A 144,179-nucleotide genomic window follows, 5' to 3' on the forward strand; every position below is an offset into this window, starting at 1 on the left:
TGCATGACGTCTACAAAGACGATACAGGTCTTGAGGGGACTCTTTGCCACTCATGGGTTACCTGATGTAGTTGTGTCTGACAATGGCCCTCAATTCACATCTAATGAATTTCAGGATTTCCTCAAGGCCAACTGGATTAGGCACGCAACATTGGCACCCTTCCATCCCTCTACCAACGGATTGGCTGAAAGGAACGTGAGGACAACCAAGGATGCACTGCGAAGAATCATTGTTGGGGACTGGCACCAAAGACTGGCTCAGTTCTTGCTGGCTCAGCACACAACACCGTGCACGGCAACTGGAAAAAGCCCAGCGGAAATGAGGTGGGGCAGGAGGTTGACAACCAAATTAGACAGACTTCACCCAGATAAGTTGACAGCAGAAACTGAACAGGACTGCTCAGCCAGATCACTGAACATTGGGGACTTAGTGTGGGCCAGGAACTACGGACAAGGGGACAAGTGGACACAGGGAGTGGTAACTGACAAACTGGGGCCTCTATCATACATCATAGAGGGGGAAGGGGAACGTCAGATCAGGAGGCACATTGACCAACTCAGGAAAAGGGCTCCTGAGAACACCCCATCGGGCCCCAGAGAGACTCAACCACTGCATAACAACACACATCACGAACCACTTCAATATCAGACGCAGACGACCCCACAGAACCCGGTGGGTCTGGTCAACCCACCTGCAGCCTGGCCCCCGAGGTCACCCTCGAGTGGGGCTGAACCTACTGAGGTTACCACAGAGTCACTGCCGAGAGTTCCCACAGGAGCTACGCAGCCAGAGGACCCCAGGTAAGGGGGGGCTCCACAACAGGTCAAGAGGCCAAGCCTGGGAAGGAGCAATAGGCCGGACAGTCCACCTGGGAGATACCCTGTCAGGGATCATAAACCTTCGGCATACCTACGTAAAATAATAATTTCACAATTGGGGGGGAAGGGGTGTTCTGTACAAAGTAACCAGTCTACATAGTTAATCAGCCTGGGAGTGGTCATCCCTACCGGCGGGAATTCCTGGACACTGGGTTGGGTGTTGGAGGTAAGGCGGGAGATTCCTGCCAGGGGGTTGGCTAGTGTCCAGTGGCTGCTGGGCATATAAAGCTACCCTGGACTGGCCAGTCCCAGTGCTCTCCATGTGCAGTTCAATAAACAATGTAACCACAATCTGTCTCCCTGTTAATGTCCCCGATACGGACACAACAATCAATTTGTTCAAAATATTTTTCTCTGTATTTAATAAGCAACTCTCACTTCATTCTACAACAACATAAAAACAACAGTGAGAAGAAATTAAGTAACATCATTAATGCAGGCAAATCAAGCAAAGAAAATTGGGAAGCTTGTGTGCATCTACAATTTCTCTGCTCCTTTGACTCCGAATGAAATAGAACATTTTTCAGACCTGGGGTTTCTCAAAGAAAGAACTGAAGAAGCTTCTTGGATGAGAAGTGAAACATTTTCAAGGGAAAAACTAAGAAAGACCTTGGAAAAACACCTTTGGGATATCCATGACCTGGATGGTTGAGATTCTCTATAGTGTGGGAAGTCAGCCCCCACCCCCCGAAAGAAATATTTAAAAGGCAGAATATATTTCCCTAAAGGATTTTAAAAGCAGAAACCAACCCTGCCCCTGAGTCTCTCTGTCCCAAACAGAAACCAAGTCTGCAGAATTGCAGATGTGATAATCTTGTCAGAAAGAATGGAGTCAGGAAATTGAGATTAGGAAGTAAGATCCCTAGAATCAACAATCCTCACATCAAAAATCTAAGAGTCATCAGCCACAGCCCCAGGGAAGCAGGATTTGACCTTTGGGACATAATGGGATTAACCCACCACCATTAGAATACCAGAAAGGCACACTCAGAGTCAGGTCAAAGATCATGCCACAGGAACAACTCCAAACAAAAGGCTCTAGACTATAGAGGGTATAAAAAAACCACTCCCTACATATGCCTTCTCTTTTCTTCCAAAGCCATCTTTCTGTCTGGCTCTCTTCTTCAATAAACTGCAACTTTCTTTCTAAAGTAGTCACCATGTTGTTTATTCCCAGCTCGGACTAAACAATAGCTAAAACTCCCTTTTTACGATCTTGTAATCCCTTTGTAGGAGGACAGTATCCCCTACCCAGAGAAAGAATCATTTTTGGAAATATTAAACAGGCAGATTTCCCCCAAAAAAATAACGGAGAAGATCTTTATAAAGGTAGAAACATCTCCCTCTCCCAAGCCAGAGACTCAGCAATAATCCAGTCTGTAAAAATGCAGATGTGATAATCCTTTCAGAAAGGCTGGAGCAGAAATCTTGGAGCTGATGGGATTAGAAAGACAAAAGATCCCTAGAATCAACAACACCTCACCCAAAAAAAATCCAACACAGGACATAGCCATCAGCCACAGCCACAGGGAAGCAGGACATGACCTTTGGGACATAATAGTTAAGGGGTCAAAATATAATCATTTATATATAACCCAGCCTTTGTTCATTCTGTCTTGTTTGCGCTCTGTACTTTGCTCAGAGATAACTTAACAAAAATTGTGCTGACCAAGGAGAAAGAAAAAGTTGAGCTGTAACTTTAAATGTGTTTGCTATAACTTGCAATGTATCCTTCTTCCGCTGTAACTTGCAAATGTATCTGCTCAAGGAGAAAGCTCTGAGCTGTGTGCCATCAATTGTGTATTTGACTTTGTAACAAGCTGTAACTGACCTAATCTGATAAAGAAAATATGTATTCAGATGAAAAAGAAATCTTTTAGCCTGTTAGTGTGAGAAAGTGGCTTAGCTATAAAAAGAAAAAACATTTTTTTTATTAGTGTGTGTGTGTTTTCTCCTCTGTCTCTCTGCATTAGAGACAAGAGACTAGGACAGGGGTCGGCAACCTAAAAAAGGAAAAGAGCCACCGGGAACCGGTTCCATCACAAATTAAAAAAACTGGGAGCCGCGTGCGTGTGTCCATGCACGCGCATGCGCAAAAAACATTTTGCGCATGCGCAAAACGGTTTTTTGCGCATGCGCGGACGCACGCAGTTGCCATTTTTTAAAAAGTGAGATGGAACCGGTTCCCGGTTGCCCGACGGCGACGGCCCGTCTGCAAAGCTGCCGCTTTCGGCAGCTTTGCAGATGGGCCGCGGCAGTTTCCTCAAAGAGCGGCACCGCTGCCCGTTCTCCCGGAGGTACGCGCGCACCTCTCCAAAGGTTTGGGGAGGTGCGTGCGCACCTCCGGTCGTTCGGAGAGGTGCGCGCGCACCTCTCGGAATGGGCAGCGGCGTCGCTCTTCGAGAAAGCTGCCGTGGCCCATCTGCAAAGCTGCCGAAAGCGGCAGCTTTGCAGATGGGCCACGGCAGCTTCCTCAAAGAGCGACGCCGCGGCCCGTTCGCGCGGAGGTACGCACGCACCTCTCCAAAGGTTTGGGGAGGTGCGCGCGCAGCTCCACCCATTTGGGGAGGTGCGCGCGCACCTCTCGGAACGGGCCGCGGCGTCGCTCTTTGAGGAAGCTGCCGCGGCCCGTCTGCAAAGCTGCCGCTTTCGGCAGCTTTGCAGACGGGCCGCGGCAGCTTCCTCAAAGAGCGACGCCGCGGCCCGTTCGCACGGAGGTACGCGCGCACCTCTCCAAAGGTTTGGGGAGGTGCGCGCGCAGCTCCGCCCATTCGGGGAGGTGCGCGCGCACCTCCCCAAACCTTTGGAGAGGTGCGCACGTACCTCCGCGCGAACGGGCCACGGCGTCGCTCTTTGAGGAAGCGGCCGCGGCCCGTCTGCAAACCTGCCGAAAGCGGCAGCTTTGCAGATGGGCCGCGGCCGCTTCCTCAAAGAGCGACGCCGTGGCCCGTTCGCGCGGAGGTACGCGCGCACCTCTCCAAAGGTTTGGGGAGGTGCGCGCGCACCTACGCCCATTCGGGGAGGTGCGCGCGCACCTCTCGGAACGGGCCGCGGCGTCGCTCTTTGAGGAAGCTGCCGTGGCCCATCTGCAAATCTGCCGCTTTCGGCAGCTTTGCAGACGGGCCGCGGCCGCTTCCTCAAAGAGCGACGCCGCGGCCCGTTCGCGCGGAGGTACGCGCGCACCTCTCCAAAGGTTTGGGGAGGTGCGCTCACCTCCGCCCATTCGGGGAGGTGCGCGCGCACCTCTCCAAACGGGCGGTGCCACTCTCCATTTGGAGAGGTGCGCGCGCACCACTGCCCGTTCGAAGAGGTGCGCGCGCACCGGGCGGCTGGGAGCCGCAGGTGACGGCTCAAAGAGCCGCATGCGGCTCCGGAGCCGCGGGTTGCCGACCCGTGGACTAGGAGCACCCGGCTTTTCCTTTTGATCAAAAATAAAGCTGTGTTGTTTTCAGTTGCCTCGTGTTCAGAGTCTCTTTTGGATTTATTTGGATTCTGAGCTGAAAAACCTTACAATAGGGTTAACCCACCAATACCAGAAAGGCACACTGAACCTCAGGTCAAAGCTCATGCCACAGGAACAGGAACTCCAAACATAAAAACCCAAGAAGGTATAAAAACCCACCACTCCCAGCTATATGTACTCAGCTGCTCCAGAGCCTTACGTCTTGTGGTTCTGCTCTTCAATAAACTACAAACCTCTTTCTAAAGCAGTCTCAATTTTGTTTATTCCTGGCTTGGACTGCACCCTGATGAAGACTTTTCTTTCAATATCTTAATTCGGGTTAGAAAAAAATGGGAGAGGGAGGAACTTACTTGTTGAGTAAAAAATTGTTAGAAGATAATTACAGTAGAATGGGGGAGTTGCACCAAGATATCCTTCTATCTTTAATACTTTTTAAAAGTCTTTCAAGTAGACTAAAGTTTCTCATTTTCAGCAACTTTGATATATTAAGGCAAATATGAACTGCAAACATTGCTGTATACAGATGGCAACTAAGAGATAGGGTTTTTTATGTCTCTGTGTTGCAATCTGGATATGAAAACCTATATTTTTTGCAGTGTTACAGTCCAGATTGATAGCCTTTTTAAAACTAACATTAGAAAGGGGACATATTTTTGCTATTCAGTTTCTACTGGTCTGAAAATCTTAATTTTTATTTGATTTGTAAATATGTCACACTGCCTGATTAGCTGATGAAGAGAAGGAGAAAGGGAGAAAGTGAGAAAGGGAGGGAAGGAGGGAGGAGAACTAAGATCAGAGTGAAGAATAATTTATAGTTATGTTAATATGGCAGATCAAAAGTTCTGCTCCAAAATATTTCAAATTTTGAGATGCTAATTACAAGATAAATGGAGTTGTTCTGACCAATAGACCCTTTGCATAGGTATGTCTTTGGCATCACACATGCTGGAACATATGAAGATCATAGTCCCAAACAGTTGGAAAACATCAAATCTGGGAAGATTTTAATACAATACCACTTTTGAGCAAGGTAGTCACAAGTGTTTATCATTTTCAAGAATAATCATAGCATTGATATACTGGTCATCTTATTTCCAGTCTTTTGCTAATAATCTCTGGGATGAATGTTCCTTTTCCCCTTGTCAACAAATATTGAAGGAATAATTACTTTATGGACAGAGTGGATGAGATCCTGCAAAAGAGAGAGGTGAGAAGCTGAAAGAATGAAAGGCATTGCTGGAAACCCTCTATGGAGATGGTGAAAGCAAGCATGCAAGGTTGTGTAAACTATGATGACAAATAAATAACAGAAGATAAATAACAATCTCAGAACTACTGGCCTTTTATATGTAGGTTCCAATATTAGATGCAAATATATAAAACACAGGTTGCATTATAAAACCACAGTACACTGGCCTCCCACCTGTACATACATAAAACTAAATTAAGGAATATCTTCTCTTCTTTTTTTATTTTACACTTTTAGTTTCTTTGAGTTTCTTACTGCTTTTGAAAGCATTGTCTACTAAGAAAGGGATTAATGTATTGGGAAAAAGTGAATGCATAGACCACAATAGCTGGTTTACACAAAACCAAGCAAAGTACATTGTGGTTTACTGCAATATGTAAGTCTAACAGAGCACTTTTTAATTTCTGAGGGGTTTTTGTTAAAAAATAAAAATAAAAAATTGAACACTAGAGGGAACTAGAAGGAACTAAAGATTACTGTTAAAGAGAAAAGAAAATTCATCTTATAAGATAAAATGAAGAAAATATTTTGACATAGACATATTGAAGAATATTTTTGAATAATAGACCCAGGTTAATTTTAAGAGTGTCTGCCTCTATAGATAGACTGTATTTAAAAGATGTTATGGAAGAGGGACAAATTTTACCTGACAAGTTTGAGATTGATTTGAAAGTCAGTTTAAAAATGATAGCCTGCAAGAATGACATGGAAAAAGATATTACACTGAACATACAAAAAAAGCCACCTAATATTTTAATAAATAAAGCAGATACAGAAATAATAACCCAAGAAAGTGACCTGGATTATTTTCTTATAACGGGTGTTCAAAACAGACTGGTTAATCCTTTTGAGGAATTTTATGAGATGGGATAAAGGAAAAAATGAAAAATCAATTTCTAGTACATTATTTTAAGGAACCAAAAATCAAGATTGTTAGAAGTAAATGGAAGGAATATACAGTTGGTTTATTTGATCAAAGTTAAAATAGATATATTGTTATCCCTGATAGCCTAATGGGTTTTTGTCAACATCAGACTAAAATGATGAGATTTTGTGGATTTCTTTATTGTTAAGGAATGGGATATGGGAAGAGGAGATAATTTGCTGTAATTTAAGATAAGGTGATAAGTTACTATGTTTATATTTGTGATGGTAGGAAGTCACTTCTTTACATATTTTTCTTTTTCTTTATTACATTCTTGTTTTCTTTTTCTTTTTTATTTTTCTTTCTATTTTTTTCTTTTCTGAACCTTCTTTTTTTCTTTTCAGTGTGTATTTACTGTGTATTAATAATTTTTAATAAAATAAGAATGACCACTAAAATGCACTTCCAATGGAAAAAGCAGAAGCTGGTAGGGTTGGCTATAGAAAACAAAGAATTTTAAAGACTCTTTTCACTTTCATTTTGGATTCTCTGTTTCTCTCTCTCTTTTGGAAAAAGGGCCGTCAAACTAAGAAAAACAGGTACCAAAAGTGATATGCCCGTCCCTGGGTGGGCTCGAACCACCAACCTTTCGGTTAACAGCCGAACGCGCTAACCGATTGCGCCACAGAGACTGTCTCTTGTGTTTTCCTTTTGCTGAGCATAGCCATTTCTAACCTGAAAAATACTTTCTATGTTCTGCCGCTGGAGGCAGAGAAAAGTGGGGAATAGAGGGGAAGGATACGAAGAAGCGTGGAACAAAACTAAGCAAAAGGTTTCGTTCCGTTTGATTTCGAGTCCTTTTCCAAATGAGACGATTCCATGTCAGGTATACGATTCAGAGCCCCCTCTGGAACTTAAGTGCTTTGTAACTGCTCTGCAAACGGCCCTGGCTCAATCATCTCTCCGCCTCACTCCCTTCACTGAAATACATGTTTTTGTTTAACCTTGTCCCGGGAAAGATGGGGACTACGTCAGGCTCGGTTTCTGTGAGTTTTCCATTTGTAAAAGATTTATTCAAGCTATAGAGAGAACGCGAAAGCTTTGCCCGCTCTCTGGGCAAATATCAGTCTTTCCATACAAAGACCTCACGAACAGTGGAGGAGATCATTTCGTGAAAAAAACAGGCATGTTTAAAATTGCATGGAGTCAAAAGAGGATGCTCGTTTCATAAAGACTACGATGCCCTGATTACGATGCCAGTACTCGGGAAAAGCAGTTTCACTCTACAACGTGTGCGAAAATCTGCCGATGGGAAAAGTTGCCTTGCGAATCCCGTCTCTTGTAGCTGGAGAGGCTGGATTCAAATTGAGCACGCTCAGCGCAGGGGTCCCCAAGAGATTCGGAGTTCTGGTCTCTTCCGTTGGTTTTGCGTTGTTTCGGCGCGGTTTGACACTTTAGCCTTCGGATCGACTAGTTGGGGTTTTTTTTTTAGAACAGACAGGCGATATCTTTAAGAGAGGCACCCTCGGGGTGGTGTCAAGATATTCGGAATTAGGCAGAATTCTTACTCGGAAGATGCCAGACCATGAAGGCGGGGGCGGGGGGGACGGAGAAGGGAAGGGTTCTGGCCAAGAAAAATTTGGCATTGGTTTCCATGAAACGGAAATGATAGAGGGCCGCGGGAAAGCAAGACTGCGCTTCCCGAGATATCTTAAGGAAAATCAGCAACAGCCAATGTTGCTGGGTGGGAAATTCTTAGCGACGCGGCCCCACCGGGAGCAGACGAAAACTAACCAAATGGGCTGGGTTCCGAAAGCCTTCTAAGCCACCACTCCGCCAAAACACAAACGTAACCCAGATTCAAAGAAGCCAATTGCATATTGTGCCAATGCAGCCGCTAGGTGTTTCTCCGAACCGTCGTGTGAACACAGCCAGGGCTGTAGCTCTTTCGGATGAGGGACAGAAGAAAGGAACGCCTGTCCCAGTCAAAGAAAATGGGAGAAATAAGTAGGGCTATATAATTACGACAATTTCTATTACAGCATAACTTAATTTTGAAAAGGAATCAGCTGCCCCATCTACATTCTTCTGAACCCTTTCGGGTTTCTCCTTCACACCTGAGGGCGTCCGATGAAAAGTGTGGCTCAATCATTTCAGTGTCTGAAAAGAGCATCCACTTTTCTCACCACCTGGAGGACTGGATGCAGGCGGTAAAGGGACTTTTGCCCCCCCCCATCGCCTTTCGGCAAATTTTTGGAAACTTTCTCCGTAGTCCCCAAAAGAGTCTGCCCTGGAGAACAATATAGGGCGGCGCCCAACCTGCTAATCCCTTTCCTGCCTCCCGATATTTCTTCCGTTTTGTCAAGCAGATCTCCAGGCCAGTAGCTTTCAAAATTCATGTACAGACCTGTTGGGTGGAGCGGGATATTTATTTATTGGCAAGGCGAGGGGAGAGAGAAGAGGAAAGTGAAAGACAATTTAGTCTTTCAGTGTTTCCCGTAGATTGTACTATCTCGGGTTCGGAGTGAGATTACCAAGTAAAATAAACGAAGACCTTTCTGCAGTTAGGCGGGAGGAAAAACATTTTAAAGGGTTTCCCTGTGCTTTCTCATTTTCTGAGGGATGTTGAGGCGATGCTCCCTATTGTAGCCCTGAGATATCCAGAGAAAATCTTTCTCTGGGATTCTGCTGAAAATATACGACCCCCTGAATTCATCGGGGAATAAAACTGGAGAGGTTATTGTCCTATTTGAGAGGATTTTAGATGAATCTTAAAGGTGTATCTTAAAATGGGATTAGCAAATAATACTGTATATAATAATTTAGACTTGTTAGAAAAGTAGGAATTAAATCCCTTTAAAACAGCCTGATCTACCCCCACCTAAGCCATTCGGAGAAACTACCCCGAAAAGGGATTACCTCAAATACATTTTTGTTCATTAAAACAAAAGACCCAAACCGGTATTCAGGCAATAGTTGACAATACCTTGTGACTCTTAGGAAAACCTTGTTTACCAAAACTCCTGGGGGCCCTTCATTGAAAATAACCTTTCATCTAAGTGAAACTTACTGAGCTTGTTGATAAATTTGCTCAGGGCCGGGTTAGTTTCTTAGGAAAAGGGAAAGTATGGGAAATATACATAATTTTTCACCAGGTGCACCCAATAGTTTTAAACAACATGCCTTGTTTTTCTTGCCTCTGGAGAACGAGGAAGTAGTGTTAGAAATATCAGATCTGCTTTCCAAAAGGATTATTATACCTCTTCAGACAAGCTAAATTATTTGGTAAACAGAATTGTTATTATAATGTCCTGGTCATTTCTATAATAGAAGGGCGGGATATAAATGGGATTAAAATAAAAATAAATAAATTAGGAGTGCCTCTTCATATTGCTGTTAATATGTCTTTTTTTCTCAGACGTTCTAACTGAAGAAGCTTTATAATTGCCATATCCTCATGTGTGTAATGATTACAAACAACTTTCAGGCCATTTTCATACTGGTGATTTAGAGTAGTAGTGCTCAAACTCAGCAGATTTAAGGTGTGTGAACTGACTCTCAGAATTCCCTAGCCAACATGTTGAAGTCCATGCATCTTAAGTTGTTGAGTGTAAGAAGTACTGCTTTAGAGTGTCACCCAACCATTATTATGGAGATATAAAGTCAGTTCCATGAATGGTAAAAGCACCAGGCTAGAAACCAGAAGGCTTAAACACAAAGCCACCTTGACCACTTACTCATTCTCAGTCCTAGGAAAGAAGGCCAACCAATTTTCAAAAACTTGCCAAATAAACTGGAAGAAATTGTCCAAGCAGTTGCTAAGTGTCAAAATTGTTTCGAAGGTACTTAAGTAAAAAGCCAATGCACTAATCTCTGAGCAGGTTTCTCTTGGATTGCACTCTTAATTCAGGTTAGTGTGCAAATGTAAGAAAATGCAGGGTTCGGAAAGTTAGACCGAAGGCTAAAAATAAAAATAAAAATCGGCATCAACAATGAAGCAGAATCACCTGTTCAACTGGGGGAGAATTTAGAGGCAGGCGCCTGTCTTTGTGCAGCAGGATCAGCGATGCTTTGTTGTAAGTTCTCGTTCCCTCCTTGATTCTGATCCTGCCTGGGGGTTGCCATCCACCTTCCACCCACCTTCCCGCACACAGCAAGTGGGGCTCCTGTGCTTTTGAGCACAGGCGGAGAGCAAACAAGAAAGGGCAAGGAAGCCTCGGGTTCTAGATATTTGTAGCTCAGCCGCTCCCCTGATCGCTCCCTCCTTTCGATCCAGGCACAAGGGAGGTCGAGAAGTCAGTGGGTCTCCGGGCGAGGCTGTGGCAAAGTAACTCTGGTCAGAAGATTACACGTTGTTCTGCGAAAGGATCGAGAAATGCTTTCCCCCGGCTGGTTGGGCTACTGCTGTGAGCCACAGAGAGGGCAGGCCGCACCCCAAATCGTGACTGAATATTTGGAGAAGCACCGCGAATCACTTCATCCCATTCAAAGCAGTGGAACTAAATTAAGGAGTAGGAGCCAGAAAGATTTCAATTTCCGAGATTTTTTTAAAATATTGGGCCATTGATTTAATGAAGGAGGGAAACATACCCCCCTCAAAAAGAATCAGGGCAGGCGAAATAAACGACTGCTCGGCCAGCGGTCCCCTGCCTCATTGGCCGGGGGGGGGGAAATCTGGCACTTCGAAGGGAAGAATCGCTTCTCCCCGCTTCACTCTCTTCGCTTTCAATTGGATTTCGAGAAGGTACGTCCGAGGTGAGTCTGATGGAATCAGAGAGACATCTGCATGGGGGTGACAAGACTCGAGGGGGCGGTTTCTGAGTCTCGAGATCGTGACAGGCTGTCAGGCAGTCTCGCTGGCCTGGTTTTCTAGCGAGGAAAAGGGTGGGCTAGAAGGGTGAGCGGAATTCCCCATCAACTAGTTGCTCTCCTCCGGCGTTGCTTCTTTTTCGAAGGAACCCTGTTCTTCGAAGGAAATGGTTTTCGGCTACTTATCTCTCTGAAAGGAACTCGGGACCCCTCCCCCCTCCTTTGATCTCCTTTCTGGCGCTGTCCGTTGAAATCTTCGCGGGCTAGCGAAAAGAGCAGCTTCCCTCATTCAAAAACGCCTGCCAGGAGGAGGAGTGACGTCTGGCTGACGCGACTGTTCGTCCAACAGCAGCAGCAGCAGCAGCAGCAGCAATACCTCGAGCGCGCCGAGTTTGGATCTGGCTGCGCCCGGTGTCCCTAGAGTCACCCAAAGTCGCTGTAGGGCGAGGCCGTCTCAGCAGGATGAAAGGCTTCCGGTCGAGGCCAAGTTCCTACACTGCGGAGGAAGGGAAACGGCAGCTTGGACCAGTCAGACAGTAGTCCGTATATAGCGGCGGGGCTGAGAAGAAAAAAAGTTAATCTATTTTAATTAGGCTGATATAAAGTTCCGAAGTTGCTTTCCTTAGTCCGATTCTTATCCCCTTTTAATCAGGATTTATGATTCATTCACCAGCCACTTGATGGATCTGAAATCAGCATCGGTCTACCAACCATGTTCTTGGGTCGCCGCCATGACTCTTAAGCCTGCCTGTGCAGGAGCTAGCTCGGTGGTTGCAGAAAAAACTCGCGTGAATAGGCGCTGAGTTTCGCCACCAGGCAGGCAGCAGCTAAGTCCGGGTCTCCCGCACCGACCACGTGCACGTTCACAAATCACAGAAGGAAATAATTTAATCGTGATATGAGAGGATTTTCATGGAACTAAATGGGGTTGAGAAATCTGACGGTAGAATAGTACACATGGTAGAACAGAACCACAGACGGATAGATTTTAGAATATCACCAACTCTTCGCCGTCTTACCACTAGAGACCGGGGTTACTTTAGACTTCAAAATCTGACCGGTTCAGTAGCGGTGGTTTTAAACCGACTAGGCCATCCTGAGGGCAACAGCCACTGACCTCTCCTTTTTTTTATCCTTTGGAAAGGAAACTCAAAAGCAGAGCTGGGATCAAAGGTCCCCCCAAACCAAATTCCAGCTACTCCTTGAAAGAGCTGACCTTAGGAAGCCCATTAAAACAAAATAAAAAAACATATTTTAAATTTAACTCTGCTCTTAAAACATTTATCGTAACTTCCAAAAAATATTATTTGTGAGTCATCCAGGAGACTTCCACAATCGGAAATCCTGTACTGCGGATTGAAAAGCAAACTACTTTCAATATCCTCCGAGAGGCATTAGTTTACCTTTCAAACTCGTTTGTTTACAACACTCATCTGGACTAGTATCCTGCTGTCCCAGCTGGATGATTTCTCACTATCAAGAAAGATAATCCGCAACATCCCCCACACTGTTTCTATTTTGTATTTTCTTTTCTTTTCGTTATTTCTCACATAATCACAGCTCTTAAGTCGCCAAAAGTATAAAAATTGGATCATGTGGATTTAAGTTTTTAGAAAAATACTATAAGTAAAAAAGAGTATGTTGTCTAAACGTGCCCGAGTCCAAGAATACAAACACATGGGAAAATAATAGAGTAAATTACTATTTTTAACCAGATAGTTTTCCCTCCCTCGCATATTTTTCTCATATTCGTATCGCGTCAGTTTTCGTAAGTGCTTCGACCCGGAGAGCGAAATTGTTGCGAAATGTTATATTATAATTTTTTTTGCATGTTTTATTCACGCAGCAATTCTTCAGATTTCAAGTAAGAGTCCTGGAATTCAACAGAGCTGGAACATAAATTGTCGCTAAATTAACCTGAGTCTTTCTTTCAGCCGACGCGAGGGTTTGACTGGGGGGGAGGGACGAGAAGAGAGGGGAAGGGCGCACCAACTCCGGGGCTTTTGTTTCTTCCCCGGTACAGCTGAACTATGGCTACTCGTTCCGGTTCGGTTTTTTCAGCTGGGCAGAAGAACTTCACGCCTTTGTAGTCTGGCTGTAGCTTGGGGGCTTGGACCGTTGAGCTGCTTTTTGTTTTGTCTGGAGGCGGAGAAACAGACCCGTTGATTCCTCTTCTGCCGTTCGCCGCCGCCGCCGCCGCCGCCGCTTTTATTATTTTTTTAATGGGTTTGGCTCTTTGGCAAACACCCTAAGGAATGGAATCACGTGGTCCCCAAAGGGGCGGGGTTTACTGTCCAGAAGACGGGGGGAGGGTCCTTTTGTTGATTTCCCTGCCTTCCCTCTCGTAGTTCAGCCGCAGGAGGAGGGGCGGCTGCTCCGAGAAGGTCGGCTTGGAGTCTGTTATATACATATGTATATATTTAAATTGGTGCTTGAGCAGTATAAACGAGACGAGGGGTGTCCTTTTTCCCCCACTCTCTCTCCTTTCTTCCGTCCCACATTTTGCTGCTTCGGTGCGCGCCCCTAGAAAGGATCCGGGATCAGGTAGGGCTTGAACACTTTCCGCTCCCAAACCAACCCTCCTTTCACCCGGGAGAGCTTTCGCTGGCCCCGGGCGGTGCCCTTCCTCTTCCCCCCTTCTTCTCTCTCTTTGTCACTCCGTCGCTCCTGTTCGCCGTTTTCTTCCTTTCCCTCTCCTCACTTCTCGGTATTCCTTTCAAAATGGCCGATCTCTCTCTCGAAATTTGTTAGCCCTTCTCGGCTTTCTTTGTTGTGGTGGTTGTCAGCGGGCGCGGGGGGGGGGAGGGTTATTCATGCGGAGAGAGATGCTGCGGATGATTTTCCAAAGTAGCCTCTTCGGATTTCCTGATCTTGGAATCAAAGGAGCCCCATCCCCTCGCCGCCCTCCCCCGCCCGGCTTTGCAGCTAGGGCGCAGGGCGGCAGCTCCGGTTCCCTTCCGCTGGTGCCTTTCGGCAGCAGCCGGGGCTTTCAGGGCCTTTGAACTCGATAGGCCTTTTCTCCAACAGCTGGAACAGCGGGAACTGAGCCCGCTTGCTACAGAACGGAATGTGCAGTGGGGGCTAGAAAGCCCATTGGACTGAGACTAAGCCTTGACAGGCAGCAGCCTGCAGCCGGCAAGCTGGAATCAAAGGCTCGGCCGGGGATCTCTCCTCTCCCGCAAGAAGAGATGGGCAACTTGCGAGATCCAAATGTCGTACGCTTGGTGAGCAAGTATGCGCGTAGTTTGTCCTAGGCCCGAGTGACGTCTCTGTGTGTGTGTGCGCGCGCGCGCGCGCTTGTATTTGCGAGAAGGAGAAATAAAGGGAAATGCAGTCAACTCTTTTTTAAAAAGACGGGTTTCCAAAACTCGTGTCTTCCAGACCACTCGGACTACAATATCCATAGTCCTAAAGCCACTTCTATAGCTGGGGAAGCGTGTAGTCCACAGCGTTTGGAATTGCCAGGGTGCGTTGGATTTGATAAACGGGAGCGGGGCTACAGTCACAATATTGCGCATTACGTCGAAAAAAATGGGGAAGGGAGGGAGAAGGAAGAATGTAATATTTCGCTTTGCATTGAAGCTGAAAGATTTTGTGATATGCCTGCCTGCCTTGTCTTTCTTTCACCTCGGGCCTCAGCGGGTTAAAAAGTCTGATCCTGAAAACCTAGACTGGAGCGAGAAAGGGGTGTGTCTGGCATTCCTAAATCACGTGAGAACACGCTTTTCGTGGGTGGTGGTGGGGATGAAGGAAACTTCCTGGGGATTTTATGGGGAAGAGGCGTGAAAGAAGCGTGAGAAAGCAGAGTAAGGGTTGGCCTTTACTGTCGCGAGGTTTGCCGGCTGAAGGTACCGGAAGGATGGAAAGTAGGGACTCGGGGAGAGAAGCCCCGCCGCGTCCCTGCCTGGAAGGCCGGCTGGAAGGAATGAATCAGACCTGGCTTAAGTGGGGAGGGGCTAGTGGGAATATTTCAAGGGCACCGACTATTTAATGTGGGTCCGGTCTCTGTGCGCTGCGGTCCCTCCCCCCCCCCGTTCTCTCCCAGACGTTGTTTGGACTGTGGCCGCGCTCGCTCTCAAGGCCAGAAATGGGTGTGAGTCTTGATAAATCCCCCACCACAGGGAAATTCCGGGTGGAGAAACAGAACATTAACGGAGGTGGGAACAGAAATAATTAACCTTCCTGGACGTTAGTTGTCCATTCTTCCTCACAAACGTCATTTTCCTGTCTTGGATTGGGATGCTTTTTATTTTCTTTTTTTGCTAAAGTGATAATTTCTGCTTTAATATGGAAAACAGATATTTTGTTTGTTGCAACAAGTTAACTTAAGGAGTAGAAATAGATCTTGTTTTCTAGTATCCAAGAAAGAAACCGTATTTCTTGCATTGAAAGGATGCGTAGGTGCCCATATTTTTTATCTATGGGTAGAATAATGGTAACCATCTTTTACATTTTCTTTGAAATGTCAGGGGGTATTTTTAAGTTTAGAATTAAACAAGGAATTACGTACCTGCCCGCAACACCCATCATTCAGTTATTTGCCTTACCTTGGAGGAAAGGACTTGGAGTGAATGTCCTTGAGTCTGGGGTGCTTGGAAAGAACAAATCGGCTCCCTTTTAACTTTTGAGGGAAAACATTTTGGCTAGTTCTCCATTCTTTTGCCTTAAATTTTGAAGGAAGAATTTTCTAGAAAGTCTTTTTAGAAATCCTTCTCTGCAGAAAGAACTGTTTCTCCAAAAATTAAAAAAACATCTGAAATTCCTGCTGCCACAAATAAATCAGACTCCAAAATTTTGTGCTTAAATGAAGATGAACCTATGTTCTTGTGTGTCTTTGTTACCGTTCCTCCAATATTTTCTCAAGTTTATCTTCTTTTCAGCTTTGAAGAACAGGTTTGTTTAATAGTCCCATCCCAGTTTTGTTGCAGCTCTTATTGCTTTAAGGTAAAGTATATGTTTCTTGGGACTTTCCTCATATCTTGATTGAATTCCACCACTGAACCTCCTTGAATGAAAGCTGAGGGAGAAAAGTAGTTGGAGCCAATGCTCCAAATTGATAGATTATGTATTCATTTGTTTGTTTTGGAGGGTGCCTCTTATCCTGCTCTGTTCCCTCTGTCCCTTCCACAACAAGGTCAATCTGTGAACATGAATGGACTCAGCTACCCTCCCCCCCCAACCCTTTAAGTGGTGTTTGCCTTGTATAGTGGTTTGGGGGAGATGGAGAAAGAGGTAGTTCTAGATCTGGAGAAAAGTTATGTAAATCTTACTTATACTCAGTTCTGGGGTGAGAGGAAAAATCTCTGTCAAACGAGATCTTCCCGAACGAGGCACTACAGGTACTTGAACTATCCCTCCCATCACGTCCAGAAAGCAAGCAGGGCCGTAGAATTGGTCTCGCAGCTCTAGACCGACACTTACAATATGGAGATCGATAGGTCAGGGAAGTGAACAAGTGTTTAGGGTTTGGGGAACATTTTATTAAGGAAGTGACACTGTCAAGCCCACTCACCATGCGCGCCCTCCAGGAAAAAATAGGCTGTTTGTTTAAAGCAATTTTCTCCAATCTGGTATCCTCCAGATGTGTTGGGCTACTTCGTTCATAAATCCATGGTTGCTATTGGAAGGCACCAGATTCGGGAAGGCCGGATTGAGTTCTTCCAGGAGAATAAATTAGGTAGCTGCTCGCGGCGTCTCTGCCGCGAGTGATTGATTTCTCAGATGGCGCAATGCACACATTGCGGAAAAGATAGCAGTCAGATGTGCTCTGAATGAGGGGCTTCAAGATCGAGAGGTCCGTCCACACAGTGATGAACGGGAGGATCAATCAGAGCAGATGTCGCTTCACCGGCCAAAGCTGGACGCGCTCCAACATTTAGTCTTCTCGAGCCAATACAGCTAGCTCTGCGGCCAGACTAGATGGGACTGATCCCAGCCGTGGGTCAACCGTCCACCGATGCGTTGGCTGGAAGAAATAGCCAATAGGAGATGGGCACCTCTAGAAATAGGAGAGGGTGGGCATCACGCTATTCAGCATGGGAAGCTTACTAGAGTTGCGGAAGGAAGGCGGTACTCGTGGGGGTCAGGCAATGGATCCCACGCAGGGAGAAAGAACTGCTGCTGTTTCTCCTCAAAGGGTTTTCGCTGATCGCCTTTGGGCTGCAAGTCCCTGGGGAGCGGCTACCCGAGAAAGAGGAATCCGCCAGCCTCTTGGAGAGGGACATTTCGGCGTCAGGCTCCCATCTCTCGGCGCCGGGTGTGTCTGCATCGGCGTGAGGCACACAATCCCACAAGGAGACGCCCACTGAGCTCCAAGAATCGGAACTCTGGTGAGTAGCTCCGGCGCTCTCGCTCCCCCACCTCCTCCCTCTGTCCCTCCCTTCCCCCCGCCCCCCAATAAAACCAATCGCAGCAGCTTCTTTCCCAAACCCTCTTCTCCCCGCGGGAGGAAATAACCGCGATTTCCCAACCAAGTGGAATTCCCAGGAAAGGCGGCTCAGCGACCTGAGGCTTCTCCCGGTCTTTGAATAACATTCACACTATCAGAGTGCAGCTGGGTATCTTCAGACAGGCTAGGCTGCCGCTTCCCTCTTTCCGATGACGATCGGAGAGGAAGGAGACCAAACGTTTTGGAGAGCGTCAACTTTTCTGCAGCGACCCCTTGGCCCTGAACCAGCCCGGATGGTCCCTCCCCCTCGTCCCACCCTGTTAAACTTTCGCTCCCACGGCACGGGAGTGGGTCGTATATTTGTTGATTTTGAGGAACTGCACTTCGCCTTTCAATCCGGCAGCTTTCCAGGTGGTTTAGGGCAGAGGGCAATACTCAAAACACTCCTTTTCCACCTGGCTGACCTAGACTGACAGGGATTTTAATTATATTTACAATTCTAACTCTATTCTTTAATTTATTTTAATTTATTTCAAATTTTATTTTTAATTTACTGTACAGAGACCTTTAAGTTTTGTTGTTGTTAGCCACCCTGAGTCCCTCGGGAGATAGGGCGGGATATAAATCCCATTAATAAAATAAATAAATAAATAAATAAACAAATAAATAAATAAATAAATATTTAAATTCGGAATCGCTATCACTGGTTGCCCAGGATATAAACCCCCGTGAGTCATCTTCAGCCAAGATCAAGATGAAGATCTCGGGCTTGGTTGGGTCGAAAGCGTCTCTGCCCGGGGCTGAATATTTTTTAACACTGTTAAAAAAAAAAGTGAATGGAAGCCGTGAACCCTGATGACCTACAACTGGGGACTGTGAAGCAGCACCATTTTTTCTTTCTTGTCAATAATATTGTACTGGGAAAGGAACTTCTCTGCCTTTCAACAGGGGCAGTCCTTTTCACTTTCTAAATGCTGAAAGTGATGCGAACTCTGCAAATTCTCGGTGGCATTTACAACTTTCTATACTAAATTCTGTTCTAACAAAACATTTTTTTCCTGGAAGGTGGAAAAAAAACAACTCTCTGCATCCCACATTCGATTGTGAAAGAGGATCTACATTGTTTAGTCCAACTTGGCAAATGTGCATGTTTGAGCAAGGGAAGCATAACTCAGAGATACCCCAGACATATTCAGCTGGGTGATCACAGCATCTTGACATCCCTCAGTTCAGAGCATCCCACAGCTTAAGTCCTAACTACTCAGTTTCAGTTAAAACCCAACAACAAAAGAAGTAGGTAACTTCAGAAGGCGTGAATGGATTTCTGGAACCCATCCTTTCCTGCAGGTAGCCTTCTATAACTTGATAGAGGGCTCTTGTCTCCAGCCATTTTGAAAACTTAAGATGAAGAAAGTTTGCCTCAGATTGGAAAAGACAAGGGAGGTGCTTTTAACCTGCAGGCCACAGGGGCAAGTTACATTTGTTTTCATGATCACACTGGGATCTCTTCATTCCCTACTCCAAATTGGCCCCTGAAGATTTATCCCTGAACAAAAAGACTAGGCAGGGAAACAGCAACAGCATCTTCCTTATTTTCTTTAGGGGAAAAGAAAACAATGTAGATGGAAGAAAAAAACAACAACCCCAAGGTGCATTTATTTACAAGTAAATGGCAGTGTATTTAGCTGCATATTTAAGAAGGCCTTTTGAGGCAGTTTCTGGAACAATTATATTTGTAATTTATAGATGAGAATAAGGGTTTGGCAGGTGTGGGAGAAACAAACTGAACAATGAAAATAACTCCAACCCAAGAAAGTAAAGCGCTACCAGTGAGCTGCATGCTGGGTTAGCTTCAGTTGCCCATTTTCTTGAGAAGCTGGCTGGGTAGATACAAATGTTCCCCAATCCAAGGCCTCCAGATTGTTGAACTACCATGCACATCGCCCACAGCCTCCTACTGATCTTGCTGGCTTGTTAGAGTAATCGTAATCTGTCTTCAGATAACTTAGATTGGGAAAAAGTCTCAGGATGTTAGTAAGGGATAAAGAAAAAATACTGTGGTAACCTGAAAATATTGTCTCTTAATGTACCTTTGGTGACTTACAACCTATTCATCAAACCAGGAAGTCTAATCTGGAAAGCTTGGTATTACCATGTTTCCCTGAAAGTAAGCGCTAGCTTGATTTTGGGGAGTGGGCCTAATATAAGCCTTACCTCAAAAATAACCCTTACTTTTGGGTGAGACGCATGCCTAAAAAGCTAGGGTGGGGTGGGGGGGTTGGAGCTGCCCCAAGTGCCTCACACCCGCTTACCTTACTGGTAGGACTGCTGCAGCCAGGCCTCCCATGCTCTGACAAGTATTGTGCCTCATGGCTCATCATGCCAGTGCCACCACTCACAGCAGCTCGTAGCAGGAGGCCACATGCTGCTTCATGGCATTGCTGTCATTTCTGGCAGGATGCCACATGGCGCGTTGGGCCATTGCCATTGTGCACGGCTTCCTGCTGCAAGCGCCGGCAATGGTCCAAAGAGCCATGCAGCATCTTGCGCAAGCAGCAGAAATAGCCTGAAGTGGCCCCATGGCTTCCTGCTATAAGTGGCAGCAATGGAGTGAAGCACCATGCGGCCTCCTGTCATGAGCAGTGGCAATGGCACAATGGGCCATGTGGTGTTCGGCCACAAGTAATGGCAAGTGGCCGCTGAGGAAGTTAAGCAGCGGTGCAACAGGTGTCAGAGTGTGGGAGGCCTGGTTGCGGTGGTCCTAAGGTAAGACATTCCCACCCAAAATAAGACCTGGTGCCTCTTTTGGATCCAAAAAATATATATAAGACTGGGTCTTATTTTGGGGAAAACATGGTACGTGTGTGTGTGTGTGTGTGTGAGAGAGAGAGAGAGAGAGAGAGAGAGAGAGAAAACACGTGCACACACACATACATGTTGGGGGGAAAAGAAATAGGAAATAGTAAAAGAAAAGGAGAATTGTTAAAAAATACCCAGAGTGACTTTAAACAAGTAGTAGTAAGATATCAGAACAGGTATTCTTGTATCCTGAGTACATCTTATGTGATATAAAACTTCAAATTTGGTTTAATCCACAAAAAAATGAGGTTGAATCTCCATATGATTTCTAGTGTAGTTGTTTTGCAAAGAAAGCTGCCTTTATTATTCTTAGTCAGTTCCTGAAAACTGAAGCATTCTCCCCTTTGTTTTGTTTTGAGCCCAGCATGTTGTTATTTCTGATGTTAAGCTAGCCTTTTTCTTTTTCTGAGTTTGTAGAAGGTAGATGACTGCTTATCGTGTTTCCCCGAAAATATGACCTAGCCATAAAATAAGACCTAGTTTATTTTTTTAGGTTTGGCTAATATAAGTCCTGTACCAAAAAGTAAGCCCTACTTAACCCCGCCCACTCCATCCCACCATAGTATTTTTGGCAGGCCTTCCCCCGCCTTACCTGTTGCCGGTGCCACCACTATGAGTTAAATTTTGCGGCTCGGCTAAAATTGTTCAGTTGCGGCAGACAGCAGTTCCCATCAGCTTCAGGAAACCTTACGCCAGGCTCCTCACAGCTAAAGCAATCTGGCTTGCCTGGAGTCAAGTTGGCCATTGTGGGGGATGTGACCCATCCCCGTCCTCCAGCTCAACCATGACAGCCAATCTGACCCTGGGTGAACTGGATTGCTAACAGGGAGAGGCTACATGTTGTAGGAGGATGACTGCAAAGGGAACACCTGGATCCCTGCAGCTTCTGGAGGCTCCAAGCGCTGCTTTTCGCACCGCTCAGTTTCCCACTCCACCCCTGCCAGGCTGATCTGGTGGGTGGGATTGCCTTCCATCTTCCCACCGCTGCATTGACAGCTGACGCTGCCCTCCTGAGAGGCAGCCACGCTGCGAATGGGGATAGACCATCCCCCCCAAATGCTGCCAAAAAAAGCAAGGCAAATGTGCACACAGATGCTGCACCAAAAACAATGGTGCAAAAAGGGTGCACAAGGATCCTGGAGGCTCCAAGTGCAGCCCCGGGACAGCCATGCTGGACTGTGGCAGGAAGGGTGCCGAGGTGGCAAGTGGACCACTGGAGGCTCAGGGAAGGGTGGTGGTGAAGCGGGCGGATGGTGCACGTGCCCTTTGAATGCCAGGCCAGCCCCTGCAGCCCTAAGGCGGCTGCGCTGGGCGACAGCAGGAAGAGTGCCGAGGTGGGGGTGGTCAGGTTGAACAAAATGGCAGGTGGAGCATTGGAGGCTCAGGGAGGGTGGGGGGTGAAGGTCTATCAATTCCAACTTTGCGAGATCTTTTTTTGTGTGAGAGAAGTTGGAATTGATTGACCTTTCCCCACACACACCCAACTTTTGTTTCCCTGCACGTGGTGGCGGTGGCGAATCAGTGATTCAATGTGGGAATGATTGCAGTACAGTACCTATATTCATTTCATCATCTGGCAAAGTCTAAAATATTTCATCCTTAAAGCATATTTTCAAACTGTGCTTAAAAGATACAGAAAGAGAGCTGTTCTTTTCTGTGGTTTCAGACTGCCTTTCTACCCATGCCTCTTTGGAGACTGCTTTTAGATCAGAGGGCCACTTGACTCTGAGTAGACTTGCATTAAATTTCCCCATGAGTATTTTGTGTATTGTGCTCAGACCCCTGGTCCTGGTTTTTTTTCCTGCCTAATTAGGGATCTACTAGGAAGGAAGAAGTGTTTCCTGGCTTTCTTTGCCTGGTTGGGAGGTCAGTCTATAGCTGTGATTCTGTTCTTTAAAGACAATTTTGTGACTGACAAATGCTAAAGGTGATGGTCACAATCCCAAGTTCTTTTCAGTCCTCTTTATTAGGCAAACTATTTGTCCACCCAGGTTTAGAGGCAGGATATTTTTAGGCATGTTTATTTAGAAGTAAACAGTAAAGGGAAATCAATGGGACCGCTGATTGAGACTTTCTTGCAAGAAAGAACTTAGGGGATATGGTCTCCTTACAGGTCATTGCTATGTCTAGAGGGGAAAGTTGTTTTAACTGTGGCCTTAAAGTTGAGCCTGGGTTGGTTGAAATATATTTGAAAACTATATAAAATTGGCAGGCTGAGGACGTAGGAAATCTTTAATTTCTAATTTATGCATTTATGGGAGGGGAAAGTGATCCAGCAAAGTTTTCATGAAACACCTTCCTATTTTAATCCAACTATACTGTTCCTCTATCCTTTACTTGGTCAAAACTTTCATTTTTTCCTGCATATTTTTTCTGTATGTTATTCCTTGGTTGATAAAGGAAGGTTCTTTATAGCAATTTTCATTAGAGCTACAACTCCCAGCAACTGATGAAAACTTTACTTTAAATCATTTCATGTATTGCAGTTTTGAGGATTTTTTAAAAGGTTTATGAGGCCTTGTTAAAATACAAACATATTTAGCAGACTGAACCATCCACTAACAATCTGGATTAGGTTTGCAATATGCTGGCTAAAAATATGCAGATAAATGAGCACTGGGATGCAGGACATAAATCTCTGCCTCCAAGTATCACTGTCTTATCTATATACTGCTAAAACTCACGTTTGTAATCTTTAGCTGGCTGAAATATTGCCTTATAGGCCAACAAGTTTTGAACCAAGATACCTCAAATAGGTTAACTTACAGAATGTGTTCAAAATCCAGTGCCCATATCTCCCATGGAATTGAAATTTGACAAATTTTATCAAAACATTTTATGACATAAAAATTATTACAAAGTGTTTTATGACATAGTACAAAATGTTATAAAGCATTAAAGCAGATATATCTCCCTGGATTTTGAAGAATTTTTCAGGTGTAGTAGAAACATTGCAATTGTCGAAATCATTGAGGAATCTGGTAAGGAAGTGTTTCTGAACTGATGACCCAAAGAATCATAGTTTGTTTATTGTACATATAATTCTTGTATCATTGTTTGCTAAGAACAGTACTGATTGTCTATCTTGTATTTTTTTAAAAAAGTATTTTATTAGTTTTCTATCATTACAATTCATTTGTGCTTAATGAACAATGTGTTGTCTGGGTTATTTTTTGCTTAATCATAAACGTTAAGTTCTTATTCTCTACCTTATTTTTCCAACCATTGATAAAATGGGTTCCATGTTTGAAAGAATTCTGTATCTTCTTCTTCTTTAATTCTCAATGTGAGTCGATCCATGTTTGCACAATATAGTATTTTTTTTAATTATTGCTTCCTCTGATGGTGTTATCTCACTTTTCCTGTGCTGTGCAAATACAATCCTTACTGCTGTTAGTACATGTAATATTAAATATACATTTTGTTTATCAATTTTTTCTGGCATTATGCCTAATAAAGACATTCAGGTTTAAAATCTGCATGTTTCCTTAATATCTTTTCTAACCAAGTATGTATTTTTGTCCAAAATTTGTTTGCTTTGACACCTGTCCACCACAAGTGATAGTATGTACTGGGATTTTGATTATATTTCCAACTTTTAGGTAAAGGTAAAGGTTCCCCCGCACATGCATGCTAGTCGTTTCCGACTCTAGGGGCCGGTGCTCATCTCCGTTTCAAAGCCGAAGAGCCAGCGCTTGTCCGAGGACGTCTCCGTGGTCATGTGGCCGGCATGACTAAACGCCAAAGGCGCACGGAACGCTGTTACCTTCCCACCGTAGTGGTCCCTATTTTTCTACTTGCATTTTTACGTGCTTTCGAACTGCTAGGTTGGCAGAAGCTGGGACGAGTAACAGGCGCTCACTCTGTTACGCGGCACTCGGGATTCGACCCGCCAAACTGCCGACCTTCTGATCGACAAGCTCAGCGTCCTAACCCACTGAGCCACCACGTCCCTCTTCCAACTTTTACTAGACATATTTTAAAACATTTTTGCTAATCTTTTTAAAAGGTGGAAAATGCCATCTATAGAACATTTTATATAAGTTTTCTTTATGCAAAGTAGTCATTGTCAGCTTATAATTTCCCCCCCAAAGACTTTGCTATTTCTCTAATACTATATTATATCCAAAGGTTTTGCCCATATAATCATTGTTTCTTTCACTTGTTTGTCTTCCATTTTTAGATTCAATAAAAATTATACATTTTTTAAAATCATTTTTTCATCCACACCTGATCAAATCTGATCAAACCCTAACCCAAAGAATCATGGATTGCTTATTATACATATAATTCTTGTATCATCCTTTGCTATGAATAGTACTGATTGTCTATCTTGTATTTCAACATGACTTGCAGACTCAGCCCTTCTGTGTACATCCATAGATCAATGAATTTCCACTTCCCGTGGATAAGGAAAATTGAGACCCCTTCAAATTTGAACCATTGTTCTGAGGGCAGGGAACTAATCTTAAATCTCTGCTTTATCATAAATCTCTGGGAAAGAAGGCAGAAGGTTATTGACTCAAGACCCCCAGTTGCTAAAATGTTGTGAACTGGTTCCTTTAAGATTGCAGTTTGGTTTAATGTCTTTAGAATATTCTCCTGTCTATGATAGCAAGATAATTTATACTTTCCCTGGCAATAATAAATAGAACTCTATTTAGCCTTTGATTCTGAGAGTTGGAGGATTTTCTTGGGTTAGCTTCTTCTCTCATATCCATTTTTTTACCCACATCTCCAAAATTCCTCAGATCGTTCCTGCTGAAGTTTAAATTGAAAAGAGGTACTCTATGCTATTGTAACCAATTGTCACGGGGACTGGCGGAAAACTCCTCATATTTCTGCTAATGCATTATTTTCTAAATTGGCATTATTAGTATTATTTGAAACTTCTAAGTGATAGCATGAGTACTGTTGATACTATATGTATTAAATAATATTCAGCACTTCTTTACTAAAGCTACTGTGGCTAATATAACAATAAAGAAGAAGATAAGGTTGGGGTTAAAGAGGACTCATTTCAACTATTTCCTGACTCAGAATTTTTGATGATTAAATGTTATGCAAAGGTAGTAATAAGTTATCAATTTCTCTGTCCCTCCCATTTTATTCAGGAAGAAAAGTATAAGTAACTAACCCAAAACTGATACATACATTCCTAGGGGAAATTGCCAAATTTCTCCCACAATTGAAGATGCATATTTAACATATTGTACTTTTTTCCCCAGAAAGGCAATGCATTTATGAAAGAAAGAAAAGAAAGAAAGAAAAAGAATCTATCGCTCTCAGCTGTGACGGCATATACAATACATACTCAACCCATATGGTTGAGTACAACAGTAGAACAGGGGTGTCAAACTGCCGGCCTGTGGGCCGGATGCATCATCCAGAAGCCACGCCCACCCCATTGCCAGCAATGGCAAAACAGTGACATCGTGGGTTTGACCTGTCTCACATAGAAGTTTCCCCTTGAAATAATCATGCAGTTTGTAAACATAGAACATTTCTAGAGTACAGAATACAGAGTACAGAGTAATGACTGAAGTATATACACATGTTACTACAACATCATTTTTAAAACAAATCAATGTTGTAGAAAATCCAATTTAAAGATACAACAATTTTTTTATCTATAATTTATTGCTATGGCTTTTATTGGTAAAATATAAGCCCCAATGATTTCCCTCTGAACTGTAAATTTTTCCTGTTTTCTGCTACTTTTCCCCAAGTGAGGCACAAGAAGAGAAGATCAAGGTACTTAGATGTTGATTTGTCTTTGGTCTTGCTGCTTAATTTTGATTTGTAAACAATTTGATTGCAACAATTAAACTTGCAGAGCTATGCTAATCCTTAAAACATGGGAGAAATCTGATATCCTCTGAGATTTTTTAGTCTCAGATATGAGCAGATGACTTGTACTTCAGTGGCATAATATGGAATAAATTCTGTTTATAGTACTTTTTCTTTTAAAACATAATTTTGAAATATTTTTGCTTAGAGCCATTAGTAATAAATTCAAAGAAATGCACAGCTGAGTAATGAGTATAGAGTAATATATGTAATGAGGGGAGTGGTTGTACTTCTATCACATGAAAAAGTTGTTAGTTTTTTATTTTATGCATGATTTATTTTTATTGTGAACAACCATGTGTTTTGGGGGAGTAAATGTTAGAGAAGAATGAATTTGCTATGGAAAAAGCTCATTATATGTTTATATGTGTGATATTGGAAGGAAGGTGCAGGGAGAAATCAGGAGCAATTTACTGACCCTCATTGGCTGTTTTCTAGAGGGAGAAATTTAAAACCATTCTGTGTGCTGTGAATGAGATTCTGAGCTTTGAGCATCAGGATTTTATTAAAATCAGTTTGCTCACAAGTTGTTCTTTTGGCTCATTTTCAGTGTTTAATTTTTATTTTTAAAAGGGAAAAGTTGGAATTGGTAGTCAATCCACTTGCTTTGAATTGAAAGTCCATTCCCTAACTACAGTCGTATCAGGGTTGAAGAAATACAGTCTGTTCATTCAGTTCCCTTCTGATGGGAATTGATAGAGGGGAACAGCCTGCATATGTTTCCTTTTTCTAAAATGTAAAATTTAAGCATTAATAGTCTTAAGCTAAAGTTAACTCATATTTCAGCTTATGTCTTCCTTGCCTGCAGGACTGGCTGGAATTGTTCAATAGTGAGATAGGCAATCTGTACATGTTAATAGACGCTTTTTAATGTAGTGCATTTATGTAGCATTATATTCTCAGCACTGAGATGCTAAATGTTGAAGAATGAATGCATATGGGTTTAAATAGATAAAAACCTTTGCAGATGGAAGGAGTTGAATTCTTACTGAGAGAGCTGGCAGAAATATGTGAAATTGATTGTAAAAAGTGGTATTTCTTGATATAAACGGGGAAACTGACCATGAGCTGGAGAAATAAAAGGAGCAAAGCTGAAATGTAAGAGAAGACTGCTTTTCTTTTGGTGTTTTGCACTTTGCCACCAAGATCAGAGACACAAATATAGAAACAAAATCACCTTCTTCCACCAACCAGAAAATGCAACATTACCTGAGAGCAAAATCACAAGAGAGCTACTTGTAGATGTTGAAAAGGAGAGACAGAAGGAAGATCCCTACTAAGCATTTACCTCTTTTAGTTCCCATGAAGTTAAAGTAGGAAGAAGGGGGTTAATTACAAAGTGGAGGAGGGGAAAACTTCTGGTTTGACCTTTTATGAGAACCAATCCTGCATAAGGCCAGCAGTGGTAAGATGGGTGCATTTGGTTGTTTTATATTCTGGGTGTCACATGGTTCAGCACATGATTCAACATTGCTTACCAGGCCAAGAAAGAGATGCTTTTGAATTTTTCTCTTTCAGATAGAGATTTTGTTGTTAGTTGCGAAGTCGTGTCTGACCCATTGTGACCCCATGGAAAACGTTCCTCTAGGCCTTCCTATACCCTACCGTCTTCTGGAATCCATTTAAACTCACACCTACTGCTTCAGTGACTCCATCCAGCCATCTCATTCTCTGTCGTCCCCGTCTTCTCTTGCCCTCAAGCTTTCCCAGCATTAGGCTCTTCTCTAATGAGCCTTCTCATTAGGTGACCAAAGTATTTGAGTTTCCACTTCAGGATCTGGCCTTCTAAAGAGCAGTCAGGGCTGATCTCCTCTAGGATTGACCAGTTTGATCACCTTCCAGTCCAAGGGACTCGCAGGAGTCTTCTCCAGCACCATAGTTCAAAGGCCTCAATTCTTTGGCACTCAGCCTTTCTTATGGTCCAACTTTCACAGCCATACATTGCAACTGGGAAAACCATGCCCTTGACTATACACACTTTTGTTGGCAGGGTGGTCTCTCTGCTTTTTAGCATGCTGTCTACATTTGCCATAGCTTTCCTCCCCAGGAGCAAGCTGCAGTCCCTATCTGTGGTGATCTTGCAGCCCAGGAAAATAAAATCTGTCACTACCTCCATTTCTTCCCCATCTATTTCCCAGGAAATGAGAGGGCCGGATGCCATGATCTTGATTTTCTTAAGGTTGAGTTTCAAGCCCACTTTTGCACACTCCTTTTTCACCCGCATCAAGAGGCTCTTTAGTTCCTCTTCACTTTCTGCCATTAGAGTGGTATCATCTGCATATCTTAGGTTGTTGATATTTCTCCTGGCAATCTTAATTCCAACTTTTGATTCATCTAGCCCTGCCTTTCTCACGATGTGCTCTGCATATAAGTTAAATAGGCAGGGTGACAGTATACAGCCTTGCTGGACTCCTTTCCCAATTTTGAACTAATCAGTGGTTCCGTGTCCAGTTCTCACTGTTGCTTTTTGACCCACATATAGGTCTCTCAAGAGACAAATAAGATGGTCTGGTATTCCCATCTCTTTAAGAACTTGCCACAATTTGTTGTAATCCACACAATCAAAGGCTTTATCATAGTCAATGAAGCAGAAGTAGATGCTTTTCTGGAACTCCCTAGCTTTCTCCATGATCCAGCGTATGTTGGCAATTTGATCTCTAGTTCCTCTGCCTCTTTGAAATCCTGCCTGTACTTCTGGTAGTTCTCGATCCATATACTGCTGGAGTCTAGCTTGTAGGATTTTAAGCATAGCTTTACTAGCATGTAAAATGAGTGCAATGTTGCGATAGTTTGAACATTCTTTGGCATTGCCTTTTTTGGAATTGGAATGTAAACTGACCTTTTCCAATCCTGTAGCCACTGTTGAGTTTTCCAAATTTGCTGGCTAATTTAGTGTAGCACTTTTACTGCATCGTCTTTTAAGATTTTGAATAGCTCAGCTGGAATACTGTCATCTCCACTAGATTTGTTGTTGCTCAGCTTTTGTAAGGCCCATTTCACTTCACATTCTGGCTTGGGGTCAGTGACCACCCAATTGTGGTTATCAGGGACATTAAGTTCGTTCTTCTATAGTTCTTCTGTGTAATTTTGCCATCTCTTCTTTAATCTCTTCTGCCTCTGTTAGGTCCCTGTCATTTTGGTCCTTTATCATGCCCATTTTTACATGAAACATTCCCTTCATCTCTCCAATTTTCTTGAAGAGATCTCTGGTCCTCCCTATTCTATTGTTTTCTTCTATTTTTTTCACTGTTCATTTAAGAAGGCATTCTTCTAGCTATTTTCTGGAATTCTGCGTTCAATTGGGTATATCTTTCTTTTTCTCCCTTGCCTTTCGCTTCCCTCCTTTCCTCAGCTATTTGCTTTCTTGCATTTCTTTTTCTTTGGGATGGTTTTAGTTGCTACCTCTTGTACAATGTTGCCCATAATTGTTCAGGTACTCTGTCTATCAGATCTAATTCCTTAAATCTATTTGTCACCTCTACTGTGTATTCATCAGGGCTATGATTTAGTTCATATCAGAGTGGCCTAGTGCTTTCCCTACTTTCTTTAATTTAAGCCTAAATTTTGCAATGAGAAGCTCATGATCTGAGCCACAGTCAGCTCCTGGTCTTGTTTATACTGACTGTATAGAGCTTCTCCATCTTTGGCTGCAGAGCACATAGTCAATCTGATTTCTGTGTTGGCTGTCTGGTGACGTCCATGTGTAGAGCCGTCTCTTGGGTTGTTGGAAAAAATTGTTTGCTATGACCATCGTATTCTCTTGACAAAATTCTATCAGCTTGTGCCCTGCTTCATTTTGTACTCGAAGGCCAAACTTGCCTGTTATTCCGGTTATCTTTTGGCTTCCTACTTTAGCATTCCAATCCCCCATGATGATAAGGACATCATTTTTTGGTGTTAATTCTATAAGGTGCTGTAGAGCTTCATAGAACCAGTCAATTTCATCCTCTTGAGCACCAGTAGTTGGGGCATAGACTTGGACTACTGTGATATTGAATGGTTTGCCTTGAATTCGCACTGAGATCTGTCATTTTGGAGATTGTATCCCAGTATTGCTTTTCCTACTCTTTTATTGACTATGAAGGCTACTCCATTTCTTCTGAGGGATTCTTGCCCGCAGTAGTATATCTGATGGTCATCTGAATTAAATTTACCCATTTCTGTCCATTTTTGTTTGCTGATTCCTAAGATGTCAATGTTCAGTCTTCTCATCTCTTGTTTGACCACGTCCAGCTTTCCTTGATTCATGGATCTTACATTCCAGGTTCCTATGGAAAAAAAATCTTTACCGCATCGGACTTTCCTTTCACCACCAGATGCATCCACAGCTGAGTGCCCTTTCAGCTTTGGCCCAGTCGCTTCATTCTTTCTGGCGCTACTAGTACTAGCCCTCTGCTCTTCCCCAGTAGCATATTGGACACCTTCCGACCTGAGGGGCTCATCTTCCAGCGCCATATCTTTTTGCCTTTTGGTACTGTCCATGGGGTTTTCATGGCAAAGATACTGGAGTGGTTTGCTATTTCCTTCTCCAGTGGATCACATTTTGTCAGAACTCTGCTATGACCTGTCCATCTTGGGTGGCCCTGCACAGCATAGCTCATAGCTTCATTGAGTTACACAAGCCCCTTCACCGGGACAAGGCAGTAATTCATAAAGGGGCAGATAGAGATAAGATAGGGTAAATAAAGCCAGATAAAGCAAGACAGATTTACTTTAATTTTCTCTCCTTTAAATTAATCACAGTTCTTTATTTCTCCCCCCACTTAGTTCTTCTTAACCAGGACATTATTATCCAAAGCAGTATTTCTCAACTTGGCAACTTTAAGATGTGTGAACTTCAATCCTGAGAATTCTCCAGCGACTATGCTCTTGAGGTTGAAAAACACTGCTCTAAAGAAAATGAGAAAAAGAAAAGAATGGGAGTAATGGCATAATAGACTTTTGGCTTCTTCTACCCACTTCTTTTTGTATAGTCAAGGCTATGGTCTTCCCAGTTGCAATGTATGGCTGTGAAAGTTGGACCATAAGAAAGGCTGAGTGCCAAAGAATTGAGGCCTTTGAACTCTGGTGCTGGAGAAGACTCCTGCTAGTCCCTTGGACTGCAAGGCGATCAAACCAGTCAGTCCTAGAGGAGATGAACCCTGACTGCCCTTTACAAGGTCAGATCCTGAAGTTGAAACTCAAATACTTTGGCCACCTAATGAGAAGGAAGCACTCACTGGAGAAGAGCCTAATGCTGGGAAAGATTGAGGGCAAGAGAAGAAGGGGACGACAGAGAATGAGATGGCTGGATGGAGTCACTGAAGCAGTAGGTGTGAGCTTAAATGGACTCCAGAAGATGGTAGAGGACAGGAAGGCCTGGAGGAACGTTGTCCATGGGGGCGCGATGGGTTGGACACGACTTCGCAACTAACAACAGCAGCAACACCCGCTTCTTCTACTTTTCTCTTCTTCCTATTGGAGGGCTTCTTTTTTGAAAAATGGTGGATTTTCCAAAGGATCAGTGTCTGTTTTTGGCTTCTGGGTTTTTTTGGCCATGACATCCTGGGAAATACCCAAATTCAAAAGAGACTTTACTTGAAGTAGCCATGCAAGGGACAATATTATGATCTTTTGTAAGAAATGCATGGGAATGAAAATATTGCCAGCAGATGATCAGAAATGAAATGATAATTTTGAGTTTGGGCCTCCAAATCTACTTTGGGGAGTGATGAAGCTAATAAGTTATAGATTTAAGGGGTGTCCATTCATGAAATGAAGCAAAATCTATGTCCTCTTTACCTTCCACTATTCTCTAGAGTCTTACTAGAGACTTACAGCATTATCCATTATTGGATATAATGTTAGTTTTTTTAAAAAAATGTTTTTCTGCATTAATTTTATTAAAGACTACATACTAAGGAAAATATATATAAAAAAAGAAAATTTGAAAAAGAGAAAATAATGAGGCTTTAATGACCTATTTAATAATAGGGGAAGGATTTCTTTGGCTTTACTTCTTAGGAAGGTAGCAAGTTTGGATTTTTTTCAGTGAAGACTAAAAGATAGTCCTCAATTTACATCAGTTCATTTAGTGATTGTTCAAAGTTACAAAGGCACTGAAAAAAGTGCCTTATGACCATTTTTCACAGTTTACAACCATTGCAGCCTCCTTATGATTATGTGATTGAAATTCAGATTCTTGGCAACTGGTTCATACTTATGACTTTTGCTATGACTTTTGCTATGTCGCAAGGTCATGTCATTCCCCTTTTGTGACTTTCTGACAAGCAAAGTCAGCGGGGAAGCCAGATCCATTTAACAAGCATGTTATTAACTTATCAACTGCAGTGAATCACTTAACAGCTGTGGCAAGAAAGGTTGTAAAATGGGGCAAAACTCAACAAATTCTTAACAACAAAAATTTGAGCTCAATTGTCGTCGTAAATCAAGGACTCCATGTACTATTTCTGCTAATTAGGACTGAAAGATTAGCTTTTGCAGTTTTAATTATTGATAAAGGATGAGATATGGAAAGAAGAGTGGTTTTTTTTAACTGAACTAGATGTTAAGATACTTAACTGTTTATATTTGTTGGAGTATACCTTATTACAGTTATTTTTGCACAAGGGTAGTTGGATTATCATTAGTTGCTAGTGAAGAAATCAGTTCTTCCAAAAGAAAATATACATTTAGGCTAATGCCTACCTTGACAGTTGAAAGAAATCAATAACCAATAATCTCATAGAAGACACTGAGCAGATGTTTTAATTTTTTAAATGTGTTTGATTTTTTTTTAAAGCAAAAGCTTTTTTCACTGAAAAATTGGGAGGCACCTTGGCAGTATGTGGAAATTTTCCTGTCAAAACAAATCCAAATGCTTCTTCCCTATCTTAATAGGGTTACATTTGTCTGAATTTGTTTTCTTTTCTAATAATCCTGCCTTTGAGATTTGCTTCCTCCCTATGGTTGTTCTCCATCATTACTTTTTCCCAGAGCTTTTTTTTTGCATCAACAAAATAATAAATCAACCTCCATGGGTGTTTCTTGGAAGATACTGATTGGAAACCCACACAGTATGTATTCTTAAATAGGGGGTTTTCTTTGTTTTCATTTGGCACTGTTAAGCTTGAATCATCCAGCTTCAGAAAATGTGCAGATCTCAAATCAATTTGCTAACACCAAAGACACTGCAAATGTTTAGCTGTTTGCCCTTATTCTCCCCTCTTTACCCACCTGGAATTTTTTTCCCCTACCTTGGCAAGTTGTAATAATATTCTGGCTCCTTGCCAAGTATAGAGGTTACTATGGAAACAGTAAAGCTGCCTGAGCAAGCAGAAAGGGTTGTGGCTTCTAGTGTCTCCTCTGTCTGGGTTAGGCAGATAGATAGATAGATAGATAGATAGATAGATAGATAGATAGATAGATAGATAGATAGATAGATAGATGATAGATAGATAGATGACAGCAGACAGACAGAGGTGGTTATAGAATTTATATTATCCTGCATTTAATTGTACCAAATGAAGAGTGAATTTCTCAGAACAAAGAGAGGAAAGAAGGAAAAGAAAAACATACCATATTCTCTCTCCATTTTGAAAACACCCAATATATAACTATATTTTTTAATCAACTCTGAAAGGGAAATAACTTGATTTTCCTTTTTTCTACTGTATTATGACAGGAAAAACTTTGTACTTTTTGTACACCATTTGTACTTCTCCTGTAAACCAATGGTCTAGATCCAGGAAATTGCTACTATTGTTCCATGTATTTGTGCAGAAATAGCACCTAGTGGCAAGGCTCCCTGTGTTGTGGGGGCAATATAAGACAAAACTTTTATAAAAGATAGCTACAGTTATCAGGGCGGCAAAAAAGTAATGGCAGTCTTTTGTTCTCAGGCTAGACATACATTAGAGGTTTCCTTTCTGTGATAAGCCAGACCCTGTCCTTGTACTGAAATCTTCCCAAATCTGATACTGTTCAAATACATTGAAGGTACAGTATAGTTCTCAGAATTCTCCCCCTCCCTCCTAGCAGAAATAGGATGGAGAAATTGCTTTCATACAAATGACAAGTTTGGATTTAGATTCAGTTTTTGCTAACCTGAGTCTTGAAAATCATTACAATGGAATCTTCCCCTCCTCCTGTTTATGAGAAAAGTGATGTTTTACTTCACAAATCCTTATTTTTATTCTTGTAAATAGAATAAATAAATGGATGAAAAATACAGGGAGAACTGAAGCTGTTCTTCCCAACCAACAGCTCTTAGGAGGAAAATATGTATAGTTCTGAATTCAGACCCACAGGCAAGGGCAGGTTGCGTGACGGTTTCTGTGTTTGACATACAAATGTGCAAATGGTGGCCTAAGACTTAATTTTTAAAGGGGTGAGTGTTATGTTGCTATCTTATGTGAAAATTATTTAGAAACCTGAGATGTCTCTACAAAATGGCAAAGGTTAATTGAAGAGCTTCTTTGTCGTTAAGGATACAAAGGCAGACCTGACTTAAAATGGAAAAAGTGCTTAAATGTATGTGTTTAGCAGCATTTTCAGTTTGCTTGAGTGCTTTGATTGGTAGTTTGCCATTCTTCAGAACTAGCAGTTGAAGATTAAACTATGTGGAAATCTGCAGGTTTCTACAGGTCTCAGAAATAAACTTTTATTAATCTAGAATTATGACATCTGGTTTCATGTTTGGTGCAGTGTATTTAGAATGCCGGCGGATGAAACCCAGGGGGAGGGCCTTCTCTGTGGGGGCGCCTGCCCTCTGGAACCAGCTGCCTGCGGAGCTTAGGACTGCCCCCGACCTTCGATCATTCCGCCGAGACCTGAAGACCTGGCTCTTCGAGCTTTCCGGCTCAGGCTGAGTTTTAATTGGGGTTTTAACTGGGGTTTTACATGTTGCAGGGACTTAGTTTAATCTTTTTTAAATTGGTCTTAATTTTTGTATTAATGTTTTAAAAATTATACCCTGTAAACCGCCCTGAGTCCTTCGGGAAAGGGCGGTATATAAATTCAATAAAATTAAAATTAAATTAAATTAAATTTATAGTAACATACTTAATAGGGGAAGGGGGAAGCCCAATGTATAAGCTTTTATATATCATGTACTTGTTATGTACCTATTATTCATGTAGCCTGGTCAGATAATTTTCTATGCATTGTCTTCATCCAATTATCCCAACTCTACTCCATATGTCTGTGGTAGAGTCTGATCCCTATTAGGTTACCTATACTGTATCTTTAGAAAACATATCTCTGAGTACAGTATTAATGAATGAACTTTTAAAAATAGCCATGGAAACATACGGCTTTCTTCAATATTACACAATAGATAATTGCTTAATTGTTTTTAAAATATAATTTAAATTAAAATTATTTTTAAAATAATTGCTAAATTGTTTGCCAGTTATGTTGTAACAGGCATAGCTATACTGTATTCATTGTGGAACTATTATTAAGAAAAACATTTAGGTTGCCCTGAGTGCACCAATATGGTGTGAAAATCTGGTATATTTCACTGTACACAAGCATCCTTGTGTTCACTTTTGAAATACCAATGGGGAAGAGCCTTTTCTAGACAGAAATTTTGTGTGATGAAACCAGCTTTTGCAAAGGGAGTATATAGATCAGATCCTACTTCAGTGATCAGTACATAAAAATAAAGTGAGAAAGCTTTTTTATGAATTTTACTACTCTTTAAAGAAAAAAAAAGAGGGAAGCATTTTAATTATGAACACAGGGAACATGATGCAAGTTTATCCAATTAAAATGAGTGTTACTAGGATTGGGGAAGCATGATTTGGCTTTTGAAATCCAAATGATCTTTGATTTCTAAAGTCATTCAGGTTGAAAAACTAAAGGTACGCTAATCAAAATTGACTGAACTGTTACCTAGATACAACTGACTCAGAATCTAAACAGCAGTTGTAATTTACAGAACTGGTCAGTTCTTCACAGACAATACTGATAGCTTGATGACAGTTTAAGAATATAAAATGATAAAGAATATTTAAAATCCTTCAAATAGGGAAAGTCCCCTTTAACTTCTAGAGGAAGCAATAACAAAAGCAATAACTTCTATAGTTAACTCATTCTTATGAATAATCCCATTCATAAGAAAAAGTCTCAAATAATATTTTAAACACCAAGTCAACTAGGAATTAATCAAATAAAGAAACAAACCATCGAAAGTTAGAACTGATTAAATTATTAAACTTCTCCTGTCTTTCCCAGCTTCCTTGTGAAACTAACAAACTACAGACATACAGCTAAAAACTCCTGACAATGGTAGGATTAGGAAGCTTTTGCTATCTTGTACAAAATATGACAAATGTAATTTTGTACTAAAGAAAAGACAAATGTAATGAACCAAGTATAAACACTAACCTTGTGATAGAAATCACATAGATTTACATGCTGTAAACAACACAAAAGTTTTTGCATAAAGGTTTGAGCCAACATTTAATCAGAATACTGGATATTGGATTTTTGTCCCAAAGGTAAGGCCCTCTGTTCTGCAGAAATAAACAGTTGAAAATCATTGTGATTTATTGACCATTTGCACTGGGGAACCCAGCTGAAGGTTAGGCCAACAGTTCTGGTGACCACAACTTTGGAATATGAGTGACGTGCTATTCAGAACATAGATAAGGTACATACTGCCAATCAGGGCTTTTTTTTGGTCATAGAACGCTCAGAATGGAGTTCCGGCACCTTTTTTGGATGGAACCTTGTAGGGTAGGCAAGGTGGGTTGCATGACATGTATGAGTTCTGGCACCTTTTTCTTTTACAAAAAAAGCACTGCTGCCAATTATGATGGTACCTTTCTCCCAAGTGCCAGCACCTCAGGTTGCTTTTAACTCAGTGCTGAGCTTTATTGAAAATTGAGGAATGCAATGGAGGACTTGTACTTAGAGTTTCTACAAGAGCTCATTACAATAATTAGAAGAGAGGAGAATGTTGTTAGTTCCTATATAAGACTACTTGAAGTGCAAAAAGATCCTGGTTGGACACTGGCACACAGGTGAAAGAAAGGCAAGGATGTAAGTTGCCAGTGCCCTGTTGATGGAAAACTGACAGCAACTCACTTGTAAATGTAGGCCACAGCATCTCACAGGGGAGGGGAAGTTGATACTTTCCATTTGATTTATATTTGTGTTAGTACTTGAGTACTCCTTTATTAGCAATTAGATGCCATAATAACCCATAGACAGTAGCAAGAGGTTTTTGGCCAATGTCAGAATAAGAAAAACCCATTGGGATGATTTTTAGAGAGTTTGGGAGAGGGAACCCTTCTGAATAAGTCTTTTTTTATCAAAAAGTTTTATAAAAAATTACAATACAAACCCCAAACCAAACCACCCCCAAACCACCCCCTCCCCCTCCCCCACTTCCCAGAACTGAATACAGGGTTACAAATATAACAATCAAAATCTAACTAACATTAACCAACTATATATATAACCAAGTTCCTAACGCACTTTAACTCTCCTTTAAGATGAACACAAACAAGGTAAAAGTAAACATGATAATAATAAGAACATAAAAACAAGATAATATCCATATTATTAAACAATACTAATAATAAAAATAGTAATACAGTATAATAAATGCTAATAAGAATTCCGTAATAAACTAATATTAATAATATCATTCTGGGATTCATTCATAAGCTAAATGAAACTTTTTAGTCCCATATTTATTCTGAATATAATCTATCCATCTTCTCCAGACTGAAACGTATCTTTCTTGAGAATGATCCTTCAAATACGCAGAAATCTTATCCATTTCTGCCAAATTTGACACCTGAAGTGTCCAGTCTTCTATGGTAGGCAAACTATCTTTCTTCCAATATTGGCCTACCAAAAGCCTTGCTGCTGTTATCAAATTCAACATCAAATTTATTTCTTTAGTATCACAATCTATAACAATACCCAATAAAAACAATTGTGGAGAAAATTTTATCTTTCTCTTAAAAATCTTTTGAATATTCCACCAAATTTTAATCCAAAAACCTTTAACATTTCTGCAAGTCCACCATATATGATAAAAGGTAGCATCCAAACTACCTCATCTCCAACATTTGGGCTGTAAGTTAGGATACATGCAAGACAATTTTTTGGGATCCAAATGCCATCTATAAACCATTTTATAAAAGTTTTCTCTTAAATTTTGAGCCTGGGTAAATTTTACATTTCTAACCCAAATTACCTCCCATGTATCCAATGAGATTGGTTCTTGAATATATTGAGCCCACTTTACCATACAATCTTTAACTAGTTCCGTTTCAGAATCCAATTCTATTAAAGCATTATATATTCTCTTTATATGCGCTCGGTTTTGATCTTTAATTTGTTTTACCAAATTTTCATCAGTTAATGTAATACCAATTTTCTGATCTATCTTCCACCTCATTTGCAACTGAGTACCGTATATACTTGAGTATAAGCCGACTCGAGTATAAGCCGAGACCCCCAATTTCACCCCCAAAAACTGGAAAAAGTTGTTGACTCGAGTATAAGCCGATCCGCCGTTCTGCAAGCCTCCGCCGCCGGCGGAGGCTGGATCCGCGCTCTGCAAGCCTCTGCCGCCAGCAGAGGCTCGATCCGCCATTTTGCAAGCCTGAATACACAGGAATACCATGTGTGGCCGCGGCTCTCGGGGAAGCCCTGGCTGTCCGCTTCCTCGCTCCACGCTGCCATTCGGGGCCCGCGCGTTCCCCGGGCAAATCGCGGCGCCCAGCAGGCGAGGAAACACGCCCGCTCCAGTCGCCCCCCCTTCCCTCAGGAGACGCGAAGCAAGTGACCGCCGGGAGCTTACCGAGGACTTGCTTCGGTGCTTCCAGGATCGCGCGCACCTCTCCCAAGCCGCCGCCGTCCGGAGACCTGCCGAAGTTTGGGGAGGTTTGGGGAGGTGCGCGCGCACCTCCCCAAACTTCCCCAAACGTCGGCAGGTCTCCGGACCTCCGTGCCCTGCCTGCTTGCTTCTTTCCACTGCGGAAAGAAGCAGACCTCCGCGCCCTGCCTGCCTGCTTCTTTCCACAGCGGAAAGAAGCAGGCAGGCAGGGCACAGAGGTCTGCTTCTTTCCGCAGCGGAAAGAAGCAGGCAAGCAGGGCGCGGAGGTCTGCTTCTTTCCGCAGCGGAAAGAAGCAGGCAGGCAGGGCACGGAGGTCTGCTTCTTTCCGCAGCGGAAAGAAGCAGGCAAGCAGGGCGCGGAGGTCTGCTTCTTTCCGCAGCGGAAAGAAGCAGGCAGGCAGGGCACGGAGGTCCGGAGACCTGCCGACGTTTGGGGAGGTTTGGGGAGGTGCGCGCGCACCTCCCCAAACCTCCCCAAACTTCGGCAGGTCTGCGGATGGCAGTGGCTTGGGAGAGGTGCACGCGATCCCGGAAGCACCAAAGCCTCGGCCGCGCACAAGTCCTCGGTAAGTTTTTTTTGTTGACTGGAGTATAAGCCAAAGTGGAATTTTTCAGCCCAAAAAGTGGGCTGAAAAATTCGGCTTATACTCAAGTATATACGGTATATCGAAACCAAGACTGTATGATATTTTCTTGTTTTAACTCACCTAATGATTTTAATTGCCAACCATTCCCTATCAATCTAAGTAATTCCTTATATGAAGTCATATCCAAGCTCACACCCACAGATACACCCTCTATCGCATACCCGGGAATCCCCCAAATTGGTACTTTATAATTTAATTTATAATAATATTTTTTCCATACGCGCAATAAGGCGCTTCTTAAAATATGAGATTTAAATGCCTTATCCACTTTTCTATCATAAACTAAATATGCATGCCACCCATATAATAAGTCCCATCCCTCAAGATAAAGTAATCTTTTATTTGTTAAATTAAGCCAGTCACTAACCGCTGATAAAACCACCGCATCATAATATAATTTCAAATTAGGCACTTTAAGTCCTCCTCTTTCCCGTACATCTTGTAAAATCTTAAGTTTAACTCTGTCTTTTCCCTGCCCAAATAAATTTATTAATACCCTTCTGCCACTCATCCAAATCGGCATCCTTTTTCAATATGGGTATCATTTGAAACCAAAAAAGAAACTTTGGTAGAACATTCATTTTAACAGCTGCGATTTTCCCCAACAGAGATAGTTGTAATTTTCTCCAACTATCTAACTCCTTTTGTACTTTTTGCCATAATATCTCATAGTTATTCTTATATAATTTCACATTAGAAACTGAAATATATACTCCCAAATATTTAACTTTTTTCACTATTTCAAAACCTGTTAATTTTACTAACATTTCCTTTTCATTCATAGTCATATTTTTAGATAATATTTTACTCTTGTAGTTATTTACCTTGAAACCAGAAACTTTCCCGTATTGAATTATTATTTCCATTAAATCTATAACCGATTGAGTCAGTTGAGATAGTGTGACAACCAAGTCATCCGCAAATGCCCTTAGCCTGCAATCATTCTGCTTTATTTTTATTCCCTTTATTTTGGTTGATTCACGAATTTTAATCAGTAAAATCTCCAGTGTTAAAACAAACAACAATGGTGACAGGGGACATCCCTGTCTTGTACCTTTTTCAATTTTAAATGTGTCTGTTAATCCCCCATTAATTATAATTTGTGCCGATTGTTGTTGATATATAGCCTTAATAGATTGCAGAAATTGATCCCCAAAATTCATCTTATCCACAACTTTCAATAAAAATTGCCAATTCAACTGATCAAACGCTTTTTCAGCATCTAAGAATATCAATGCCGCAGGGACTTGGTTGTTCTTATCCAAATATTCTATTAAATTTACAATTTGTCTTACATTATATTTCATATGTCTTCCAGTTATAAATCCAGACTGATCACTATGAACCATTTGTTTCAAAACTTGCATTAGTCTATTTGCCAATATTTTTGCAAAAATCTTATAATCTGTATTTAAAAGCGATATAGGTCTGTAATTCTTAGGCTGGGTAAGGTCTTGATCCTCCTTTGGGATCAGTGATATAAAAGCCCTTCTCCAGGACGGAGGCACTTCCCCTCCAGCCTGGATATTATTAAATAATTCCTTTAAAGGTTCTACCATCTCTGCAAGTAATATTTTATAATAAATTGCTGATAAGCCATCTGTACCAGGAGCCTTGCCCACTTTTAACTGTTTAATTGCTGAAATAATTTCCTCAGAGGTAATTAAACGATTCATCTCCTCCCGTTGTTCATGTGAGAGCATAGGAATATGCGCTTCCTGTAAGTACTTATCTATATCTAAAGCTTGTATATTCTCGCTAGCATATAACTTTGCATAAAAATCTAAAAAACCCATTTTAATCAGATTTTGTTGATATAGTTCTTTACCCTTGTATTCTATTTTCTCTATAGTACGTAATTTCTGTTTTTTCCTTAATTGATAAGCTAACCACCTACCAGGCTTATTTGCATTATAAAAAGTATTATGTTTCCATGTCAGAAGCTTTATCGCCATTCTTAGCGACCTGAAGCCTATGGAACACTGCCTGGAGATCCGCAGTTGGTCTCTTCAGTTGCGCCCCTCCCACCGGCTCCGTAGTAACAGGGCCTTGTATTGTAGGCCTAGAATCTATCTTCTGTTTCAATTGCTCCTTTTCTTTACGTTTATATGCAGCACATGTCATTCTCTGTTCTTTTGGATTATTCTTTAATGCCAAAATCTGTTCAGTAGATTCAGCCTGCTGTACCTCTCCAGCAAACTGTGATGTTGCGCCTTCAATATGCTGTTTATCTTCCAAACTTTCTTCTGTTCTCTTAAATCGTGGAGATGGTGGTGAACCTGCTTTCAGGACATGAGTATAAAAATCTTTTGCCTTTGTAATTGTATTAAGTCAATATCGTGTCCCTGCATAATTCACCACTATTGCAATAGGTATCTCCCATCTGAACTGAATCTGTCAATTTTTGAGCTCCTCAGACAAAAAACCAAAATCCTTCCTTTTTCTCAAAATTTTAGGAGGTATTTCTTTTAAAATTATAATATCTTGACCTGCAATTTGAAATCTCTGTTGATAAAAGGCCTGGATAATTGCATTTCAGAGTGACCTCTTAGAAAAATAAATCACCACATCTCTAGGTAAATTTTTCTGCCTCGCAATCCAAGAGTTAACCCTGAATATTTTATCCACCTCTCTTGATAACTCCTCAGGATCACATCCCAAAATGGGAGCTATAGATTTTGCCACCTCCTCTTGCAAATCCTCTTGTGGGTTCTCTTTCAATCCTCTTATTCTCAGGGCAAATTCCACGTCTCTATATTGTGAGATAGTCACCTCATCCTCAGTTCTATCAATTTTATTTTCAGCTTTGGCAATTCTACTTTCTAATTTTTCACTGTTTTCCACAACCTCATCCACATGGTCATCTAAGCGTTCAATGTGTGTGGCCAGCCCTTGGAGTGCGAGCAATATGTCTTCTCTCATCTCTATTTTTACTCTCAATAAGATCAGCCATCTCCTCCTTTATTTGTTGGACTGTTTGTTGTGCTTGAAGCTTCAAAGCATCCTGCAGGTCTTGAAGTGTAAATGCAGGTGGTGGGGGAGAAGGTGGAGGGGATTTGGGCTTTGATGTGGATTGTGTTGCAGGCTGTGTTACAGGAGAAGAAATTGAACTTTTAGGAACAACAGGAATTCCCAGCCATCTTGAAGCCATTTCCCCGCTTGTTAAAATTCACTTATTACTTTCACTTTCCCTCTGCACTTCAAGATAAAGATAAAAGTCCCAGAAAGATCTTTAAAAACTTTAAAAACTCTCAAACACACAAAAATCCAATATGTTATTTAAACTTTGTTATGAAATATAACTCTTTCTTCACGCTTTGTTCTTTCAAAAAACAAAAGAAAAACATTCCGGCGCCATCTTTTCTCTTTCAAAATCAAATTAAGGTGTGGAGAAAATTAATGCTCCCTGAGTTAAAGTTTTAAATACTTGCAAATTTAATTCCTCCTGATCAGCTCTGTCTGCTTTCAAATCAGTCACAGATCGCTATAATCAGCAGATGTGGATGCAGCGTCTAGCTTCGCCCCTGCAGCTCGGAGCAAAGGCGTCCTGGATTTGGAGAAAGCCTCGGGCTCCGAGGGAGCTCTCACCCTCTGACCCCAGATATTTCTGGGGGTCTAGGGGAGCTCTACCTCTACCTGAGGAAAGCTCACCTCCCCCTCTTCTCCTGAGGGGGAGGTTTACAAGCCGCGGGACAGCTGATTTTCACTGTCTCCGCGGTTCTGACGAAACCTCAGGACGGGCAGCCGAAAAAAGCCTCCATCGGTGCGGCGTTGCCACCGGAAGTCGCATCACTGTTTTTCTTGATTGTGGGCTTGTTAAAAACACAGTGTTAATAGGAACCTGAAAAAAGTGAGGCAGAAGTTTCAGTTTTCTCAGTGCCGCTATTATAATATCCAAAATCTTTCTCAAGCATGTAGTTAGACACTTGCCTAGTGTGCATTTGTTCTTGTATCAGCTAGCTCTTCCATTTTCTCTTCTGACCTTAAACAGGGAGAAGATGATTTCATTCACAGGTTTAGTACAGGGCCGTAACCTGGAAGTTGCACACAAAGCTATCTTGAAATTGCCACTGAACCATGAATAACAAAAACCTCTCCTTGTAGCCAATTTAAGGGATGTTATTTAACATATACTAGGGTGGAAAAGGAGGTAGGATCAGGAAAACGGATAGAGGTAGGAATCTATATATCTATAGTTTGATTTAGTGGTTAAGGCACAAGGGCTAGAAAATGATAAACCATGAATTCAATTCCTAGCTGGACAACCTTTGGGCTAGTCACTCTTTCAGCCCAACCCACCTCACAAGTTTATTGTCATGGAGAAAATAAGAAGATGTATTGGATATGTTCGATGCCTTGAGTCATTTGTAAAAATAATAAAAATAATAACGCTGGGATATAAATAAACAAATATATCCTCCCACTAATTCCTGCAGAATGTCAAGGGCTGAATTTTTACCCCATTCAGTTGACCTTTCATAAAATTGCTAAGAAAAAAAGATTTCATTTCCAAAAAGAATTCAAAAATCAGAATAGTTTGTTGTTGTTAAGTATGTTTTTTTTAACCTGATCCCTGGTGAGTCCCCTTTTTTCAGAAAGGCATCATCCTTCCTTAGCTGTAGCAAATGGGTAGTTGCTTAAATGTTTTTCCTCAGCTCAGACTGGTGAAGCAAACTCTTCCTGTCCCTTGAAGAGTGTGATATGGCATTGGCTGATAGTTTCCTATCTTTGTGGCTTGAATGACTGCAGATAACTATGGCAAGCTGTCTTTTGAAGCCAGCTCAGATGGTTACTGACAGACTGTACCAGGGGCGTCAAACTCAATTTCATTGAAGGCCGCATCAGCATTGCGGTTGCCCTCAGGGGGTCGGGTGGGTATGGCCAGGGTGGGTGTGGCCTACTGGATGGGCGTGGCTAGAGTGCGTATGGCCTACTGGGTGGGCCTGGCCAGCTCTACATCGTTCGCATCAAGGGTGCCTATGGGGGCATAGGCAGGAGTGGGACAGATCTGAGGGTCTCTGGCAGAAGGAGGGTCTCTGGGCCAAGGCAGTGGGGGCCGTTCCCTCACTGTTTCCAGGATGGCTTCGCGGGCCACATGAAACCACTTCATGGGCCGGATCCGGCCCCCGGGCCTTGTGTTTGACATGTCTGGACTATAGAGTTAATGATTTGGCAGCACGACACATATAGGCTTAAAGAACCATACTGGTTGCTATTTTGTCTTTCTGAAGACAATTTGCATCATCTTTATTACCTATAAACTAATTTTCTTGAAAGATCACCTTCTGCCATCTGGCCTTGTGAATTCATGAATTAATAAAATAAACCTTTACATAGCATTCTGTTTCAAATTTGGAAACAAAGTATTGAGAGGCACTTGCCTAACTAATCCTGTATCAATTGTTGATTTTTGGACCACAAATAAATCGGTCTTATTTAAGCATGACTTTATGACTTGGAACTGATTTGTCTTCCTGTGGTATGGTCTTTTCACCTTTATTGATATTTTAATTGGTTATTTTCATATAGTTTATATAATTATGTATTTTTACATTTTATTCAGTTTATATCCTGCCGTTCTAGTCATGTGAGTGCTTAAAGTAGCTATCAAAATAATATAAAGAATACTACAGATAAATAAATGGCAACTATTTTTATGCATTTTGTGCAATATCTGGTATTGATTTCTTTATGTTGCTGTTTTTATTTAAATATTCTATTGAAAAGTTTATGGTCTATTTGATTAAATAAAAGGTACATGTAGGTAAATGAAATTAATAAATAGCACATACAAGTGCCTAATAAAATAAGTACTATAAATAAATAGTCTGTTATGTTTGAGTTTCAAAATAATCACAACATTTTTTAATTTTTTATAAATGTTGGGTCTGTGAGTAGCAGTTTGGCTTCATGAATTTTATTAGGTGCCCTGGATTTCCTTTTTGTTAAGAGATGTGGGATTTTATTATTTGAAAAAAGAATGTGGTTTTGAGAATACCTGACAGAACTTCTGTACTTATTTTAAAGGAATAGCGTGACAGAAGAGTGACATCTAAGGCCCTTTGGATGCTGGGAATAATTTTGTCGTTTCCATGTTTTATTTGATAGCACCAGTCAAAGATTATGTGGAAAAGATGAAAGCTTTTTCTTAGTCTAACTTCAGATAATACTTGCCTATGAGAAATTCTTGTCAAAACAGATAATCACTGTCTATGAGATAATAGTTGCTATCTTCAGTACTGCAGCCTGCTGTTGGCCATCAGTTTGTAAAGTGAGATTTCTGCCAAATCATTATCCTCTCAGGATGGGTGAGGCTGTTTGATTTATTCTTGTGTTATTCTTTTTTTTTCTCAGAGACGACTGCCTGAATTCATCAGGATGCACAGAACCACCAGGATAAAAATCACAGAGCTGAACCCCCACTTAATGTGTGCCTTATGTGGAGGCTACTTTATAGATGCCACAACTATTGTGGAATGCTTACATTCATGTGAGTGTCAAATAAGGAAGCGCCCTGTTTGAATTTGACAGACTCTCTGGACTTTCTTGTTGATGAAGGTCTATTTCAAATACTCAGGATAATCATGTTGTCCATTCAGAACATGTATTCCCTCAGTAGTGGGATCCAGATATGTGAACAACCAGTTCTCTGTGTGGATGCCACTTCCAGAAGTCCATTCTGGGCCTGGGCAACAAATAATTAGCTACCAGTTTTGCCAAACTGGTGCAAACTGGCTGAATCCCACCACTATATTCCCTTCACTACAGGATAGCTAATCTTCCATTCTTCAAATTGTTCTGGTAAGCTTTCAAAGTATTCTTCCTCTCTACTGCCCAATAAAGATAAATTTGTTAGCAAGTCTGGGCCTGAGTGACCTTTAAAACAGCAAGATATGATGCTAATGCTATGAAGGATGACTTAGGCGAAAGCTAATAGGCTAACAATTCCAAATGACAAGATACTCATAGTTAAACATTTAATGTTACTTGCCACTTAGTCACCAGTGAATGAGAAAAGAAAAAAGTAATCACTTAGCACAATATCAGATACCCTGGCTTCTTATTATTTAATGCTTTATATATATGACCGTATGTATGATGTCTGAATACAGTTAAATGTCAGTTATTGATATAAATAAACCCCTGTTTTATAAAGAGCAAGTAGTCTAAAGATGCCTTCAAAACTCTTGAGACATGAAGTTACTACTACACACTCATCCACTGAAGTACAATTTCTCATTTAAATTTATAGCAAATGTGCAAAAGGGATTGTATGATTTTGAGAAGGCTAGTAAAATCATTGTTTCAAAAGTGAAAACAAGTACAGGTAGTCCTCAGAATAGCAGAGTTGGAATGGTCCTTGGAAGTTTTCATGTCCAACCCTTGCTCAACCCATAATATTAAAAAGATCCTTTTTTGATATTTGCTTGAGAGCACATTGAAACTCACTGTAAAAAAGTCCACTTTCATCATCATCTGAGTCTACAATTGGAGCATAGATTTGTAGTATGGTGATATTGAGTGACTTGCTTCGAATATGGATAGATACTGTGTGATCACTGTATGCTGTGTGATTCTCAACACATTTAGCTACTTGTCTGCTTATGCAGAATGCAACTCCTTTTTGTCTGATGATGTCATTTTCAGAAAAATAAACCATAAGCCCTACTGATTTGAATTTATCACTGCCTTAGCATCACTGATGCTAAGAATGTCTACATTCACTCTAATCAATTCTCTATTTATAATTTTGAGATTCCCAAGGGATATTCTTTTAACATTCCATGTTCCAATTTGATATAACTTTGTACAGCGTAGTGACCCCTTTTATCATGGGCATCATCAATTCTTGGGCTTTGGGAAGACTTTCCTCCAACAATCCAACAATGCCATAAAAACCTACTAAAAGCTGGTTGTTGCATTTCTCCAGTAGCTTGCGGGTTACTATCCAGCCCAGAGGGTCCACTGTTGGTATCCATACCCAAATCATGTTAAGTTATTGCCATAAGGTGTTCTGGTGAGTTTTTTTTTACAGGATGTTCATCATTGTTTCCCCTAACCCTCCCCATTTATCTGGGCTTGGGCTTGGTATATGGTTAATAAATCAACCATTCGGTTGGATTTTGAATAGACAATTTTTATTTCTATCCTATAATGCAGACATGTCAAACACAACGCCCGGGGGCCATATCCGGCCCGCGAAGTGGTTTCATGCGGCCCGCGAAGCCATCCTGGAAACAGTGAGGGAACGGCCCCCACTGCCTTGGCCCTGGCCCAGAGACTCTCTTTCTGCCAGAGACCCTCAGATCTGTCCCACTCCCACCCAGGCCCCCATAGGCATTCTTGATGCGAACGATGTAGAGCTGGCCATGCCCACCCAGTAGGCCATACGCACTCTAGCCATGCCCACCCAGTAGGCCACGCCCACCCTGGCCATACCCACCCAGCCCCCTGAGGGCAACCACAATGCTTATGGCCCTCAATGAAATTGAGTTTGACACCCCTGCTATAATGCATGTCAAGTTTCTATCTTTGTTGCTGTGCATTTTTTTTAAAAAAAATCAAACAAATGTTTCCTTTTGTCTATGACTAATATATCAAAACTGCACCCCTGAAATAATTTTTGACTTCAGATGATTTTCTAGCTAGCTTGAGTAACCACTGCTTTGCTTCATAGTAAGGCCAGATTTGATCCAGATTTGGATATCTCTTCATTTCATAAATTCCGACACATTTTTCTGCATGACTCTCCTTTTCTACCAATGTTTTCTTTTCTTTTTTAGTTTGTAAAACCTGCATTGTCCGCTACCTGGAAACCAACAAATACTGCCCAATGTGTGATGTTCAAGTTCATAAAACAAGGCCTCTTCTCAGTATCAGGTATGAAACATTGTTTTATATTCCAATTTAAGCCTACTTGTATTTACCATGGATGGTGTCAGATGGAGCCATATATTAGCTTGAAGACCTTGGTGCTTTCTAAGTTTGGTTGTTTGTTGGCAGACATTTCATTACCAGTAATGAAACTAAGTTACCTTAGTTTGCTTGCAGTTATTTTGTTACATCTGGTAACAAAATAACTGCAAGCAAACAATCAGGCTCAGAGAGCACAAAGGACTCTACAGTTCAACCCTGAACTATACACAGTATATTTTGTTCAGTTTCTAACATAAAGTAATTGCAATATGGCATCTACCATACAATCTAGAGTTGATTACCGACTACTGTTACCATGCAGGAGTCCAACAGTACCAATTCTTCACTTTCCTACACCTCTGCATGTGGAGTTGGGGGATAACTCAGAGTATCACTGCATGCTATTTCTTTCTACTTCACGTGGTCCAAGCTTAAGGTCCAAAGCTCTCTTTAGGCATCCTCACATTTGGTGAAATGGTCTGAAGAGGTCTTGGTATTACATTTTTTTTATTAAAAAGTTTTACAGTACATTTTAAACATAAATTGACCCCACCTCCCCATAAAACCCGCCCTTCCCTCTCCCTCCCCCCCAACTTCCCCCCACCTACCCATAAAGCCCACCCTTCCCTCCCCCTCCCCCCTGACTTCCTAGAGCTTAATACAGGGTATTGCATCTAAAAAGCTTGAGCTAAAATATGCTAACTATCTATAAATACACTTTAAATCCTATCGCACTTTAACTCCCATTTGTTGTTGTTAGTTGCGCCATCGCGACCCTATGGACAACGTTCCTCCAGGCCTTCCTGTCCTCTACCATCTTCTGGAGTCCATTTAAGCTCACGCCTACTGCTTCAGTAACTCCATCCAGCCACCTCATTCTCTGTCGTCCCCTTCTTCTATTGCCCTCAATCTTTCCCAGCATTAGGCTCTTCTCCAGTGAGTCCTTCCTTCTCATTAGGTGGCCAAAGTATTTGAGTTTTAGCTTCAGGATCTGGCCTTCTAAAGAGCAGTCAGGGCTGATCTCCTCTAGGACTGACTGGTTTGATAGCCTTGCAGTCCAAGGGACTCGCAGGAGTCTTCTCCAGCACCATAGTTCAAAGGCTTCAATTCTTTGGCGCTCAGCCTTTCTTATGGTCCAGCTTTCACTGCCATACATTGCAACTGGGAAGACCATAGCCTTGACTATAGGCACTTTTGTTGACAGGGTGATGTCTCTGCTTTTTAGTGTGCTGTCTAGATTTGCCATTGCTTTCCTCCCAAGGAGCAAGCGTCTTTTAATTTCTTGGCTACAGTCCCCATCCCCTTCATGGATTACTGCCTTGTCGTGGCGAAGGGGCTTGCGTAATTCAATGAAGCTATGAGCTATGCCGTGCAGGGCCACCCAAGACGGAAAGGTCATAGCAGAGAGTTCTGACAAAATGTGATCCATTGGAGAAGGAAATGGCAACCCACTCCAGTATCTTTGCCATGAAAACCTTATGGACAGTACCAAAAGGCAATACGATATGATGCTGGAAGATGAGCCCCTCAGGTCGGAAGGTGTCCAATATGCTACTGGGGAAGAGCAGAGGGCTAGTACTAGTAGCGCCAGAAAGAATGAAGCGACTGGGCCAAAGCCGAAAGGACGCTCAGCTGTGGATGTGTCTGGTGGTGAAAGGAAAGTCCGATGCTGTAAAGATTTTTTCTCCATAGGAACCTGGAATGTAAGATCCATGAATCAAGGAAAGCTGGACGTGGTCAAACAAGAGATGACAAGACTAAACACTGACATCTTAGGTATCAGTGAACTAAAATGGACAGGAATGGGTGAATTTAATTCAGATGACCATCAGATATACTACTGCAGGCAAGAATCCCTCAGAAGAAATGGAGTAGCCTTCATAGTCAATAAAAGAGTAGGAAAAGCAATACTGGGATACAATCTCCAAAATGACAGAATGATCTCAGTTCGAATCCAAGGCAAACCATTCAATATCACAGTAGTCCAAGTCTATGCCCCAACCACCAGTGCTGAAGAGGATGAAATTGACCAGTTCTATGAAGCTCTACAGCACCTTATAGAACTAACACCAAAAAATGATGTCCTTATCATCATGGGGGATTGGAATGCTAAAGTAGGAAGCCAAAAGATAACCGGAATAACAGGCAAGTTTGGCCTTGGAGTACAAAATGAAGCAGGGCACAGGCTGATAGAATTTTGTCAAGAGAATACGATGGTCATAGCAAACACTCTGTTCCAACAACCCAAGAGACGGCTTTACACATGGACATCACCAGACGGTCAACACAGAAATCGATTGATCTGCAGCCAAAGATGGAGAAGCTCTATACAGTCAGTAAAAACAAGACCAGGAGCTGACTGTGGCTCAGACCATGAGCTTCTTGTTGCAAAGTCTAGGCTTAAATTAAAGAAAATAGGGAAAAGTGCTAGGCCAGTCAGGTATGAATTAAATCATATCCCTGTTGAATATACAGTAGAGGTGACAAATAAATTTAAGGAATTAGATCTGATAGACAGAGTGCCTGAAGAACTATGGACAGAGGTTCGCAACATTGTACAACAGGTAGCAACGAAAATCATCCCAAAGAAAAAGAAATGCAAGAAAGCAAAATGGCTGTCTGAGGAAGCTTTGCAAATAGCTGAGGAAAGGAGGGAAGCAAAAGGCAAGGGAGAAAAAGAAAGATATGCCCAATTAAATGCAGAATTCCAAAGAATAGCTAGAAGAGATAAGAATGCCTTCTTAAATGAACAATGCAAAGAAATAGAAGAAAACAATAGAATAGGGAGGACCAGAGATCTTTTCAAGAAAATTGGAGAGATGAAAGGAACGTTTCATGCAAAAATGGGCATGATAAAGGACCAAAATGGCAGGGACCTAACAGAGGCAGAAGAGCCAGACATCCTAGAATGTGAAGTGAAGTGGGCCTTAGAAAAGCTGAGCAACAACAAAGCTAGTGGAGGTGACAGTATTCCAGCTGAGCTATTCAAAATCTTAAAAGACGATGCAGTAAAAGTGCTACACTCAATTTTCCAGCAAATTTGGAAAACTCAACAGTGGCCACAGGATTGGAAAAGATCAGTTTACATTCCAATTCCAAAGGAAGGCAGTGCCAAAGAATGTTCAAACTATCGCACCATTGCACTCATTTCTCATGCTAGTAAAGTTATGCTTAAAATCCTACAAGCTAGACTCCAGCAGTATGTGGATTGAGAACTACCAGAAGTACAGGCAAGATTTCGAAGAGGCAGAGGAACTAGAGATCAAATTGCCAACATACGCTGGATCATGGAGAAAGCTAGGGAGTTCCAGAAAAACATCTACTTCTGCTTCATTGACTATGCTAAAGCCTTTGATTGTGTGGATCATAACAAACTGTGGCAAGTACTTAAAGAGATGGGAGTACCAGACCATCTTATTTGTTTCTTGAGAAACCTATATGCGGGCCAAGAAGCAACAGTGAGAACTGGACACGGAACCACTGATTGGTTCAAAATTGGGAAAGGAGTCCGGCAAGGCTGTATACTGTCGCCTTGCCTATTTAACTTATATGCAGAGCACATCATGAGAAAGGCAGGGCTAGATGAATCAAAAGTTGGAATTAAGATTGCTGGAAGAAACATCAACAACCTAAGATATGCATATGATACCACTTTAATGGCAGAAAGTGAAGAGGAACTAAAGAGCCTCTTGTTGCGAGTGAAGAAGGAGAGTGCAAAACTTGGGTTGAAACTAAACATTAAGAAAACCAAGATCATGGCATCTGGCCCTCTCAATTCCTGGCAAATAGATGGAGAAGAAATGGAGGTAGTGACAGATTCTATTTTCCTGGGCTCCAAGATCACTGCAGATGGGGACTGTAGCCAAGAAATTAAAAGACGCTTGCTTCTTGGGAGGAAAGCAATGGCAAATCTAGACAGCACACTAAAAAGCAGAGACATCACCCTGTCAACAAAAGTGCGTATAGTCAAGGCTATGGTCTTCCCAGTTGCAATGTATGGCAGTGAAACCTGGACCATAAGAAAGGCTGAGCACCAAAGAATTGAAGCCTTTGAACTATGGTGCTGGAGAAGACTCCTGCGAGTCCCTTGGACAGTGTGCTGCAGCTGCCAAAAAAACCAACACAGTGCTAGGCTGCATTAACAGAGGGATAGAATCAAGATCACGTGAAGTACTAATACCACTTTACAATGCCTTGGTAAGGCCACACCTGGAATACTGCATCCAGTTTGCCTAGTTTGCCTAGTTCCTTGCTGCTTTTGGGTGGAGGGGTACTTTTAAGTCAATATTGACTCCTGGTGACTGCTTCAATAAATCCCTTAGTTTTCTTAGCAAGGTTTCATAAGTGATTTCCCATTCCCTCCATCCTAGGTAGGACTAAGGATTAAGGTAGGACTAGAACTCATAGTCTCCTGGTTTCTAGCCTGGTACCTTAACCAGTACATGATACTGGCTCCCTCCCTAGACTAAATATTCCACTAGTTTTTAATCTTTACAGCATGGCTCTAATGCAAGTAATGATGACAATAGTAGTAATAATAATGCAGTTTTTAATTCTAATCTTTGGCTTGTAAACTTCTTTGTAGTACTGACTTTTTTGTTTCTTAGTAAACTATCCCTATTTGTATTCATATAACAGTTTGAATCAAGCCAACACTTCTTCCTCTTGTGGCCTTGAGCGGCAATCTTACTGATTCCCTTTAAAGCTGGTTTTGTGGGAAACCAGATGTACCTTAATGAACTCTACTGATGGTTGGCATAGAAACCAAGTAGGTAGCCTGCCACAGATACATCTCTCTGACTGTATTTTTAGCACACAGTCTGTATGAATTAATTTAACTCGTAACACTTGAGTCTCCCTGAGAAATATTTACTAGCCTCATTCCAACAGGTCTTTCATCAAAGGCACCCTGAACATTTTCATATTCAGATTTAAACTCCAAACAGGCATGAATTGTCAATATTAAGAAACAAGTATGCTGTGGGGCGACGGGGAAGGGACTCAATAGACAGGTTAAAAATGCAGCAAAATGTCAACAGGATTTAGTGATCAATAGGGAAAAATAAAACTCAAAGAAAAACTGCATTATCTTCGATCAGAACAGAGCCGGAAGCGAACTTGGAGGTCTTCTAGTCAGACATTGCTGAAGCAGGAGACTCAATACCATTTCATATGACTGTCCAGTCTCATCTTAAAAACCTCTAGTGATGAAGCACCTACAACTTCTGAAGACAAGCTGTTCCACTGGCTAATTGTCCTCACTGTTAGGAAGTTTCTCCTTAATTCAAGGTTGCTCCTCTCCAATGCTTTTTTTCTAAAAAAAAAAAAAAAAGGTGCCGCAACTCCCATCTTGGCGGGCGCAGGAGGCGGGGGGCGCTGCTGCAGTCATAGGTGCGAAGGGTGTTGGTGGTGGGCTCCCCCCCGGGGCTGGAGCCAGCGCAGCTAGTGATGTGGGAGCAGCAGAGCCCACTTTATATGACGGGGCTGTGCGGTACGGGCAGCGGAGGCGGTGCGGGCCAGGCGATGTTTTAATGTTATGATTTAAAAAAAAATTTTTTTCTATTGTAAGTTTTCCCAAACCTCACCATGTGGATTGCATACAAATATTATATAATTGGTAAATAAAGGTAGGACATATGTTAAATATACATCAAATGATAATATGCTTCCCTACAAAGTCAATTCTTGCTCAATGACAGACCAAGGAGTTAACTCAGAAAGGCAAGAGGAAAATCTAGAAGAGATCTGTGCAACTTGTAGAAGAGAAAAGCCCACACTGATAAATTAAAAATCTTTGTGGTCTCCAAAGGAAAGCTGGTGGGCTAATCAATGATTTGGTGACTAGAGGAGCATCTACAGTGTTGGAGTTCGTGGTCATGGTAAGCCATGGAGGCACTAGGCAACATGACCTTTAGGGCAGTGGTGGTGATTTTATTACTTTAAAGAAAAAGTCTGTGCTCTGTCCAAGGGTGCTTGGTAGGCTGCATGTACAGGCCTGGGCTAGAATTTATTTTGGAGCATTCAACTGTCTAGAGCAGGCATGTCAAACTCATTTTGTTTGAGGCAACTTCTTATAAAAGAATTGCCATTTGTTTTAATAAAATAATTTAAATCAATTTTTCACTTGATTTCAAATTAAATGAATTATATTGGTTGACAATGAGATATATATATTTTTAGTACAATTGCCAAATGCAATAAACTGGTTTTAGGTATATGTTACTGGAAGGAAAAAGCAATCCCTGCTGCGTTACTGATCCCAGAGAAACATTTGCATGTACAGTTGCAAGAAAAAGTATGTGAACCCTTTGGGATTAGGTGGAGTTTTGCATGAATTGGCCATAAAATGTGCTCTAAACGTCATGTAAGTCACAGCAATAGAAAAAGACAGTATGCTTAAAATAATACTACACAAACATTAGCTGTTGTCATGTTTTAATTGAACATAAGATGGAAACATTCACAGTGCAGGGTGGAAAAAGTATGTGAACCTTTGGACTTAATAACTGGTTGACCCTCCTTTGGCAGCAATAACCTCAACCAAACATTTCCTGTAGTTGCAGATCAGACCTGCACAACGATCTGGAGTAATTTTGGACCACTCCTCTTCACAAAACTGTTTCGGTGTAGCAATCTTCTTGGGATGTCTGGTGTGAATCACTCTCTTAAGGTCATGCCACAGCATTTCAATCTGGTTGAGGTCAGGACTCTGACTGGGCCACTCCAGAAGGCGTATTCTGTTCTGTTGAAGCCATTGTTTTGTTGAATTACTTGTATGCTTTGGGTCATTGTCCTGTTGCATCACCCATCCTCTGCGGAGCTTCAGTTGGCAGACAGATGGTCATATGTTTTCCTGCAAAATGTCCTGATAAACTCTGGAATTCATTTTCCCACCAGTGACAACAATCCGTCCAGGCCCTGAGTCAGCAAAGCAGCCGCAAACCATGATGCTCCCTCCACCATGTTTTACAGTGGGGATGAGGTTTTGATGTTGGTGTGCTGTGCCTTTTTTTCTCCACACATAGTGTTGTGTGTTTTTCCCAAACAAGTCAATTTTGGTTTCATCTGTCCACAGTATATTTTGCCAGTAGTGCTGTGGAACATCCAGGTGCTCTTTTGCAAACTTCAAATGTGCTGCAATATTTTTTTTTGGACAGCAATGGCTTCCTCTGTGGTGTCCTCCCATGTACTCCATTCTTGTTTAATGTTTTCCTTATTGTAGATGTGTCAACAAAAATGTTAGCATGTGCCAGAGATTTCTGTAGGTCTTTAGCTGACACTCTAGGATTCTTCTTTATCTCATTAAGCATTATGTGCTTTGCTCTTGCAGTCATTTTTACAGGACGACCACGCCTAGGGAGAGTAGCAACAGTGCTAAACTTTCTCCATTTGTAGACAGTCTGTCTTACCGTGGACACATTAACATCAAGGCTTTTGGAGATACTTTTGTAACCCTTTCCAGCTTCATGCAAGTCAACAATTCTTGATCGTAGGTCTTCTGAGAGCTTTTTTCTGCAAGGCATGGTTCACATCAGACAGTGCTTCTTGAGACCAGTAAACCCAAAACAGGTGTGTGTTTTTAAAGGGCAGGACGGCTGTCAGCAACACATCCAATATCATCACACTGGTTGGAGTCAAGGTTGGCTCACTCCTGGCTCCAATTAGCTCTTGGAGAAGTCATTAGGCTAGGGGTTCACATACTTTTTCCACCCTGCACTGTGAATGTTTCCATCTTATGTTCAATTAAAACATGACTACAGCTAATGTTTGTGTAGTATTATTTTAAGCAGACTGTGTTTTTCTATTGTTGTGACTTACATGACGTTTAGACCGCATTTTATGGCCAATTCATGCAAAACTCCATGTAATCCCAAAGGTTTCACATACTTTTTCTTGCAACTGTATGCAGGTATCCTTAGGGTGCCATAGTTATGGATGAGAAATATTGGTTGCAAAGTTGGCATTTCTGGATGTAACACAGATATTTTGGACTTATTTTTGTTTCTTTGCATGTTAGATATTTTTAAAAAGGCATATGCTACTGACTACGCTTATGCACATATGTAACATGATCACTGCTTGTCCAAAATTTTACTATACAAATAATACCACCAGAAATTATTTTAGCCTTTTTAATAAATGATGTTATTGATGTTAAGCTCATGAAGGAAAACATCATATATTGTTATGTATATACTAGGTTAATTATTTAAAGACTGAAGTGCAACATAACTAGATTCTAAATAATCTATTTTTCAAAACACACGACAGTCCAAACAGTAAAAGTAAAGTCCAAATTAAGAATATTTCATTCTTAAGAATTGTTTAGATTCAAAATAGTTTTCAAGAGTGTACAAAAGATACTATTTTTTTCTAGAATCAGCTAAATTAGAGATATTACATTGAGAAAATTTTTTCTCATTTCTTTCCTGTTACCTTTGATTTCATTGCAGAGATGTTAACATAAGAAATAGATTATTTTGTTATCTAATTTTACCTTCCAAAAGACAGAAGCAGATGAAAAATGTGAGGTTCTTTCCTGTTGGTTTTTTTGAATTAGCTGTTTTAGATTCTAAAAGTTTAGTTCCTAAAGAAGTAATCCTGTAAATAATGTTAATGTCCTCCTCTAGTGCAGGCTCTTTTATGACTCAAGGACTTCAACTCCCAGAATTCCTGATCCAGCATGGCTCAGCTTGGAAACCTCTCCCTTTCCCCTCAGCATGGCTGGCTCAGGATTTCTGGGAGTTGAAGTCCATGAGTCATAAAAAAGAGCCAAGATTGCTAGCCCTGCAATAGACTTAGGAAAGCCAATAAGGGAGCTGGGTTTTTTTTGTTTTTTGTTTTGCAAAACAAAGGTGCCGGAACGCTGTTCTGAGCATTCTATGAGAAAAAAAGGCCCTGCTCCTCTCCTTGATTAGTTTCCATTCATTGTTTCTTGTCCTGCTCACTGGTGCTTTGGAGAATAGGTTGACCCCTTCCTCTTTGTGGAAACCTCTCAATTACTGGAATACTGCTGTCATGTCCCCTCAGTCCTCCTTTTCTCTAGACTAGCCAAAACCCAAATTCTGCAACTGTTCTTATGTTTTAGTCTCCAGGTCTTTAATCATTTTACTTAATTGCTCTTCTTTGCACTTTTTCCAAAATCTCAATATCTTTTTTGTAACGTGGTGACCAAAACGATGCAGTATTACAGGTGTGGCCCTAACTATGGCTTGATAAAGTGGTACTAATACTTCACAGGATTTTGATTCTATGCCTCTGTTTATACAACAAAGTATTGTATTAGCTTCTTTGGCTGCTGCCGCACACTGCTGACTCATATTTAAGGGGTTCCCAACTGAGGGTGCGAAACAATATTCCAGGGGGGTATGAAAACTTGGCTTTTCAAAATTATAGTCTATATGCATAATTTATTGCCATTATTTCTAACTTTTGTAAGGGGTGCAAGAATATATCAGAAGTGTTCTAGGGGTGCAGTGTATAGAAAAGATTGGGAGCTGCTGATCTACTAGGACTCCAAGGTCCCTCTCATAGTTACTGTTTTTGAGCCAGATTTCACCTAACTGTACTTGTACCTTTGGTTTTTCCTATCTAAGTGTAAAACCTTGCTTTTCTCCACATTAAATTTCATGTTGTTGGATAGGTCCCATTGTTCAAGTCTGTCAAGAACTTTTTTGTATCCTGAGCTTATCTTTCGGATTGTTGGCTATTCCTGCCAGCTTAGTTTCATCTGAAAATTTGATGAGTTCCCCTTCTATTCTTTCTTGTAAGTCATTTATGACGATATTAAGAGTACTGGGTCTAAGACGGAACCTGTGGTACCCCATTGCTTACTTCCCTCCATGTAGACATAGTACCATTAAGAATGACTCATTGAGTACAGTTTGTCAGCCAGTTACAAATCCATCTGGTGGTGACGTTTTCTATCTCACATTTTTCTAGTTTTGCAAGAAGTATGTTTTGGTCTACTTCGTTGAATGCCTTGCTGAAATCTAAGTATACTATGACCACAGCATTTTGCTGGTCTGCTAATTTAGTCTCTTTGTCAAAGAATGAAATAATATTGGCTTGGCAAGATCTGTTTTAACAAACTCATGCTGGCTTCTAGTTATAACTTTATTTATTTCTAGATGTTTGCAGTTCTGTTTTTTGATTATCTTTTCCAGTAACTTCCCAGGTATTGGATGTTAGATTGACTAGTCTGTAGTTTCCTGGATCTGTTTTTCCCCCCTTTCTTGAAGATGGGAAACACATCAGCACTTTTCCAATTCTCTCTAGTCTAACCATTTTCTTGCTTATTTTTTTTCCCTAGTCTGTCTTTTACGGTTAGGTTTTTGGTAGCTTGAGGTATAGTTTCTTTTTGTGTGAAGACTGATGCAAAGAATTAAGCAGCTCTGATTCCTCTCTACTCCCTATTACTTCCTTGCCATCTTCTCTCTTAAATGGACCTACTATTTCCTTTACTTTTTTCTTGTTATGTATATGTTGAAAGAAATCTTTATTATCTTTGACTTTTGTTGTAGGTCTTTGTTCATTCTAAGCTTTTACTTTCCTGACTTCATCTTTGCAGATTCAGGCTATCTGCTGATATTCTGCCTAAGTTATGTGTCCCTTTTTCCATTTTTTGTACTTGTCCTTTTTCGTCTTTCAGTTTATCAGAGAGATCTTTGTGCAACCATGCTTGTTTCTTCTTGGATTTCTTTTTCAGTGGTATTGTGCTGGACTGGGATTTTATGATAATATTTTTCAGAGTTTCCCATGCTTCTTGAGTTGTTTTCTCCTTTAGGATTTTCATGTATGGAATTTTTCTTTTCTGAATTTGTTAAAACCATCTCTATTAAAGTTTAAGACACTGGTTGGGTTATATTCTATTGCTTGTGTTTGCATTATATTGAATTTCAGTATGATGTGGTCACTCTCTCCCAAGGTTCCAGCAACTTCAACTCCCTCTATCACTTCTTATCTATTAGTAAGAATGAGGTCCAGCATAGCTTTTCCTCTAGTTCACTTCCTTTTGGATGACAAAGTTGTCAGCAAGGTTGGTTAGGAATGTGTTTGGTCTGCCACTTGTTGCAGAGTTTGTCTCCCAGTTGATATCAGAATAGTTAAAGTCTCCCATTACTACTATGGTATATTTCCTACATACATTTGTTAGTTGTTTAGCAAAAAGTTCATTTATTTCTTCTGCTTGGTTGGGTGGCCTGTAGTATACACCTATAGCAATGTCATTCTTTTTTCCTTTTATATTGACCCATATGGATTTTAGAAGGTTTTCATCTTTGGTTATGTGGATTTCTATAGAGATGTTGTGACTTTTTATATATAATGCTATTCCACCTCCTCTTTTGCTAGGTCTGTTTCTTTTGAATAGTTTGTATCCTTCCATCAGTACATTGCAGTCATGAGTTTCATCCCACCAAGTTTCAGTAATGGCCATATCTACCTTCATCTACTAGTACATCAAGTTCACCCGGTTTGTTCCCTAAACTTTGAGTGTTAGTGCATAGGCATCTGATTCTTTTATGTGTCTTGATTATTTTTCTTATATCTTCTACTTTGTATCTGGGTTTTCCATCCTTTCCATCACTCTGTACTTCACTATGTTTTTTCTTTTCTTCTTCTTCCTCTTTATACTCCCTATCTCCTTATATGATTGGTTATTTAGTGTTTTTTGCTTGGAATCAGGTTCTAAAGGTCTTGAAGATTGGCTTCCCTCCCACCTCAATTTTAGTTTAAAGCCCTTCTGCCCTTCCTCAATAATAATACGAAGGACCTGTGTTTACCAACCTTACCAACCTTACCAAGATGAGCCAGTCATTTTCCAAATATATTCTTTCCAGTTCTTGTGAGGTTGACTCCATCCCTTCCCAGTAGCCCTTCATGTAGGTAATGCAGACCATGGTCTAGGAAACCAAAGTTCTCTTGACGATAACCAGTATTTAAGCCAGTGGTTCATTTCTATAATCTTTTGCTCCCTCACTGGATGTTTGTTTTTTGTTGAAAGTATAGATGAAAACATCACTTGAGCTCCTAATTCTTTAACCATCTTCTGTAGCTGTCATAATTTCTTGTTATTGTTTTTAGATTCATTGTTGTATCATTGGTCCCTACATATAGGAGAAGAAAGGGGTAGTAATTCATGGGGTTGATTATTTTAGTAAGTTTTTCAGTTACATCTTTGATTTTTACTCCAGGGTGACAACATACCTTCCTAGATTGACAGTTTGGTCTGCAGACTATGGTTTCTGTTCCCCAAAGAGTTGAATCTCCTATAACTAATCTTATTACTAATCCTATCTTATTAATGTCAACTTTCTGGCTTCTAGTACCCTTCATAATGTTTAGATTACATCTCAGAATTTCAACCCAGTAAAGTTGTACTGAAGAATTGTTAAGACTTTTTCTCTTTGCAAAAAATGTGAATTCGAGGAAGTGGACGAATGGTTACATTTCAGATTTTCTATAGTTTATATATGTGATTGCCTGCTTTGAGCTGAATCTGAATCATATTTGTATTTCTCTACCCATTATTTTTTCATACCGTAGCACAAGATACGCGAATGACATTTTGAAAAATGCTTTCCTCTAGTTTCTTTGATCCTACATTATTAAAAAAGAACCATCAAAATTTCAACTTTATTTCTGATCATGAAGGCAAACATTTTTTATCATTTACATTACAGGAAGACAGCTTCTAGTTGGTTGTTAGAAAAAACATCCTAACAATAATGACAGGTCACCACAGAAACTGGTTATCAGGAGGTCCCTCCCTCCCTCCCTCGGGGTTATTGGTGTCTTTCCATATTCCACTAAGCCAATGGAGGGTAACTTGAAAAAACTTCAAGAAGCTTTCAATAATAATAGTGCAGAGGTGTCCCAAAGAGGGCAGAACCTATTCTTTTTTTACCTCTTTTGAAGCAGTTGGGGAGATTTTAAGGATGGCAATAGAATAGGGACATCTCTGAAGACAAATTACTCTACCGAAATGGGCCAAAAAAGGAAAAGGAAAAAAAACCACATGCCAATAAATTTTTCAGATTCCCCACACTGGACACCTGTTCCTATACTTATTTAAGAAAAGGAAAGAAAGGAAAAAGATGAATCTGAAGTACAGCCATTTTGCTACTAGATTCCCACAATACTATTTTATAGTAATAGGGAACACAAGTGGGGGCTGATAGACATATATACTCTCTCAAACCACATTATAGTTGAGTATAATCCATGAACCCTTTCTTGTATTGCCTGCTTTCTCAAAACATGCACTAACATAGTGTTAAATACTGAGTTCGATGAGGCATTGATCAGACTGAAGGTTAAAGCAACAGCTCTTTATTGAAGCCCCTTGGCTTCTATTTATACCAGACTGCCACTAGGTGGCAGCCAATGAATTTAAAGCACCATTTGCCGCCCAAAGTGCAGGCTTGTAGCTAACATGAAAACAGAGACTTGATTTAAACAAATTCAGCTAACAGCTTGTAACTGCCATTAGAAATTGGGTCAATACACAACACTCCTTCCCCCTAGATTTGTGGTGGCGAACCTATGGCATGCATGCCACAGGTGGCACGCAGAGCCCTCTCTGTGGGCACGCACACCGTTGCCCCAGTGCTAGGCCTTCAGCTGGGTTTTATAAAACATTTTCGCTTTAGGACTCTGCCTCCATGTGCAAAAAAAAAGTTCAATCAATTTCAACTTCTCATGGGGAAAAAAAAGATCTCGTAAAGTTGGAATTGATTGATTGAACTTTTTAGTCCTACCCAGTCTGCCGTTACCACCACAGCCATGCCCACCCAATGGGCCACACCCACCCAATGGGCCACGGCCACCCAGCACCTGATGATACACAAGTGGGTTTTGGGTTGCGGTTTGGGCACTCAGTCTCTAAAAGGTTTGCCTTCACTGCCCTAGATAAATCAACATATCACAAATAATGAATATAATCTTGTAAGTAAGCAGGCGGGTTTTACGCCCACTCTGATCGCCGTAGTGTTGTTGGAGACCCCCGATCTATAAGCTATTTAGATGGGTCAGATAGACTGGGGTCCCTAGACCCACTTGCCTCCGGTACACCGATACCTTTCTGAATGTTCTGGCTGGGTAGACCGGTGCTGTCCTATACAGTACTGTCAGGTTGATTGGTGCCTGTTTCTTCAAATGCAGTACAGTCTGACAGTCTGGGGAACAAGTCTGCTAACAATTCCCATTCAGGGGACATAGTCTCAAGGGTCTGTGGTGACTCAGACGTGGCTAAGTCACCATGCATCTTCCTGCTAGTCTCACAAGACTTAGGAGACTCAGGCATGTGGAGGTTACCAGGCAGGTCCCGGCTCTCCTCTCTGTCAACGGCCAGGGTTTGATTAGCCTGCCACTGTCGCAGTTGGTCTAATGTGGCGCCGAACCACACAACCATCTTCCAGGGCCACTTCATACGACAGTGGCCCTGACACTTTACAAACCACAGCTATCACCTAGGGTGCCCCCTGTCCGTAGTTTTTCACCCAACTTTCTCACTCAATTTCAGATTCTGTGGGGGCTTGGGTTGCGCTGTTTCTGTAGCTGCCCAGTCAGGATGGAGATGGTCCAGCTTTGTGGTCAGCTGATGTCCCCATCTCAGTTCCGTTGGGCTGCAGCCCATTGGGGTACATGGAGTTGTGTGCTGGCAGAGCAAAAAGTCTGCCAGCCGATGATGCCAATCACCAGTTGTTAGTCTCTTTAACGACTCCTTGGTTATCCTGACCATATGTTCTGCTTGACCATTTGAAGCAGAATAAAAGGGGGCTGAAGTAGCATGTCTGATCATGTTGGTCCGTAAGAAGGACTGGGACTCAGCTGCAGTGAATTGTGCCCCATTGTCCGACACAATCACATCAGGCAAGCCTTGCATGGCAAAGATTCTGCACAGTTCCTGGATGGTCCTGGCAGTAGTCATAGTTGGGACAGGTGCTACCTCTAGTCACTTAGAGTAACTGTCTACAACAATGAAGAACACCTCTCCTTGGAAGGGTCCTGCATAGTCTATATCAGGAGTGTCAAACTCAATTTCATTGAGGGCCGCATCAGCATTGTGGTTGCCCTCAGGGTGTGTGTGCGTGGCCATGGTGTGTGCGGTCTATTGGGTGGGCGTGGCTGGAGTGCATGTGGCCTACTGGGTGGGCATGGCCAGCTCTACATCATTCACATCAAGGGTGCCTATGGGGGCCTGGGCAGGAGTGGAACAGATCTGAGGGTCTCTGGTAGAAGATGGGACCAGGGCAAGTGCCAAGGCATGGTCCACTGGAGGAGCCTCACTGTTCCTCTCAGGTCATGCAGGGGGGTGCTGGATGGTGGCGCGGAGGTCAAATGCCCAGCCCAGCCATCAAGCACCCATGTCACTAAGCCCAGCCCCACTTCTCCAAGGGGGCACCCAGCTGCTGTGCTTGCTCTCCTTAGCAACAATGCTTATGATGCGTATGAGGGCAAAGTCAAGAGGGAGGCCCACTCCCTTTCCATGTGAGGAGACCTGGCTTTGTATCCAAAGCACCCTAAGCAATAGGATGGGAGACCCCCCAGGATATGCCAGGAGGAAGGGGCAAGGGGATGGTGAAAGGGCAGCAGGGCAGGACTAAGGCAGGACTTTCCTCAGAACCTCCCTCTCCTTCCTTCCTTCCTTCCTTCCTTCCTTCCTTCCTTCCTTCCTTCCTTCCTTCCTTCCTTCCTTCCTTCCTAGAACAGAGCGATGGGAAAATATTTGAGATGAGAGAGGAAGAAAAACAGGCAGGAAACGCAGGTGGGGAAGTGTCATCCTTCATGAGGAAAGAAGAAATGCACCATTGCCTGGAAGTGGCCAGCACATGGCCCTCGCCTACTTCACATATCCGACTTGGTGGTCTCTGGGGGAGGGTATGCCATGAGCAGCGTGAGAGTTGATGTTACCTGCACAGTGCTGCCTAGCCCCCACCCTACCCAGTTTTGGCAGGCAGCAAGGTGCTCTCCTCACAGTGTCAAGAGGTGAGCTGGGTGGCATGAATCTGAAGAGAAGTGCAACGCTGCCTAGCCCCTAGCCTGCCCAAAGTAGGCAGGGCCATGTGCTGGCCACATTCCAGGCGATGGTGCATTTCTTCATTCCTCAGAAATGGTGATACCTCCCCAGTGTGCATCCAAGGGGCAGGGCCGACACAGCATGGGCTGGTCCCTCGCTGTTTCCAGACGGCCTTGTGGAGCTAAGACTGAATGTATTTTACCATAGATGACCACCACAAAATTGTACACTGGCTCTTGGCTGGCCTGGCCTGGGGCCAAGGCAGCAGGGGCCATTCCCTCACTGTTTCCAGGATGGCTTCATGGGCCACATGAAACCACTTTGCGGGCCGGATCTGGTCACGGACCTTGTGTTTGACATGTCTGGTCTATATGAAAAGACCAGGGAGTTTACATGGCCTCCCAGCGATGTACTAGAGCTTGAGGCATTTCAGTTCTGGTCTCCTGGCAGAGCTGACATCTTTTACTTGAGCCTCTATATCCTTATCCAACCCTGGCCACGTGTCTTCATCCTGACTATTCCAGGATGTCCCTCATGCAGAGATTCTAGGACTCTTGTTCTTAATCTGTGTGGGACTATTACCCAACTTCCCCATAATATGCAGCCCTTGTGAGCTGACAGCTCATCTTGTCTTCTGATGAAACTGTGAAATTCTGGGCCTGGTCTGGTTTCAGGCCACCCCCTCAACACCCAGCTCAGGACACGACTGAGTGTTTTGTCAGTGGCTGTTTCAGCAGCCACATCCGCTGCATGAAGGGGAGACTCAGGAAGATCCTGGATTGCCAGGATACATGCAGCAGGTGCAGGGTTGGGATCTGTTTGAGGCAGGGGCAGTCTGCTGAGCATTTCCTTGCCTGGCTTATGTACTAGCCTGTAATTGTAGGCTGCCATGAAGATTGACCATCTCAGCATCCTCGAGGAAAGGATCTGAGGGGTTTGCTTGTCTACAGTAAACACAACTAGAAGAGGCTTATGATCCGTGAAAATGGTGAATGGGCGACCATAAAGGAAATTGTGGAATTTCTTTATTCCAGCTACTATTGCTCCTCCTCCTTCTCAATTTGTGCGTAATTTCTTTCTGCAGGGGAAAGTGTTCTTGAATAATACGCTATGGGTACTTGCCACCCATCAGCCATTAAATGACTCAAAACTGCTACTATGCCATACGATGAAGCATCGCATGCAATACTGAAAGGCAGTTTCTTGTTGAAGTGCATTAACACTGAGTCTGATGATAACAGTGCCTTGACTGCTTTGAAGCTTTTTTCGTGGATGCTAGTCCACAGCCATGGTGCCCTTTTATCCAGAAGCCTATGCAGAGGCTCTGCCAATGCTGCTTTATGAGGTAGAAATGCATGGTACAAGTTAAGTAAGCCTAAAAATGCCTGCAGCTCCTCCTTTGACTTAGGTCTGGGAGTCTGCTCTATAGTTTTAAGCTTTGAGTCAGTGGGGTGGATTCCAGCTGCATCTATCCGGAATCCCAGGAACTCAATAGAATTCACTCTTTTAAGCTTCAACCCCGCTTTGCAGAAGTGTTGAAGAACTGCTCTGAGATGTTCTGCTAACATTTCTGCTGGCTCTCCAGTGATTAGAACATCGTCAAAGTAAGGGCACACAACTGGAATATTCTTGAATGTACGTTCCATTACACTCTGAAACAGTCCTGGGGTGACACTTACCCCAAACTGCAGGCAGTGAACCCTGAATGCCCCTCTGTTTATAACTATAGTTTGTGCCTCTGCAGTGGCATCATCCACAGGCAGTTGCTGACATGCCTGAGAGGTCCAGCTTAGTGAATAAGCGACCTCCATGTAGTGATGCCAGGATGTGGCTAACTACGGGGATTGAGTACGCATGCTGCTGAAGTGCCTTATTAATGGTGCACTTATAATCAGCACAGATGTGCACATCTCCATTTGGTTTAACAGGTGTGACAATGAGGGTTTCCCACACACTGCTATATACAGGTTGTAGCACTCCCTGCTGCATTAGCTTATCTAACTCTGCATCTATTTTTGGTTTTAAGGCAAAAGGCACTCTGCGAGACTTGATCCTGATTGGTGTTACTGCTGGATCAAGGTGGAGGGAAATAGGTGCTCCTTTGTATTTGCCTAAGCTGGGACTGAATACGTCAGCAAATTCCTGGCACACAGCTGCCAGGTCAGCTGTTCGAGTGCTGTTGATGCCAGTTACATGAATGCCCAGGGCATCAATCCAGTCCAGCCCAATCAAACTGGTGCACTGGCCTTCGACTACCACGACGTTGAGGGAACCCTCAAACTCTTTGAAGCTGACTTTCACTGTAGCTTCGCCTTTAACCGCTACGCGGGAATTTTGAAAGTCTGTCAGCAAAAGGTTTGATGGCTTGAGTTTGACTCGTTTCCGCCTTGTCTGAGGGTGTAATTAAAAGTTTTGTAGGAGATTATGGACAGGGCTGACCCGGTGTCCAGTTCCATCGAACACAGAACCCCTTGTAGCCTGACCCTGAGTCTTAGCTTTTCTTTGAGAGGGCGATGGGCTCCTGTTCTAAAAATGTTCCTCCTCCTGGAGCAGTATCCGACCCTGTTTTGCCCCACGGCCCATTTACCTCTCCTGGGAATATATTCGGGTTGAGCTTCCATCTGGTGACCTTTACAGATGATGGCGATGTGCCCCTGTTTGCCACAGGCTTGACACACTGCAGCGTGGAACCTGCACTCCGATTGCTGGTGCCGTTCTCCGCAGCCGGCACAGCTAGGGAAGAAGACTGCCTTGTCAGATGGCCGCTGCCTTCTTCTTGGTAGCTTCTGCACCCAGTCGATCTCATCATCTTCGTCTGGGTCATCTGTTCTATCTGTGGCTTCGTCGTGAACAGCTGTCTGGCTGGGGGGAGTCTTCAGCGGTTGTAGAGCCTTCACTGCTCCACCCGCAGCCTCTTCTGCCATTACCTCTTTTAATGCGTCCTGGAACGTCAAGGCTTCCTTTGCAAACAGCCTCTGCTGTAAGTCTCTGTTTCTCAGGCCACATACGAGTTGGTTCCTGAGCCGATCCTCTAAATCTGGGAATTCACAGAGTCTGAATGCCTGCCTTAGGGCAGCCATGAATTCAGCTGCTGACTCTCCAAGCTGTTGTTCTTTTTGTTCGAATGCATGCCGCCAAGCAATAACTGGCGTCTCGGGAAATTCAGAATATTCCATTGTTAATTATGGGGGGTGAGATATTACCTCCCGTAGATAGGGCTCGCAACTTGGGTGTCCTCCTAGATTCACAGCTCTCCTTGGAAGATCATATAGGAGCTGTGACTAGGGGGGCCTTCGCCCAGGTTCGCCTGGTGCATCAGTTGCGGCCCTATCTAGACCGGGATGCCTTGCGCACAGTCACTCATGCACTTGTGACCTCCCGTTTGGACTACTGCAATGCTCTCTACATGGGGCTGCCCTTGAAGACTACTCGGAGGCTCCAGCTGGTGCAGAATGCAGCCGCGCGAGTGGTGGTGGGGGCTTCCCGATACTCCCATGTAACACCTCTACTCCGTGAGCTGCATTGGCTTCTGGTTGCCCTCCGGGCAAGATTCAAGGTGCTGGTTATGACCTATAAAGCCCTAAATGGCATGGGTCCGGGTTACTTACGGGAGCACCTGCTGCTGGCATCAAGCTCCCTTCGTCCAGTGCGCTCCCACAGAGAGGGCCTCCTTAGGGTGCCGTCGGTCAAAGAGTGTCGACTGGCGGCCCTCAGGAGGAGGGTGTTCTCTGTGGGCGCACCAGAGCTTTGGAACTGTTTACCGGTGGAGCTCCAGATGGCTCCTGACCTTCGCTCCTTCCGACGTGACCTAAAAACATATTTATTTGAACAAGCCGGCCTGGTCTGATGGGTTTAGGGGTATTTTAACGCTATTGTATTAATTTATTGAATTGGGCTCTAGTATTTAATATTTTTTAACTTTTATATATTGTATTTTATTGTATTGCCCTGTACACCGCCCTGAGTCCTTCGGGAGAAGGGCGGTATAAAAATTAAATTAAATAAATAACGGACAGCCGGGGTTCAAAATGTTCTTTTAGCCTCCTCTTCAGATTAGCGTAGGTGACTGAGGGCTATCAGGTTCTGGCTGGGGCTATCAGGTTCTCTGTGATGTCAAAGGTCACCTGTCCATACACACAGAGCAGGGTTGCAGCCTTCAGTCCATCTTCTCTCACCTGGTTGGCCCGCAAGTAATTCTCCACCCTGGAGATGTAGGAGCTCCATTGTTCAGGGTGAGAAACATCAATTTCATTCAGCTTGCCCCCTTTGGCCATAGCTGACACTCACTAGGTCTTGGTCAGATGCCTTCTGCTGCTAAGGAGCTGCTTTGTGAATCCTGGGGACGGATCCCTCAGGAAGACTGTGCCTCCAGTGTGGCTTACTGGCAGGGAGCCTCCAGTGTGGCTTACTGGCAGGCAGGGTGGGGATGTAGTCCCTACCAGGGCTCTTGTGCCTGGTCTCACACCCAAGTGACTTCTGGCTCAAGTGCTTCAGCTCTTCCTTAGCAGCATCCCACCTTCATTGCCACTCTTAAATACTGAGTTCGATGAGGCATTGATCAGACCGAAGATTAAAGCAACAGCTCTTTATTGAAGGAACTTCTATTTATACCAGACTGCCACTAGGCGGCAGCCAATGAATTTAAAGCACCATTTGCTGCCCAAAGTGCAGGCTTGTAGCTAACATGAAAACAGAGACTTGATTTAAACATATCCAGCCAACAGCTTATAACTGCCATTAGAAATTGGGTCAATACACAACACATAGGATGGATAGTTATCATGTAGTGCATATTTCAGTGTTTGGGGAGGTTTTTAGAATAGGAATGTAACAGAAGAATCCTCTGAGTTAGTTAAGAAGATTATTTTAATAGGTTAGAGAGAAAGTGAGGAGAAGATGGGGAAGAACAAAGATAGCAGGAGAACAGAGATTTTGATGAAATCAGTTTTGAGGATTGAATCAATTTGAACTAGTTGGTGTGGGGAAAATATTGAACATAGAAAGAAAATCTTTAAAAATGGAATGAGTCAGTGGGAATGATCTGTAATAAGATGCAGCATGGCACAATATATAGGTCCAGGCTGCTGGAAACTGCTAGCAAAATGCAGTGGCGTAGCGTGGGTTGTCAGCACCCGGGGCGGGGCAAGGCAACCGGAAGCGGAAATAGAGGGGCGGGCGGGCAGTGACGTCACGGCACTGCTGAAAAGACGCGCCCCGCAGCGGCGTAGACTTTCCAAGAAGAGTCGCGCGCATGCGGGATGCTTCCGGGTCCCTCTCGAGGGCGGCTGGGCGGGGCTCCGACCTGCAAGAGCCGCTGCATTCAAGCTCGCACGTGAGCCCCGCTAAATAAAGCCACGCATGCGCACGAAGCTAGGCCGGCCGGCCAGCGGGTCCGTCTTCGCTCGGCCAAACCTGCCAGGCGCCTGCGGGGCGCTTGCGGTTGGCCTGAGCCTGGGCGGAGAGTTGGCCGCTTCTATTTATTTTATTCAGTTTATGTGGCCGCCCATCTCACCTGCCGGACTCATTTCGCTTTGCAAGAAAGAGCAGCTCGAGAGCGGAGCCAAGCCAACTCTGTGCAGCCCTTGGGGCTCCCTGAGCAGCTCAGTGCGAGCGCGCCCCCCCAGATGTTGCGCCCGGTGCGGCCGGCCCCCCCTGCACCCCCCACACTACGCCACTGGCAAAATGATAGGAAAGTGTTCTTTTCTGTTTTCAGTACATTGAACGCACAATCTTATACTTGGTTATCAACATTAGTGGCTGAGTTCACAGACTATGCTAGGCAAATCCAAATAAATAAAATGATCACTTACTGTGACACCTGAACCAGGCCAAGAAGCTGCTGAGGACTGAGTCTCAAGCCTATGATTCATTGCCCTTTGCTGCACCTTAGGAATAATAGTGCATCTTAGGCACTCTGCTTAAAGCACATTAAGTGATTTATTGATTCAAGCAAATATAATGGCTCTCCTCACCAGTCTTGCGGCCATTTGGCCAGACTTACTTTCATTTGGGTGCCATAAATTATAAAACAAATTCAATATACATGCAATAAATAGTATTACAAAATTAGATGAGGTGAATAGAATTGCTAAATTGTGCTAATATGATGGTATTATAAGGGAGAAGGAATACTGCTAGCCTAAATAAAAAGTGCCTATTAAATCAAACTTTTAATGCTGTTCAACAATAATAATTTTTGTTTGCTTTTAGTCCCTCTCTAAATTACACACAGAAGCCCTACTTGATAATAATTCTAAATCTTCTAAGATGCCACACATACTTAATGCTAGGTTCCTAAAGGCAAACCTAACAAGCATGGTCCTCCATCCTTTCTCTATGCAGACTTAGTTTCACAGCAAGAAAAAAATGGAAATAATATGGTCTGATAATAATTTCTTACGTAGTAGCTTTAATGATATTGCCTTTGTTTTATCCCCAGTTTAAAGACATTTTTAGTTTTTTCAGGTTTTTTGGTTTTTTTTTGTTTTGCTCTTTTCTTGATACGGTTATGCCATGGACATAACCGTACTGGACTGGTCATAGGAGGAATCTGCCCAATTCCTATTAACTACTTTAGGGTATTAGCACTTATTCTTCTATTCTACTCACTGGAAACGTCCCTTCACAACTGTTTGGGTTTAGACTACAGCAAACACCTGGCTTCATACAGAGGTCATGCAGACCTGCCCATATACATGCCTAACCAGAGTTTCCTAAAGGTTTCTTATAAGCAGAAATTTAGCACACTTTGAAAGAATGTTAGGCTTATTTTTTAAATTCAGTTTCAGTATTTTTAAGAAGTCAACAGATGATACAGATAAGGAGGACAAAAGATCTTATAATTGGGGCACTGGGACAGTGAATGCCACCATTAGTAACGCTAGGAGCTTTATTTTTAATTATGCTTTTTCTATAAGCTGCTTAGATTCCTATTGATTTAAGCAACATAAACAAAACTTATAATAAACCACAAACTATAGTAGGGAAAACAAGAGTCCAGGTAGCTCAGTGGTTAGAATGCAGCATTTCAAACTAACTCTGACCACGGTCTGGAGTTCAATCGTTACAGGGCTCATGTTGATTCAACCTTCCATTCTTCCACAGTCAGTAAAATGGGGACCCAGATTTTTGGTGGGGAAATGCTGACATTGTAAATTGCCCAGAGAGTGCTGTAAAAAACTGTGGGGGAGGGGGGTATATAATCTAAGTGCTATTGCTATTATGTGTTGATATTATTATATGAGTCACCTTGAGAAGGGCAGCAAATAAATCAGTTTACAAATTGGCAAGTGATTGGGAAGGGAATCCTGTATGTTAGTGCTGAGATATGCGAGTTTGTACCTTAGCATTGTTTCTGATCATTAGAAATCTAGACAATTCCACAAATCCAAACTTTTTTAAAGAAATAAAGTGGGTTTTTAAAGTTAGTTTAAAGTGTTAGCATGTTAAGCTGCATAACCTTGCATAAGATAGTTTTGGTTGAGGATCTTTCTCTTAACAACTTAGAATGGTATGTGAGCATGAATCCTAATTTTCCGAACAGGAGGTACAATATAGGAGGAATGGAAATTTGCTTTCTACACTTAAACGGGGGTATTTACTCACAAGGGACAAAAAATGCATTTTCCTATTTGTACAACAGTAAAACAGGTTCTTTTTCCTTTTGGAGGAATCTAAATAGTTTTATATTTCTATTTATTCGTAATTAACATTTTTGTTGACAGCCTGCTTATCTTATTTCAGATCAGATAAAACTCTACAGGATATAGTATATAAGCTGGTGCCAGGACTCTTCAAAGGTATGAATTTGTGACTGCTGAGAGTTTAGAAAATAGAATTGGGACAGAGCTTCCTAACTGACATAGCAAAATGCAGCAATCTTAATTTGATTTTGATTTTGTTTGATTTTTAACTTGGGGCTGATAAATAATAAAAAGGTAAAGGTTCCCCCGCACATGCGTGCTCATCGTTTCCAACTCTAGGGGCCGGTGCTCATCTCCGTTTCAAAGCTGAAGAGCCAGCGCTTGTCTGAGGATGACTCCGTGGTCATGTGGCCGGCATGACTAGACGCCAAAGGCGCACAGAACGCTGTTACCTTCCCACTGTAGTGGTCCCTATTTTTCTACTTGCATTTTTACATGCTTTTGGACTGCTAGGTTGGCAGAATCTGGGACGAGTAACAGGCGCTCACTCTGTTACGCGGCACTCGGGATTTGACCCGCCAAACTGCCAACCTTCCGATCGACAAGCTCAGTGTCCTAATCCACTGAGCCACCGTGTCCCCATAGATAAATAATAGTACATAATTATTAAGAAAAGTATTTTGAAAAATATCTTAGGACTTAATGCATACCAGATTGAAATTCTTTTTTATAATTTACAATTGCATAATTGTTTCTGAATTATAACAAATGTATTTATAAAATGGAAGAGAAGAAAGGCACTAAATGTATTAATCTTGCTTTCATTTGCAGATGAAATGAAGAGACGACGTGATTTTTATGCAGCATATCCTCTGGCAGATGGTATGATGTCTGCCTCATTTGTCTTCTGTTGTATGTCAACAGTAATATGCATTTTAAAAAATAGGTGATTTTTCATTCCCTTTCTTTACTTGTTTAGTTCCCAATGGATCCAATGAAGACAGGGGTGAAGTTTCAGAACAGGATAAAGGGAATCTCACGGATGATGAAACTGTCAGCTTATCAATAGAATTCTATGAAGGAATCAGGTAACCTTTTAGGGAATATAAAAGTAATGATATTTTGCTCATATTTCTTCTGACAGATCATTATAGTTTTAATATTTTTATCTGCTTTCTGTTACTTGAAAAATGGTTCCGTATCATTTAACTGCCCAAATCATTTTAGGTACAGGTATCCTCAGTTTCTGACTATTCATTTAACAATGATTGGAAGTTATGACAGCCTCAGAAAAAATGACTTTCAACCTGTCCTCAGAGTTATGATTGTGGTCATAATTGCAATTGCGGATTTGGCAAACAGCTCACATTTACAATGGTTAAAGCAATAGTGGGATTCATCTGGTTTGCACCAGTTTGACAGAACCAATACCTAACTTTTTCTTGAGTTTGGGGAACTGGCTCTGAAATGGCCAGACTAGCATGCATTCACGTGCCTCCAATCCCTTGCTTGCTGCAATCTCGCCCCCCACCCCCGCTCCTAGATTTTCGCTGCCAGACTGTTTAACTTTCTTTCAAGTTTACTTGATGCAGAATGTGGATCCTTCCCATCCTTCAACAAGTAAATTTTAAAGAAAGTTAAATAGTCTGGCAGTGAAAATCTAGCATGGGGAAAAAAATTCTGGTTTTTTGAGATGCCAGACTAGTGTGCATTCATAGGCCTCCAATCCCCTTGCTTGCTGCAAAGCCAGATTGGAGTCTGCAGGTCACTCTTTCCAGCCTATTTCGGACCCAGTCCAAAAGCAAAGGGAATGGTTCCCACTCCATTTGATCGCTGCTTGGCTTCGTTTCCAAAGACACTCTGCGCAGGTTCCAGACAAAATTCCGGGACTGAAAAAGCAGCAATGGGAGCGAAGGGCAGTTTAAAGGCAGAGGAAGAAGGAGAAAGTGGGAGAAGTCACTACCAAACACGTGAGGCGTGACAGATGTTGGGGCGTGGTAGGCCTGGCTGCAGGGGTCTTTTGGCATGGTAAGCGGTTGTGGGGTGCATGGGACAGCTCCCCCTCCCCCAATTTTCTCATGGCAGCGGTCCCCCTACCTTGCCCCCCTCTGCCTCCTCCCCTGCCGAGAACCAATTGTTAAATTATTTGAATCCCACCACTGGCTTAAAGCATGTTGTGATCGTGTGATCATGATTTGTGATTTTCCAGCCAGCTTCTGACAAGCAAAGTCAGTTGAGGAAGTCAGATTTGCTTAACAATCATGGGATTTGTTTAATGACCATGTGATTTGCTTAACAACTTTGGTAAAAATAGTTGTAAAATCAGGTCTGGTCTCATAATGATTCACTTAATGACCATACTGCTTAACAACTGAAATTCCGAACTTGATTGTGATCATAAGTTGAGGCCTTTCTGTATATCATCTTTGTCTGTATTCATCTCAAAATGAGATACATATGTATAAGTTAGAGCTAAACAAAAGCAGACCCAAAGGAAAGATTTAATTTTGTACACTGAATTCTTACTTTTGTTGAAAATTTCCACAAATTGTTGTAAAGAATTAGTTTTAACAAAAAAAAGAAAGTGCCAAAGGAACAGGATCATTCATTTCCCTTTATATTTTTCATATCTTTCTTCCTATCCCATTCCTTAGCTAATAATACAAGTAGAAAAGATCAGACAATGGAATTAATGGGCATATTAGGTGTAGGAAGGGAACAAGGTAGCTACTCTTTAGGAAGTAATGTTAACCTTGCTAATTTCCCCACTCCTGCTGCTGAGGGATCCCCTGGATTTATACTTCTGAACACCTGCTTAATGACCAGCTAAGCAGAATCTCAAACAAATTGGATGGTTTTCTGCAAGCACATTTTCTGTGCCCAATCAGGAATCACAGCCTGAAATCAGGTCTCAGTATGGCTAACCATTAGACCAAACTGGCTTTATTATACTGCAATATAACATTTTTAATTAAAAAAATATTAACAATTATAAAATGTTATATTTTAGAACATTTTAAAACATAAATAGCACACAAAAATGTAAAGCTGAAATCTTTTTGAAATTAGAGTCAACTCCTGGTAACTTCATGAATACATCACATAGTTTTCTTGACAGCAATATAAAAATAGTTTGCCATGATTTTGTTTCTTCTAAACTTCAGTTTTCAAGATGAACTATAGTCAGTTAAATGCTGCCAGCTAGCTGAGCCAAATTCATATGCACATCCACAAATCTGCCCCTCCATTAGAAATTTGGGGAAGGGCAGGCTTGAAGAATATATGCTGCATATTCCTTTTCCATTCCAAAATTTCTAATGATAAGAGAGAAATGTCACAATCTAAATAATTTTTAAAGGGAGTGGGGGCAAATAGAGCACCAGCAAAATGCTATGGATATAGTACATTTGAATGTTAGTAAGACATTTAGCAAAGTAGACTACAATCTACTTCTTGGTAAAATAGAAAAAAACTGGGATAGATAGCATTTCTACCAGATGAATTTGTAACTGGCTGACAAACTACGCTCAATGTGTAGTCCTTAATGCAATTAAGGATGCAGTGAGATATCGTAAGTTCTGTCTTAGCCCATTACTCTTCAGCAATTTCATAAAGATTTAGATGAGGGGATAGAAGGGGAGCTCATCAAATTTGCAGATCCAAGCTGGTAGGAATAGCCAACACCCCAGAAGATAGGCTCAAGTTCCAGATGGATCTCGACAGACTTTAACACTGGGCCTGATCTAACAAAATGAAATTCAATGGAGAAAAAAGTAAAGTTTTACACTTTAGGCAAGAAAAACCAAATGTACAGGTACAGATTAAGTGAAACTTGGCTCAGTAGCAGTAACTGCAAGAGGGTTCTTGGAGTCCTAGTGGACAGTCATTTAAATTCCCACGACGTTAGGGAATGGCAGCAGGTGTAGGAACAGAGGGCCGTATCGATCTCTGGGAAGGTCTCTCCGCTGCTTACAAGCGGTGAGGCACTCCGACCCTCTGGCTCCGCCCCGAGGTCCTGGGAGTGAGGATGTGCAGCCTCCTGAGCTCCGGCTGGTGTACTTGAATGCCAGGTCTGTCGTTAATAAAGCTCCTCTCGTCCGTGACTTGGTCGAGGGTGAGCAGGCGGACCTGGCTTGCATTACGGAAACTTGGTTGGGCCCAGAGGGCGGTATTCCTCTGGTTGATCTTTGCCCACCAGGTTTCCGGGTGCTACACCGGCCTCGGGCTCAGGGTAGGGGTGGGGGAGTGGCTGTTGTTATGAGGGAGACCTTGTGTCCACGGGAGGCCACCGTTCCCCAGATAGTTGGGTGTGAGTCTCTCTTCTTGAGATGCGGCCCTGGTGCGCAGTTGGGCTTGCTGCTGGTGTACCTTTCGCCTAGTCACGCAGCAGCAGCCCTGCCTGAGCTTCTCGATGTCCTCTCTGGGCTGGTGATTGAGTTCCCGAAACTTATAGTTTTGGGGGACTTCAATCTACCATCTCTGGGAGGATCATCTGAGTTGGCTCGGGAGTTCATGGCTTCCATGACGGCCATGGACCTGACGCAAGTAATTTCGGGACCGACTCATGAGGGAGGCCACACCCTTGACCTAGTTTTCTTATCTGGACGGTGGTTAGATGATCTTGGTGGGGGCTCCCCAATTGTTATGCCCCTGTCATGGACCGATCATCATCTCCTGCGGCTGGTCTTCCGTTTTGCCACCCCCCGCCGTGGGTGTGTGGAACCTATCAAATGGTACCGCCCCAGACGCTTAATGGATCCCCAGAGGTTCCAGGCGGCGCTGGGGTCCCCACCTGCCTCCCTTGCTCACAGCTCGGCAGACGCCTTAGTGGAAGCCTGGGAAAGGGCGGCCACTGAGGCTCTTGACCGAGTTGTACCCCTGCGGCCCCTGACCCGGTGCAGATCCCGTCGAGCCCCATGGTTCTCCGTGGAGCTCCGGGAGATGAAGCGTCGGAGACGGGGCCTAGAGAGCGGTTGGAGATCCAGCCGATCCGAATCCGATCGATTGCGACTAAGAACCTACACTAGGTCTTATCTCGCTGCGATAAGGGAGGCGAGGTCTAACCACTTCGCCACCCTTATCGCGTCCGCAGATAATCGCCCGGCCGCCCTGTTTAGGGTGACTCGCTCCCTCCTGAATCAGGAGGTGAGGGAGGATCCCTTGCAGGGTCGTGCCGAGGAGTTTAACCAGCATCTGTCGGACAAAATCGCTCGGATTCGGACCGGTCTGGACTCTGACTGGGCAGAGTCTGTCGAACAGGACACGGGTGGTCTTGTCGATATCACCTGGGAGGAGTTTGATTCTGTGACTCCGGAGGAAGTGGACAGGATCATGGGGAGGCTGAGCACCACCACATGTTTATTGGACCCGTGCCCTTCCTGGCTGGTCTATGCAGCCCGGGAGAGGACACGCAGCTGGTTCCAGGCAGTTATATCGGCTTCTTTGAGTGAGGGTAGCTTCCCCGCCGTCTTGAAAGAGGCGGTGGTGAGGCCTCTCCTCAAGAAGCCTGCCTTGGACCCAGCTGTATTGAACAACTTTCGTCCTGTCTCCAACCTTCGCTTTCTTGCGAAGGTTGTTGAGAGTGTGGTGGCACATCAGCTCCCTCTGGTCCTGGATGAAGCGGATTATCTAGACCCGTACCAATCGGGTTTCAGGCCCGGGTACAGCACGGAGACGGCATTGGTCGCGCTGGTGAATGATCTCTGGAGGGCCCGGGACAGGGGGCATTCCTCTCTTCTGGTCCTATTAGACCTCTCAGCGGCTTTCGATACCATCGACCATGGTATCTTGCTGCGGCGTCTTGGGGGATTGGGAGTGGGAGGCACGGTTTTACAGTGGTTCTCCTCCTATCTCCAGGGACGCTCGCAGTCGGTGTTGGCAGGAGGGCAGAGGTCGACCGCGAGGTCTCTCATTTGTGGAGTTCCTCAGGGGTCGGTCCTCTCGCCTCTCCTGTTCAACATCTATATGAAACCGCTGGGTGAGATCATTCGTGGTTTTGGAGTTGGGTATCATCAGTATGCTGATGATACCCAGCTTTTCTTTTCGACCCCAAACCACCCCAGTGATGCCCTCACCGTGATGTCCCGTTGCCTGGAGGCGGTTCGGGTCTGGATGGGGAGGAACAGACTTCAACTCAACCCCGACAAGACCGAGTGGCTTTGCATACCTTCATCCCGGGTTTATTCGGACATTCCACCTCTTACTATGGGGGGCGAATTATTACCCCCCGTAGATGGGGCTCGCAACTTGGGAGTCCTCCTAGATTCACGGCTCACCCTGGAAGACCACATAGGAGCTGTGACTAGGGGGGCTTTCGCCCAGGTTCGCCTGGTGCGCCAGTTGCGGCCCTATCTAAGCCGGGATGATCTATGCACAGTCACTCACGCGCTCGTGACCTCTCGACTAGACTACTGCAACGCTCTCTACATGGGGCTGCCCTTGAGGACCACCCGGAGGCTCCAACTGGCACAGAATGCAGCCGCGAGAGTTGTGTTGGGAGTTTCCCGATACTCCCATGTCACACCTCTGCTCCGTGAGCTGCATTGGTTGCCAGTTGTCTTCCGGGTGAGATTCAAGGTACTAGTCATGGTGTTTAAAGCCCTACATGGCAGGGGTCCGGAGTACCTCAGGGAACACCTGCTGCCGGCGTCAACTTCCCTCCGCCCTGTGCGTTCCCACAGAGAGGGCCTCCTCAGGGTGCCACCGGTCAGAGAATGTAGATTGGTGGCCCCCAGGGGGAGGTCTTTCTCTGTGGGCGCCCCGGAGCTATGGAACCAGTTACCGGTTGAGCTCCGGACGGCGCCCGATCTTCGCTCCTTTCGCCGCGATCTGAAAACATACCTGTTCGAACAAGCCGGCCTGGCCTGAGGGGGGATTGGTGGGGTTTTTACTATCATTTTATTGGGGTTTTATTAATGTATTTATTGTTTTTTATGCGCATGTATTTAATTACTTTTTAATTTTTGTAGCTTTGTGTTTTATTCTTGCCCTGTACACCGCCCTGAGTCCTTCGGGAGAAGGGCGGTATAGAAATATTAATAAATTAAATTAAATTAAATTAAATTAAATTAAATATAAGCCAGCGTTGTATGGCAGCCACCAAAAAAGCCAATTCAATTGTAGGCTGCATTAACAGAGAGATAGAATCAAAATTATGTTGTGTTAGTACCCTTTTATAAGACCTTGGTAAGACCACACTTGGAATAATACTGCATTTAGGTTTGGTCACCATATTGTAAAAAAAAAATGTTCAGACTCTGGAAAGAGTGCAGAGAAGAGCAACGAAGATGAGTAGGAATCTGGAGGCTAAAACATTTGAAAAATGGTTGCAAGAATATGTTTAGTCTAGTGAAAAGAAGGATCTGGGGTGACATGATAACAGTGTTTCAATATCTCAGGGGTTGCTACAAAGAAGAGGGGGGTCAACCTGTTTTTCAGAGTACCAGAAGGTAAGAGGAGAAACAATGGATGGAAACTAACGAAAGAAAGGAGCAACCTAGAACTTTCCTGACAGTGAGAACAATTAACCGGTGGAACTGCTTGCCTTCAGAAGTTGTGGGTGCTCCATCACTGGAGGCTTTCAAAAAGAGACTGGACATTCATTTGTATGGAATATCATAGGGTCTCCTGCTTGAGCAAGGGGCTGGACTAGAAGACCTCCAAGGTCCCTTCCAACGTTATTTGGAATATATTCCTAAGGATTAACTTTCATTTCCTTCTCACATCCTTTTTGAATTACAGAATCATTGGAAACAAAGGACAAATACAGTTTTGGAATGCTGTGGGTTTTCTCCTGTACAACAGAGAAAGTTTTCATCCCATCTCAAACCATTAATCTGTTTAGCACAGTATTATCAATGATGACTGGTATTATCTCTCTGGAGTTTCAAGAATACTTGTTTCTTTTTGGAGATTTTGATTACTGAACAAAGTATTTTCTGTATATAAAGAGGCTTTGATAATGGCATATATAAACTATCTTCCACAATTAGCAATCTTTATTCCTGTTTTACAACAGGATTTTTTTGAATTTGTTTTTATCCTTTTTCTACTTTTCCTTTGTATGTGGGTATCTAGTGAGCAAATAGTGAGGAAGTGATTTAGAAAAATGAACTAGTTCTGCCCAAAATTTCTAATCATCACATTTATATTTATCAGATACAGTGATAGTTAAAAGTTTATGAATCCTTTTGATTGTTCAATATTCCTGCATAAATATGAACCTAAGATGGTCTGTTTTTCACACAAGTTTTACAACTAGATCAGACATGTCAAACACAAGGCCCGGGAGGCAGATGTGGCCCACAAAGTGGTTTCATGTGGCCCGCGAAGCCATCCTGGAAACAGTGAGGGAACAGCCCCCACTGCCTTGGCCCTGGCCCAGAGACCCTCCTTCTGCCAGAGACCCTCAGATCTGTCCCACTCCTGCCCAGGCCCCCATAGGCACCCTTGATGCGAATGATGTAGAGCTGGCCACTCCCACCCAGTAGGCCATATGCACTCTAACCATGCCCACCCAGTAGGCCACGCCCACCCTGGCCATACCCACCCGGCTCCCTGAGGGCAACCGCAGTGCTGATGCGGCCCTCAATGAAATTGAGTTTGACACCCCTGAACTAGATAAAGATAACTCAATTAAACAAATGAGTCAAAAACATTGCAGTGTACTTGTTCATTTATTTATTGAGGAAAATGATCCAATTTGTGCATTGCAAAGTATGTGAATACTTAAGTAACTGGTGTGCTCCCCTGGGAGCAGCAATAATGGCAATAATGCACTGATCAATAGGGGGAGTTTTACCCATTCCTTGTTACAGAACAGCTGTAACTGCTGGGCCTCTTCACCCAAACAGCCCACTTCAGGTCTTTCTATGTTGTTGTTGTTGTTAGTTGCGAAGTCGTGTCCGACCCATCGCGTCCCTATGGACAATGTTCCTCCAGGCTTTCCTGTCCTCTACCATCTTCTGGAGTCCATTTAAGCTCACGCCTACTGCTTCAGTAACTCCATCCAGCCACCTCATTCTCTGTCGTCCCCTTCTTCTATTGCCCTCAATCTTTCCCAGCATTAGACTTTGATTTACCTATTCCAAAGCATTAACTTTCTTCGCCTTAACCATTTGATTGTATGGTTTATATGCTTTGAGTCTTTGAGTTTATGTGCTTTGAGTCTTGCTGCATGATCCACTTTCTTTTGAGCTCATGGACAGATACCCTGATGTTTTCCTGTAGAATGCTTCTACAATTCAGAATTCATAGTTCCAGCAGTGAGGGCAAGCCATCTTTGTCAGCAAAGCAGGTCCAAACCAGGATGTCACTGTTACCATGTTTCAGAGATGGAATAAGGTTTATTTGCTGGAATGCAGTTTTGACCTTTTGCCAAAAGGTTCAATTTTGCTCTCTTCTGTCCACAGGACATTCTTCCAATGGTCTTCTAGCTTATTTATGTAATCCTTTGCAAACTAATTGAGCAACTGTTCTTTTTGGAGAGTAGTGGCTTTCTTCTTTCAACCCTGCCATGTATACCATTATTGTTCAGTGTTCTCCTGATGGTTGTCTCATCAACACTGACATTCACAATCGGGGTAGAGGTCTTTGGTTCCATAGATGTTACCTTGGGATTCTCTGAGATCTCCTGGGCCATTACAGACCTTGCTCTTGATGTGATCTTGGTTAGTCAACACCTCCTAGAGAGGGTAAAAATGGATTGAATCACTTCCATTTGTACACAATCTGCCTAATTCCTTGGAAATAGATTGGAATCTTTTTCAGGTGGGTGAGCACAAACAACTTTTTCAGAGCTCCTCAAAAATATCCTTTGTTCAAGCTATGACATACTTCTGTTGCAAAGAAAGTAAAAACCCAAACTTCTGTTCTTTAAATAAGGCAGGATTTCATACGCTGACATCTGATTATCATCTTATTGACTGAAACAACTCATTCTAATTACCCCTTCAAATGAACTGATAATCCTAGAGATTTGCATAGTTTTGCCATACATAGATATGTAGTTTTGGATTATTTTCTTTAGTAAACAAATGAACAAATGTAATGTTTTCATTTTTGACTCATTTGTTTAATTGAGTTCTCTTAATCTATTTTAGAACTTGCATGAATAACAGATCATGTTTTAAGTCATACTTATTCAGAAATGTTGAAAATTGAAAAGTTCTTGGCCTCTTCCTAATTCTTATTATGTCTATCTATTCCCTATCTTCAGTTTGCACTGAGAGTTGGCTACCAAATTTGATGAGTTTCAAAGCAGTTGACTACCAAAGTACCACTGTACCTGTATTTGTATACATATTTAACTCATTAGTCTTCTTAATTCTTCAGAGATGAAAATAAAGGGACTGTTGAAAATGGAAACATAGAAAAAGATAAGGTGAGTTACATCATGGTGTGGATTCTATATTAAATTTAAACAGCTACATGTTCTATGGTGATTTTAATAGGCAAGAAATATATACATTTTCTCTAATTCCATTCATTGTTCATATATTATGACAGCAATCATTTTTAATTTGGTGGACTTGTCTAAAACCTCTAAACTGGATTCCTTCTTCTTTAGCATAGTGATTGTTTTATGAAAGGTTCAAGCAGCTATCCTCTGACTACAAGAGGCTCATTTTCTTAATATTACTAAAGGCAACCATATCTCACCTGCAAAAAAAGTTGACAACCTCTATAGCAGCAAACAGCTAGAGCTTTCTGTGTATATTTGTTGCTGTCTAGTGACATTTTGCACTCTCAGATTGGGTAGTCTTAGTATTTTATTATTTGGAAACAATTTGTAGGATATGGATTAATTTGGAGAAAACTCTAATATTTATATGAAACCTAAGTTTAAATCATATTATTAAAAAGCATCCTGAACCTGGCCTTAAGTGAGCTCTTAGGCATAGAAATGTCAGCATTTTTTGCTTTTGTTTCCGCTATTTTCTTTTCCATCAATGTGACTTCCATATTTTCTTTCTTTGTCTGTTTTCCTTCTTTATATTTTGCTTTTCCCTTTCCCTTTCCCTTTCCCTTCCCTTCCCTTCCCTTCCCTTCCCTTCCCTTCCCTTCCCCTCTCTTACAGACTGACTCACTCTCTCCTTCTTCCAAACTCAGATTGATTTTTCCCCCCTTTGTTGTACACCACAAAGACATGCAAATTACATCTGGTTGCTTTTGCCTGTGATCTGAGAACTTCTTGCATTCCTCCCCCCAACCTTCACCCCTTAATTTCCTAGCCCTTCGGCAGATTTACAGTGACTTCCATATCTATTTCAACTTCAATCTCCTGCTGTGCAGTCCAGTCCTCTCCAATTAAAACCATCTCTCTCCTCTCTGACATTCCTCTGTAGAAGAACAGCATGAGATTCCTCCGATGTCCTGCTGCTATGACTATCATGCACCTGGCTAAATTCCTCCGGAACAAGATGGATGTTCCCACCAAATACAAAGTAAGTTTCAGGCAAGCAGTCACCATTCTCCTGACCCAAGGGCTGAGGTTGCTGCTGATTTTTTGTATATTTATAATTCTTCATAGCCAAGGGGGAAAAAAAAACAAATCTGCAGCTCCTCTTACTAGTTTCACCAAAAAAGGGTTGGCTAAACTTAAAAATCAATATGCAAGAGTTGTACTTTGTATGTTCCCTGTCTCTCCCTGTACCCAAATGAAGAAGGCAGAATGGAATTTGTTATTTTAAGGATTTAACAAAAACATCCCATTTACTCTAAAACAGTCACTGACTGTTTTCTATTATAAACTAAGCTCATTGTCTGGGTTATTGTGGTACAGACAAGATATGTATATGCATTTTTTTCAAACTCAGCCTACATTTCTTTCTTTATAACTCCCATATGAAATTAGGCTGAGAATTTCATATTCTTCTTTATAACTTGACATGGAGAGGGAGGGAGGGGAAGGGGAAGAAAGACATTAAGAGATGCAGGTTACTGGATTGGACTTCTTGGAAAGACATGGTAGACTGAAGATAGCATTTCAAAAAGTGGAAATAGTTGCAGCAGAATGAAGAGTTGGCAAGCAGCCTACCTCTTTATTAATTCTTAGTCAAGGAGAGGATTTGAAATCACCCACAAGTGCTCCAGAAAGCTACTTTGCATGAGGAGATCTCAAGACAGCAGTCTTTAGTGTGTTTAGCACTCTGGGAGACAAGAAAATAGCCATTTTGGTCAAGTTACTTTTGACCTTTAAAAGGCCACTGGGTTTGCATAGGTCTTTTTCTAATCATTTTCAGAAACTGCTTGCTAACTGATTTTCAACCATTACGAATCTTTGGAATGACAAAGTTTAATAACAGCAGACGAGTTTCTTTTATTTATTTATTTATTTTTTATTTTAATTCCATTTATATCCTGCCCTTCTCCGAAGACTCAGGGCGGCTTACAAGCTTAGCAGTAGCCTTCATTCTATGTATATGCCTGCTTATTAGGGCTTTCACAACACACCCCAAGCGGCATTATTACAAAGTCAGCTTAATTGCCCCCAACAATCTGGGTCCTAATTTTACCTACCTCGGAAGGATGGAAGGCTGAGTCAACCTTGAGCCTGGTGGGATGCGAACCTGCACTAATTGCAGGCAGCTGGTGTTACTTAAGGAGGCATTAGCCCACTGCTCCACCAAGGCTCTTCCAATATAAGTTAAGGAGGGATTTTTTTGTAATAAACAGTAAAAGAATTATTAAAATTTTGATTTTAGAAATTTAGAAACATATTAGGGGTCCAGTTAAACCTGAACTAAGATTTTGAAATTAATTATAGAGAGACTTTAGTGTTTTGTTTTGAATGCTTTAAAAACATAATAAGACTAAGATTTTAAAAATTGGTCACCAGAGGATACTAGGAGGAACTGAAAAATTAAAGGAGAATATCAGTCAAACTCAATTTATTAATACAGAATTAAGCAAAATATTTTAACATTGAACATATTGAAGGATATTTTTGGACAATGAACCTAGAAGTTGATTTACTGAGTGTCTGACTTTATAGTTGGACTTTGTTTAAAAAAATGTTATGGAAGAGGAACAAGTTCTACATTACATTATTGAAAGTGACATGCAGGTGGATTTCAAAACAACAAGCTACATGAATGACATAGAAAAAGATATTACATTGAACATACATCAGAAATCAGCTGATTTCTTAATATTTAAAAATATATCAAAGAAATAGCAGCCTGTCAGGTGCATGGAACCCGGAAAACACAAGAATGAATCAGAATATTTATTGCTACTTGCCTATTGACAGGAATCTAGCTAGAATAATGCACTCATTATGGAAATTGCTTGATAAGCAGCGCAAGGTTTAGGAAAGATCTGCTGTCCACCACTTCCTCTACACCAGCAGTTCAAGGCTATCCAGACTTTTCATTCCTCTTCTCATTTCAGCTACAGATTTCACTATACAACACAAGAGAGTGACCTGGATAATTTTCCTACACTGGATTTACAAAGGAAAAGTTTGAAAAAATTTGAAAGATTTCATGAGATAGGACAAAAAAAAAATGAAAATAAATCACTTTCTAGGTCAAATCAAGGGACTAATATTGAGATTTTTAGAGTATAGGAAAAGGAAGGAATATAAAGTTGGTTTATTTGATCAAGATTAAAATAGATGTTATTCCTGGTAACACTTAATGGATTTTTGCTGACATTAGAGCCAAAATAATGAGGTTTTATTTATACATAAGAGATGGGATATGGGAAAAAGAAATCATTTGTTGTATTTTAAGAAAAAATGGTAAGTTAATAAAATTGTTTATAGTTGTGAAGAAGGTGGGAAATATAGATTTCTTTTCTTTTTCTTTACTATATTCTTATTTTGTTCTTTTTATTTTCTTTCTATTGTTTTCCTTTCTGTACCCTATAATTTTTTATTCTCTCTTTTTAGTTTGTTTTTATTGTGGTAGTTATAAATTTACTAACAAAAAGAGGTAACCAGGTTACTTAAATCTGTGCCAAATATTTAAATTTATACCTGTGACATATAATTCTGCATATCTTAAACTTTGTTTAATAGGTGGAAGTTCTCTATGAAGATGAACCTCTAAAAGAATATTACACTCTCATGGACATAACTTATATCTATCCTTGGCGAAGGGTGAGTAAGAAAAAAACACTTTATATAAAAAAATATTAACTTGCATCATCTTAATGAGATTTAATTTTCAAACCAATGAGCAAATTTGGACAGATTTTTAAATTTCAACCTATCAGCATGGGAATTAGAAACCTTAGAATTTTTAAAAACATCTGGGACTGTATTAAAATGTGTTCATTAATGGAGAAAAGGGAAAGATAAAAGTAACAACTTAGTCAGCCTCTTGAAAGTTGGTAACCTTATTCCCCCATTGTACCTATAATTTTAGTTACCCTGCTTACACATAATCTACCATAAGGCTAATAAAATTTTGAACTACTCCATAAGGTTTTGCAATAAAATGTACTATTGTCCAGCCTTTTAAAGCAGGTAAACTCAGGAAATAAGAACCACTTGGATTTTTTGAATTACTTTGATTGCAAGTAAGGTAATGTAAGAGAATCTTGGGAGCCTGCCAAAATATTTCCCCAGATCAACTTACATGCAAGGAGATACTCCACATTTCTTTTGCACACTTTGCTCTTCCTCTGGACTGAGGAATCTTTTCAGTAACAGACTTACTGCATCCTCTGTGTCCCCAGGGTCCGTTAGGGATTCTGTCACAACTACTGTAAAATAAAATAATATTTCAGTGTTTTTAGAGTGATATTTATCCAGGAAGAACATAATCCACAGTTTTTTAAAAAAATAAAACAAAAAAAGGTCAGTCTATGTGTTTGGCTTATCCTTACACAGACAAGTAAAATAAGGGGTGGGAAATAGATTTTTTTTAATAGAAACAAATTATAAAAAAAAATACCCTGAAATTCTAGTCCTAATTTTGGAATGAAAGTAGGAATTCTGTGAATTAAAGGTCTGAAGGATGCCAGATTCAATAATTGATTTAATACATGCCAGATATAAGATGCACTTTCTTCTCCATTCAAAGACAAATCCTGAAATGGGGAAGAGAAAAATTAAGATTCAACTACTGTAATTTTACATTTGGTTTTTGTTTTGTTTTGCTTGTTCCTTTAAGTCAATTTTGATTCTTTATGACTGCCTAGACTAATCCCTGCAGGTTTTTTGGGAAAGATTTTGGAAGTGGTTCTCATTTCTTCCTTCCTAGGGCTGAGAGAGTGAGTAAAAGTCACCCAGATGGCTTCATATCTAAAGCAGGACTGGAACTCTCAGTCTCCCAGTCTGGCTCCTTAACCACAATATCAAACGGTGTCTTTCCAACTAAAAAACATATAACTTAATTATAGGCTCAAAGATGCTTTCTTTTTAAAAACTGCAACTGGACTGGTTTTTTCCTTGAGAAAGAAGATGACATTTTGCTTCTCATCCAAGAAGCCTCAATAGTTGTGAAGCTTTTTAGATGAACAGTGAAACCTTTTCTTCTTCCTCCTCAAGGAAAAAACAGTCTAATTGCCTCTTGGGGGGGGAACCACCTTTGATCTGGATGACTGATAATCTCCATAGTCATTAATTGTAGTCTATTAAAAAGTTTTATACAGTATATGTAAAAAGAGCATTCAGTAATTCCAAAACGTATTCTAAGTTTAGTTGGGGAAAGCCTTTGTATGACAGCACTAGGAAGTTTGGCCTAGTGGGTATGTGGTGGTTCTGAGTAGATGCAGGGCATCATTCAAATAATTCCTGAGCAGGTAAGAGGTAGAGCAAGCTATGCAAGAGGAGGTTTAGTGTGGGACCCTTGGATTTAAGAGACAGATTGTCACTGTAGTGACCTCTTTGTTACTTGGTTTTCTGGGGAATGGAGGGCAAATGCTAGATATTTAGTCAGAACCATTTTTTGGCTGGCATCATCAGACATCTTTTGTGAAGCTGTGCTGCTGCCCTTTTGCCCTATAAAGTATGCTGCCCACTGTCTTGTAAAGGCACCCTGTGGGGAACCTGCTTGTGAGCTGTGAAGAAAGGTACCAAATTGCTCAGTATTCCTTACCTTGGTACCCAGAAAAAAATTAAAACCTGGTTGAATTAACTGGACCAAATTGGGTAAATTTGAGATGTGTGTTCTTAGTGGTGGTAGTTATTATGGGACTCTCTCCTAGAACAAATACAGCCAGCTCTCAAAATGCCTGGTTTTAAACAAAAGTTTAAGACATCTGTCTGTCAGCCAACCAATCGACCTATCAACCAACCTTTATATACTGTCCCAATCTAGTACATGGTCTAAGCACTGTATAAAATCATAATTCTTTATTAAAAATATAGTTGCTCATTCATAATTCTTCCTAAGGGGCCAAAGGCCTGCTTGACAGAAAACTGTTTTCAGTATTTTTAAAAGTCAGCAAAGTGTCCAGGCATATCTTTGCAAATAGTGCATTGCGTGAAGAGCCAGTAAAGGTAGTCCTCATCTTAAGACCACAATTAGGACTGGAATTTCTGTTGCTAAGCAAGACAGTTGTTACGGTAAATGAGTCGTACATGATTTTACAACTTTTTCACCATGGTTGTAGCAAAGCAATGCACTTGTTAAGTGAATTATGTGATTATTAAATGAATCCAGCTTCCCCATTGACTTTGCTCATCAGAAGTTGGCTGGGAAGGTCACAACTGGCAATCACATGACTCCAGAATGCTGCAGTCATCATGAATACATGCCAGTTGTCAAGTTCCCAAATTCTAATTAATTGACTATAGGGCTGCTTCAGTGTTGTAATGTAAGGACTGATTTGTCAATTACATTTTTTCAGGACCATTATAATTTTGAACAGTCACTAAATGAATAGTTGCAAATCAGGGTCTACCTTTATTGGGAAAGCTTGCCTTCTGGATTTATCTTTCATGGGATGGAACCTAGAACAGGGCCTCTCTGGACTGGTAAAGGTAAAGGTTCCCCTGCACATGCATGCTAGTTGTTTCCGACTCTAGGGGAAATCTCTGTTTCAAAGCCGAAGAGCCAGCATTTGTCCGAGGACATCTCTGTGGTCATGTGGCCGGCATGACTAGACGCCAAAGGTGCACGGAATGCTGTTACCTTCCCACCGTAGTGGTCCCTATTTTTCTACTTGCATTTTTACGTGCTTTCAAACTGCTAGGTTGGCAGAAGCTGGGATGAGTAACAGGTGCTCACTCTGCTACGCGGCACTCGGGATTCGACCCACCAAACTGCCGATCTTCTGATCAACAAACTCAGCGTCCTAACCCACTGAGCCACCACGTCCCTTCTGGACTGGTAGCACGATCATATTTAATAATATGGTCTCTGGTACACAGTTATTTATAGGATAAATAACTGCCCGAGGACCATACCATTAGATCAGTATTAAAATATACTGACAAATGTTTTAAGTGTTGTACAGCTGCAGTTTTATGCCTTTTTGGTTTTATAGTTGTTAAAATTATGTCTGATGTTTTACTGTGGTTCTTTGCCATTATTTTCTTTTGGAGAAATAACAATATGCAAGTTGCTAATTCATCCTGTTTCTTTCCTTCAATAGAATGGCCCTCTCCCACTGAAATATCGTGTCCAACCAGCCTGCAAGAGATTAAAACTGTCTTCTCAGCCTCCCAACTCAGAGTGTACCAACACCAGTGGGGCTTCAGAGTGTGAATCTGTCAGTGACAAAGCTCATAGCCCAGCCACCTTGCCAGCTACCACCTCCTCCTCATTGCCAAGTCCTGTCACACCTTCCCATGGCTCCCCAAGCTCCAATACCACCACTGTAAGCATTCCAGTCAATCCTGCATCTGGTGCCATGCTAAATGGCACCTCGAACTGCCACCAGATGCAACCTTTGGCCAGTAGGGGGCGCAAAACAATGGTCAATGGTAATCCAGTCATGTCAGCTTTGACTTAAAAGGAGCATTATTTTTATTGGATCCTGAGTTTTATATATATTATGTATAAATAAGGGCAGTGGTGGATGGGATGGGGAAATTATACATACTTATTTTCTATCAACTGATCTGATTTAATTTAAGAAAAATGCAAAAAGTAAGAAAAAAATCCAAATCCACTTTTTTTAATTTTTGAGAAGCAAAATTGTGTTCTTGTAACTGCATGGTGGCATTTGTATAAAAACTGCAGCCCTTTCTGAATGATAATGATTTTTTAATTATTATTTATGTCCTTGATTTGTAGTGAGATTTGATGCACAGCCTAGAGAGAAAAAATGCACAGACCCAAATCAACCAGGCTCTTATTGAAGCACATATGGCTTTCCTGGCTCGTTTTGTCAGATGACTGTAGCTTACATCCTCCCCCACCCACTCCAGTCCATTTTAATCATCTCCATTCCAATTATATAGCTTTCAGTCCTTTATTTTTATCCCTCTCTCTTAAGGATCTTTGTTCCAACACTTGTCAAACCAAGCTGCTGTTAAACAGAAAGTAGTAATAGACATTTTTGTGCATGGAAAAGGGCAACAGTGGGCTAATTCTTTACGATGTTATGAGTGCTAATCATCATAGATATGTACAGTATCCAGAACAATAACCTGGCCTGGAAAAAAAAGAGTTAACAACAGTGCCTTCAATTGGCATAACATCACTGCCCTTTGGGTGGAGCAGTTTACATCATTAACCACAGTATCATGGCCTTGGCCCCTTGTGCTATAAACCCTTAGTTGTTGGAAAAATAAATTTTGAAGCTTCACCTTTTATTTATATGCCCTTTCTTACACATGTTCATGATGTCTCTGTTTTCAGACAACATCTTTGCTCTGGTTTTAAATCTCTCTGGCCATATATTTCCCTACCAAATGTTGTGGGGATAGTTTGTACACTAGCAGTTCTTTATCAGAGATGTCTTGGTTGTTTGCAGACATTGGTGCCCAGGACCAGGCTAGAAATGGGCTAGGGACCCATTCAGAAAGTCAGCTACTTGCATGTGGCTTTCCTAAGCAGATTTGGATGACTAATGTATTAGGCAGGTCATTCATCTATACAACTCCTTGACCCTTATAGAAAAGCAGCTTTATAATCCTTACAATTTTTGCTCCAAGAACTATAATGCTTGATAGTTTGTAGTGTGATAGAATTACAGTATTAATTTCCACAATTTTAATTCATGAAACTCCTGCTGCAATTCTCAGCGTTCAGTTTATATTATAGATATTTCTCAAATTCTGTGGTCCTGTGACTGTCTAAAATAATTAATTCATGAGCTTTTCCCACCTACACAATTCAAGTAGTCCTCAACCTATGACCACAATTGAACACAAAATTTCTGTTGCTAAGCAAGGCAGTTAAGTGAATTTTGCCCCATTTTACGATCTTTCTTGCTACAGTTAAGTGAATCACTGCAGTTGTTTAGTAGCCTGCTTGTTAAGTGAATCTGGATTCCCCACTTACTTTGCTTGTCACAAAATCGTAAAAGGCAACCCTGGAACACTGTAACTGTCATAAATATGAACCAATTGCCAAGCATCTGAATTTTGATCATGTGATGCTTCAATGGTTGTAAGTGTGAAAAATGGTCATAAGTCACTTCTTTCAGTGTCTCTGTAACTTTAAACAGTCATTAAATGAACAGTTGTAGGTTGAGGACTACTGTATTATTGATGGTGGTGGAAGCAGCTGTCATTTTTATCAGTAGCTACCTAAAATGCTGAGTATAGCATTGCATTCTCTTCCTGGCTTGAAGGGGGTTCCTGACCCTGCCTGTCTTCTCATCAGCCATGCACTCTGGATGATGTAGTTCCTCCCCTCCTGTTTTCTCTAGGAATTGAAACTCTGCAATCTCTGCATTCCCAGCTTTCCTACTTTTCCACCTTTTGGCAATACAGAAATGTGTGACACTTCCCCCCCCCCCCCGCCCTCACTCTAATCCATTTTGAGCCGCTTGATAGTCACAGTTTTAGAATCCTTGATTCAGCAAGCAGATTCTGTTTGGGGAAAGCCAGAATTACCTTATTCCAAGCACTTGGAATGAGAAATATTTCTGCAGCCTTTACAGAAACCCATTCCGCATCTTTTTTTTTTAAAAAAAATGTTTGTTTAATCTTGTAAATTTGGGTTAAAAAATACAGTGCCTTTGCAAAACAAAGTTTATTAATGTGCTAAGGTGGTAGAAGAGATTTGTGATTTAAATTGCTAGTGATGTGTGGATGGAATCTCTTCTTTTGCTAATTTGTGCTTCAAGACGGCCAAATGGAAATGCACAACTTCCAAGGGGAAGAGATTTCTTCTTCCACAACTTTTAATCCTTTTCCCTTAGAGAAATACATGGTACCTAGAATTACTCCTCTCCTCTCCCTTCTCTTCCCTTTCCTCCACTTCCCTTCCCTTCCCTCCCCTCTCCTTCCCTCCCCTCCCCTCCCCTTCCCTTCCCAGGAGGAAGGGTTAACTAAACACAAGCACATTTTGTATTCTTGGAAGTAAATCCCAGGGATTTTGTTTGTTTGTCCTCTAGTTGTTTCTCTGGAAAGCAGCTAATCGCACAAGTGCAATCCATGTTTGGAAATAAATTTTCATAGATGACTCAAGTTGTACCAGGAGTGTAGAAAAGAGCTGGATGGGGGGGGCAAAAAGATGCAATCGGCAGGAGGAGAAAGGTGTGTTAGCAATCTGTGGTGTGCGCCTTTCAGGCCTTTCTTTATCTACCCTATGCTTGTGAGCCAGATCAACTGCCAGCACAATAAAAGGTGTTTTAAACTTGCTCCTGCTCTCCAGCTACTGTCTGTTTTAAGACTCTGGTGGACCTTGCACAACATGATGTTTGAAGAATAGTCTATTTTTTTCTCTTCCACCTGTCTCTGTGTGCTGACAGAATGAGGAGAAAGACTCACTGCCTAAGAACCTTCCAAATTCTCTTTTCCACCTAACCCTTCCAGAGGCAAGACCATAAGACTGCTTTGCTGTCAAGCTGACTTTTTCCACACCTGCTCCTCTTAATTGTCTCTCTGTTGCTTATTCTCTCTTCCAAGTAATGCTGAGCAGTAGCTATCCTTGAATTAATTTCCTTGACTTTTTTTTAAATCTAATGTCTAAAGAAGAGGGGGGTTGAAGTTTTGTGCTTTCAGCATCATTTGTGATAGTGCCATAATGTCAAGTGTAAGTGTATGCAGAGGAAACATGATAACAATGCCTGGCATAAGTAATCTGTTACTGTGGAAGTTGCAAATCCTGTGTGATATTTAGGGAAATAATTTTAGTGCAGGATCGCCTGCACTGTTCTAAAACGATTCTGTCCACCAGTCCAGTCCTTTTTTTTTAGAAGAACCACCTTCTGTTATCCTAATACAACTTGCTGGCAAATTGTTTAGCATCTCTTGCCTCTGAGTTGGTAAACTGGAAAAGGCACTGTCTCCCATTGTGCTGGATTTGGCCCTGGGGTTGCAGTTGCTGTCCTGTACATTTATTAATGTTCTGTCACATAGAGGTACTGCAGACTCAGAAGGGGTTAAGTGGTACTATAGCAGTTTTCCTGCATTGGATTATATCACCCATTACCCCTAGTGATCCTTTCTTCTTATCCTATTGGCTGAGAGTGAATTTGGTACTGCCAATGGCATTAGGCCATGTTAAAAAATTGCTGGACTTGGAAATTGAGAAAGTTTTTCTGTCTCTTCATTATCTTTGTATATGATGAATAAACTGATCAAGGCAATTAAGGAGCCTAATGTTTTCTTCTCCTTTACCACTTCCCCTTTTTTGTATTTTTTTTAAAATATGGTACAAACCAAATTGCTATGTATGTTTGCATACCTATATGATGTTTTAATGTGCTGTAATATATTCCGATATTCATATATTGTTTTTGGTTAAAACATTTGTATCAATAATGCAGTTTGTAAATGGTAATAAATGATACAATTTTGTCCTTCAGTCTTTGGTCTGGAGTATTCTGATGGCTTGTGGTGTGTTGCCAATTTTGCCTTCCCACATCTTCAGATTACAAGTTATGCAAAAGAATCATAACCTGTTGCACTTATAGGCAATATGGTGTTGGGTGCATATTATTTTAGAAGTGGTCATAGAATCTAAAATGCTGATCATGGTATTATGCATAATTTGTTGCTTATCTGTTACAGTGAGACTATAATGTCCATAATTCCTTTCTATTATAAAAGTTGTAATCCTGTTAAATCAGAAGGGTATCAGGAACAGGAAGATGATAAAAAAGTAGCAATTTAAATTGTGACATGATCACTTGTCTTCTTTGGATATATAATATTCACTTTCTTTCCTAATAGTCCCTGGCACCTGAACTTGCCTTTTTAATAGGCTGCTCACATAACATAGGTGTTTTTATGAGAGCTGAACTAAATATGGTAATAAATGTGTTTTTTCTTTCAACTGCACATTTTAAACAGAAGGCATGTGGTTGTTATAGAAGATAATGCCCTTTCTCAGGATTGCAGGCAAGCAGACAGCCCAACATTTTGAATAAGGGGAGAACACATCTTGGCAGCAATAGGCACCTCCCCCAATACAAATACCCTTCAAAAAGTAGACCATTCCTCCACGGCATAGAAGGCACTTTCCCCACTTCCTGTCAAAGGTCCCAAACCCAGGCCTGAGCACAACAGAAAACAGATACATCAGGATCAAAGGAAACCTGGTTTATTTAGGCACACTTTGGCGTATGGGATGCAAAGCAATCGCAAAAACAAAGTCAGCGCTGGGAGCGACTGCCTCCCAGTGCACTAAATAGACAGATCCCGCCCGGACCCACCCCCCACCCACCTAACTAGCATCCGGAGCGATGACTGTTAGCACCCAGCTCACAGCAGCAGTCCCCTGCCTCCAGCAAGCAGCTCAGCTCGGGCTCAGTTTTGTAACATCAAGGCAGCAAGGCAAGCGAGGTTCAAATCCCCCGCCATTTTCTGCACTGATTAACTGTGCGGCGGACCGCCGAACAGCTGATCCAGCAAACCCAAAATTCCCAGCCACAAGCGAGTCACCAGCATGCTGGTCAGGCAGCAGCCAGCTCCTAGCTGCCTGATCATGTTTTCCTCTCAGCTTATACCCAGCCAACAGAGACAGGCACAAGGGGATGGCTGATGCTGATGCCATTCATTGCCTCCAGCTTCCACCTTCATTCTGGCCATCAATGAGGTCTGCCCCCGGTAAGTGGCAAGCCCCGCAGGGCTTGACAGGTGGCTCCCCCTACCAGGGCTCCACCCGGAAGGGAAGGAGAAACTAGTATTTGGGATTAGTATTTGGCTGCAGTGGGTCTTCAGGTCCACTCTCCCCCCTTGGTTTATGAGGATACCTTTGATGGAACAATCTCAGCAAACGAGAGGTATTTGTATCTTTTCCCCCCACCCAGGATGTGTCCGTGGAAGGGTATCCATTCTAATGTGCCGGGTACTGTACTTGGCCCCGATGGAGTTGAGACTAATATCTCGTCAATTTCGTATTGATCCCCCATGATAAGTCCTGGCACCCAAGTAACGGGCCATAAGGAGGACCCCTCTACTGCCTTTAACAGGCTGCTGTGGAACAACGGGTGTACCCAACCCAAGAGATGGGCAGTTTCAGTTTCACAGTGACTGGGTTAATCACCCATATTATCGGGAATGGTCCCAGAAACTTTGGGCCTAACTTTTTACATAGCACTTTCAGGCATAGGTATTTGGTGGATAGATACACCATATCCCCCACCTAGAATGGCTTGTGGGTGCCCATTTTTATCAGCTTGGGCTTTATAGACCTCTGCTGCTTTTGTTAGCACTGTCTTTACATTCCCCCACCCACCCCCATATTCTATCTATCCACTCTTGGGGCTGGCATGTGGAGAGGGCCCCCTGAGGGCACTTGGGAATCTGTACAAAGTCTACACCATGAGCCACCTGGAAAGGGTTGAATCCAGTGCTACTATGGATCGCGTTATTATATGCCTCTTCAGCAAACAGCAATAAGTCCACCCAGTTCATCTGCTGGTATGAGACCTAACATCACAGATACTGTTCAGCCATTGCATTCACACGTTCAGCCGGCCCGTTGGTACTTGGGTGAAAGGCTGAGCTAAGCCCCTGGGATGACCTGATTAACTGGACAAACTCCCTCCAAAAATTCATGGTGAAGTGCACCCCCCAGTCTGATATTATCTGCTGGGGCACCCCGTGCAAACGGTAAATCTTTGATACAAACAACTTCACCAATTTCTGGGTGGACGGCAATCTGTTACATGGGATGAAATGGGCTTGTTTGGAGAAAAGGTCAACTACCGTCCATATGACCATGCAGCCATTACTTTCTGGCAGCTCTACAATAAAGTCCATTACTATGTACTCCCATGGTCATGATGGACCCACTATGGGCTGCAATAACCCAGGGGGCTTCCCTGTGTGATGCCTTGTGGTAGCGCATATGGGACAGTCTCTTATGTATTCCTCTATCTCCACCTTCATCCAAAATTACACCAGGTGTAATGTTTTGAGGAAACCGAAATGGCCAGCCTGCTTAACATTGTGGCACCTCTGCAGCATCTTTGGTCATAAAGCATGTGGGACTACAGTTTGTTATCCTTCCACGCTAACCCCTCCCTCTGGGTTAGGAGTGCTCGATGCTCCAGGAGCCAGGGGTTGAATTGTACCACTCTTTGCAGCTCCAGGACCAAAACATCCACAGTTTTATGTGTGGTTACCTGGGCTACTGGTTGTGTATAGGGAGGAATAATGGCATGCACTGCCTCCTCTCGTTGGCTGTTGTATTGGGGCATACGAGATAGGGCATCAGCCATGAAATTCTTACCCCCTCACACGTATTTCAGACAAAACCGGAACCTTTGGAAATACTGTGCCCATTGGACCTGGTTTGGGGACAGGTGACATGGTGTCTGTAGGGCCTCTAGACTCTTGTGGTCTGTCCGTACCTCAAATGGCTCTTTGGCTCCTTCTAAGAAATGTTGCCAGGTCAACAATGCCCGCTGCATTGCGAAGGCATCCTTTTCCCATATTACACAAGCCTGCTTAGTTTCAGGCAGCTTCCGGAAGGTATATGCACAGGGCTGTAATGTTTCCTGTAGCAGAACCGCTCCAACTGCTATGTCGCTAGCGTTGGCCTGAACGACGAACAGCTGGTCAGGATTGGGGTGTTGCAGAATGGGTTCTTTTGAGAAGAGGGCCTTCAGGCTCTCAAAAGCTCATTGGTAGTCTATTGTTCATGCCAGCAGCTGACTGGGGCGTGGTTTCACCACCAAGTGTTTGGTCCTTAATAGGTTCATCAAAGGCAGAGCCACACTTGCCAACAAGGGGATAAACTGTCTATAAAAATTCGCAAACCCCAGGAAGCTCTGCAATTGATGGCAGGTTCATGTTGCCTGCCACTCCAGTATGGCTCTGATTTTGGCAGGATCCATCTCCACGTCTGCATCTGATATACGGTAACCCAGGTAGTCCAGACAGATTTGGTGAAACTCACACTTAGACAGCTTTACATATAGGTGCACCCTCAGCAGTTTTTTTAACACCTGCCGGACCAGTTGAATGTGTTCTGCCATGTTGGTTGTGTAAATCCAGGTTCACGAGAATCCCATGTTACAAATATATGCTCATGCAATACTGCATTGATCAATTGCATGAACACTGTGTAGGGGCTCTCTATAACCTGAATGGCATCACATGGAATTGGTAGCTCCCCAATGGGCAGTTAAATGTTGTCTTGCACTCATCACCCAGCTTCACACGAACCCTATAGTATGCCTCTCGTAAGTCCAGTTTGGTGAAAACCCTATCCTTTGCCAGATGGGCTAACATGTCTTTCATCAACAGCAGGAGGTACATGTTTTCTACACCACCACCCCACTGATACCCTGAAAGTCCACACACAGGCATAGGATCCTATCTTTCTCCTTAAATAGGATGGGAGCCATGACCCGTGACTGTGTGGGCTGTATAAACCCCTGGGCCAGGTTCTTGTCGATGTAGCTCCTCCATTTCCTTGGATGTCATTGTGTACATCTTAGGCTTCAGGAGTTTAGCACCAAGTATGACTTTGATTGAGCAATCAGTCGGATGGTGGGGGGTAAAACATCACACTCCTGTTCACTAAAGACCTCAACAAGATCGGAATACACCGATGGAAAAGGGGGTCTGGACACCACTCTCCCCTCTCCAGGCACCGATCTCCCTTGCTTTCAACCCCTTTCTGAGCCTGCTCATGGGGAGGCAGCCGAGAACCAATTCCTATCCATAGCTTCTGTAACCTCCCTCGCACCAGATCGTAGGGCCCCACTTATCCAAACATGCTAACCCAAGAATAATGGCCTTGGTCATAGTTGGTACCACTATGAATTGGAGTACCTCCCAATGGACCCCCATCTCTAGCTGTACCAGCTCCGTGATATGGGATGCAGGGGCCCCTCCCAACAGGGAGCCATCTACCTGCTCAAATCTCATGGGAGTGGGTAGTTCCCTCACCCTTATCCCCAACTCAGTGACTACGGTTCTGCTGAGGAGACACCGGATGCAACCAACTTCGATCAGGGCCCTATTCTCCCCTTGTTGGCCTGTTTGTGGCCCCGTTAAACAACAGGGACCACAAAGGGATGTATGGGTTCACCATTGGATCCTCCACTGTGTCATCCTTGCTATCATATGCGACCAGTTGGTACCTTGTTGTGACCATTGCCTCATCCTCTTTAGGGCTACCCCGGAGAGCAGGAGTCTCCATCTCGTGCACGGCTCTTGATTTTTCTGGTTTTTTACTGGGCTGCTTCTCCCTCTTCCAGGAGTCCGTTTTTTACCTGAGGAACAGGAATTGGACACTTGGCTTCCCAGTTGTTGTGATTCAGCGTCAGCCTGTGATACCGGCAGCTGAGTCTGATGATTCTGAAGAGGAGGAGGAGGGGTTTGGAGAGCCTTTAGTGTCAGAGGGAGGCTCTGATGCACTGCAGGACTCTCAGCCTGGCCCCTCCTGTCATGTTCCTCATCAGACTCAGCCGTGTGAGCACAAGGTATTGGACGTAGATGATTCACAGATGGATCTATTCAGGGACGCTAGGAGCAGGAGGCAATCCAGCAGAGTAGAACAGAGAAAGGCAATGAGGCAACTTGGTGAGAGGAGGAGAAGGCAATGAGAAGCCATGCCTTGGGACTGCTGATAAAAGGGGAAGGTGTGGGAGATGCTGGTTGCTGAAGGCAACCCTTTGAAGATCTTCTGCTAGAGTCCTGGTCTGTTATTCCTGTAACTCTTGTTTGAACTTTTGATTTCTTTGTAAATAAATTTGGTTGGGTTTTTCCAGCCTATTGACTATAAAAAGGGGTTGTCCCCGACATTCAAATAGGGCCGGTCGTAGGCTGGAACAGAACACCAGTGTCCCATCTGATTACATCTAAAGTACCAGAGCAAAGGGGAAGTAGTACCAGCAGTAGGAGCCACTACTGGTCTTTGCCCCTTGGCTTCTCCACAGGCCTTCAGAAGCCAGAGGCCCCATCCCCTTTGGGACAAAACTCACATAGTCTTGCATCTAGGTCAACCACTGCCTGAAACCAGTCATGTAGCTTGCCGGGGATATTGTGGTATATGCAAGCTTGATGCAGGTCACGGTACAAGCCTGCTCGGAACTGATGGATCAGCAGCATTCTGGTCAGGTTTGGAACCTGCTAGCTATTTGCCAGAACTCACGTACATACTCAACCACTGAACGGCCCCATTGCTTCACCGCCATCAATTCTCCATCCGCTCATTGGACACGGGATACATCTTTGAAACAGGCATGTAGGGCTTTCAGAAGGAGACCTGCATCCACTAACTCTCTAGCCTGGTCACTGAGGAGGTCTGCCACCCATTCTGCAGCTTCACCCTGCAGTACCGCAGTCACTGCCACCACCATAGCCTATTGGGAAGGGTAGAATTGGGCATATTGGTCCAGATGACTGATGACCTGGCTCAGAAACAGTGCCAGATGGTCTGGATTCCAATCAAAAATTGCCTGCAAGGGTGGAGGACACCAGGACTTGTCCTGGGGCCAAAACCTCACAGGCCACCCAGGACCTTGCAGGGCATCACTGGCCTGCTAAGGGCTCCAGTCCTCAGTACCGGCACTCTGCCGAGCTGATGAACAGGCTACCAGAACCAGGCCCCTGGCAGGGGCCCTGCCTGGACCCAGCATTGAACTTCCTCCCCGTGCAGCCTGTGGTCATCCCACTGGGGCAGATAGGGAAGCGGTTTGGTTGGGGGCTCTCAATTGCAGGGTATTGCAAACATGACTGAGGTCAGCATCCAGTCTGAGCTTCAGGCTAGCCAACTGGAACCGGGTCTGTGATGTCTGGGCTTGCTGAGATCCCTTTTGCTGCCAGGCCGCCATCTCAGCTTCGATCTCCCAATGCGGCCATGCAGGGGGATCCCAGAATCTGGCCTCTCTGAATCTTTCCCGCACCACATCCATCGTGTACCATCCTGGCACTGTGGAATAGCTCCATTCCCCTTTGTCTTGTCAGTTAATTGCTTCTCTCGCTACTCAGTCAACTGGGGACCCGGAATACCTGGCATGTACTGTTGGCGGACCGCAAGACCAGACATGGCCAAGCTGTGCCACCACTCTCCTAAAGCTCCTGCCTCATTCACCATCCCAGAGGCCGACTGTACCTCTACCACCAGCTCTTTTGATCCGGCCTCATGCACCTTGGAGTTTATTACCAGCTGGGCATCGCCCTCCATAGCCTCTGGTGCTGTCACTCTTGCCACAGCTGGCTCCCCCACATCTCCCATGTCCACTGTCACTTCCATGCCCTCATCCATCCCCCCTGTACCTGCACAGTCCAGTCAGGAACTAGCAAGGACATGGGTAGAGACAGGAAAGAAAGACCTTTCTGTCAAAGGTCCCAAACCCAGGCCTGAGCACAACAGAAAACAGATACGTCAGGATCAAAGGAAACCTGGTTTATTCAGGCACACTTTGGCATACGAGGTGCAAAGCAATCGCAAAAACAAAGTCAGTGCTGGGAGTTACTGACTCCCAGCATGCTAAATAGATGGACCCATCCCAGCCCACCCCCCACCCACCTAATCAGCATCTGAGGATGATTGTGAGCACCCAGCTCACAGCAGCAGTCCCCTGCCTCCAACAGGCAGCTTGGCTTGGGCTCCGTTCTGTAGCATCAAGGCAGGAAGGCAAGCAAGGTTCAAATCCCCTGCTGTTTTCTGTACCAATCAGCTGTGCAGTGGACCACCAAACAGCTAATCTGGCAAACCCAGAAGTCCTGGCCACAAGCGAGTCACTGGGATGCTGGTAAGGCAGCAGCCAGCTCCTAGCTGCCTGACCATGATCGCCTTTCCGCTGATCCCTGGCCAGCAGAGACAGGCACAAGGGGATGGCTGACATTGCTGCTGCTGCTGCCAGTTGCTGCCTCCGGCTGCCTCCATCATTCCAGCCATCAATGACACACACACACACACCCCTGGTAAGTGGCAAGCCCCGCAAGGCTTGGCATCCTAATTAATGGGATACAGTTTTTAAAAAGTCATATCCTCTATTATCTATTATATATATATATTTTAAAAGGTGAAAGTAAAAATGCACTGAGCTCCTACAACTGTGGCAGTTCATCGCAGCCAACTCACCCTGGCCAACTCACTGTGGGCCAACTTGCCACAGGACAACTCACTGTGGGATAAGAGTTATACTAATACCAAAGAAATGATGGAATAGAATAATTAAAGAAAGGATGCAAAAGGAGGGACAGAATGAAATGTCTACTAGACTGCATGAGCACTCCCTGGCTATCAAAAGACATGAATCATTGTCCCACATGTCCATCCACGAGGACTTGGAAGGAAACAAGTTCAATCTAACTGAGACCACAATTATAACCCAAGCAAAGTCAAGGAAAGAAAGAATTCATCGAGGTCTAGTTCTCCACCAACCAATCAGTGAACAGACACATTGACATTAACCCCGCCTATCACCCACTAAGAACGAAAGAGCTACTTCAACTGAAATACTGGAAGCAACATTCCATACAAACTGAATACAATTCAAACCACATTGAAGATGTCCCCCCTAATGGAGACAAAACTCAGAGATCAAACCAACAGCCCAGCTACTAAACCGAGCTACTAATATTCAAACTCATCTCAGAATGAAATGTGAATGGCATTTTTTTAAAAAATTTTTTAAAATAATTAATAGAATTGTTCAATTGTCCCACAGCAAGTTGTCCCATGGCGAGTTGTCCAGGAGCAAGTTTGCTATGGTGGGTTTCTCGTGGTGAGTTGGCCACAAGTTGGCTGTGGCAAGTTGTCCCCATTCCGGGCCTTGGATATACTTCCAGTTTAGTCTAAGGCAGGGGTGTCAAACTCAATTTCATTGAGGGCCGCATCAGCATTGCGGTTGCCCTAAGGGGGCCGGGTGGGTATGGCCAGGGTAGGCGTGGCCTACTGGGTGGGCGTGGCCAGCTCTACATCGTTCGCATCAAGGGGGCCTATGGGGGCCTGGGCAGGAGTGGGACAGATCTGAGGGTCTCTGGCAGAAGGAGGGTCTCTGGGCCAGGGCCAAGGCAGTGGGGGCCATTCCCTCACTGTTTCCAGGATGGCTTTGTGGGCCACATGAAACCACTTCGAGGGCCAGATCTGGCCCCCGGGCCTTGTGTTTGACATATCTGATGTAGAATATTGCAATACAATACCTTCTTTCATTTGGACAGGAATCAACAGGGCTTCCTCTCTAGTGGGAAAAGTTGCCTCTCGGGAACTCTCATTTTCAGAAAGAAATCTGTTAGAGAAAAATAATCAGGTATTTACAATGTACCAAAAGCTCAAATGAATGAAAATTGGAGATATTGGTTCATGCTACACATTTAGGTAGTTCCATTATAATATAATGTATACCCTCTGGAATGAATGGCCCCCGGAGCTGCGGATGACCCCTGACCTTCGGTCCTTCTGCCGTGACCTGAAGATGTGGTTGTTCCAACAAGCGGGCCTGAACTGACTACGGTTTTAATTAGCTTTTTACTGGTTTTTAAATTGTCATATAATTATTGTATTTATTGTTTAATTCTTTTTTAAATTCTCTATTTGATGTTTTTAATTTTTATAGTTGTGCGCCGCCCTGAGTCCTTAGGGAGAAAAGTGGCATATAAATTTAATAAAATAAATAAATTATAATCTAGTAAAATTCCAGATGGCTGTTTTTTCATTTGGATTTGTGTGTACATTTTGGCTTGGTATATACACTCAAAAATCAACACTTCTTTTTGGGAGGATACGTATAGGAGATAAAGAAATCTTAAGGTTCTGGATTATTCTTGATTTATATGGTACCTTATTGGCTGTGGTTCCACAGTCTGAGGGGTCAGTGACATTTCATCAAGGGTCTGAGAGGTAATCAATATATCACTGGTGCTATTCACTGATGTGTGGCTTTCTTCAGGATTTGCTGGAGCCGTGCTCACGTTTTCTAAATTTGACTGAGAGAGTGCTGAACTGTACATTGACTTGTCCAGAGGACGACTAGTATCAAAACATTCTGGAAGGACAATGATATAATCTTCAGAAAGAGAAGATGCCTGACTGCTGACTTCATCCTGAATATCATTGTCAGCTTCTCCTCTGTTTGTTTCTTCATCATCTCGCACTGGAAGATTTTCTAGAACACAGGCAATAGTGTTTCAGTATAAATGTCAATATTGCAATCCTTTCCACAATGCCTTCATCATTCTCTTTTGTAGGTATACCCAAGCCACAACCCTCATAAAGTAAAAACTTATTCCCTATCACCCACATCATAGGTAGTCACCTACATTTCAAATATGTATCTTGGAGAGGAACGGAAAATAGAAACTATGAATGTGTGTGTGTGCCATCAAGTCAGCTTTTGAATTCTGTTCACTGCCTGGACTAAATCCCTCCAGTTTTCTTAAAAAAGATTTTCAGAAGTGGTTTGCTGATGTTACTTCTAAAGGCTGAAAGAAAGGGGCTGGCCCAATGTCATCAGCTGACTTCACAGCTGAGTTTGTGACTCCTGGTTTCCAGCCTGATGCCTTAATTTGTACACCAAACTTTCATCAACTGTGAGTAATTTAGTGAAATCTTACCAAATTCAGGAGTTGGTACTCTGGCTTCTAATTCCTCTGAAACAGGGTTAATGGAATCGTTGTTCTCTGGGCTGCAGTGGGCAATATTGGATAATGTTTGCAGAGAATCTAATCAACAATAACAAAAAAAAGAGGAAATGATCAATTACGTTGTAGGTATTTTCTGAATATGCTAGTTTTTCAAAAGGTATTTGAAAGCACTCACTATGAAAAGACTTCTTTTTTGTGGGGGGCTGATGATCAGGTGCAGCATCTAGGGTGAGAGAACGAATGACTGTTTCACATACAAACTGGGTTCCACTCATGTCTTCCTCTCATTCTTCTTGGTTTCCTGAATTTTCAGCCTTCCCTTTGCTGACTTCAGCATCTACAGATTAATATTATTGGCAGTATTTACTAAAAATTTCAGAATGGAGTAAGCTATCATAGATATTGAGAGTTTGCATTTAATTGTTGGTAATCATTTATATCTGGTGATGACCTATAAAGCCCTAAATGGCTTGGGTCCAGGATATCTGAGGGAACACCTGCTGCCAGCATCAAGCTCCCTTCGTCCAGTGCGCTCCCACAGGGAGGGTCTTCTCAGGGTGCCACCGGTACGAGATTGCCGGCGGATGACACCCAGGGATAGGGCCTTCTCAGTGGGTGTGCCTGCCCTTTGGAACCAGCTGCCAGTGGAGCTTAGGACTGCCCCCGACCTCCGTTCATTCCGCCGGGACCTGAAGAGCTGGCTCTTCGAGCTCTCTGGCCCAGGCTGAGAATTTTAATTTTAGTTTTAATTTTAATTTTAACTGGGGTTTTACTTATTCAGGGACGAATATACTTTTTTTAAATTTGTTTTTAACTTTTGTATTTTTGTTTTTAATCACCCTGTAAACCGCCCTGAGTCCTTCGGGAAAGGGCGGTATATAAATGTAATAAAATAAAATAAATAAATAAATATCTAATTCATTTTACCTAACGAATGTAAGTACTTCAAGCAGTGAGACACATCAAGAGGAAGCCTAATACCATTCAACCTACAGGGTTGCAAGAACAGGGTCTTCACAAAAACATCAATTTTCAAGAGTTTGATTTGGAGGCAGATCTTAGTACCTCCATAATGCAGCTTTTATACAAAAATTAGAAATACTTAAAATTTCTAGGTCTATAAAACTGAGGTTTTAAAGCATTTGAACACAAGCCTAGTAATAAAGACTTTTGTTGAGCCAAGCATATCATGTTTGTCAAGGGATAAAGGGTGTCTTGAAGCAGGGGCTATACTGTAAGAAAAAAGCTGAAGATACAAAACACAAAACTAGAAAATCTGTTGAAAACAACTTGGATTATCTTGTTTTATAATGCAGCTTTTACTAAGTGCATACAACCTTGCAATCATTTTCCAGGATTGCTAAAACTACCTGGTAAATTTTTCAAATTCTAAAGCTAGCAGCTTTGCAGCAAAGTCGATTGTCAACAATAAAGCCAATTAAAATGCTTGGTCATTCAGTTCTTAGCCGAGACTGCTGGCTTCTACCTGATAAGGAAACCCAATGGAAGAACAGGAAATTCTTAGGGCCATTTCAGTGCTTCTCACTGCTTGCCAGGCAATAATTCATATGTGATTCTCTCATTCTCTTCTTGTTTCTGATCAAAGTCAGCTGTTTTTGGCACAGGAGTGCAATCATGGCTTTTGTATGGACTTGGCCCCTGTATGGAATCTGGAAAAGCAAGATAAGGATGATACCACAAGGAAGAATCATAACCTTTTACCGTATTTTTCGGACCATAAGACGCACCCAGTTTTTAGAGCAGGCAAACAAGAAAAAAAAATTCTGAACCAAATAGTACCGGTATACTAAAACAGGGCTTTTCAACCTTTTCATCCGTTGTACCACTTTTAGTACAAGGCAATGTCCGAGTACCACCAGTCGCCCAGCAAGGTGTCAAAAACTTGACCCCCCCAACAAAAAAGGAAAAAAATGATAAAGTACAGGTAGTCCTTGACTTACAATGATTCACTTAGTGACTGTTCAAAGTTACGACGGCACTGAAAAAAGTGACATGACCATTTTTCACACTTATGACTGTTGCAGCATCCCCAGGGTCATGTGATTTACATTCGGATGCTTGGCAATCGATTCATATTTATGATGGTCACATTGTTCCAGGGTCATGTGAAAAAAGTGCGTCTTATGGTCCGAAAGGTAAGGACTAAACATGCCTAGTACCAAATAGAAAGAATTAAAGATTTTCAGAAATTGAGAGAAATGATTAGTTAAGCATCACAGATCATGTGGATCACAAATTTATCCTGTTCAGTTCAGCTGTCATTCAGTCAGGGATAATATGGTAAATACATCGTAATATGTTGGCCTAGAGCAGACATGTCAAACTCACGACATCATGTCACGTCACGCAACATATTGGAGCTTTTTCTCCATTGCCAATGGGGTGGGCACAGTTTCCTGATGACACGCCTGGCCCATGGGCCGGCAGTTTGACACCTCTGGCCTAGAGTATCAAAGCTAGCAGGTGCTGACCAACTATTCTTGCTTTGAGGAAACTAATACAAGAGGGGACTAAGGCTTGCAAATTAAAATCTCATTACAGTTCCATACTGTGAGAAACCTGAGAATCTTCCACAATAAGCAAACAGCACAGTGCTTGCTTAATATACCAGGCAAAACACAGTAATTTTGCAAGGAGCAGCAGCAGTTCCAGAGGATGCCAGGAATTGGCAGAGAATCCCCTATTGGAGAACTATGGGCCTTGGCAGAAATCCAATAATGCCAATTAGACATACTGTCTTGAGAAAGCAGGATGAGAATGTATTTGCCACAATTCTCATCCAAAAGCCTTCTTGGGCACAGAAAATACTTACCAACAGGAGTATTACGAGGGACCTGCTCCAGTTCTTGCACTATGTTAATGTCCAGCAATTCAAAGGAGAGCAAATCCTAATGGAAAGAACACAAGGTGAACAATTTAATGACAGAGAAAACTGTATGGAAAATTTCCTCTGAATCCATTTTGAATTTTGGTTTATACCAGACATTTCACCTGGGCTGTGAGAAGATCAAGTGATGGGATGTAGAACTCTCTAGCACTGAGGATTCTTTTCATCTTTGATGAAGCAACTCGGTTGGCCAAACCTATTTCTCCCTTGAATTCTGATGCTCTTTCCTAGAGAAAAGAAGTATTACTGAAGAATGCTCCCCCAAGGTGATTTTGAGGTAAATTGTTTTACTCGGGCACTTCATTGTATCATTTATAATGCAGTACATCTTCCATATTACCTTATCTCGACATTTTCATTTGTTCTTCTAGATTAATATAAAAAAGACTGAATCTTTTTCAGCTAAACAAAAGTGCAAAATAAATGTGCAAAAATGATTTTTTTAATACATCTTTGTATTTTCTAAAAAAATAAGTGACACTAGCACACTTTCTCCATTGTTTTGTTCATTCAGAAGTTGCATATTATTTTACTTTTTTAAAAAATCATATATCCCTTATATTACTGAGCTGAGAAATAGATGGAACAACAATCTTGCAATTAGTTTAAAATGAAGTTAATAGGATAAATGGATTTTTACAAGATCCTATTTTTGCCTGGGAAACTATCTCATGCAGACTGATCAATTGATCCTGAAAAGATCTGTAAAGAGCCCTGCAAATGTTTTGGGTGACAACTCTCATAATCTTCAACCAGTATGGACTGATTAGCAGGCTGCTTTCTATGTTATCAGGTTAAGATCTTTTTTTTCAGTTATGCCTGAAAACGTTAGGGGCTAAATCTAGGATTTTGGTATTTAAAATGTACTTTGCCAATGAGTTCCTGCTCTTTCAGCTGATAGAAGTATGTTATTGACAAAACCCTACTTCTCCCAAACATATAATTCTGTTTGCCAAAGAGGAAAAGAAATGGTGCATACACTTTATTTTTTCTTTCTAGCTCTTCAATTTTGAGCCCAATTGAGGTGGACCTACAGACGACTGTTTCATCCGAACGTTATCCCAAGCACAGATTATTTCATGAGTAACTTATCTGAATGATTCAAACTGTTAAAACAAATTAACTAACAGCCCAAAGGATAATAAGCTGATTGATTCTAGGATTTAAATTATATGAATCAGAAGAGAATATGCACATTAAAGAAGAGGGGCCACTGAGTGGAGGCAATACAGACAAAAGGCAAAAAAAAAGAAGAAGGCAGAGATGTGGCACTTCTGGCCTGGATCTCTGGCACGTATAACAGGCCTTGACCCGATCCTCAACCTCCTTGTCCAACCCGGGCCACCAGAGGTAGCTCCTAGCCAGTGCCTTCATCCTGACCACCCCCGGGTGCCCTTCGTGTAAGGAGTCCAATACCTTGGCGCGTAGTGCGGGTGGAATGATGACCCTGCTACCCCAAAGGAGGCACCCCTTGTGTGTGGAGATTTCATTACATCTAATGAAATAGGCCTGAAACTCTGGTCCCGGGGATTTGTCCTGCCACCCTGTGCAAACCCATGAGTGCACCCTGCCCATGATGTTGTCTGTGGCTGTGTGGCTGGCAATGTCCTTGGCAAGAACTGGACACTCGGGTAGTTCCTGCAGGGCTAGGATCTGTGTGGCTGGTGCTGGGTCTGGGTCGTGTGTGTCTAAGGGGAGCCTACTTAGACCATCTGTGTGGCCCATCTCCTTCCCTGGCTTGTGCACCAGCTTGCAATTGTATGCTGCAAGGAAGATAGACCAACGGAGCATCCTGGGGGACAGAATCTGGGGGGTTTGCCTGTCTGTGGTGAACAGGCCCAGGAGTGGTTTGTGGTCCGTGAAGACAGTGAACTCCCTGCCATATAAGTAATCGTGGAATTTCTTGATTCCTGCCACGATTGCCAGGGCTTCTTTGTCTATTTGGGCGTAGTTTCTTTCTGCTCCAGACAGTGTCCTAGAATAGTATGCTATGGAGACTTGTGCCCCGTTGGGCTCAAGGTGGCTTAGGACAGCGCCCACACCATAAGGGGATGCATCGCAGGCGATACAAATGGGCTTGGACTCGATGAAATGGGTTACTGTGGACTTGTCCGACAGCAATGCCTTCAGGGCCTTGAAGCTCTGATCATGGGTGGCCGTCCAGGCCCATGTTGCCTGTTTGTCTAGCAGCCTGTGGAGCGGTTCAGCGATGGCTGCCTTGTGTGGAAGGAATGTATGGTAGAAATTCAGCAGACCCAGGAATGCCTGAAGCTCTGCTTTGTTCTTGGGTGTGGGTGCTAGTTTGATGGCCCTCACCTTGGATTCTGTGGGGTGGATTCCCCTGGCGTCTACTCTGAACCCCAAAAATTCTGTGGAAGGAACGCCTATGCTGCATTTTTCCTTTTTGAGTTTTAGGCCAGCTGTGCGCAGCCTTGCCAGCACTTCCCTAAGCCTCCCTGCCAGTTCCTCTGCTGATGCTCCTGCGATCAGGATGTCATCAAAATAGGGGCAGACTCCTGGAATGCCTTTGAGTGTCTTTTCCATAACCTCCTGGAAAATGCCGGGAGCAATGCTGACTCCAAACTGCAGCCTGTTCACCCGGAACGCCCCCCTATGGGTTACTATGGTTTGGATGTCAGCTGTTTCCCTAGTGACCGTGAGTTGCTGGTATGCCTGTGCAAGATCGAGCCTTGCAAAGATGGCGCCGCCTTGGAGGGAAGCGAGAATGTGGCTGACCGCGGGAACCGGGTAAGTGTGCGGGTTCAGGGCGCGGTTCACCGAGCACTTATAGTCGGCGCAGATCCTTATTTCCCCATTGGATTTGAGGGGGGTCACGATGGGGGTTTCCCACTTCCCTCCATCTACGGGCTCTAAGATTCCCTGGGCCACCAACTTGTCTAGTTCACGCTCGATTTTGTGTTTGAGCGCAAACGGGACTCGCCGCGGCCGGACCCTAATGGGGCGAGATGTTCGAGTTAAGCTTGAACGATATGGGGACCCCGGTGTACTTGCCTAATGACCCATCGAAGACGTCAGCGAACTCCCGGCAAACGGCCTCAACGGAGTCCCCCTGGATCCGATGGATCCCGATACTGAGATTCCCAGGGCCTCAAACCAGTCCAGCCCGACCAGGCTGGCTCTGCAGCCCTCTACCACTACAACGTCCAGGTGCCCTTCACGACCCTTAAACCCCACTGAAATGGTGGCCTCCCCCTTCACCTTGACCGGCGAATTCTGAAAATCGGTCAGGGTTAATTTAGTAGGCCATAATTTAATCCGTTGCTTGCTCTGGCTAATTATGTGGTTAAGGGTCTCATCCAAAATAATCGAGACCGCTGATCCGGAGTCAAGCTCCATGCTGCAAGGGATGCCTTGCAAACGGATTGCTAATCTAATTTTGGGTTTGAGCAGCCGGTGGCTACCTGTGTGGTTAATGGCCAGCTGGCTCTCGACATAGCCAATTTTTGTTTTGGTGGGGGCCCCAGTACCTTCAAACGGCGGTTCCTCCGGCTGCAGCTCGTGGATCTCCTCCTGGGGGCGGCGGCTACGGCAGACGGCGGCTATGTGGCCTGTTTTCTTGCAGGCCCAGCACGTGGCGGACCGGAACTTGCAGAGGCTGTGCATGTGGTTCCCACCACACCCTGCGCACCTCTGGGGAACGGCGGTGTTGCTGGGAGGCCTGGGCCTGTCTGGGCATCTGGCTCGCTGGTCGGGGGTCAAATTCCGCTGGAGGAGGTCGATGCTCAGGTCATCCTCCTCTGTGGCCCCTTGCTGGTGGACGCTGGTTGCCTGGTTGCCGGGCCGGGTTCCCTGGCAGGCTTGGACAGCCCCGCAGGCCGCTTCGTGGGCTAGGATGGCGTCCTCGGCTTCCTGGAGAGAGACCTCCTCTCTTTCGAACAGGCGCTCCTGCAACCGCCTGTCGCGTAGGCCGCAAATCAGCCGGTCCCGTAGTCGCTCCTCCAAATTTGTGAACCTGCAAGCGACGGCAGCTTCCCGCAGGGTGGCGAGGAAGTCAGCGCCGGTCTCGTCGGGGCGCTGGTCCCTTTTCTCGAATTGTGACCGTGCGGCCACCTTGGAGCGCCGGGGCCTGAAATGTGCGTTGAGCCTGGCCACGAGGTCTCGGTACGCGACGGTGTTGATGGCCTCCTGGGGGAACAGGTTCGCGGTGACTTCCAGCAGCGCTGGTCCCCCAAGGCAGAGCAGGGTGGCCGCCTTTGCACCGTCCTCCGATATCTGATTGAACCGCATGTACAGTTCAACGTGAGCCAGGTAACGGGTCCAGGTTTCGGGGCGGAGGGTCTCGAATTCGCAGGGTTGTCCGGCTCTAACCATGGCGGCAGTTGGTCGTGGATGTGGTGCTTGGCGTTGCCGGTTCGGCTGGCGGTCGTGGGGGGAAGAAGAAAAAATGCCTTTCCCTTCAGCTCGCGGAGTGTTTCCCCAGTGACTTCAGCTCTTGGTCGGCAGCAATCCCACCTTCGTCACCACTATTGTGTAGTGGGTCCGACGCAAGAGAGACGCCAGCCGGTGTGTGAGTTCAGCTCTTTATTGGAAGGGGAAGTGAACTGGGGAATGAGGGCTACCTGGCCTCCTTATATACCTGGCCAGGTAAGCTAACAGCCAATGGGGTTGGCCCTAGGTTTCCTGCCGAAACTGTCCAGGCCAACGCCCCCTGGTGGCTGTTGCTATGCAGGTGCCTGCATACATAACACTAGGCATCAATTTGCCATGGCCAGGACAAACAGTTGTGGAAGAAGAGTCAACCACAATACTGCACCAGATCCGGGGTCCAAATTGCTCCCCCCTATGTGATAACCTCCAGTGAGATGTATAGGTTCCTTCCATTGGTGGGGCTTCAAACTCCACTGAAACAATCCCCTCTTCTCCAGGAAGTAGGGAAGGCACAATCACATCTTTTTTTCCAGAAGACACCAGAGTTATGTTTCCCCACATGAATTTTAGCTGAAATAGGAACAGAAAAGAAAAACATTATTTTATTGTGAGCTTTCCAGACTGGTCATGTATCAATGTTTTTAGGCCTTGTCCTATAAGATCTTCATTAAGTAAATGCTGGTAAACAGAGATTCAAACTTCCATTCAGATTTATTATTTATTATTATTTATTAATTTTATATGCCGCCTTTCTCCCTAAGGACTCAGGGCGGCTCACAACAATAAAAAATTAAAAAACATAGAATACAAAAATTAAAAAAGAATTAAACAATAAATAAAGAAATAAAGGATAATTTAAACCGATAAAAACCAAATTTAAAAACCATGATCAGTCCAGGCGCGCTTGTTGGAACAACCATGTCTTCAGGTCACGGCGGAAGGATCAAAGGTCAGGGGTCATCCGCAGCTCCGGAGGCAATTCATTCAAGAGGGTCGGCGCACCCACAGAGAAGGCTCTCCCCCTGGGGGTCGGCAGCTGGCATTGCCTGGCCAATGGGACCCTGAGGAGGCCATCTCTGTGGGAGCGAACCGGGCGATGGGAGGTTGACATTGGCAGCAGGTGGTCTCGCAAGTACCCAGGGCCTAAGCCATATAGGGCTTTAAAGGTAATTACCAGCACCTTGAATCGCACCCAGAGGGCAACCGGAAGCCAATGCAGCTCACGCAGGAGTGGTGTAACATGGGAGTATCAAGATACTCCCATCAGCACTCGCGCGGCCGCATTTTGCACCAGTTGAAGCCTCCGGGTGCACCTCAAGGGCAGCCCCATGTAGACAGCATTGCAGTAATCCAGGCGAAAAGTGACAAGGGCATGGGTGACTGTGCATAGGGCATCTCGGTCCAAAAAGGGGCGCAACTGGCGCACCAGGCGAACCTGTGCAAAGGCCCCCCTGGTTATGGGGGTTAGATGATCTTCCAAATTAAGCCATGAATCCAGGAGTACACCCAAATTGCGGGCCCTTTCTGAGGAGGGCAATAGCTCCCCCCCATCAAGAGATGGAACATGTTGGACAGTACGAGATGCCGGTATCCACAGCCACTCGGTCTTGGAGGGGTTCAGCCTGAGGTTCATTCTGTGGCTATCAGGCACTACATGCAATACAAAGAAAAATTACTATGAAGAAGTATCAGAATCCTCCATCTAAGTATCTGAGACTATAACATAAAAGCCTACTTCTCAAGAATCCTAGGGCTGCAGAGAAAAAATTATTAAATAATCTTGGAGGCAAGTGATGATGAAATAGACTAATAACACTTAAGAGACGATTCACAATTCTCCGATTGAATGTATACAGTTCTGCGATCTGGGCATCTCTGATTCATTAAAATGAATCCTTCAGTTCCCATTTACTCAGAACAAAAGCAGCATATAGCCATAGATTTTGTTTTGAACAGTGTAGCCAAAACACCAAATTGGGTGGCTGAGAGTTTAAAATAAACCTTTCATAAATAAGCAAATTACATGCTTGAGATCCATTATTTACTGGAATAGCAGAAAACAAAATAATAGCAGGACTCAGTCCAAAACATGCCACAAAGTATACTGCTCTTTCAAAGTACCTTCTCAATGTTCATGCAGAAACGGCTAAAGGAGATGAGCAATGGGAGCAGGCTCTGTGCCAATCTAGATTTTAGCATGTATTTTTACGAATTAAACATTGAAAAACACCTTGGTATCTGAGCTCCATGCCATGTTGCCTGTGTTCCTCATACGCCAATGCTTCATGAAGATAATCTTTGGTGGGAGGTGAGTTCCATCTGGTAAATTCTCATCTACAAAGGCGGCACTCAGAGTTGAGACAACTGGGCATCTCTGCAGAGAACTGTGAAATGGAGGAAACCAGAGACAAATCAGTAAAATTCCAAATCTGCATGCCCATTAACCATTCTAACATTCCTGTAACCTTTAATGGCCTGGCAAAACAGGCCTAGGGGAACCATTTTGGAACCAAGGTTCCTCAACTAGCTAACCTACAGAACGCGTTCAAAATTTGAGATCCATTGTGATATCCAGAAGGAGAAAAGACAAAGTTGTCTTCTGCCTTTGTGTTTTATTTTTGTTCACTCTACAGGCTGGGAAGACTGATCCCCACCATTGGCTGCTGGAGTGCAATTAGTATGATAAAGCCAGCAGGAAATCAAAGTCCTTCTCACTTCCAGTTTTGTTCTTGGTCATTCTGTTTCTCTTCTGTTAAGGAAATATCTCCGAAATGATGACCCAATGAATCACAATTTGTCTAGTAATCTTTTAAAATATATTTTTAGAGAAGTAGGAAGTTAAAGATATTGAAAATACCACAAATACACAAATCACGAGTTGGCTAGAAAAGGAGTTCATAGTCCATTAAAAGCCAACACCGAGTATGCAGAATGTGCTTTCCAAACCTAAGCCCGGTCCAGGCTTGCTTACAGAAGTGTACTGGATTGTAGGCTCTCAGATTTTGCAGCATTATTGTCAAGAGCATGAACTGAGTTCCATAGATTAAACTTTTGATGCAATTTAAGCTGCTTCTTGAATTCCCGTGCTTCAGCTTTACGCTGCTTCTTTTCTCCTCGTAAACGCTGCTTTTCTGCTTTCAGGAAATGCTTGTCTATCTGCTTCTGGAATCTGAACAATTAGAAATAAGGTATTAATTTTGCTAGAGAACATGTGGAGCTGGATGTCTCCTAGGAACAAAATGACATATCTGGAATCAAAAGGCTCCTAATGTTGAAACCATTCTAGTACCCTTTTTCCATATCCCTAACAGCCCCCTGTAACAATCTTCTTAGCACGACTTCCGAAAAGTCCCTTGAATGTGAATGCTTTAAGTTTACAATCTATGGTTAGAGGACCCACTGGCAATAAGCCAGCATCCTTTTCATGATATCCAAAAACCATATCATTGTTGGTTGCTGTCTTTTCAGCAGCAAATTCATTTTAGGAATCTGCAAACTTTTTTCTAGGCTTAATAAAACAAAGTAAAACAAATGCACCTCTACTACCCCCAAAACAAAGCACTACTTTTATCATAAACATTAGCCTTTGTCCATTTCAGTAGGGCATCTACAATCATCATCCAGTTCTCCCTGAACAACAGGGCATTCCCTTGTGCTAAAATGTTCCTCTGCTTCTTTTCTATTTAGAGTTGAATCAGGTATCTAATTTTGTCCAATACCAAGATGGAGTCTTTGCCATTTCAGTAGAGCTATACTAGAGGTGAAAGAAAGGCATGGAGGGAAACCAGATGTTGAATTTCCCAGGTTGATATCCTCCATAAGCTTTCTTCACTGTTTATATATTCATTATCATGACCACTCTAAATATAAACAATTCAAAGGGGCTCACAATGGAAACAAGTTTGGTGCTTACTTGACTTGCTCTGAAGTGGCAAGCGGAGATGACAGCTGTCCAAGACTGAAATGCGCCAGGAGGGTCTCCACAGTTTTAGAAAGACATGGTTAGGGTCATGGAAATATAATCCTGCCTCACACAATTCATAGATGTTATAGGTTGGGCAAACACTGAGAAAATAAGAAAGGCAATCCGGTGAATTACTGACCTTTTCCCACTATTAACTATTTAAGTTATCTGCTAACCAACTTTCCCAGTTGTGCTGATATATTGATATCACAGTTTATTTATAAGTAAAATATATTTGGATAAAGTCTTAGGGGAAGATATAATTTCCAATTGACTGGAAAACTGAATAGGGAGTAGATTTACAAACTTTAAAAAAGAGTTAATAAAAAAGTATTTTTATCTGCAGAACATTTTGTGTGGACAAATTTTCCAGCTGGCAGGGTCAACGAGAAAAAGCATTTTCTGCTATGGCCTCAACCCTTTAAGCTCCCACATGTCTACCCTTCTGGAAGTATATAAAAACATGGTTTTGCCAGTTGGTTTGAGGCCTTGTGGGGGGCATGGATCACTGGAGAAGACTGATGAGGCAAAAGAATATCTCGTTCTTGTGCTGTCCATTTCCTTGGTTCTAAATTTTTATATAGTTTTAGCAATTTTAGTTATTTCTGTATTTATCTTTTTATTGTCTGTAAGTTGCTCAGAATTGCTCTATTAGTGAGAAGAGCAGCAAATGAATTATAGGGCTCAGGGTAGGGGCGGGGGGTGGCAGTTGTTACTAAGGAGGCTCTTTGTCCGTGGGAGGCCACTGCCCCTCAAATAGGCAGATGTGAGTCCCTCCTCCTGAGGTGGGGCCCTGGGGGTCAGTTGGGCCTGTTGCTCATATACCTGTCTCCCAGCTGCGTGGCAACGGCCCTGCCCGAGCTGCTCGACGCTCTCTCGGGGCTGGCGATTGAGTTTCCCAGACTCATGGTTCTGGGGGATTTTAACCTGCCTTCCCTGGGGGGTGCGTCGGGGGTGGCCCGAGAGTTCATGGCTTCCATGATCACCATGGACCTGACCCAGATTATTCAGGGTCCAACTCATGAGGGGGGAAACACGCCTGACCTTATTTTTATCTCTGGGCAGTGGCTTAATGGTCTGAGTGGGGTTTTTCCAATTTCTCAACCCCTTTCATGGACGGACCATTACCTCCTGTGGCTGGGCCTCCGTTATACCACCTCCCACTGCTGGGAGGCCAAACTGACCAGGTGGTTCTGCCCCATGTGCCTGATGGACCCGGATAGGTTCCAGATGGTGCTTGGATTGATTCCTGCCTCCCTTTCCCACAGCCCGGTCAAGACCTTAGTTGATGCCTGGCAACGGGCTGCTTTGGAGGCTCTTGACCGCATGTGCCTTTGCAGCCTCTGACCTGGCGCAGATCCCGGTTGGCCCCTTGGTTTTCCGTGGACCTGTGGGAGATGAAGCGCCCAAGGAGGGGTCTAGAGAGCATTTGGAGGTCCAGTCGGTCCGAGTCTGACCGAACACAGTTAAGATCCTTTTCTAGATCTTACCTTGTGGCAATGGAGGTGGCGAAGCGTGCTCACTTTGCCACCCTCATTGTGTCCGCAGATAACTGCCCAGCTGCCCTGTTTAGGGTAACCCATTCCCTTTTAAATCAGGGAACGGGGAGGACCCCTTGTGGGGACAGGCCGAGGAGTTTAGTCAGTATCTGGTGGATAAAACCACTCAGATTCGGGCTGGCCTTGACTCCAACTGGGCAGTATCTGACGAGGGGAAAGCGATGGGTTTGGCCAATCACATTTGGGAGGAGTTTGATCCTATGACTCCAGATAAAGTGGACAGGATCATGGGGAGATTAAGTGCCGCCACGTGTTTGTTGGACCCGTGTCCTTCATGGCTGGTTTATGTGGCTCGGGAGGTTACACAAGGCTGGTTCCTGGCAGTTATCAATGCTTCCTTGAGTGAGGGGTACTTCCCTGCCGCCTTGAAGGAGGCGGTGGTGAGGCCCCTCTTCAAGAAACCTGCCTTGGATCCAGTTATTTTAAATAACTTTCGTCCTGTCTCCAACCTTCACTTCCTTGCGAAGGTTGTTGAGAGCGTGGTGGCATGACAGCTCCCTTTGGTCCTGGAGGAAACTGAGTATCTGGACCCGTACCAATGGGGTTTCAGGCCTGGGTACAGCACAGAGATGGCATTGGTCCCACTGGTGGATGATCTCTGGTGGGCCCGAGATAGGAGTTATTTCTCTGTCCTGGTCCTATTAGATCTCTCAGCGGCTTTTGATACCATGGTATCTTGCTGTGACGTCTTGGTGGGTTGGGAGTGGGAGGCACCGTTTTACGGTGGTTCTCCTCCTACCTCTCGGGCCATTCGCAGATGGTGTTGGCAAGAGGGGTCAACCCCGAGGCCCCTTAGTTGTGGGGTGCCTCAGGGGTTGGTCTTCTTACCCCTCCTGTTCAACATCTATATGAAGCCACTGGGTGAGATCATCCGTGGTTTTGGGTTGAGGTATCATCAATATGCTGATGATACCCAGCTTTTCATCTCCACCCCGAACCAACCCAGCAATGCCCTCGACGTGATGTCCCGTTGCCTGGAAGCGGTACGGATCTGGATGGGGAAGGACAGGCTCCGGCTCAACCCGACCAAGACTGAGTGGCTTTATGTACCGGCATCTCGTTTAGTCCAAGAGGTTCCATCTTTGGTTATGGGAGGAGAGGTGTTACCTCCCGTTGATAGGGCGCACAACTTAGGCGTCCTCCTGGATACACGACTCAGTTTTGAAGATCATATAGGAATTGTGGCCAGGGGAGAATTTGTCCAGGTTCGCCGGGTGCACCATTGCGCCCCTATCTGGACCAAGATGCCCTACATACGGTCACTCACGCACTTGTTACCTCCCGTATAGATTACTGCAATGCTCTTTACATGGGGCTGCCCTTGAAGACCACCCGGAGGCTCCAGCTGGTGCAGAATGCGACTGCACGGGTAGTGATGGGAGCATCCCGATATTCCCATATTACACCCCTCCTGCGTGAGCTGCATTGGTTACCGGTTGCCCTCCGGGTGAGATTTAAGGTGCTGGTTCTTACCTTTAAAGCCCTACATGGCTTAGGCCCGGGATATTTGCAGGACCATCTGCTGCCGGGAACAACTTCCCATTGCCCAGTGCGCTCACACAGGGAGGGCCTCCTCAGGGTGCCGTCAGCTAGACAATGTCGGCTGGCAACCCCCAGGGGGAGGGCCTTCTCTGTGGGAGCGCCAGCCCTGTGGAACCAACTTCCCCTTGAGCTCCGGATGGCCCCGGATCTCCGGTCCTTTCGTCGCGTCCTTAAAACATTCCTTTTCATTAGGCTGACCTGGACTGACGACAGGGATTTTTTTTAAAAAAATGTTTTTAATATTTTACTATTGGGGCTGCTAGTTTAATCCTTGTTTAATTTTTGTATTATTGTATTTTTATTGTTGTTAGCTGCCCTGAGTCCTTCGGGAGATAGGGCGGCATATAAGTCCCAAAAATAAATAAATAAATAATAAATAGCTTAGAAAACTCTTGTAAGCAAATCTTCTTGCCAAAGCAGGGTAGTAGTAAGAGATCAGAATGGGAAGAAAGATTAGAATGGTTAATATTCCTGAAAGTATTTAAAACTTTTTTTCCAGAGAGCCTTGGGGGTTGCATAAATTCTGGTAGTTCCTGAACAAGTTCACCTGAGTAAATCAAATGTTATTGTGTTTCATATTGCGTCTTAAGCTCTATTTACTGTATTAATGTGATATAAACTCAAGTTATATGTGATTGGACAGCATCACTCTCAGTAAATAAATCATAAATACAAATGAGAACTACTCCTTTTGCCAATGTAGAATCATGCAATATTATTGCCCAATTTCTCTTTGTTTTTGCTAAAGAAGGAAAATGGAATACAGGCAAAATATAATATTTTTAAGCAAAAATTTTATTGAGAGGAAGAATGTGAAAATTATTCTTCCAACTATTCAAGAAATATCACCAACTTTATATTTGATTCCATGAGATATCCCATGTTTTCAGTTTGGCTACATAATGATTAGACCATTTTTGTTATATACATCATGAACAAATGTCACTAGAAAACTTCAGAATACCAATTTCTAACCACCTAGAAAACCATGCACATTTGCATTTTAATCCCCTACCTGCAGTGGTAGCGAATCCCCATTATGGGCTTTTGACAATTATTACAGGAGAGCAGCCAGTCATAGGTTTTCTCTCTCCAGAGAATAAACTTCCTACCAGTGGATCTTAGGCTGAGTGTGTTCTGGCTTTGATGGATGCAACTAGGTTGTAGATCAGCGCCACCCCCACCCCCACACAAGCATCTCGACTTGCAGCCACGAGGCCTCCCTTTCAACAGGACCACCCCCACCCAGCCACATAGTATAGGAATGGCCAGCAGCAGCATATTAGTGCTGGTAATCCCTCCCCCTCCCATCACTCCTTCCTGAGTGCTGGGGAAGGAAAGAGATGAGAAGGCGAAGGAAGGAAGGAAGGGAGGGAGGAAGGAAGGAAGGGAGGGAGGGAGGGAGAGAGAAAGGGAGGGAGGAAGGAAGGAACAGGGAGGAAGGAATGGAGGGTGGGAGGGGGGAAGGAAAGAACAGAGGATGGAAGGGTGGGAGGGACCATGTCCCAGCACTCGCCTTGGTCCCATTCTCCTCTGCCGGAGACCCTCAGATCTGCCCCAGTCCTACCCAGGAACCCCTGAAGCAAGTGATGTTGAGCTGGCCATGCCCACCCAGTAGGCCACGCCCATCCTCACCACACCCACCCAGTAGGCCACACCCATCCCAGCCATACCCACCTGGCTCCTCGAGGGCAACCACAATGCAGATGTGGCCCTCAATGAAATTGAATTTGACACCCCTGATATAGATGAAGATCAGCCAATGCTATAAACAGAGACATCCTATTATAAAAGGTAAAGGTTCCCCCGCACACACGTGCTCATCGTTTCCAACTCTAGGGGCTGGTGCTCATCTCCGTTTTAAAGCTGAAGAGCCAGTGCTTGTCCGAGGACGTCTCCATGGTCATGTGGCCAGCATGACTAGACGCCAAAGGCGCACGGAACGCTGTTACCTTCCCACCATAGTGGTCCCTATTTTTCTAGTTGCATTTTTTTAATTGAAAAGTTTTAAAATACATTTTAATAACATAAACTCCCTCCCTCGCCCTCCCCCCCGACTTGCCAGAGCTGAATACAGGGTATTAACTTTTACAAACCTAAGCTAAAATATGCTAACTAACTAAAAAAAAAATACATTAAATTCTATCGCACTTTAACTCCCCTTATACATAACTAAATAACTAACTAATAATGAATACCTAATAATACATCATATAAAACTAATACTCATTCATTTGCTAAATGAAACTTTTTAGTCCCATATTTATTCTGAATATACTCGATCCATCTTTTCCATTCCACAATATATCTCTGTTGCGATTGTTCTTTCAAATATGCTGAAATCTTTGCCATTTCCGCCAGGTTTGAAACTTTCAAAGTCCACTCTTCTATAGTAGGCAGTTCCTCCTTTTTCCAATATTGTGCTACTAAAAGTCTTGCTGCCGTAATTAAATTCAACATCAATTTGGTATCTATAACAGTACAATCTGTAATAATACCCAACAGAAATAACTGTGGAGACAACCTTCTCTTTTTCTTAAATATCTTCTGCATGTTCCACCAAATTTTAATCCAAAAAGCTTTGACTTTTTTACAAGTCCACCATATATGATAATACGTTGCATCATCACAACCACACCTCCAACATTTAGGCTGACAGTTCGGGTACATACTTGCTAATTTTTTAGGATCTAAGTGCCATCTATAAAACATTTTATAAAAATTCTCTCTTAAATTTTGAGCCTGTGTAAATTTTACATTTCTAACCCATATCTTTTCCCAAGAATCCATTGTTATAACCTCCTGAAAATTCTGGGCCCATTTTATCATACAATCTTTAACAAGTTCCGTTTCTGAGTCTATTTCTATCAATGCATTATATATCCTTCTTATATGTGCTTGACCTTGATCTCTAATTTGTTTAACCAAATTTTCATCGGTTATCGAAATACCAACTTTCTGATCTTCCTTCCATCTAGCTTGTAACTGCCCATACTGGAACCAAGTTTGTACTATTTTCCCTTCTTTTAAAATATTATATGGCTTCAATTGCCATACATTCCTTTCCATCCTAAGAATTTCTTTATATGTAGTCACATCATGTTTAAATCCCATTTATATTTTCTATTGCATGTTTAGGTATTACCCAAATTGGTATTTTATAATTTAACTTATATTGATATTTTTTCCAAACTCGCAACAGAGCATACCTTAATATATGTGTCTTAAAAACATTATCCACCTTCTTGTCATACAATACATATGCATGCCAACCAAATAACAAATCACAACCCTCAATATTCAATAATCTTCCTTGCGTTAAATTAAACCAATCACTAATTGATGATAAAGCAGCAGCCTCATAATATAATTTAAAATTGGGCATTTTAAGACCACCTCTTTCACGTACATCTTGCATTATCTTAAATTTTACTCTTGGTCTTTTCCCTGCCCAAATAAATGTATTAATACCTTTCTGCCATTCCTCCAAGTTTGAGCATTTTTATGTGCTTTCGAACTGCTAGGTTGGCAGAAGCTGGGATGAGTAACAGGTGCTCACTCTGTTATGCGGCACTCGGGATTCGACCCGCCAAAGTGCCGACCTTCTGATCAACAAGCTCAGCGCCCTAACCCTCTGAGCCACCGCATCACTCATTATGCAGGAAAGTAATTTAAATTAGTCATTAAGTTAAGTCTTTAATTATTTATTTTTGTGTTGGCTCTTCCTTTTCTTTTTTTAATCAAACTTTTTATTGGTTTATCAAAATATAAAATACAAAGAGAAATTCAAAAAAGTAATAGAAAACTAGGGGGGGGAGGGAAAAGCAAAAAGATACGGTGTAAAGAGGGAAAAGGAAAGAAAAAGGCACCAACCTCTGACTCTCTTTACCACAGGAGAAGATAGCAACATTACAACCACAGCTTTTTATTTTTACACAACAATATGTACAAGCCATTTCTATAACAATAAACTTAGCAGAAACCAAATCAAAGTTCCAATTTTTTTCATTGCAAGCACAAGATACAGAAGCAATTTCAAAATAGAAACAAATTAGATATAGTCTCTTCTTTGGATAAAATAATCAATTGGATCGTCTCTGCTTCTCTTTGCTGTGGAAATAATATATGCTTCTGTTAACTCATTAATCTTTGTCATAATTGATATTAAGAGAATCCTCTATTTCAATTTTTTTAATTCTAAAGAGAGAAAGCACTTTTTCTAGTTTCGATATTTTACTAACTTTAAAAAATACTCAAGTATTATATATAAAGGGGGGAAAAGAACCCCTTCATTTTAAACCCAGAACCCAAAATACAATACTATATTAGAGCTTTCATTCAATTAACTCCAATTAGCTCAATGAATTCAAATCTCTCCCTCGAATTTATCCTCATGGAGTAAATCTTTTTCTTCTCTTATTTTCAAATTTAATCAATAGTATTTTACAAACTTCAGAGATTATTCAGCAAGACATGCATTTACAAACTCATTTTATACATACAAAGCTATCTTAAAGCTTTCTTTCAATACGTATATCAAACTTACAAAAATCCATCCTAACTAATTAAATCATTAAATTTATGTCACTCCCTCCAGCTTATCTTCAAAGAATGAAATCTTTTTCTTCTCAAGAGTGTCTTTCATCCTCTTTTCTTCAAGAAATTTTTAGCCTTATTTATATATGTAGAAAAAAATATCCCAAAGTTGTATTGTTAGACATTGTAGATTAACCTGGAGTAAATCCTCATAGAATAAAGTTTCCTTCTCTGAGATGTCTGTCATATCTTTTTTTCTCAGAGTATCCATGAAGAAAAAGTCCCAAACGTAACCTCTTAGGACTTGTGAGTTTACTTGGCACTCTTCTTTCAGTTGCACTGAGAGGGTTATATTCAAACCATCATCATAATAAAAGCTGGTGTTGGATTTAAGTTACAGTTAAGTTATTTGCATTATACAGCATTTGTAGAGTTGACACAGTAGGTTGGTGATTTTCTACACCTAATTGTGTCTTCTTTTTTTAATATCCTCTGTATAATTAGTATCTTTGGTCCCTAACTGATTTATTCTTTTCTGTATGGACTGTTCAAAGATTTGACTACAGAGTCCAGCTCAGTGTTAAACATCTTCGTAGCGCCCACTTGAGGTCAAAGAATATTATTTATTTATTTCTTCATTTACTCCTTTTTCTAGCCAATCAGGGTTCCTGAAAATCAGAAAATTTCACCATTCAACAGAACATAACAAAGGGCTACAGATTATTTTAAAAGTAATTAAGACCATGACTTTTATCCTTACATTTCAAAAGAAAAAATACTTTATACTTGCTTAATTTATTTATTTATTTATTTATTTATTTATTTGTTTGTTTGTTTGTTTGTTTGTTTGTTTGTTTTTATATACCGCCCTTCTCCTGAGGGACTCGGGGCGGTGTACAGAGCAAGGTAGGTATACAGTTAAACAATAGTAAAAAACAAATGAAACCCCAAGAGCTATCAGGCCAGGCCGGACTGCTGGAACAGGTAGGTTTTTAAGTCGCGCCGGAAGGTGCGAAGGTCGGGGGCCATCCGGATTTCGGTAGGCAAGCAGTTCCAGAGGGTTGGCGCACCCACTGAGAATGCCCTCCCCCTGGGGGCCACCAGCCGGCATTCTCTGACTGGTGGCACCCTGAGGAGGCCTTCTCTGTGGGAGCGCACAGGACGGAGGGGTGTTGACACTGGCAGTAGGTGCTCCCGTAGGTAATCCGGACCCATGCCATGTAGGGCTTTGTATGTCATCACTAGCACCTTGAATTTCACTCGGAAGGCAACTGGAAGCCAGTGCAGCTCACGGAGGAGAGGTGTGATATGGGAGTATCGGGAGGCCCCCAAAAGTGTTCGTGCAGCTGCACTCTGCACCAGCTGAAGCTTCCGAGTGGCTCTCAAGGGCAGCCCCATGTAGAGAGCGTTGCAGTAGTCAAGGCGAGAGGTCACAAGTGCATGGGTGACTGTACGTAAGGCATCCAGGTCCAGATAAGGTCGTAGTTGGCGCACCAGTCGAACCCGAGTGAAGGCCCCCCTGGTCACAGCTCCTATGTGATCTTCCAAGGATAGCTGTGAGTCTAGGAGGACACCCAGGTTGCGGGCCCTATCAACAGGGGGTAATATTTTAGCCTTATTAATATTAATATTCTAAAGAACAAGCTGTTATGGAAAACACTTTAACTTATTTAGGGTCATTTTTTGCTATTATTGCTTCTTTTCCCCCAAGTAGTCATTTTTAATATTCTCAATGTTGATTTTAGGTTTTTAGGTTTACTATGGGTCTTGTAAATTGTCCCAGAGATGATACTCATATAAGCGAAATTTGGCTGCTTGCAATGTGACACAAATTTGAGTGGAAGGAAGATAGCTGGATGTTGAACAGGAATTTCTGTTTATAATTTATATCTTCTACTTATCTTATATGCACTATTGCAGGCTAACTCTGCCCACACTCGTGGGTTTGATCCTAAAGGGCTCAAAGACCTTCCATCCCTCCAAGGTCAGTAAACCAAGGAGCCAGATTGTTGGGGGCAATATGGTGACATTGGAAACTACTCAGAGAGTACTGTAAAGCACTATGGGGCAATATATAAGTCTAAGTGCTCCTACTCTCCACTCTCCACTAATATCCCCGTTTTCTAGCTCTACGTAATTTGCAATAATAAGTTTTAGTAGCGGGAGAATGACATTTCCCACTGTGATGCTGACCAAAAAATAATAATTGCAAATATCTAAATGATCTCATAAAGTCAACTCATTATCTAAAAAAAAGAGATCACTACCTATATTGTTGCCATGGTTCTGGCAATTCTATGATATCAGCAATTATGGTAAAATAATGCCACAACCAAACAGAACCCTTGAAATGTCGTGGCCTTCTCCTGCAGCCTCCATATGGAATGACATGTGGTTGTTTAGTAACCACAAAGAATGACCGCTAATCTTGGCTGCCATACTCTAAGGCATCCATTTTGGGGTCAAATGAGCAAAAAGAAGATGTGTAAAATGGGATGGTTTGCCATCTCTGCTACACAAGTTTTGTTACTTGGGATCCTAATACAGAGAAGTAATTGGCTTGGAAAAAATCCAAGGGAAGAAGTCCTATTTTTTAGGTTATTAATAAATAGGCGAGGATTTGCAACAACCACTGGAAATCTTGTCGGAGAGCAAGGGAAACCTGCTTCAGTTGAAAAATGGGGGAAGCGGGTAGGGGGACTAGTGCCTCCAAACCATAAGAGGTGGCTACAGGTGGCTCCCAAAGCAAAAATTACAGAATATGGGGAGAAAACTCACGAGTTGGTGATCCAAGAGGAATTGGCTAAAGAAATTTCAAAAACCTCTGGTGAAATAAGCTTGAAAACTAAAAGCCATCTGGAAAGGGTAAAGAGCCACTATAAAGCAGTTCAGAAAGGTCAATGGCTTCGAAAATATCCAACAGGAGAAGACGTATTTCTTAGGCTCCTGATAAAAAGGTGAGGATTTGCAAAAACCACTGGAAAACTTGCCGGAGATCAAGGAAAACCTACCTCACATACTATGGCTGAAGAATTTGAGAAGCCTCAGCACATTTCTTCCCTTAACAGGCTTCATAGAGAATCAGGTCATTCCTTACAAAAGCGCTTCATTTTACATCTTCCAACAGAGCTCCCTCCTTTGACTTCTTCTATTGTAGTGGAGGATATCGGTAAGGATGGGGCTGGTAAGGTGGTCTTTGTTCTGAAGTCCACCAACAGATCAGGAAGGCCCAGCCATGTAAAACATATTATAATCACAGGGCAGGCAAAAAAGGAAAATACTCCAAGTGAACAAAACTCAGAGAAAGTTATTGAGAAAGACGTTGAGCCTGAGGAATCCAGAAAGGAAAACCCGCTCAGCCACTCAATAATAGGAGGAAGTGTTAGGTACACACCTGTCCGGCCACCTGATTGGCCCAGCCGCGCGGCGGGAATTCCTGGACACTGGGTTGGGTGACCAGGGGCTAGCGCGGGAAACCTGAGCCTGCGGGTTGGCCAGCGACGGGCACGCCGGGCATAAATACCAGCGACGGGGCTGGTAAGGTGAGTTCGGCCACATGTACCTGAATAAACAAGTTAACAGCAGTCTGTCTCAGTGTGTTCACTCGCCCGACCGACCGGACACAACAGTGGTGACGAGGGTGGGATCGGCAACGGCAGAGACAGAAGCGCGAGACGAGCGGACGCAAAACGGGAAATTCAAAGAGACGTCAGTAGCGAAAACCCCGAAACCATCGGAAGAGAATGGCGCAAATCGGCTCAATCCGAGAATTCGACCCCCAGTACCCAGAGGACTGGGAGGAATATGTGGGACAGGTCGAGGGGTACATGCTGGTGAATGGAATCACGGACGATCGGAAGAAAGCCGCCACGTTGCTAACGATTAGCGGGACTTCGGTTTACTGGGTCGCCATGGGATTATGCAGGCCAGCAGCAGTAGCCAGCATCTCTTACGCCAAACTCCTAGGAAAACTGCGCGAACATTTCTCCCCGAAAAGGTCCGAACTATTCTGGAGGAGAATCTTCGAAAAGCGGAACCAGAAACCGGGGGAGTCAATAACACAGTTCGTGGCCGCAGTGAGAGAAGCTGCGCTCCGCTGCAAGTATGATAACCTGGAGGTGCGCATTCGAGACCGAGTGGTTTTGGGCTTACACGACGAACAACTCCAGAACAGAATCATAGCCAAGCCCACAGGGAACTACTCACCTATGAGAGCACCGGGCAACGCGACCCCCCCACAACAGCAATGGCGCGACCGGATCCATCCACCAAGAGTGCCTTGTGGACGGTGGGGTGGAGGACTACCCATGGGAGACAGACATCAACGAAGTCACCCAACGCTTCGGAAAAGCCACAGTGAAAACCCAGCGAGCGGACAACACCGATCGGAACAGGAGGCCACCTCCCCCGCCAGCAAGACCACCGAGGGAAGGCCCGAACAGGAACAGGGACTCAGAACCCAAATGCGGAAGCTGCGGCGGCAACCATCCCCGCGCAAGTTGCCGGTTCAGGAATGCCAAATGCAGGAATTGTGGAAAATCCGGCCACATTCAGAGCATCTGCAGAAGCAAACCGCGGGAGAACCTGAATGACATCGACGCCTGGGCCGCAGGTAAGGTAACCCCCCGGAACGGTGGCAAAGGGCCCCTTAGGCCGCGGACACACACACAGGACCGGGCGAGGGCAGGGGCCATCAACCAAGTGCTTAGGCCCAAACTACAAGTCGAGGTCCGCTTACAGGACACCCCCTGCAAAATGGAGGTAGATTCAGGAGCAGCAGTGTCTATAATCTCCAGAGAGACACTGGCTCGCATCGAGGCCAATAGCGGTCGCCGGGTCCCCATCAAACAATCACACATACAACTGGCAGACTTCCCAAAATCACCCATCAAAGTTCAAGGGTCTGTCACGATAGAAGTCAGTTTCAAGGGGTTCAAGGGACCCCTCGAACTACTAGTCACCGAGGGCCGGAGGACCAGCCTAATCGGCCTCAACTGGTTTGAGCCACTAGGCATATGGGTCGGGGGAATAAATTCCATCCAAACCCAAACCCTGCAGGCTGTCTGCGATAGATATGCAGACGTTTTCGATGGCACCTTAGGGAAGTACAAAGGGCCACCAATCAGTTTTAAACTAGACCCCACAGTACAGCCCATCTGAATAAAGGCCAGGCGAGTGCCATTCGCACTCAAGCAAAAAATAGAAACCGAATTAGACAAGCTAGTAGGCCAGGGGGTACTTGAACCAATAGACGGGGGGCCCTGGGAAACGCCTATCGTCACCCCTCTTAAACCCAACGGGGACGTGAGAATTTGCGTGGACTATAAAGCCACGCGAAACCGCGGATTAAAGCAGCATGCTTACCCGGTTCCGACGGTGAAGCAAGTCCTCGCCACCATCCAAGATGGCGCCATCTTCGCTAAACTCGATTTGGCGCAGGCGTATTTGCAACTCACAGTCACCAGGGAAGCGGCAGATGCTCAGACGATTGTTACCCACAAGGGGGTGTTCCGAGTCAACAGGCTGCAATTTGGGATAGCTACAGCCCCAGGTATCTTCCAAGAAGTGATGGAGAAGACACTGAAAGGTATACCTGGGGTGTGCCCCTATTTTGATGACGTGCTAATCGCAGGGAAAAATGAGGGGGCATTAGCTGAAAGGTTAGAAAGGGTCTTAGAAAGGTTTAGGAAGGCTGGGCTCAAATTAAAGAAGGGGAAGTGCTCCATTGGAGTAACTTCCACTGAGTTTTTGGGATACAGGATAGATGCACAGGGCATACATCCAACAGAGGGGAAGATAAAAGCAATCAAGGCAGCCCCAGAACCCAAAAACAAGGCTGAGCTACAGGCATTCTTAGGCCTGATAAATTTCTATCACGCATTCATTCCCCTTAAAGCTGCCATAGCTGAACCACTACACAGGCTATTGGACAGCAAAACACCATGGCACTGGCAGGAACAACACAAGAAAAGCTTCCAAACCCTTAAGGACATACTAGCCAGCAGACCCACGGTGACCCACTTCATTGAAGGGAAGCCAATCTGCTTAGCATGCAATGCTTCACCATATGGAGTAGGAGCAGTGATCAGCCATTGGGATGGCAAAGGGCATCAAAGGCCCATAGCATATTATTGCAGAACACTAACCAAGGCTGAGCGCAACTATGCCCAAATAGATCGAGAGGCACTAGCAATAGTGGCAGGGGTAAGGAAATTCCACGATTATTTATACGGTAGGGAATTCACAATACTCACTGACCACAAACCACTATTAGGGTTATTCACCACGGACAAACAAACCCCGCAAATAATGTCACCAAGGATGCTGCGGTGGTCCATATTCCTGTCAGCCTACACATTTTCCCTACAATACAGACCCGGGAAGGACATGGGCCACGCGGATGCACTAAGTAGATTACCGCTACCAGACACTGACACTGATCCAGCCCCAGCGAGCCAGATCCTAACAATAGAAGAGCTCCCAGAATGCCCATTGACGGCCAAAGACATCGCCAATGCCACCAGTAAGGACCCAGTGCTCAGCAGGGTGACGACATGGGTCCTAGGGGGATGGAACCACGAGAGCCAGGAACCACAGTTCCAGGCTTACCTAAGGAGAAGGGATGAAATATCGACTCACCGCGGGTGCCTGTTGTGGGGGAACAGGGTAATAATCCCAGAGGAGCTAAGGGAGAGAGTTATCAGTGACTTGCATGAGGGTCACCAGGGGATAGTACGCATGAAAGCCCTAGCCAGGAGTCATATCTGGTGGCCAGGGCTAGACAAGGCCATTGAAGAAAGGGTAGCAGGATGCTACCTTTGCCAGAGGTCTAGGCCAGAGCAAGCCCATGCACCGGTCCATAGGTGGGAGGCCACACACAACCCATGGTCACACATACATATCGACTACGCAGGGCCATTTCAGGGCAAAACCTTCCTAATAGTGGTCGACAGCTACTCCCGGTGGCTAGAGGTAGTGCCTGTCAAACACACAACATCAGCCCAAACCATACAGGTCCTGAGGGGACTCTTTGCCACCCATGGGTTACCTGACGTAATTGTGTCTGACAATGGGCCCCAATTCACATCCAATGAATTTCAGGACTTCCTCAAGGCCAATTGGATTAGACACGCGATGTCGGCTCCCTTCCACCCATCCAGCAACGGCTTAGCAGAAAGGAACGTAAGGACCACAAAAGACGCACTACGTCGAATCATCACCGGCGATTGGCCCCAGAGACTGGCTCAGTTCCTGCTGGCACAACACACCACCCCGTGCACAGCAACTGGGAAGAGCCCGGCAGAAATGAGGTGGGGCAAGAAACTCACGACCAAACTTGACAGGCTCCATCCCGACAAGACAACTGCAGAGATGGAACAAGAGTGCACAGCCAGGACTCTGAACATTGGGGACTTAGTGTGGGCCAGGAACTACAGTCAAGGGGACAAGTGGTTACCGGGGGTAGTGGTGGACAGGCTAGGCCCACTTTCATACATCATTGAGGGGGAAGGGGAACGCCAGGTCAGGAGACACATAGACCAACTAAGGAAAAGGGCCCCAGAAATTACCACACATAAGCAGACCCAACAGCCACCCAACACCTCACAGGGGGGAACAGCCACACTTCCATTCACCCCACATCAGGCCAATACAGGAGTTACGTTCAGGGCGTCTGGAATGGAGGGACCCAGGGACATCACAACCGAGCCAGGGACACCAGAGCCCAACACCAATATGGGGGAAGGGGAGCACACGGGAGCCTTACTGCCAACGGGGCCGGACCAGGGTAGGGACCAGTCAGGGACGTCTGGACCAACCCAGGAGGGGGGGGGCTGAACCTGCCAGGCCAACGGGGAGAAATCCTACCAGGGCGCACAAGGCCCCAGCATACCTAAAAGATTACATAAGACAATAACAGATCCAATTGGGGGGAAAGGGGTGTCAGGTACACACCTGTCTGGCCACCTGATTGGCCCAGCCACTCGGCGGGAATTCCTGGACACTGGGTTGGGTGACCAGGGGCTAGCGCGGGAAACCTGAGCCTGCGGGTTGGCCAGCGATGGGCACGCCGGGCATAAATACCAGCGACAGGGCAGGTAAGGCCAGTTCGGCCACATGTACCTGAATAAACAAGTTAACAGCAGTGTGCCTCAGCGTGTTCACTCACCCGACCGACCGGACACAACAGGAAGCAACTCCCAAATTCCTACTGATGAACTCTCACCTGATATATTATTGTTTAATGAGACACATTGGGAGCATCATGGACAAACCACCTCTGCTCCCCCTTCATTTGATTTTTTGTCAACCACTAATAATTTTCTTCTTCCGCATTATGACTTTGAATCTGAGTGGCAAAAAACGTTGGCAACTATCTTTCCAGATGAGGTTTCCAAGAACATAATAGGCCTGTTTATGTATTTTATCAAAACACACTGCAAAGAACACGCTATCCAAATTTGTCCTGTGTATCGTATCATGAAAGAAATCATTCAATCAGCAGAAATTGAGAGGTTATCTGCTCTGCGGAAGTTCTACTTGTTGCCGGCTAAAAATGTAGACCATATGCCTACAGCAAGCTCCAGAAAAATGGAGAAGCCTTCTGATGAGGTAAAACAACCTAGAAAAGTAGTCATAAGAAGCGCACTCTTAGGAGCTTTACCAAGATTTGATTACCTATGATATCAGCAATTATGGTAAAATGATGCCACAACCAAACAGAACCCTTGAAATGTCATGGCCTTCTCCTGCAGCAATTATGGTAAAATGATGCCACAACAATTATGGTAAAATGATGCCCTTGAAATGTCATGGCCTTCTCCTGCAGCCTCCATATGGAATGACATGTGGTTGTTTAGTAACCACAAAGAATGACCGCTAATCTTGGCTGCCATACTCTAAGGCATCCATTTTGGGGTCAAATGAGCAAAAAGAAGATGTGTAAAATGGGATGGTTTGCCATCTCTGCTACACAAGTTTTGTTACTTAGGATCCTAATACAGAGAAGTAATTGGCTTGGAAAAAATCCAAGGGAAGAAGTCCTATTTTTTAGGTTATTAATAAATAGGTGAGGATTTGCAACAACCACTGGAAATCTTGTCGGAGAGCAAGGGAAACCTGCTTCAGTTGAAAAATGGGGGAAGCGGGTAGGGGGACTAGTGCCTCCAAACCATAAGAGGTGGCTACAGGTGGCTCCCAAAGCAAAAATTACAGAATATGGGGAGAAAACCCACGAGTTGGCGATCCAAGAGGAATTGGCTAAAGAAATTTCAAAAACCTCTGGTGAAATAAGCTTGAAAACTAAAAGCCATCTGGAAAGGGTAAAGAGCCACTATAAAGCAGTTCAGAAAGGTCAATGGCTTCGAAAATATCCAACAGGAGAAGACGTATTTCTTAGGCTCCTGATAAAAAGGTGAGGATTTGCAAAAACCACTGGAAAACTTGCCAGAGATCAAGGAAACCCTACCTCACATACTATGGCTGAAGAATTTGAGAAGCCTCAGCACATTTCTTCCCTTAACAGGCTTCATAGAGAATCAGGTCATTCCTTACAAAAGCGCTTCATTTTACATCTTCCAACAGAGCTCCCTCCTTTGACTTCTTCTATTGTAGTGGAGGATATCGGTAAGGATGGGGCTGGTAAGGTGGTCTTTGTTCTGAAGTCCACCAACAGATCAGGAAGGCCCAGCCATGTAAAACATATTATAATAACAGGGCAGGCAAAAAAGGAAAATACTCCAAGTGAACAAAACTCAGAGAAAGTTATTGAGAAAGACGTTGAGCCTGAGGAATCCAGAAAGGAAAACCCGCTCAGCCACTCAATAATTGGAGGAAGTGTTAGGTACACACCTGTCCGGCCACCTGATTGGCCCAGCCGTGCGGCGGGAATTCCTGGACACTGGGTTGGGTGACCAGGGGCTAGCGCGGGAAACCTGAGCCTGCGGGTTGGCCAGCGACGGGCACGCCGGGCATAAATACCAGCGACGGGGCAGGTAAGGTGAGTTCGGCCACATGTACCTGAATAAACAAGTTAACAGCAGTCTGTCTCAGTGTGTTCACTCGCCCGACCGACCGGACACAACAGTGGTGACGAGGGTGGGATCGGCAACGACAGAGACAGAAGCGCGAGACGAGCGGACGCAAAACGGGAAATTCAAAGAGACGTCAGTAGCGAAAACCCCGAAACCATCGGAAGAGAATGGCGCAAATCGGCTCAATCCGAGAATTCGACCCCCAGTACCCAGAGGACTGGGAGGAATATGTGGGACAGGTCGAGGGGTACATGCTGGTGAACGGAATCACGGACGATCGGAAGAAAGCCGCCGCGTTGCTAACGATTAGCGGGACTTCGGTTTACTGGGTCGCCGTGGGATTATGCCAGCCAGCAGCAGTAGCCAGCATCTCTTACGCCGAACTCCTAGGAAAACTGCGCGAACATTTCTCCCCGAAAAGGTCCGAACTATTCTGGAGGAGAATCTTCGAAAAGCGGAACCAGAAACCGGGGGAGTCAATAACACAGTTTGTGGCCGCAGTGAGAGAAGCCGCGCTCCGCTGCAAGTATGATAACCTGGAGGTGCGCATTCGAGACCGAGTGGTTTTGGGCTTACACGACGAACAACTCCAGAACAGAATCATAGCCAAGCCCACGGGGAACTACTCACCTATGAGAGCACCGGGCAACGCGACCCTCCCACAACAGCAATGGCGCGACCGGATCCATCCACCAAGAGTGCCTTGTGGACGGTGGGGTGGAGGACTACCCATGGGAGACAGACATCAACGAAGTCACCCAACGCTTCGGAAAAGCCACAGTGAAAACCCAGCGAGCGGACGACACCGATCGGAACAGGAGGCCACCTCCCCCGCCAGCAAGACCACCGAGGGAAGGCCCGAACAGGAACAGGGACTCAGAACCCAAATGCGGAAGCTGCGGCGGCAACCATCCCCGCGCAAGTTGCCGGTTCAGGAACACCAAATGCAGGAATTGTGGAAAAACCGGCCACATTCAGAGCATCTGCAGAAGCAAACCGCGGGAGAACCTGAATGACATCGACGCCTGTGCCGCAGGTAAGGTAACCCCCCGGAACGGTGGCAAAGGGCCCCTTAGGCCGCGGACACACACACAGGACCGGGGGAGGGCAGGGGCCATCAACCAACTGCTTAGGCCCAAACTACAAGTCGAGGTCCGCTTACAGGACACCCCCTGCAAAATGGAGGTAGATTCAGGAGCAGCAGTGTCTATAATCTCCAGAGAGACACTGGCTCGCATCGAGGCCAATAGCGGTCGCCGGGTCCCCATCAAACAATCACACATACAACTGGCAGACTTCCAAAAATCACCCATCAAAGTTCAAGGGTCTGTCACGATAGAAGTCAGTTTCAAGGGGTTCAAGGGACCCCTCGAACTACTAGTCACCGAGGGCCGGAGGACCAGCCTAATCGGCCTCAACTGGTTTGAGCCACTAGGCATATGGGTCGGGGGAATAAATTCCATCCAAACCCAAACCCTGCAGGCTGTCTGCGATAGATACGCGGACGTTTTCGATGGCACCTTAGGGAAGTACAAAGGGCCACGAATCAGTTTTAAACTAGACCCCACAGTACAGCCCATCTGAATAAAGGCCAGGCGAGTGCCATTCGCACTCAAGCAAAAAATAGAAACCGAATTAGACAAGCTGGTAGGCCAGGAGGTACTTGAACCAATAGACGGGGGGCCCTGGGAAACGCCTATCGTCACCCCTCTTAAACCCAACGGGGACGTGAGAATTTGTGTGGACTATAAACCCATGCTAAACCGCGGATTAAAGCAGCATGCTTACCCGGTTCCGACGGTGAAGCAAGTCCTCGCCACCATCCAGGATGGCGCCATCTTCGCTAAACTCGATTTGGCGCAGGCGTATTTGCAACTCACAGTCACCAGGGAAGCGGCAGATGCTCAGACGATTGTTACCCACAAGGGGGCGTTCCGAGTCAACAGGCTGCAATTTGGGATAGCTACAGCCCCAGGTATCTTCCAAGAAGTGATGGAGAAGACACTGAAAGGTATACCTGGGGTGTGTCCCTATTTTGATGACGTGCTAATCGCAGGGAAAAATGAGGGGGCATTAGCTGAAAGGTTAGAAAGGGTCTTAGAAAGGTTTAGGAAGGCTGGGCTCAAATTAAAGAAGGGGAAGTGCTCCATTGGAGTAACTTCCACTGAGTTTTTGGGATACAGGATAGATGCACAGGGCATACATCCAACAGAGGGGAAGATAAAAGCAATCAAGGCAGCCCCAGAACCCAAAAACAAGGCTGAGCTACAGGCATTCTTAGGCCTGATAAATTTCTATCACGCATTCATTCCCCTTAAAGCTGCCATAGCTGAACCACTACACAGGCTATTGGACAGCAAAACACCATGGCACTGGCAGGAACAACACAAGAAAAGCTTCCAAACCCTTAAGGACATACTAGCCAGCAGACCCACGGTGACCCACTTCATTGAAGGGAAGCCAATCTGCTTAGCATGCAATGCTTCACCATATGGAGTAGGAGCAGTGATCAGCCATTGGGATGGCAAAGGGCATCAAAGGCCCATAGCATATTATTGCAGAACACTAACCAAGGCTGAGCGCAACTATGCCCAAATAGATCGAGAGGCACTAGCAATAGTGACAGGGGTAAGGAAATTCCACGATTATTTATACGGTAGGGAATTCACAATACTCACTGACCACAAACCACTATTAGGGTTATTCACCACGGACAAACAAACCCCGCAAATAATGTCACCAAGGATGCTGCGGTGGTCCATATTCCTGTCAGCCTACACATTTTCCCTACAATACAGACCCGGGAAGGACATGGGCCACGCGGATGCACTAAGTAGATTACCGCTACCAGACACTGACACTGATCCAGCCCCAGCGAGCCAGATCCTAACAATAGAAGAGCTCCCAGAATGCCCATTGACGGCCAAAGACATCGCCAATGCCACCAGTAAGGACCCAGTGCTCAGCAGGGTGACGACATGGGTCCTAGGGGGATGGAACCACGAGAGCCAGGAACCACAGTTCCAGGCTTACCTAAGGAGAAGGGATGAAATATCGACTCACCGCGGGTGCCTGTTATGGGGGAACAGGGTAATAATCCCAGAGGAGCTAAGGGAGAGAGTTATCAGTGACTTGCATGAGGGTCACCAGGGGATAGTACGCATGAAAGCCCTAGCCAGGAGTCATATCTGGTGACCAGGGCTAGACAAAGCCATTGAAGAAAGGGTAGCAGGATGCTACCTTTGCCAGAGTGTCTCAGCGTGTTCACTCGCCCGACCGACCGGACACAACAGGAAGCAACTCCCAAATTCCTACTGATGAACTCTCACCTGATATATTATTGTTTAATGAGACACATTGGGAGCATCATGGACAAACCACCTCTGCTCCCCCTTCATTTGATTTTTTGTCAACCACTAATAATTTTCTTCTTCCGCATTATGACTTTGAATCTGAGTGGCAAAAAACGTTGGCAACTATCTTTCCAGATGAGGTTTCCAAGAACATAATAGGCCTGTTTATGTATTTTATCAAAACACACTGCAAAGAACACGCTATCCAAATTTGTCCTGTGTATCGTATCATGAAAGAAATCATTCAATCAGCAGAAATTGAGAGGTTATCTGCTCTGCGGAAGTTCTACTTGTTGCCGGCTAAAAATGTAGACCATATGCCTACAGCAAGCTCCAGAAAAATGGAGAAGCCTTCTGATGAGGTAAAACAACCTAGAAAAGTAGTCATAAGAAGCGCACTCTTAGGAGCTTTACCAAGATTTGATTACCTAGATGTGTCTCTTTTTTTTTCCAGGAGACCAAATTGGTGCAAATTTTTGGCACATTCATTTCTATAAAAGCAGTTACTCTTTTAGAGTAAAAGCCCTTTTAGATTGCTTAGAATAATGTGCAAACACCATTTCTCTTATGATTCCCATGTCTGTTCTCAAGCAAAAGTGACGTGTGTGTATAGGTAAAGTTGTTGCAGGTGTTGATCAGCATCTGGGGAGAGTGACATATAGCATAAAGGTAAACAAAGAAAAACATTACATGGTTCCTCAGAATTAAATCAGAGATTTCAGATATAAAGATACGGTTTTTTAAAAAGTGGATTGGTAGAACTGCTTTTAAATGGTAAGTGAGCCTAAATATACAGTACTTTACCCCCCTCCCGCTGGAGAAGGGAGCTTTTTTATGGATTGGTAGAACTGCTTTTAAAGGGGTAAGTGAGCCTAAATATACTTTACCCCATCCCCCTGGAGAAGGGAGCTTTCTTATGGATTGGAAGAACAGCAAGAGTCTGCAATTTCTCTTGTGTAAAGATCTTTACACTGGTCTTAAAGAAAAGGGATTTAGAGAACAATGGTAGAGTTAAATGTTTCCTGCACAAGATGATGACAATGACAATAATGATGATGAAGAATAATTGTCTCTGACTGATTTATCAACAATTTCTGCTTTTGAAATTTGACACAATATTTTAAAGGGACAAAATGGATATTGTAATAAATATCTAAAGAATTGTTTTAGTACTAAATTTGGCAAAGGTTTCCTAAACAATAGGAAAATGAACCTTGGATAATAATATACAATGGATACCTATATTTAAAAAATACCAAATAAGATTTACTTTAATTGAATTTTTTGTCATAATCCATACACAGTGTTGCACATAAAGAAATAATCATCACTTGTTTACCTAATTGTTGAGTACTTTTAAAAAATATTTTTTAGACTGACACATATGGTTTCTGCCATGTCCTAGCAGCAATAATATTTTTCCCATCTATATTTATATGACTACATTTGGTCAGTGATTTATGCAGACTTTAGTTAATGTTTTGTAAACATTTTTATATAAAATATATGACTTGCTTATTCACTGTACTTTAATAATTCCAAAGCGGGTTTATTATGAACTTGCATTTATAAGACTGATATAATGACCTATAAAGCCCTAAATGGCTTGGGTCCGGACTATCTAAGGGAACACCTGCTGCCGGCATCATCTTCCCATCGTCCTGTGCGTTCCCACAGGGAGAGCCTTCTCTGGATACCGACGTTTAATGAATGCTGACGGGTTATTCCCAGGGGAAGGGCGTTCTCTGTGGGTGCGCCTGCCCTATGGAACCAACTACCTATGGAACTTAGGACTGCCCCCAAAGTTCGCTCATTTCGCCAGGAGCTGAAAACCTGGCTCTTCGAGCTGTTTGGCCCAGACTGAGGGGTTTTTAATTTTAATTGGGTTTTAGATTTACTTTTGGGGCTTGAATTTAATTAATTGTTTTAATTGATTTTAATTTTTGTATTTTATGGTTTTAACTGCCCTGTAAACCACTCTGAGTCCTACAGCAATAGGGCGGTATACAAATTAAATAAATAAATAAATAAATAAATAAATAAATAAATAATCCAATGGGTATTTTGTCAGGTTTTGTGGGGATAATGGATGATTTGGCAGACAGACCTCAGACTCTTCTGTCTGTCTTGTATTCAGCAGACCAAACTGATGGGAAAAAGTTGCTAGGGAAAGTTACAAGACTGCGTGGAGGGGAACAAAAATTCTGAAACTTGCTTTTGTCTTGCCTTGAGTTTACCATGAATTGGTAAGGGCCTCTGGTATAGCAAAGTGTAAACCAATAATAAACCAGGGCTCTTAAGTTCAAGATGATGATGTTGTTGTTGTTAGTTGCGAAGTTGTGTCCGACCCATCGCGACCCTATGGACAACGTTCCCCCAGGCCTTCCTGTCCTCTACCATCTTCTGGAGTCCATTTAAGCTCACGCCTACTGCTTCAGTGACTCCATCCAGCCACCTCATTCTCTGTCGTCCCCTTCTTCTATTGCCCTCAATTTTTCCCAGCATTAGGCTCTTCTCCAGTGAGTCCTTCCTTCTCATTAGGTGGCCAAAGTATTTGAGTTTTAGCTTCAGGATCTGGCCTTCTAAAGAGCAGTCAGGGTTGATCTCCTCTAGGACTGACTGGTTTGATCGCCTTGCAGTCCAAGGGACTCGCAGGAGTCTTCTCCAGCACCATAGTTCAAAGGCTTCAATTCTTTGGCGCTCAGCCTTTCTTATGGTCCAACTTTCACTGCCATACATTGCAACTGGGAAGACCATAGCCTCGACTATACACACTTTTGTTGACAGGGTGATGTCTCTGCTTTTTAGTGTGCTGTCTAGATTTGCCATTGCTTTCTTCCCGAGGAGCAAGCGTCTTTTAATTTCTTGGCTACAGTCCCCATCTGCAGTGATCTTGGAGCCCAGGAAAATAAAATCTGTCACTACCTCCATTTCTTCCCCATCTATTTGCCAGGAATTGAGAGGGCCAGATCTTGGTTTTCTTAATGTTTAGTTTCAACCCAAGTTTTGCACTCTCCTTCTTCACTCGCAACAAGAGGCTCTTTAGTTCCTCTTTACTTTCTGCCATTAGAATGGTATCATCTGCATATCTTAGGTTGTTGATGTTTCTTCCGGCAATCTTAATTCCAACTTTTGATTCATCTAGCCCTGCCTTTCTCATGATGTGCACTGCATATAAGTTAAATAGGCAAGGCAACAGTATACAGCCTTGCCGGACTCATTTCCCAATTTTGAACCAATCAGTGGTTCCATGTCCAGTTCTCACTGTTGCTTGTTGACCCTCATATAGGTTTCTCAAGAGACAAATAAGATGGTCTGGTACTCCCATCTCTTTAAGAACTTGCCACATTTTGTTGTGATCCACACAATCAAAAGCTTTAGCATAGTCAAAAAGCAGAAGTAGATGTTTTTCTGGAACTCCCTAGCTTTCTCCATGATCCAGCGTATGTTGGCAATTTGATCTCTAGTTCCTCTGCCTCTTTGAAATCCTGCCTGTACTTCTGGTAGTTCTCGATCCACATACTACTGGAGTCTAGCTTGTAGGATTTTAAGCATAACTTTACTAGTGTGAGAAATGAGTGCAATGGTGTGATAGTTTGAACATTCTTTGGCACTGCCTTTCTTTGGAATTGGAATGTAAACTGATCTTTTCCAATCCTGTGGCCACTGTTGAGTTTTCCAAATTTGCTGGCAAATTGAGTGTAGCACTTTTACTGCATCGTCTTTTAAGATTTTGACTAGCTCAGCTGGAATACTGTCACCTCCACTAGCTTTGTTGTTGCTCAGCTTCAAGATGATAAAACCTGGTAAAAACATATTATGGATTAGTAAACTAACTTCAAGATATGGGTTTACAGATTAATTGTTGCTAAATTTTTATAGGTGTGATAATATGGGCTAAAACATTCAAATTAAGCAAATTCTAGCTTAGTATTATCTGAGAACTAAGCAGTTACAGAACAGCCTGATATATTCTGATGAGTACAAGTTGTCCACTATATCATTAGTCAGGATGAAGAAAATGTTGCAATACATGAAGGCTTTTGCTTCTCTTTGTTTACAGACAGCAAGACAGAAAATTCCACAATATGGCAAAGTCTGCCTTATTTACTTGGTGTTGGCTTTTTTGGTGACAATGTTTATTATGATTATTATTCTAATAATTCTTTCAATTCAGGTAAGCTAAAGTATTTTACTAGAGATCCTTATTTTAATTTATTATTCCACTATCTCTCAAAGCTGAATAATGAAAAAAAAACTTCTCCAACTCTCAATATATTGCTTTAGTGAAGAGCTAATTTCCTTTTTTATACACATATTTTATTAATTTTCTAATTTTACAATCACGAGTACTTAATAAACAACATGTTTGGATCCATTGGTAATTCAGTGGTAGATACTAACTTTCTCAGTCTAATTTCAATACTAACCATCCAGTGCTTCCTCGATCCTCTCTTCTTCTTGTGGTATGCATTTTTCCACGCTGGGCAAATATAATTCTTGTTACTGTTAATACATATACAATTAAATATAGACATCTTCATCACATTTTCTGGTATTATATATAATGTCAGTTTATAATATCTTTTCTAGCCAGAAAATATCTCAATTGCATTTGCACTCAAAATCCATTTGGTCAATCAATATCCTGTTTTTCCTGCTTTTTTAAAAAAAATAATTTCCCATCAATGTTCAAAATATCTCTGTCACATATAATTTTCTCATAATAAATTATATTTGGGTAACCAAAAGCTTCCCTTATTCAAACCTTTATAGAATTCATATTTCCCATCTCATAACAAAGTATAATATTCTAGTTACAAATCCTATCCTTCTAATTATTTGATTGAAGTATTTTTGGAAGAACAATCAACCCATTTATATTCATTAAACAGCCTCCATCCTTCTCCTTCAGTGTTTTTTTCCTTTCTTCTTTGTCAATATTCAACATTTCTCTTAACAGTTTTATCATCCATTTGATCAGCTCTTCTTATCTTCAAATGTGTTCTGAGATCTTGACAAGTAAGATATCTTTTCTATTACCGGTTTTATCACTGCATCTTCTAATTTTTTATTGCTCTGTATCTGTCTGTTAATTCCTTCCTTTAGGTCCTTGATCTTTAGATCTCTTTCTTCTAATTTTCCTTCTGTTTTCTGAGTTACTAGTTCCGTTTTTGTAGTCATTGTCTGAATTCGTACATTTAGGTTAGAAAATCGTTCTTTTATCTCATTTGCATTATTTTTAGTCTCATCATGAAATGAAACAATTGTCTCTTGGATTGATTTCAACATAAAAAGAATCTCTTTCTGAGATTCATTAATATTTTCTTGTTGGTATATCAAGCTGGGGACTTCAGAGACAAGTGTTAAAGATGGTTTTTTATCATTTGAGGCTAAGTTTGAAACACCCATTTTGTTTTTGTATGTAGGCTCTATAGTCCAACACAGATAAGCAGCCCAACAGGTTTTTTTTTCCTTTTCTCAGCTGCAGTCTGCAAAAGTGAAAGTTTCCAGGAACAACAAAAGGTCTTATTTAAGTTCGGGCTTCAAGCCAAGTTTCCTTTAAGCATAATAAATTGTAGTGCCACTAGATGTCATTGATTCCACCCTGCAGCTTACCAAATCCAAGCCTATTTTACAGACTTTCAAATATCTTTTTTTAAGAAAGTCTCACAGGTATTTTTAGTCCCCAAATTTAAAAGCTGTAATTAATCTGTATTAATTCCGAATTGTTCTTGTAGTTTTCTTTTTCCCCCCAAAGTAATTAATTTGCTGCTTTTCTTTTCCTGAGGGAGTAAGGCAGAGACTTCCCTTCCCTCTCTCATCTGGGAGTATACTTTGCTTTGGGCATTCTTTTTTCCAGGGGAGTATTATTAAAGTCATAAAAAGAGAATAAAGTCTCACCCAGTTCCATCCACATTGCTCAAAAAATGCTAGTTAGTGCTTATCTTTGGTTGTCAGGAGCTTCTGACTGGCCACACAAATGTAGCCAGTCTTTCCCCCGCCAGTTTGGAGGGCTTCCTCAGATCCAGCAGAAAGGCAGCCCCTCCACGATCAACAAGTGTTCCCCTCCTTCTTCAGCACCTCTTTGGGATGACTTTCAACCCTTTTTAGGGTCCCCAGTGGGGCAAAATCGAATGTGGAAGATGGAACCCCATCTTCCTGCACCTGTCATACCGTGATACCTAACTGGACATCCCCCAGAGCTTACATTTCCTTAAACACTGACTCAGGGGGACCACATTACTGCAGCCAAAATTTAATATAATATATTCAGCCTCAAAGAGCCACAGCAGATGTGGCAGTGATATAGCAACAACACAAGAAAAGGTGGCACTGATTTTTGTAAACTTATTGGGGAGGGAGTCAAATAGAGATAACTAAATGGGTGTATTGAGTGGGATTCTTTCCATCTCCAGTTCTGATAGTGGAGGTAGGCTTGATTTGGTTCATAAGACCTTCTTACAAGCCTTATCAAAACCAAGTTGAAGGCCGCAGACTGTTTCACACACAGATGATGGAGAAAACGAAGAGTTTCTCATGGAGAAACAGAGAAAAAAACATTGTTCTCTGTGCCAGTCATTGATTCTTTTTCCTCATTGTGAAAAATCTTTACATTTATCCCTCATAACCACAGCTCTCTTTTTGGATTAAACAGATCCGTTCCCATCAAACTGCCAAGGGAATGGAAGGGACTTCTCTGGAAAAATGGTAACTCTTGCCTGGAGATACTTAGTTATTTGCAACTCTCTACTCTGAAAATCCTCTTTATGAGGACCAGTCTCAAGATTCTTTTGGCAATGCACCTACAAGTTTCACTTTCGAAAAGCAAATTGAAGTGCACAGGATGTGTAAAAGTTGAAAACACTGAGAACATTGCTGAATAATCTACATTTTTGCTGTCTGAATTTGTATGTATAGCATTGGCTTCCTGCTACATTCCCCAACTGGTCCCATATGTCCCCCTCTCTACTTGGCAACTTTAAACTATTTTCAGTGCCAAACTAATGCCAAACCTGAGATTGCCAAGGTGAGCATGCATGCTAACGAAGCCAAAAATCCCCAAAGAAATACGTGGTTACCTGCAACACGCACTCTTAAAGCTTGGAGACAATTGCCTGTGTGTGTTTCAGCATAAGAGGCAATTAAGCTTTCTATTACCTCCACACTGCTTCTATGTGCACAAAAGTGTCTTGTGACTGAAAAGATCTTTTGAGTCTTATGTTGAGAAACAGAAATATATACCCTGTTTCCCTGAAAATAAGATCGGGTCTTATATTAATTTTTGCTTCAAAAGAAGCATTAGGGTTTATTTTACACTTAGATCTTATTTTGGGGAAAATATGGTACTAAATGCGTCTGTCTGGCTGATGATCTTAACTGGGGCTTATTTTTAG

The 144,179-nt window shown here is 43.1% G+C and overlaps 1 protein-coding gene and 1 pseudogene across 7 annotated transcripts; one reads left to right on the forward strand and one right to left on the reverse strand.

The window, feature by feature from the left end:
* The first annotated feature begins 13,577 nt into the window (after nucleotides 1–13,577).
* PCGF2 (polycomb group ring finger 2) lies at nucleotides 13,578–94,310 on the forward strand. 6 transcript variants are annotated; one of them, XM_081346481.1, is made up of 12 exons: nucleotides 13,578–13,808; nucleotides 16,145–16,208; nucleotides 17,401–17,593; nucleotides 46,204–46,339; nucleotides 48,633–48,729; nucleotides 72,530–72,585; nucleotides 73,261–73,311; nucleotides 73,409–73,517; nucleotides 82,762–82,810; nucleotides 83,775–83,873; nucleotides 86,453–86,533; nucleotides 89,980–94,310. In XM_081346481.1, the coding sequence occupies exons 4-12, from the start codon at nucleotides 46,228–46,230 to the stop codon at nucleotides 90,337–90,339; spliced, it is 1,014 nt and encodes a 337-aa protein (XP_081202607.1). In that variant the 5' UTR covers nucleotides 13,578–13,808; nucleotides 16,145–16,208; nucleotides 17,401–17,593; nucleotides 46,204–46,227; the 3' UTR covers nucleotides 90,340–94,310. The 6 variants fall into 6 exon arrangements, with proteins under 6 accessions (XP_081202607.1, XP_081202606.1, XP_081202605.1 ...); XM_081346480.1 differs by lacking the exon at nucleotides 16,145–16,208 and having other exon boundaries at nucleotides 13,578–14,488; XM_081346479.1 differs by having other exon boundaries at nucleotides 14,292–17,593.
* A 6,579-nt stretch (nucleotides 94,311–100,889) lies between these two features.
* On the reverse strand, nucleotides 100,890–120,060 carry LOC308678981 (next to BRCA1 gene 1 protein-like; annotated as a pseudogene). Its single transcript, XR_014028810.1, has 14 exons — nucleotides 120,053–120,060; nucleotides 119,878–119,952; nucleotides 115,711–115,862; nucleotides 114,769–114,966; nucleotides 114,028–114,181; nucleotides 112,116–112,367; nucleotides 107,513–107,635; nucleotides 107,334–107,409; nucleotides 106,054–106,170; nucleotides 104,676–104,837; nucleotides 104,471–104,578; nucleotides 103,698–104,022; nucleotides 103,061–103,146; nucleotides 100,890–101,185 (listed from the first exon to the last, which is right to left on the reverse strand). The product of XR_014028810.1 is annotated as a next to BRCA1 gene 1 protein-like (transcript).
* Between the last annotated feature and the right edge of the window lie 24,119 nt (nucleotides 120,061–144,179).

Source organism: Vipera berus, assembly GCF_964194415.1.
Source record: "Vipera berus genome assembly, chromosome: Z".
Classification (NCBI taxonomy): domain Eukaryota; kingdom Metazoa; phylum Chordata; class Lepidosauria; order Squamata; family Viperidae; genus Vipera; species Vipera berus.

Excerpts from the sequence above, each read along its gene's own strand:
- PCGF2 (XM_081346480.1), top strand. The coding sequence starts at position 46,228 with ATGCACAGAACCACCAGGATAAAAATCACAGAGCTGAACCCCCACTTA. Across the intron at positions 48,730-72,529 it reads AGGCCTCTTCTCAGTATCAG|ATCAGATAAAACTCTACAGG; the intron begins GTATGAAACATT and ends ATCTTATTTCAG. Across the intron at positions 83,874-86,452 it reads ATGTTCCCACCAAATACAAA|GTGGAAGTTCTCTATGAAGA; the intron begins GTAAGTTTCAGG and ends TTTGTTTAATAG.